The 117834-nt window shown below is 43.2% G+C and overlaps 7 protein-coding genes across 10 annotated transcripts; 5 read left to right on the plus strand and 2 right to left on the minus strand.

Moving 5' to 3' along the window:
- Positions 1 to 4292: 4292 nt before the first annotated feature.
- Positions 4293 to 8031, minus strand: LOC133915278 (ubiquitin-conjugating enzyme E2 2-like). Its single transcript, XM_062358379.1, has 5 exons — positions 7746 to 8031; positions 7588 to 7613; positions 6098 to 6187; positions 5169 to 5257; positions 4293 to 4639 (listed from the first exon to the last, which is right to left on the minus strand). Exons 1-5 carry the CDS (start codon positions 7868 to 7870, stop codon positions 4511 to 4513), a joined length of 459 nt encoding a protein of 152 aa, XP_062214363.1. The 5' UTR covers positions 7871 to 8031; the 3' UTR covers positions 4293 to 4510.
- A 19231-nt stretch (positions 8032 to 27262) lies between these two features.
- Positions 27263 to 34096, plus strand: LOC133915279 (probable zinc metalloprotease EGY1, chloroplastic). 2 transcript variants are annotated; one of them, XM_062358380.1, is made up of 10 exons: positions 27263 to 27696; positions 28857 to 29327; positions 29417 to 29560; positions 30037 to 30138; positions 30861 to 31072; positions 31895 to 31945; positions 32021 to 32090; positions 32841 to 32912; positions 33571 to 33621; positions 33720 to 34096. In XM_062358380.1, exons 1-10 carry the CDS (start codon positions 27367 to 27369, stop codon positions 33876 to 33878), a joined length of 1662 nt encoding a protein of 553 aa, XP_062214364.1. In that variant the 5' UTR covers positions 27263 to 27366; the 3' UTR covers positions 33879 to 34096. The 2 variants fall into 2 exon arrangements, with proteins under 2 accessions (XP_062214364.1, XP_062214365.1); XM_062358381.1 differs by having other exon boundaries at positions 27265 to 27696; positions 32844 to 32912.
- Positions 34097 to 35125: 1029 nt separating this feature from the next.
- LOC133915280 (BTB/POZ and MATH domain-containing protein 4-like) lies at positions 35126 to 39136 on the plus strand. 3 transcript variants are annotated; one of them, XM_062358383.1, is made up of 5 exons: positions 35126 to 35756; positions 37022 to 37397; positions 37494 to 37767; positions 38379 to 38578; positions 38656 to 39136. In XM_062358383.1, the coding sequence occupies exons 1-4, from the start codon at positions 35305 to 35307 to the stop codon at positions 38558 to 38560; spliced, it is 1284 nt and encodes a 427-aa protein (XP_062214367.1). In that variant the 5' UTR covers positions 35126 to 35304; the 3' UTR covers positions 38561 to 38578; positions 38656 to 39136. The 3 variants fall into 3 exon arrangements, with proteins under 3 accessions (XP_062214367.1, XP_062214366.1, XP_062214369.1); XM_062358382.1 differs by having other exon boundaries at positions 38379 to 38676; XM_062358385.1 differs by lacking the exon at positions 38656 to 39136 and having other exon boundaries at positions 38359 to 38496.
- On the minus strand, positions 38625 to 42725 carry LOC133915281 (replication factor C subunit 5-like). The gene is made up of 11 exons (XM_062358386.1): positions 42515 to 42725; positions 42313 to 42423; positions 42155 to 42187; positions 41628 to 41796; positions 41106 to 41287; positions 40409 to 40545; positions 40185 to 40283; positions 39659 to 39728; positions 39503 to 39577; positions 39236 to 39281; positions 38625 to 38998 (listed from the first exon to the last, which is right to left on the minus strand). The coding sequence occupies exons 1-11, from the start codon at positions 42596 to 42598 to the stop codon at positions 38940 to 38942; spliced, it is 1065 nt and encodes a 354-aa protein (XP_062214370.1). The 5' UTR covers positions 42599 to 42725; the 3' UTR covers positions 38625 to 38939.
- Positions 42726 to 62320: 19595 nt separating this feature from the next.
- On the plus strand, positions 62321 to 64420 carry LOC133915282 (glucan endo-1,3-beta-glucosidase 8-like). The gene is made up of 2 exons (XM_062358387.1): positions 62321 to 62979; positions 63088 to 64420. The coding sequence occupies exons 1-2, from the start codon at positions 62624 to 62626 to the stop codon at positions 64208 to 64210; spliced, it is 1479 nt and encodes a 492-aa protein (XP_062214371.1). The 5' UTR covers positions 62321 to 62623; the 3' UTR covers positions 64211 to 64420.
- Positions 64421 to 75809: 11389 nt separating this feature from the next.
- LOC133915283 (indole-3-acetaldehyde oxidase) lies at positions 75810 to 83126 on the plus strand. The gene is made up of 10 exons (XM_062358388.1): positions 75810 to 76214; positions 77846 to 79504; positions 79757 to 80025; positions 80131 to 80340; positions 80428 to 80646; positions 80795 to 81760; positions 81976 to 82071; positions 82199 to 82297; positions 82383 to 82572; positions 82664 to 83126. Exons 1-10 carry the CDS (start codon positions 76073 to 76075, stop codon positions 82897 to 82899), a joined length of 4086 nt encoding a protein of 1361 aa, XP_062214372.1. The 5' UTR covers positions 75810 to 76072; the 3' UTR covers positions 82900 to 83126.
- Positions 83127 to 95907: 12781 nt separating this feature from the next.
- Positions 95908 to 113561, plus strand: LOC133915284 (indole-3-acetaldehyde oxidase-like). The gene is made up of 10 exons (XM_062358389.1): positions 95908 to 96081; positions 108270 to 109928; positions 110181 to 110449; positions 110555 to 110764; positions 110852 to 111070; positions 111219 to 112184; positions 112399 to 112494; positions 112622 to 112720; positions 112806 to 112995; positions 113088 to 113561. The coding sequence occupies exons 1-10, from the start codon at positions 95943 to 95945 to the stop codon at positions 113321 to 113323; spliced, it is 4083 nt and encodes a 1360-aa protein (XP_062214373.1). The 5' UTR covers positions 95908 to 95942; the 3' UTR covers positions 113324 to 113561.
- The last annotated feature ends 4273 nt before the right edge of the window (positions 113562 to 117834 follow it).

The following is a 117834-nucleotide window of genomic DNA, read 5'->3' on the forward strand; positions in this document are numbered from 1 at the left end:
ACTCGTGTATACTTAAAATCTTGAACAACAAAATTAGATATCGTGGAGCTTAAATTTTGTAAAATCGTCTAATTAACCCCTTAACCTGATGTTTAAGGCTGTTTTCGCATCGCTAGCATCCACGCTGGCACCGGTTTTGCCACACAGGTGGGGATGGGCACTGGGACTGCATGTCAGTGCTCTGCCCCCCTCATCTCATGCGGTGCTCCACCCCCTCCTCTCGTGTAGTACTCTCTCCCCCCCTCCCCCTCGACGAAGTGGACGGCGCACGAATGATTGTGAGGAAGTCCGGCTGATCAGATTGGTGCAAGAGGTTGAGGTGAGTCTCCGCTAGGATGTATGAATCTAGGGTAAAGATTTGTTTTTTCAGTCCATTTCATCTAGATGCGTACGTATAGGGTTGGAATCTAGGGAGACTGAGAGGGAGAGCATGCAGTTATGGCGTGATCTAGCTCGCAATCGATGGCGTCAGATGCGCGCAGAGGGCATTCGATGCAAGGAATGGGCTCGCCGCTATCATACAGAGAAGGAACACTGGATTATGAGCCCGCTTTGATGTGCCTGTGCAACCGAAAGGCTCCCCAGTGGATCTCTCTTGGAGTGATGATTATCCAAGCCAGAGGTACTACATGTGTTCATCTTCTTGGGTAAGAAGCTTTCTTTTTCAGTTGTTTTGGTTGGTTGGTTGTCCATTGCTGATGTTCTCTTGATTTGCCAATTGTTGTAGACGAGAGGGGATTGCGGTTTCTTTCGATGGAAAGATGCTGAGAACACCCCATTTGTGAAGAGGCTCCTAGTGGACCTTTGTGGTTATGTTTGGAGCCGGAGAAGGGAGAAAGCAGAGCTGAAGCTGATGCTTGAGCTGATGCAGAGGGAGAACGAGGAGCAGGTTGCTGTTCTGAAGGCAAAGCACAAGAAGGAGTTGGATGAGAAGGATGAGGCATTTCAAGCCATGGCTGCCAAGTTCAGTCAAGGTAATAGATGTAGGTATGTGTCTTGTGTTGTTGCATTGCTTGTTGTTGGCACCTTATTTGCGCTTATGCTAGGAGAATAGTGAGAGAGACAATGTAATGTGCTGTGATTTGAGATATAGGTGGTTGTCTTTAATGTAATATGAGCAATGGAGCATTGAATGAAAATGATATCCAAGTTCCTATATTTTGTGCTAAATGATAGAACAGATGAACAAGCATACACTTTGCACTGAATGACAGAACAGATGAACGAGCCAACACTTAGGTAGTAGTAGCAACCATATTCATAGCCAACATTCATACATGGTATGTGATAGTTGTCACCATTCATAGCCAACATTCATACATCTCTGAGAACAAAAGCCAACATTCATACATCCCTGAGAACAAAAGCCAACATTCATGCAGTATCTTTCCCTGAGAGAACAAAAAATGTAGGACTATGTACACCAAAATGAAACATCCTTTAGAACATAAGGCCCTATAACAAAATGAAACATTTGCAGGTCTTCATGGCTTTAGGTGTTTGAACCAAACATCAGGGTGGGCTAGCCTATTTGTGTTGTGCTTTGAAGTCCTCTTCTTGGGTTGCTGAACCTATGTGGTTGCACTTTGTTGTGTCCTAGTCTTAGGCTACAAGAGAAGCAAGAAATGATATTTTTGTTAGTCAATGATCAGAAGAAACAATAAACATTTAAGATGGTGTAACTTACCACTGTGTTTGATATGGTAGCAGTAGATGTTGAGAGCTCACTTTGCTTCCTCTTCCTAGCAGCATCTCTTTCGATGTATGCATTCTTTTTCTTGCCTCCTTCCTTGTTCATAGGGCATGTTCTAACATTGTGAGTTATTTTCTAACACATTGAGCACCTCATCTTAACTCCAACCTTACTTATCTTAGTTACTTTAGGTGCTTCAGTTGGCTCCCTTCTTCTTACTGTCTTAGGCCTCCCAAGCATCCTGACATAAGCAGGTGGGAGTGGCCTTGGCATATTAGAAACAGGCCATCTCTCCTCACCTTCAACTGGCTGCAAGTAATGGCTATATGTCTTCATGTATTGTGTGATTGCATAACTTGGTGATATGTAGTCATCTAGTTTCATTGAGGCCTTGTAGATTGCACTAATAGCATGGCAACAGGGAAGATCTGAGAGTTGTCAATACCTGAATGTCGAGGGTTAATCCCTGATAATGATTCCTGGGTGTTCCGATCGATGGGTGCATGGATAATGTATGCGGTGTGCGTGTGTTTGTGATGAACTCAAGAACACAGAGGTTATCCAGATTCAGGACTCCTAAAGGATAATAGCCCTACGTCCTGTGTATTTTGTTATCAGTGTTCATGAACTGGTTCTAGATCCTCTCTCCATGCCAGACCCGTTCTCCTCTTTATATACAAGAGAGGGAGAACTTACAAATGGGCCCACAAGCAGTCGACCCATCCCCTCTAAAACCTTCCACCCTTAGGCTATTACAATTGGCGGCGCACGTGCCCCTTTTGCCCTCATGAAGCTGCCGAGCCCGTCCCATCTATTGGATACCTCCATGCTTACCTCGCATCGATCGGCCAATCTATCATATCCCATCATCGGTCTCGCACACGCGCCAGTGAAGCAGTATGACACGCCTGTGCGCCCGTCCCGTAGCGTTTAATGCTACAGGACATGGCATGGGAACCTCTATGCCGATCATGACTTGTCCACTAGGGAGGAGTGACTAGGGAAGAAAAAACACTTGAGTGGAAAGCATTTAATAAGAATAGACTAGTTTAGTGAGTAACTGTCCCGCGACCAGCCTTCGCTGGTCGCGGGATCTCCATATGTGGTAAGGATCCTGGTCGTGAAGGCGCGGACTGGTCGTGCGGTGGGATCCTAGTCTAGGAAAAAATCTTCTGTCAACTGGTATTGGCTGGTGTGGCCCCTCAGAACGGGGACCCCCTATTCTATACACTGACACTTTAGTTGCATGTCTTCCACGCCAAATTCACAGTGTACCTCCTCGTCTCCTTCTCCTTCACGTCAAAGCCATCTTGATCATTCCATAGCACACTACACTTGGCAGATCTCTCAATCTTCAGCTGCCGCATAGGGCTTGGGCTCGGAGCCAATGCGCATGCAATGACTTCTCCTGTCAAATGTGTGATGTGGCGACTGTCGTTCTTTTTGTGGTAGTTCTGTTCTTTAGCAACCATCTTTTAGCCTCATTGTCAACATATTCATGTTCTTCAACCAGCAGTAGCGAATATGCTCTTCAAGAAGTAGCTAGGGAGTCATCTTCTACCTCGAGCATATTTAGATCTTGTGATCACGTAGCTTGTCTTTGCTAGATCTGAGCACGATTTCGAGAGAGATGAAGATATTCTTTTTCCAGTGCGGGTCCACTTTTTGGTTTAGTTAAGGGTGATGTGGCAGTCCACATGGTTATACAAACCTCCACATCATGCAAACAGCTTCCATATTGCTAAAACCACTGTTGCAAACCATTTTTGGATAAAGTGACCCGATATTAGAACATCAAGGGGTTAAATAAACCAAATAATACTTTAGGGGTTATATTGACTCATATGATACCCATCGGCAAAGTAAACTAGACTTCTTCCTTTCTTTTTTTTCATATCCTTTATTATTTTCCTATCTAGGAGTACAATATTGATATGCCTATATTCGTTTTTCTCTCTAGAAATCCCTGCTATATAAAACATGAGTTGGTTCTTGTGTCACTTCTCCCCCTACTCTCTTTACATCTAATAAAAACCTCTAAAATTTAAATAATTTACCTATTTTTATTATCCATCCTCATCCTCTAACCCCCTCTCCTGTCTTGTTATCGGCTACAAATACCAGATCTATTTTACCAATAAAAAAATTAGAAGAAAAAATAGCATATAATCTTTTTTTTTTTTTAGATTTCATTTGAAATCAAACTACGATATTACTCCTGACAAATTCGTTCGGTAGCACTCACATGACACATCTATATCTCCATATCTTGAGTTTATATTTAATGTTATCGCATCTAATATTTATATTTTTATTACAACACACGAACACTTAACTACTATAATAATAATGTGCGTGAAAAAACCTGTACCGCTCTGTCAATAGCAAATATTGTTTCTATTGATGTAACAGGCATTGCCTTCTGCATTCCGTATTGGAGATATCAGTATTTAACTGTTGCTACTTGCTTGTACTAACATTTATGATTTATCACAGACGCAGGATGAACAACCTTCTCATGATCATCTCGTGAGAGACCGTTAATGCAGCAAGAAAGCACCGCGCAAGGACGAGGTTTCTGCGGCCTAGCAACAACAAATTGGCATAGCTATAACTTCAACATATGCATCAATACCCGAGTATATGAAATAGTTCAATGCTACATTAGGAAAACCAGCAGGACAACCAGGTGCTCAACCACAAGAACACAACAACCACTGAAGATTTTAATAGTTAAGTGGGTAATACAGACCGGCAAAGCCAGAAAGCAGATGTTTCGGTGTTGCTTATTGCACCGTCTGGCGAAGCGGATGCAACTTAGTCAGCTGTCCAGCTCTGCTCCACAGTCTCACGAACTTTGCGGTTGTACTCGCGCTTGTTCTCGTTGAACATTCTGGCTGCTTCAGAGTTTGCAGGGGAACTTGGGTTTGGGTCACACAGAAGGGACTGCAAAGGGAAAGCACGGCAAGAGGAACTGAGTATGGCATTTTGATACGGTCAGAAAGGCATAATCCATGGCCCAAAACCATGCTTCGGAAGCAGTGCAAAGTAAAATTAATTCACACAAGAGCCATGGAATGGATGGAAGACTCTAGTTCCATTCTACAATCGAGAATTGGAAAGCATTTCCATAGCTAACTACTTATTGGTGCATGTTACCCATATGGACATAGACCAGTGGTTTGGTCAACAATATCAACTTCAAATGACCACATTTTCTACTGATATCAGGTAATGGGGGAAACCATTTTGTTTCTTTCACTGTTAGTATGTACTGGAGTAGGGTTTGCTCCAAAAGCATATGATGTATTGAAAAGATAACAATATGAATTCAGTTAGTAATGACTTATTGTGTGAGCTTTCTACTGGTTATCACAAGTTGTATAATCAATTACAGGAACACAACAGACAGTGCAGTGAAAGAACAAAATGAAGGATCTCAAAGTGATAGGTTGAGAAAGAAAATAAATTATACCTGAATAGAGGTCAATATTGCCGCAACATCATATATAGGGCTCCACTGGTTTTGAAGGATGTCCAAGCAGATGCTTCCATCCGCATAGACTGAAAAACAAACGATGGTATTAAACAACTTTTCGTCAGGGCCATATCTTTGGGTGTTTAGAGCGAGCGGCATAGGGGCCCCACAAAATTTGGGCCCCCAAATTTTGGTAAGTATGTGCTTCAGCTAGTAAACATTCCAATGAAGTACACATGTTTCTTTATAAGGCATGGGAGAGAATAAATTTGAGAAGTTCTCTTGTGAACAAAACTTGAGAAAATTTTGAGAGGAGAAATTGTTGCACTCATCCCAACTCCCAAGTTGTCATCTGTCATTACTTATACTAATAATAGGTTTCTTAGTATCTGTACATTAAGAATCAACATAATCTTCATCTCCATCTAAAATAAAACTTAATCTTCAGTTATCTTCTTAACAATTTTATCATTCCCTGGGCCCAAGAGGCTTCCATTACATACATCAACCGTCTTTGATCACACTATAGCACCTTTTTTTGGGGGGGGGGGGGGGGGGGGGGGGGGGGGTTGAACAGAAACCACTACAACAGTTTTTTAACAGAAACTATATCATCTTTTTCTTATATAATTTAATTCATAAAGGCAACTACCCTGTACATTATACAATATCCGTTGTTATGTCCGCGCTTTCTGTTCACTGTATCATAACTGGGCATTGCACCCCTAGCAAGCAAAATCAGTTACGTACTACATGATGAAAAACTACAATGAAAGGGCATAATAGTAGTTTTAGCACAGGGCCCCGAAAATGTTTGGTACGGACCTGCCTTTTGTCCATGTATCAAGGCTCCAATATCTGAGGATAATTTAGTTACTTCTAAAGACAACAACATGTGCAATGAAAATCATCTAAAGAGAACATACTATTTGGGTGAAACATCCTCGAGACAAACCGAACAGTCGGTGGTTTGTTGGGGTAATCTTCTGTAATTTGCAGGGTCAGCTTGAACGTGCCTATAAGTGCAAAATAATCAGATGTTAGTGAGTTTATAATTAGTATCCTAAAACTGCCAGTTTGCTCTGCAGCGAAAAAATGCACGACATGAACCATGTTTACCAGTACCATAGTACATTATGTTTGATTTCACCTATATCATGAAAAAAATTCTTAAGTGGTGAATGAACTAAGCTAGTCGATTGCAATCGTAACAAATCAAAATTAAGGGACATGAACAATGGACAGTTTATGTCCAAAGATCTAGTAATTGATTGTCCGAATAACATAAGAGAAAAACAGAGGTTTTGATCTTTCAGGCAGCAAAAGATTGATTAATTGTGGATGTCAGAAGCTTAATTTTTGCCCGATATTCTATTGAATAGTTCCAAACATAAACAAATTACACTTACAGATGAATTGTCTCACATTAATTATTTAACATGACCACACTTGTACAAATATTAAGGAATTCCGTGGAAGTTCTCCGTTAGCAGCATAGACACATCCAGTGGGGTGGGTTTGCATGCTCTCCTGTGTCATTAGTCCCGTATTGTAGCACAAATTTATACCTACCAAATGATAGTCATGTGTTTATCAAGCATAAATGGTTTCTCTTACTTTTATCCTGATGCTGTTTGTGTTGTGATATCAAATAACTTTCAAGAGTTGAACCAACAGTTTCCTAGTCCAACATCAACAGACAAAGACATATTGATTGTGATTAGAAGGAAGCCTGCCCCATTCATGCTCATACAATATTTGTATGGCATATCCTGGTAGGCTGGTACTGAAGCCAATACTAAGCTAGTAATGGATTGCAATAGCTGCAGGCTAAAGTGGCTCTCACTGGCTCACGTGAAAGTCAATAGTTCAATTCCTCAATTTATAATTCCTGGAGCTATGATGCCTGTTCTTTTATTTGGATGTATAATGAAGAACTGAGATGTACCAATTTGCTTGGCTAAAATGCATATATCCAGAGTTGACTAAATAAATTGCATGCCGATCAGACACGCCTTCCCTTTCCCTAACTTGTGACAGCCCATGGCACAAACAACCAAACAAACTGTAAAGATCAAGCTCTTTACCTTTTCAGTAAACAATACATAAGAGATGACACAACTGTAAGTTTCGTACATCAGGAAAGCATACTAAAAAGGAAGCAAGCAAATGAAGCACGGAGCCTAGGTAGGCAGCTTGCTCTTTCGTTGGCAGGGGAAAATATTTGCAGTTCGTGTACATTTCTTTGCATCTACACTTCAAGATACCAAATCGAACGAGAAAGATCGGCACAATTACCAACTGAAAATCGGCATAAGCTACTAATCACCAAATTACGAAATTGGCAGTTCCCAGGGTGCAAACGCTAGGTAACGAACTATTATAGATCAAAGCAAACTAAATCAGATGGGCTTACCTCCATCCCACGCCGTGTCATCCGGCCTGCAGAATCGCAACAAACACAAGGAGTAAACACTATCAGCACCATTCACCAAAACCCACCAAACGAATCACAACTTCACAAGATCCCAAGCTAGCTCATCCGAAAATCACAGAACAGGATTGATTGACTACCCGAAGATGACGGCGTTCCAGAGCATGATGTTGTTGTCGTGCGGCGCGCCGCTAATGCCGGCGGGCGGGTCCTGCTGCAGCCGCTTGAAATCCCGCATCAGCCGCTTCCGAGCCGGCGTCGACATCTCCGCGAGCACGCCGCCCCCCAAACCCAAGCTCCGGCCCTTGATCTCTCTCCGCCCCCAGCACGCGCGCGCGAGAGCTGCGCGCGCCTCGTCTCGCTGGGTCTTCTGGCACGAGAGGCGAGAGGAGAAGCTTCGGAGCGAGGAGCGAGGAGCGGGCGGGTGCAAAAAGGAGTCAGTATAGCACGACGCGGAGCGCGAACGGCGTGACGTCCCCTCCCGCGCCGCTCGCCTCCTGAGTCACTGATGATGTGGGTCCACACGTTGGGGACCACTTGTCGGTGAAAATCACGAAGAGGTGGCCCATCCGCTAGCCGCCCTGAGCTCACGGTCGCGGGCGGCGTGCCTGCCCCAAGCGTCCCTACGACCCACCTTTTGCTGGGGCCAACCTGTCGGTGAGGTAAGACCCGTAGCAAAGCCGCTTTGTTCGTACGCGAGTCCGGGTGACGATGCCCGTGGTCCACGTAGGAAAGTAGGCTTCTCGGGCCCACCTGTCGGTAAGGTTACTGGTGGGCCGGCCGGTGGCGGGCCCGGATTCCGCGATTTCGACATGGGCGGTGCGAAAGGTGCGCAGGTGGAGCCCGCGCCAGGGCCGGGAAGGATCAGCACTGGCGGCAGCCGAGGCCTCCTGCAGTCTGACGAATACGAAAATTACACATATGGTACGCGGATATATAGTTAAGTGTGTTTGATTGGATGAATCTATTTAAAAGATGATCATTTAGTTTTTTTATATTTGATTAGTTGGGTAGATTGGATGAGGCGACAGGACGAGAAAATATTCTCCAGATAAGCCGATCCAAACATAGCCATCCAGCTCCGTGCTAGATGCCTAGATGGTAAGTGTGCTTGTGATTTTTTTATTTAATTCTTATTTTATTTAGAAGTATAAAAATAGTCTAAATTTTTTAAATATTTTAATAAGTAAATTGGAGCCCAGTAACAATTCATTTTAATTGGGTTATAAAAAACATGAGTCAATATTTAATTAAAATTCTTCAAAGAAACTTACTTTTGTAACTTATATTAATTTTTAATACATCAGATAAATTCCTAAAAATCTAGAAAATTTACTAATATTCTTCTCATATGATTTACTAATTTATAAAAATATTTTTAACCCTAGATTATTTAGTAAAAAAGTGAGTTCCTATGTAATGCTTTATTTATATGCATTTTTATCATTTTATGTGATATTCTCTTTTTAATTCAATTTTAATTTAAACAAATTCAAACATGTATAAATTTATCTAAATGCTTATGGAATGCATATAGTTACGAATGGATCATCTTATCCACTATAATATCTAATCTCACCAACTAAACAGAAAAGTAGTTCATCACGTTCACTTTAATCCTACTAACCAAACAAAAAATTAGTTTATCTTATCAATTCTAACCAAACAGAAAATTAAGTCATCACATCCAGAAAAACATGGATCGTCATATCTCATCCAACATCGTCCTCTAACCAAACACATCATAACAAGACCGTTCATTTATGTTAAGATTCATACTGGGTATATGAAAAAAATCATAGAATATGTGAGAGAATTAATAAATAGATGAGTATCGTGTGAGAGATAGACTACCAATATATGACATGCGTGCATAAAAACATGCCGAATTGCATTTCCGCATTCTGACTCATGAACCCATCCTCACTCACTCCTCACCTATCGATCTTTTTTTTTAATCTTGGCTGTATGAAATTTTACGATTTGATTCGTGCCAGCTTCTCTTGACATGACATGTTCATCGGCCGCACTTTACTTGATTCCTTTATGTGAACATAGGGCTCATATATTTGGGAAGTCAAACATAGCCACAGTTCATTTGTGTACAAAGCCTCTAACACTTGAGCACTTAATGTGTAAGCGATGGGCATCAAAACTTGAACTTCAGTGGTGTCCAGTCGTAATCTAACGATTCTACCTCCGGCCCCAAGGGGTACCTGACAACAGTTTAGGCATGTTAAACTTTCTTCAACTCCATCGTCGTGCGTCATATACAAAGAGTCTTGGCAATGTTCTTCTATCAATCGAAGCCGTTTCCTTTTCTGACATGTTAGACGAGTTGGTAAAAGTTGGTCGGAGTTTGTGAAGGTTTCATCCTTATAATGATAATTTACACAAGGAACCTATAATGTTAGCATGATAAATGTTGTATAAATATTCCATTTGATTTGGATTTGAAATATTAGGTCTTCTTTGGAACGTATGAATAGAATGTCATGTAACGTGGAATTCTACAGAGTTTTAAAACACGTGAATATGTGAGGTGTTGTATTTGGATGATTCACGGGAAATAACGTCGGAATTTTATAGGAAACATAGAGAGTAGATAAAGAAAGAGAGAAGAATGGAAAATAACATGAGGCAAGAGCTCATGCTTAGTTTCCTATGGGATTTTTTAGCAATAGTTTCCTATAAAACTGGAGGTATAGAAAACCATTACATAAAAAGTTGAAATAATCAATCCTATGTTTCAAACAAGCTTTGTAAAGAAGTTCTTTTAATTAAAATCCTTCAAAATTCCTATAAAAATCCTATTATTCAAAGAAGGCCTAAAGTATAAGAGGATTTGTGTTCCCGAGTTTATTTTGGACCGGTGACCTGGGGTTGGTCAAGTCTTGTTTAGTTAGATCGAGGTTTTTTCAAAAGCTATTTTTAAATTGATTTTTGATACGAATGAAATTTATAATATATAAAATACCTCTTAAAATGACATCCCTCGTAAGCTTAAAAAACTCATCTAAATTAGCTTCTAACTTCTAGCAATAATGATAGCTTTTGTTTTTCGAAAAATGAACTATTTGACTGAGCTTTTCTAATTCTGAGCAGCAGCCAACCAAAGCTGGAGTTTTTTAAATATTATTGTTGTCCACGGTAATTTTAAAAATAATACGAAAAATCATAAAATTACAAAAATAATACCTATTCGCATCCTAGTCTCGTTAAAAAGGGGTTTTCGCACTCCATGATATGAAGATAGTAATTTTCACAGGATCAGGATATAAAAACTAATTTTCGTGGGACTAGGACACGAAAACTAATTTTTTAATATTTTTGCTTAATCCTCAGTTTCATTCTCATAAACTCTGCCATCTTGTCTTGAGGTTCATAACCTCAGTTGTTATTCCCTGCTTGCGCTATGGCCTCTAATAGGCGGGTTTGATTAGCCATCACTAACACCAGGTCATTCTCTGGTGGTGGGGGCAGTGGGATTTCTGGACTGTTGCGGTGGCTTTGGTCAACTTCTTTGCTGGGTTGAGAGTTGACGACCCTGACTCTTCCTCTGCCTCTACCTTGGCACGTAGCGGCCCTTCCTCGGGATCCCATTGCACTCCCCGTTTCAGATCCACCTTCGGGGGCCATGAAGATGAGGGCCCGCTCACGTTGTTGCTGAAGGCGAGGCGACTGCCTAGATGATTCCATCTATTCTCTATAGACAAGAGAGGAAGCAAGACCTGAGATGCAGCTATAAAATAAGGGCAAGCAAGATAAAAGCAAGGATAATCCTTGCCAATCACGCAATCAAGAGCCAACAAGAATCAACACCAAACACAAGCACCGACAATATATATTAAACAAACCTAGAACTATCTCTGCTAGGTCACTAGTACAGAAGTTTTCGTTCTACAATCGACAAAAGTATGATCACAAAGCATCTGACTACAGGGTTATCTACAACAAAAGCTACAAAAGGATCTACTCCTACCACTAACTAATAGCATGTAGGATACATCTAAGATACATATACAACTTATATAATAGATTAAAAATGATATAACCACCTTAAATTCAATAAGTACAATATTTAATAGTATAAACATTACAGACGAAATGACCCTTGAAGCTGTCTGTGCCTTATCTACCGTTCCATCCAATGGTAATCGTATTCTGGGAATTTTGGTCTACGTGATGCCGATATATAATGACAATAATCAAAGTTAGAAACTAAGTCATCTGCCCCATCGCCAGAGAATTCGCAACAGCGTGGAGTTCTATGAGGAGTAATTACGAAGTCATCATCATCAGAACCAACCCCTTCGGTTGTGGCGGAAGTGGAGAAGCATGTCCTCTTATGGTTGTTGTCGAACGACCAGCTCTTTCACCACGGCTTAAACCACCGCCTCTTTCATAACGGTGTGAATGTCTCGAATGACCACCTCTGCGTCTCCAGTTATGTCCGAGTAGGCAGCTACCATTGAAGAGTAGATGCAACCCAAAAAATTCTCAATAGGTTTGTTCAACAACTCTTCATCATGAGGGAATACCTACTACAAAAAAGAGCATACGAAAATATAAACGTATCTTAAAAGTGCAACACAACAATTAATTGGGACATGTAATAACAATGAATGTATCTTAATGTGCTCCTCGTACTGCTAAGGGTGCATAAATATCATATGTACTCGCTTGCTAAAACACTTTGCTATGTCGGCTAGTTCACACACCTTGATATATCTCTGACAGCACTCTAACAAGTGCGTCTTTAAATCTATGGAGGTCACAGAGCTTACGTTTGCCGTCATTCCTCCGTGATGAAACAAGGATAACAGGTTATGGTCTACCATTTCAACAACACTTTGTTCAGATTCTCCTCCTTGAACACATCGTCACCTTTTACCTAGGTATACCTCATAGTCTTTGACGACTATCATTGAGAATTTGGATGTCCGCGAGAAATGTCTGCTTGAGGAGGCAGCCATGGTTTGGTATTAGGTATCAGATGGTAGTGGTGTTTTAAAAAATTGTGATGTCATGACCTTCTCATTGCCTCGGCCTCTCCTTTTATAAGCAGGGATCGATGGTGTATGCACCAAGTGTAGGTATGTAATTTAGAGACAGTGCATGCATTGGATACCTTTCCTCAACAAGCGGTCATTGGACTATGAGTAGTCGACAGCGTGCAGTCACATTGGTCTAAAAAGGTGGCTGCGAGCGGTTTCGTTAGTCTAAAAAGTTGACAGCAAGGGGTCATATGTCGCTGAAAAGGTGGCAACGAGAGGTGACTTCACTCTGAGAAGCTGGTTGAGTGATGTCACATGGGATTAAGAAATGCATTAATGACACGGTATGTAAGACCTCGAACTCGGGATCTCTTGTACCTTCTGTATCAGCCCCTAGATCAAGTAGCTGATACGCATAATATAACAGTAGTAGTATCATAGTCAAACTTCGTACATAATTACTAAAGTTTATAGTACAAAAGGTTACAACCCATACTGTATATTATAATCTTGGTCGAGAGGCCAACAAAATGCAGCGGAAAGCAAAGCCACAAGCAGCTTATAGTGCAGACGCGACTTCTAAGACTATTCTTTTTTTCTCGCCTTCACCTCTGGCGAAATAAGGATCGACTTCCTCATCTGAATGACAGCAAGAATGAATACGGAAGGTACTCAGCAAGCCCTAGTCTACCTCAAGTTGTTGATAGATGCATAAAGGGGGTAATTCAAGGATAGGGTTTTACGGTTTAGCTTTAAACATAAAACAGTTTATGCAGATATCCAATTGTATCATCTAGGGTTGACTTAAAAACAGTTTAAACAGTTCAAAACTAGGTAACAAGTTATATCTGGGGGGGTTTCGATTCAGGGAGGGGCTACACCACACTCCGTGGTCTCTTTCATCACATTTGGTGTACATGGGTGGAGCCCACAGGTGGGACCCACATGAGCAGTAGCCTGGGCCCACATGAATAGTAACTCGATGGGCCCACATAAATAATGTTGTATTAGGCCAAACTGGGCTTAGATGGGTTGAGTCCGGACTTACATAGGCTGGGCCGGGCATTGGGTTTCACAGTGTTGGCTTAGTGGGCTGCAGAGATGGGCCGGCCCACTAGGGCGTGGCCTTTGGCGGCTGGGCCGACCTGCTTGGCCAGCAGCATGCTGGGCTGAGTCATGGCCTACTCGGCTAGGCCGAGCCACGGCCCAAGGCCAGTCTATGCGAGCACGCTGGTGTGCGGGGGCGCTGGCATAGCGCGAGCAGCGGAGGGGAGGGGAAAAACAGCCGGCAGCAAGGAATCCACGACAACGCGCACTGGGAAGCTCGCCAGAGTTGGGATTCTGATGGGGTTTCACGATGGAAAGTTTACGCTGGGCTTCTACGCGGCACCGGGGATGCGGCAGGGAGCTCATCGATGGTGGCCGACGACAAGATCAACACCAGATGGCGGTCAGAGAGGGGATAGTGGCCCGAGAAAATTTGGGCAGCATCTCCCTTGCACTGGGAGGTGCCAACCTACAAAAAAAAGAGGCATAATGCCTCTAGGCATCACAACACGATGGCCGACCACAACACAGAACAAAAGCACGCCGATGGCGGACAGTTTCACGACGACGGAGGCAAAATGCTATGGCTACACGTGGCTACACGCGAGAAGGAGCTACGAGGATGCCTACATGCTATCTATGTGGCCAAAAGAGGGAATGAAAGGCTCACCAGCGTTGAGACGGTGAGAACTGGAAGGTGGCTGGTGGAGCGACGATGTCGAAGCGGTGGAGCAGCTTGGCCTTCTTGCGCAAGTGGCTCCCGTTGGGCCTCCAGCGAACTAGCGGCGGCACAAGGACGACATCATAAACGTCAAGCACCTCGGTAGCACATCGACAGTGGCTCGGTGACGGTGAAGCTACAGTGGAGAGAATGGGCGCGGCGGTGGCGAAAGGGGAAAAGGGGGAGGAGAAGGAGCCGGTGCACTATTTATAGACAGAAGAGGGGAGAGAAGTGAGTAGAGAGACGGTGGGCACGTGACACCGGGAAGATATCGGCAGGCAGCGTCACGGCGAGGTGGCGGACGACGCCCACCATTTTCCCCGCTGTATGGGCGGCCTACGCCATCCATGCACGTGTGCGGTCACAAGTCACAAGCGCTAGGGGCTTTGGGTTGTGGGAGAGAGAGAGAGAGAGAAAGCTGAGAGAGGGGGAAGGGAGCGAAAGCGCGCGACGAAACGAGTGAGAGAGGCAAGTGGCTCGCCGGTCATCGCAGTGGCAAGAGACAGCGAGGCGCGACGCTGGGTTGCGCTGGAGGAGATGCAGGAAAGGCGCGAGCGCTCACCGGATCGTCGACATGTGGACAACCATGCGACGCGCGGCCCGGGAGCCAGCGTGGGAGCTGGCCAGCGCGGCGTAGGCGAGCTGGGCCAGGAGAGCATGTGGGGGATTTGGGCCGAGCACACACAAGCGAGAGAGGAAAGAAGGTCGGACCGGCTGCGCTTGGGCTAAAACAAAGAGGGAGAGAGAGATTAAGCTTAGGGTGAATAAGAGAAGAGGAAAGAAAATTTGGTTTTGGGATTAAATTTAAATGTGTGATTTGAATTCGAATTTGACTTTGGATTAAGATCAATTTAATTAAACATATTTGAATTATGATTTGAACTTGAATCCTTAGCTTCCTAAGATGATTTGAATCAATGGATTTGAATTAGAATTAGATTTGAGCTGAATAGAACCTAAGAGTATATTTGAAATTGAGAGACATTCAGTTTCAAATCTCCACACAATGAACCATAGAAACTTCAAACCCAGCACATGAATCAATCTAACGCAGAGACTATTTTGGAAATAAATTTAGTGAAATTTTGGAATACTTAGTCCATCTAATATATATGAATGTATACATATTGGTATATATATGCATTCATATACATATACATATTTCCTTGAGTTTAGTTAGCTTAATTAAACTTAAAGAGTTCTAATTCGGAGTGAAATTTGTAACTAATTTACATGCTAAAACTCATGGTTACAAACCTACCCCACTTAAACGAAATCTCGACCCCAAGATTTGGAAAGTTCATCGAAGAGATTTGGAAATTCCTTCTTCAGATCCTCTTCGTGTTCCCATGTAGCTTCTACTTCTGTGTGATTACTCCACTATACTCGGCAGAACCTGACTGTTGTTCTTCTGGTCTAACGAGTTACCACATCTAAGATCCGTATGGGTCTCTCCTCATACTGAATATCTTACTGTAGATCCATGATTTCTAGGGGGACATGTTCCTCTGAACTCTCAGACATTTCTTGAATTGTGATACATGGAACACATTGTGCACATCGGACGTTTCTTTAGGAAGCGCTAACCCGTATGCCACTGCTACAATTTTATCGTGAATCTTGTATGGTCCCACATACCTTGGTGCCAACTTTCCATGAACCTAAAATCTTCGGGTGCCTCTTATTGGGGATACCTTGAGAGGTATACGTAGTCTCTAACTTTGAAGGTCAAGTCTCTCATTCGGTTATCCGCATAACCCTTATGTCTAATTTGAGCTACTCTAAGATATTCTCTGATCTTAGCAACTCTTTCTTCGGTATCTTTTATTAACGTAGGTTTGAAGAACGTACGCTCTCCTACTTCTAACTATAGTAAAGGTGTTCTGCATTTTCGTCCATATAAGGCCTCAAAAGGCGACATCTTCAGACTGGTTTGAAAACTATTGTTATACGAGAACTCTACAAATGATAGACTTTTCTCCTAGTCTTTTCTGTAGGTTATCACACAAACTCTCAGAAGATCTTCCAAGATCTGATTTACTCTTTCAGTTTGATCATCAATCTGTGAGTGGTAAGTAGAACTAAAGTCTAATGTAGTTCCCACGATTGTGTGCAAACTCTTCCAGAATCTAGAGGTGAACTGGGAGCCTCTATCAGAGACGATGAAAGGACAATGATGTCACCTAGAGAGGGGGTGAATAGACGTTTTTACAAAAATTCGTCCCCTTTTACCGTTGGCCTAAACTTGCAGTAAAATATAAACTAACGGGTTTTTCACAAGTTAAAAACCTAAATATGCTAGGCTCAACTAGTGCATAATCACCCTAAATAAGTGTGGAAATTACAATCCTAAGGTGACAAAAATTACTCTAATCTAGCAAGAAATATGCAATAAAACTTAAATTGAAAAATGCTGAAAACACTGTTTATATGCCTGAAATTACTGTTCATAGGAGTCTCCGGGTTGTATAGGTCCGGAAACTCCGGTGAACTCCGGATTCTCCGGTTTCTGTACAGAACAGAGCCCGAAACTGAATAAAAAGGATGGGTAGAGAGTTCTAGCTCAAACCAAGTGATGTCGTGTGTTCCTGGAGATGATTCCAAATAGATCCACGAAGAACCTACACTCAAATACACACAAATAAGTAGATTGAGCAATATGCACAAAGATTTGAACAAGAACTCAAAAGTAAAGAAACAAGAGAGAAGACACAAGATTTGTTTCCCGAAGTTTGAATTCACCATCGTGAATCCTACGTCTCTGTTGAGGAAGCTCCAACGAGCCGGGTCTCTTTTAACCGCTTTCCTCGATCTACTCTTGATTTCTTCCCTTGCGGAGGCGAAATCGAGCCCTTCACAAACTTTTCCACGGCTCACCACAAGCACGGGAGCTCACCGGCGACATCTAGCCGGCTAGGAGGCTTCACCTCCAAGAGTAACAAACGCTTCGAGAACTTCTTGTCAAGAACTCAAGTGCTCAAGATTGGATTTTAGCTCACTTGCACTCAATCTTTCAATCTCTCAACCCAACTCACTTTTCTTCTCAAATCACACACTAGAATGGAGTGGGAGAGGTTCTTTTGGCTCTAGAGGATGTTCTTTTCGTGCTCTTGCAGCCGCCCCAAAGGATGGGGTGAGTGGGGTATAAATAGCCCACTTCAAAAAACTAGCCGTTGGGCTCTTTTCTGGAACTTACCAGAATATCCGGCCTACATCGGAGTCTCCGGCCACTCCAGGTATCGGAGAATCCGGTCTTCACCGGAGTCTCCGAGTACAGCACAGCTGACCTCCGAAAAACGGCAATAACTTTTGATCCCGGAGTCTGATTTCGACGATTTTGGACTCTATGGAAAGCTTATTCAGAGGGCTACACATCTCAACTGAATTCATGACCTAAAACACATAGGATAAAATTAGGAACACTCTAAAACCTATTTTGGACACTTTCATACTTTTCGCTTCGGACTCTTAACAAGAAACTCTCACTTTGGGTTTGGTTGGGAACTCTTGAGCACTGAGACGCGACAATTAGCTCACGTTGCATCTCTCTTAATAGTGCAGCATACCTATACTCAAATTCAAAGATAAAACTCGTTTGAACCACTTTGAGCTTTTGAAAAACTTTTAAGTACCGCTTCTTTCTTCAAAACCTTGAGGGTTGCCAACTTTCATATATTCTTCACTCCATCTCTTCTTGATTCTTCATATGATTGATGTGAATCATCCATAGCTTCTCATGGTCTCGCACGGTCCATTGGCGCAAAGCCTTTACTCGCTCTTCACCACCGCCTTCGTCCTTCGGCGCCAAGCTATTTGCTTGTCCTTCACCACGGATGGTCCAGCGCAGCCGAGTCTTGCTTGCCCTTCACCGTCTTGCCATAGAAAACCACTTTGTATTCGACATATTCAAGGAATTCATTTTATCAAATATGGAGTCCACTCTTGTTCTTCACTCTTGGCATATATGATTTCAATTCAACTTATGCCTTATTATGGATTCTAACCCCAACTCACTCTCAAGCACAAAGCACATGAGTTAGTCTATAAAACCTAAATGACAACATTTATACCTTAAGTTACTTGATCTCCACAAGTAACTTATTAGCCTTCATGCATATTGTCAATCTTCATATAGAACCTAACCCCACTCGTTCTTAAACACATAGCACATGGATTAGTCTATAAAACTCTATTAACAAGTCATACTTTTAGTTACTTGATCTCCACAAGTAACTTAGCCTTCAAGCTTATTGCCAGTCTTATTGAGCTTCTTCTTCTTCTTATGAGCATCGCTAAAATCTCAATGACTTTTGATGCAATTCTTTGAACTCATGGCATTTCTCAAACAATCCATGCTTCATCATTTATGCATCTCCTATGGAATAACCTAATAGCAAATCTCAATATGATTGTTAGTCCATAGGCATTGTCATCACTTACTCGAGCATCACCTAGAGCTTATTCATCTTGATGTATTTTTAATCTCCCCATGTACCTAGAGCTCATGGATATCTCCCATCCATGCATCACCTATAGAACAACCTACTAACAAACTTAACACTATTGTTAGTCCATAGGTATTGTCATTAATTACCAAAACCACACATAGGGGCTAGATGCACTTTCAGACGATCCTACTTGGGATTCCGTGCAGTCTCAATATATTATTGATATACAAGTCAGCCAACTTGTCTCCACTATATGTTGTCTTAATAGTTATGAAGTGAGCCATTTTAGTTAGACGATTCATGATAACCCATATGGAATTGTTACCCTTCTGAGTTCTGGGTAATCCAACTCTTAAATTCATACCAATTTCATCCCATTTCCAAGTTAGGATCTGTAATGGTTGCAACAATCATACTGGTCTTTGGTGCTCTTCCTTGACTCTTTGGCAGGTGTCACACCGAGCAATGAACCATGCTATGTTAACCTTCATTCCTGTCCACCAGAATTTGGTCCTCAAATCTATGAATATTTTGGTACATCTAGGATGAATAGAATAAAGAGAGTTGTGGGCTTCATCCATAATTAACTCCCTAAGATTTACCCGATCCGGCACAGATAACCGATCCTTGTACCACACCATTCATTGCAAATCTATTATGAACCCTGGTGCTTTATCTAATTCGAGATTCTTTTTGACTTCTAAAATCTCTTCCTCTTCTGACTAGGCCTCACGGATTGTATCCTCTAGTGTTTGATGTACCACTATAGTGTGAACTTGTACTTGTGTTACGTGCAGATTCAGATGTTGTATCTCTGCAACAAGTTCTGGCCTTAACTCCTGCACTTGTATATTATTGCAGTAAACTTTCCTACTTAGGGCGTCAACCACAACATTAGTCTTGTCTAGGTGATATTGGATACTCAGGTTGTAATCTTTTATCAACTCTAAGCACCTTCGTTACCTCAAGTTCAATTCTGACTGAGTAAAAATATACTTCAGACTCTTGTAATCCGTATAGATCTCACACTTATTTCCATGTAGTGTCTCCATATCTTAAGTGCATGCACAACCGCTGCTAACTCTAGATCATGAGTTGGGTAATTCTCTTCATACAGCTTTAGTTTCCTGGATGCATAAGCTACAACCTTGCCTTCTTGCATCAATACACAACCTAAACCTTGGCGTGAGGCATCACAATAGACCATGAAGTCCTTCTGGATACCTGGAAACTTTAACACCGAGGCGGTAGTCAGTCTCTTCTTAAGTTCTTTGAAACTCTTTTCACAGCCTTCGTCCCATTCAAACCTATCATGCAAAAAGAATACACAAGTGAAACGAGAATAATCATCAACAATAATCAAACCATATTTGTTACCGCCAATGCTTATGTAGACGATTGGTCCAAACAAATCTATGTGAAGAAGCTCTAATGGTCTAGTGGTCGTCATCACATTCTTAGCGAGGTGAGGAGCACCAACTTATTTTCTAGCTTGACATGTACTGCAAATTCTATCTTTCTCAAAAAAAAATATTTGCTAGTCCTAGGATGTGCTCCTCCTTTAAAAGTTTAGATAAATTTTCTTATGCCAACATGAGCTAGTCGGCGGTGCCATAGCCAACCCATACTAGACTTAGCAATCAAACAAAGCTTATGTATCGCTTCATCCGTTGAAAAATCAACAAGATAAAGTTTACCCTTCAAATAACCGGTGAAAGCTATTGAGGAGTCTTTCCTTCTAGAGACGGTCACACCGTTATTAGTAAAAAGACAATTTTAGCCCATTTTACAATGTTGTGATATAGACAACAAATTGTAGCTAAGAGATTTAACTAACAATTCATGAGATAGAATGATAATTGGATATAGCAATTTTATCTAAACTAATTACCTTTTCTTTCCCATCATCACCAAAAATGATATTCTCATAAGATCCTTTATTTTCTTCAAATGATAAGAACATGCTCTTCTCTTCAGTCATATGATTGGTGCATCCACTATCAAGCACTCAACTTGATCTACCGAAGGATTATGTCTTGGGCCCTTTTGCCATGAGACACTTGGGAGTGTCGTCATCGCTCATGTCACCAAAAAGTAACTTTGTTGGTGTAGAGAAGCAAATGGTGAAGGCAACGATCCCTTCATCATAGAAATCAGAGTTGGAGTTGGAGTCCCACTACTCGCCGATGTTCCCTTCATCATAGAAATTTGTCCTTGAAAGATTTGTTCTTCTTTTCTTCCTTGTCATTGTTCTTGTTGTTAGGACACTCAACGATGAATTGGCCAACTTCGCCACACTTATAGCAAGCTCTCTTAGATGTTCTTTGTTTCGGTTTGTCTCTATTGTACATGCTATAGCCACCATTTTTTTATGAATTTCCACACAAAGAAAGTAATCTCTTCATCATCGAAGCTCTCATCTTCACTTGAACTTGATTCTTCAATTTGCTTGCTCTTGCTTACCTTGAATGCTACTTTTTTGTTCTTAGATGTTGAGCTTTGCTTGACAAGGTTCTTGACTTTATTAGCTTCCTCTTCCATGATGATGAGGACATCCCAGCCATCCGTAACCCGAGTGCATCGGTTACGCCGGCTGTGTCACTTACACCATCGGTTACGCCACAAGTTACACCAAGTCCAACTAAGGTTACACTTCAAGAGACAAGTGCAACACCGGTTACACCAAGCAAAGCCATGGATACACGCGCTCAAGCCTATGAAGGACCCGTTACACGCAGCCGTGCAAAGTTACTCCAACAAGAGGTGCATACTTTCCTCTCTCGGTTACACCTTGATATTGATGAGAATTATATACTGCCTAAATCGTGTACTCTTATGTTACTTAGGTTTACACAAGAGGCGACAATGTCGGATTACATCGAGGACGCTGAGGGTTACGCCAAGAACACCAAGGCGGCTGCTCCCGAGGAGAATGGGTTACGCGCCAAGACCCAGTGTTACACAGCAACTGCTCCAACTTCCAAGGCAAAACTGTACCATCTCGGGAAGAGACGGGGGTCATAATATACATGGTTGGAAAGTGCTTCAAGTCTAGTTTCCAACGCAACTGACGGCACGTCATTTGGACTTCCGAGCTAGGAGTAATGGCCATTTTCGTGAAGACTGCGCAGAAGACCCCGAGACGCGCGGGAATTAAAGACCATCTCGGGAGTGCTTCACCTGTTGGCCTTCCACCTTCCCAACGTGGAGACTTCAGTTCATACTTATCTTAGAGACTTGTTACTAGTATAAATACCCCTATGTACTGCTGCAAAAGACAATTAATTTTGATCATTTTGAATGAACACATAACCTGTATGGTTTGCAGCCGAGCTGCTGAGTGCCTTGCACACCCTTGTTCTTCCTGGACTTGTGAAGAGATCCCTCTGGGGTCCTCTACTTCGTGCTCTACGGTTTCCAGTACAGCTGCACCGTTTTGTGTGGATTAGTCCCGGTTTGTGGTTCTGCGGTCGTTCGGAGATCGAGTCGAAGTCTTCGCGGTTTCGGTGCCTCTCCCCGTCGCTTGGTCGCATCCAACCTTGGCAGGTATAAAGCTAGTTATCCTCCGCTGTTCGCAGCAAGTTATCTTGTGATTTCCAACCTACTGTCGTGAAGATCGGGCCACCCCGAGGAGGTTTTCATCGGTATCTTGCTGTTGGTGATCTCCGACCCTTATCACATGAGCTCATGAGCAAGAATTCTACCAAGCATATCGCTTGGTGTGAGCCTCTTGTAGTCTTTTCTTTCTTGGATGAGAGTGACCAAGTGGGATTTCTTGGTGTAAAAACTCTTAGCAATATTCTCATCACCTTGTGATCATATAACTCTTCACTTCTAAGTCCACTAATCTTATTCACTAACACCATCATGCGGTCATACATTGCATAAGGGGTTTCATCGTCTTCCATAACGAATCTTTCCAATTTGCCTTCAAACAATTCTATCTTGGATTCTTCCACGCTTGTGGTTTCTTGATATGCAACTTGAAGTGTGTCTCATATCACTTTAGTCTTCTCAAGCCCATCCACCTCGTTGAACTCCTCGGGGCTTAAGGTGCTAAGCAATACACTTACGGTTTGTGCATTGTGGTGGAGGTTTTGCTCTTTGTCTTCATCCGGTAGCTCACAACTTGTACATACAATCTTCCAAATACTTGGATGAACATAGATTAGATGTAATTTTATTTTATACCTCCAAGCGGCATAATACGTGCCATCAAAATATGGTGCACGCCCGGACGACACAAAAATATAAGAGTTAGAAGCATTCAATTTATCATAATTGATTTTGATTGCAACTCCATTGCCTTTACCGTCGTCTGACTTAGAAGCATTATCTTTTGGACTCTCTGGGCTTCCTGGACCTTTCAGACTCTTCTCCCCAGATGTCGACATCTTCAATTCTCCAAACGGTAAAGCCTTGTAGGAGATTAGACTCTGATACTAATTGAATGTACTAGATATCATCTAGAGGAGAGGTGAATAGGCGATTCTTAAAAAATAAAACTTTACAATAGATTAACAGAATCTTGATACTCGGGTCCGGAGGTTCCGAGCTCTGCCTGGATAATCCGGCTGGAACTCGAAATTGAAATCTAAGTAACCCTAAGCAATTCTAGTTGATTCTAAGGGTTACCACAAGCTCCAAAGGTTATCGAAAGACTTTTTCACCAACCACCTGCAGTCACAAACTCTCAAACACAAAGATTGGACAAATTTCACTAATGATCAACTAAAACAAGAATAGAAGTAAGAACGCAAATGATAAAAGGATTTGTTTCCCAAAGTTCGTATCAACGATCCTACGTCTCCGTTAAGGTGCTCACAAAGAGCCGGATCTCTTTAAACCCTTATCTTCACTAAACAACTACGAGGATCAAGCTTAGGCTTACTCAAAGCTTTCTCTTTCCTTGCGAAGGCGATGATGACCTTCACAAACTTCCCAAAATACTTCACAAGCTTGGGTGCTCTTCGGGTGACGCTTAACCGTTTAGGAGCTCCAAGCTCCAAGAGTAACGAATGTGAATCGATGGTTTGATGACGAACTCAAATGCTCAAATGATGGAGTTATGCTCACTACCACTCAATCTCACTTTCTCAACACAACTCTAAAATTTTTTGTAAGATCTAATGCACTAGAGGAGTAAGAGAGGCTATTAAATGGCTATAAATGTTATTGTCTCGAGTTGGTTCAGCAACAACAACAACAAATGAATAGAGGGTGTGAGGGGATATTTATACCTTTGTCTCAAAATAATTAGTCGTTATAGTTTTTTTTTTACTGATTTAGAGTATCCGGGTTCAACTCGGAGACTCCGGGTAAAATATTTAGGCATTAACCGAACACCCCTACTCGGAGCAAAGTCCAGATACTCTGGCAACCCGGAACATCTGGGTTGACTTAAAAACCAAAACTGAGCACCCCTGCCAGAGCTAAACTCGGATACTCCAGCAATCCGGAGTATCTAGGCTAGCTCAGAACATCCGGGTATAGACAACACTCAGAACTTCTCGGTGTTCATAGGTGATAATGTCTCTCAAATTTTAGGTTAACAAGGGTACTTTGAGCACTGAGACATCTTCAAGTTTATCTACACGTATCCCTCCTAATAGTACGATACACATAAATTCAAATTTAAAAAATATAATAAATTTAAATCTATTGAGTAACTATATGTCACTTCTCTTTTTTAGAGATGGCAATGCCTTTTAACGCTTTCAATAGGACTAATATTGTCGGTGTATTAAATAAAGAGATATCCTGGCTAAATAGACTCCGCAGAGGACCTAGCAACTAAAGGAGCATACTACACAAGGTCTGGTCGATCGTATGACCAGAGTGCGGTCATAGCGGCTAGTCTAACACCCATACGACCAGTCTCCCTACATCATCGCATATACCCACGACCAGCCCCACCGGTCGCATGGCTTGATTTGATGTAACCTGTCCAAAGCACTTTTTCTGATAAACCACTCAAGTATTTTCTTTTCTCAGGCGCCTGCATCAGTGGACAAAGTCATGGACGACGCAGTTGGGCATTGTCCCGTCCCGTAGCATTAAATGCTGTGGGATAGAACTTTGCTGACCAGCACAGTGGCGCATGACGGATGGGACGTTGTTTGTAGCCCGACCAGGCAAGTGGACAAGGTCGGCAGAGAAAGGCATTGTCCTATACCGTAGCATTAAATGCTATGGCATAGAACTTTGCTGGTCAGCACAGTAGCGCACGACAGATGGGACGACATCAGCAACTCGGCCAGGCAAGTGGATGGAGTCGGAGCAAAAGGACCTTATCTCGTCATGTAGCATTAATTGTTGTGGGGCGGAACTTTGCAGGCTAGCACAGCGGCGCACGACACAAGCTGCATGGGACCCTCAGAGCAAGTGGGCATGTGTCGGTGATCTGGGAACCAGGGGTTCCAGAGTCCCGAGGTCAGGACAGCACAATGCCACATGGCGCCATCTCCCCGTGGACCCGAGAAGAGCCAGTTCCGGGAGGGGTGCTCGGGGCCGTGAACAGTTGGCCCCCGAGCACCCGGAGTTCCCCGAGGACCTGAGAAGAGCCAGTTTTGGGAGGGGTGCTCGGGTTCATGAACAGTTGGCCCCCGAGCACCCGGAGTTCCCCGAGGACCCGAGAAGAGCCAGTTCCGAGAGGGGTGCTCGGGGCCATGAATAGTTGGTCCTTGAGTACTCGGAGTTCCCCGAGGACCCGAGAAGAGTCAAATCTGGGAGAGGGTGCTTGGGGCCATGAACAGTTGTTCCCCGAGGACCTGAGAAGCCCCTTGCCGGTAGACCCCACGAGGGCTTCACGGTGAGGTGTCAATCGGTGGGAGGCCCGATGCTGCATTTAAGAGGGAGCGTGGCCGATCACATCCAACTACTCCCTCCCACGCCTGTTGTACTGAGTACGTCAGTCCCTGCCACCGCCTGGCAGGAAGGGGTGGGGACATTTAATACGACAGGTCCCATCGCATGTCACCCTTCGGGGCCCATAAAGGAAACAGTTTGGAGATATCGTCGCTGGGCTCGAGGCGTATCGCTGCCACCCTGCCGTGTCAGATCTGCTCTGACCGAACAGGCATGCGAGGCAGTTCGGCGGTTGCCCGGTGGGCCCCCCTGCACCTGCTGAAGTTGGGTGTAATGGGCGACGGGACCGGCCGAAGGCGCATTTTCAACCCCTGTAACATTAAACTGTAGCCCCATAATGGTTGCTTTCCATTTATGGCTTACGGGAACTCATGCCCGCGTTCTGGGCACGCCGAGCCTCCCTGGTAGGATAAAAGGGGGGAGCGCTTCGAAGAAGGAGAAGCTTTTAAGAGGTGAAGCTTTAGACAGGGCGACTCGAAGCAAGACCGAAGCTCAAGACTTAGACAAAAAAACCTTGTAACACAAAGATCCAGAGAAAGGCATTTCAAAAGCATTAATAGCACATCATACACACAGGAGTAGGGTATTACGCTTCGTGCGGCCCGAAGCTATCTAAAATCCCTTGAGCATTTACTCCTACTAGTCGACGATCGTCCGTCCCGCCTAGAACTCATACATTCGCATTAAATCTACATACGGGGTAGATCCAGAATCAGCCCCCCAACCGAATCTCAAAGGGGGTCCCTCAGGATCCCCGCTTGCGATGTTCATCCACCAACAACATGCCTGGTCCTCTATAATGATGGTTTGAGTTAGACATTAGGATGAGCAGAGGTCTTCTGTTTGGATCCACATGTAAGTTCTCTTCCTCTATGCTATATATAAGGGGACGAGGAGGAAGAGGGGAGGCCCCGGAAAAAGACATCATCTGTAATTCAATTGAGATCCTTCATAACACAAACATGACGTAGGACTATTATCATCTGGGAGGTCTGAACCTGTATAACTCCTTGTGTCTCCTAGTTCTTCGAACACACACGCACATCTGATTCCTGAAACACCGTCCACACGCCCACTGTCCAGCATACTCCGGAATCACTGTTAGGGATTTACCCTCGACAAATACCCATTCATAATCTTATTAAACTCATTAGTTTCTTAATCATTTATCATCAATTATTTAAAACCCACATAAGATATCTAAATGCACTTTCAGTGGACACTCGAGGGGCCTATCCGCACTCTGAGTGGGCGGGCAGGGGCAATACGAGCTCTACGCTTGGAGGGTGGGGCCTACCACCCTCTAAGAGAACGATAAGAGATACCCGTACCACCATAACATACTAACCGTCCTCTAAAAGGACCACATAACTTTTAAGGACAGTATACGTCTATTTATACAAATTTTTCTATCAAATATATATTTATTTAAATATTAACGTTAGAAAATGTATAAAAAAACTCCTCAATCCGCTCTAGCCGAAAACCTGAACCCAAGCCCAAATGAAACCTTGGGCCAGGGATATGCTGCCACGGCGGTCCAAACCAAATCCAAGCACCTCTCTTTCCCCGCACCGCTGTGACCACACCCTATCCTCCCACCACTCCCCACCTTCCCCCTACACCTCTCCCGCCTCCGACCACCGCACCGGCGAACTTGGCGCTGCACGCCACGCGGGGCATGTCTGCCGCGATCGCGAGCTCACCCCTGGTCCACCTCACGGCCTCCCGCCTCCGCATCCCCAGGCCCCGGGCCTCCGCTTCCCCGCCGGGCTGCTCGAGAGGCGCGTGCTTGGACTGGAGACTGACGGTTGGGCGGAGGGCCGCGAGGGGGTGCGGCCGACTGCGATGCTTCTCCAACGATAGGGGTGGCGGGGAGGATGGGGAGAAGCGGGGCGACGAGGAGGCCGCGGCAGCGGCGGCCCCGTCGGAGGCGCAGGTAGGCGCGGCGGAGGAGCTGGGGTCCGAGCGGAGCCGGTCGGGGAGCTTCTCATCTTCCTCGTCGTCCGGGGTAAGGTGCTACGGTGGATTGCTTATCATACTCTTCTCAAATGCACGTATGCCCAACTTTTTTGGAATGCAGTGAAGGAATACTCTGGGGTTGCTTGTTGATTTGTTAGTGTGAGGCGTCAAGCATTTTGATAGGATATTGGAGTGGGAGAGGTAGCTGTGAGCGTTGGGTTAGCTGGGGAGCGGGTGCCTTCCAGACTCTAGTTGGTGCGGAGTTTCGTGTTGCATTCTAGTGGTACCTCCTGCCGATTTACTGGACGGATGCTTGATGGAATGCGAAACTATCTTTACTAGAGACGGGATTCGTAGGCACAATAAGGATTATTTGCCAGCTGCTTATTGTTGATTTTAAAATGGAATTCTAGCATATACCATGTGCACTAGTGGCTAACTAGTTGTATATTGGAGGGTAGAGTGACTAGTAGTACTAGCATATAATGTGTGATAATCCAAACATAGTAACTCCGGGTCAGCCCCTATTGGGCAAAGCGAGGATGGTTGCCCAAAGGAGTGTGGGCCCATAGTGCGAAGGGAATGGTCTTCTGCAAATTTTGGGCCCTGGAATGCTGCAGGAATGAATGGATTCTTGCTATTACAATGGTGTATAGTGAAGTAGTATTTTCATTTGATATGTCATGTTTGACATTCAGTTGTGACAAGTGAGTGGGAGAGAACCACAATGTGCTTGTTCTGGTGGTCAGTGGTCACATCACAGTGGTAATGTATCTAGTGAAAATATTCTGTCACTTCATGTTGAGTTGTTGGATGAAATTGTATCCAAACATTGAATCTCGTTGTGCCTCTCTGTTATCTGACGATGACTGTACCATATGAGTATAGCTACTTGTTTTTTATCCTTTGTTGGCTGCAAGGTCTAATGAAGTATCAGTGTGACTTTGTGGTGTTAAACCTGTTGTAACTCTGACGTATCATTCATTTTTTTTTCACAAACCTTCGATTTGTTTCGTTAACTTGAAAGGAAGCCCTTTTCAGAATTTTTGGGGAAAGCCATGTTTGGGCTCATTTTTTTCTCTTTGGCCTTTTTCTTAATAATACATAAGTCCACATTCCTTATAGTTTGTAGATAACATTTGTTTTAATACTATACGCATGGATACTTCTTTTTCTCAAACATTTTCTGCTACATTTTACTTTGATCAGACTCCTGGTGTATCGGGCGAGCCACCACTGTTGAGTTTTAGTGTTGATAATATCGATACAGTTAAACTGTTGGAACTTCTAGGCCCAGAAAAGGTCGATCCAGCTGATGTCAAGGCAATTAAGGAAAAGCTTTTTGGCTACACAACATTCTGGTTGACAAAAGAAGAACCTTTTGGTGATCTTGGTGAAGGAGTTCTTTTCGTTGGGAATCTCCGTGGGAAGAGAGAGGAAATCTTTGCAAAACTTCAACGACAACTGCGTGAACTTACTGGTGACAAATACAATCTGTTTATGGTGGAGGAACCCAATTCAGCAGGGGATGACCCACGTGGGGGACCACGTGTTAGTTTTGGTTTGCTTAGGAAGGAAGTTTCTGAGCCTGGACCTACTACCCTATGGCAATACGTTATTTCGCTGTTACTTTTCCTTCTCACCATGTTCTCCTGCATTGAGCTAGGAATTTCATCAAAGGTATATTTATCTTATTCTTCGTCTATTATATGCTACTGCATCTTAATACCCATCAATCAAGTTGCTTATGCACTTTAAACTTTTTGCAGATTAGCAGTCTCCCACCAGAAATTGTTACATATTTCACTGATCCAAATGCTACTGGGCCCCCTCCTGATATGCAACTTCTACTCCCATTTGTGGAATCGGCTTTGCCCGTGGCTTATGGCGTCTTGGCTATCCAACTATTTCATGTAATTTACATCCTAATATGTTGAGCATCTGTTTGTCAAATAGTTTTTTGTCCGCCTATTAGTTCTTTTAACCTATGAAGAAGTTATGTAAACAACAGTGCACCTTTAGATCAGTTCAATGTACTGTTTGTTCTGTAATTTGCTGTTAAATTTTTAAGTAAATTGACAAAACATGTTTTATTCAGAATTGTTTTTGAACTAGTTCCAATATTGAAATCATCGTTGCATAATCTCAAAGCTGTATGAGTGATATCTCACCTAATCTTACAGTTGATTAATTTGAAGCATAGTATCAGATTTTGATAAGCTTTGATGTGAACAATTGAAATCTGGCCTCAACCAAGACAGGCAACAATATATGAGGATCCTTTAATCATATGAATATGTCAATGGCTGTTGAAACTACTTTTTAATGCAGCCTCTTCTTTCTGGTGTCTGTTTTAAGTCTACCTAATATGTCGCCATTCTGTATGCAGGAAGTTGGACACTTCTTGGCAGCATATCCAAAAAATGTGAAACTGGGCATTCCTTTCTTCATTCCAAACTTCACCCTCGGAACTTTTGGTGCAATTACTCAGGTTAATATTCTTAAAAGTAGTAAAATCGATTGGTAATTAGAGTTTCTAGGACATCGATGTGCCTGCTAGTGCCTTCTTATTTATAGACATTGATTAATGTTAAGGGTATAAGTGTCAAGGGTATTAGTGTAATATCCTAGTCTAGGGGTCCCCTCATGTATGTTTATATACAGTGCCCATTCGCATCCACATGCCCGATGTTGATCTGGACAAAGGCATGGTCCTTGGCACTTTGGCAGTGATGATCCTGTGTGGTGGAGCACTTACCCTACTCGTTCTGCATGGTGGCGGTTACACTACCTAGGATATTACACTAATGCCCTTGACACTTATACCCTTAACAATTAGTGGCATGCCATGATAATGCACAGTTGGGCAATATCTTGATAAGGCAATGTACTTAATGCTTTCTTCTATATTAACTGATTTAACAGCTTACGAACCTACAACCTACAAACATAATATTGTAGGAGACATATGTCATATGCCTCCCTTTTCAAAATATCTCTGGTTGACTTTATTTCTCACCGAATATAACTAAATTTATTGAAATGATGCTTACTGATGTCATCATTTGCTAGAGGTACTCTGCAATTTAAGTGCCAAAGTAACAACCAAATTTCTATGGCCTTAACAGTTCCAGTTCATGTACATTTCTGACGATGCGTGATGCGTACCTTTTTCCTGGAATTAATCTTATTTTTCATTATTTATTCCTGTAGTTCAAGTCCATTCTGCCGGATCGAAAGACAATGTTTGACATATCAATGGCTGGTCCTGTGGCTGGAGCTGCACTTTCCTTTTCAATGTTCTTAGTAGGCTTGTTACTCTCCTCAAATCCTGTTGGGGCAAGTGATGTAGTCGAAGTACCTAGCCAGCTATTCCAGGGTTCCTTGTTACTTGGGCTTATTAGCAGAGCAACACTTGGATACAGGTATCTGATACATGATGTTTTTGAACTCGTTCATTTGCAATCTAAGCTAGTCACTAGTTTTTGTTTTTTCCCAGTTCTGTTTGTCATATATGCAATTTTCCCTTGAGTCACTAGTGCTATTGGAGACCTATAGTTGCTGGAAAGTTTGCTAGTTCCCTTCTTTTTCTTTAGACCAAAAACTGTGGGGGGAGTTCCCCACAGCAAGAGCCATTTTATATATTTATAAAAAAGGAGGTAACAAATATTTGCAAGAGGCCTACTGAGGGCTACGAGGAATATACAACAAACTTACTAGAGAGAGCTATGCCATGATAAAATTACAGGGTGAAGGTCGAGTTTAATCCTGGGTAAGTGCAGGACAACCTCATTCTTGAAAGCCAGCTTCCAAGAAGCAAAACTAGGCACTTTGCATTCAAAGATCGTGTTGTTTCTTTGCTTCCAAATGCACCAGGACGCCATGATACTTCCCTTACCTCTCTCTCATAACTAGTTTAAGTCTTTGAGAAGCATAACAGATTAGCTGAAACTCTTACTAGTTTCAAGGAGATCTTTCTTTCACCGGATCGATTGAAGAGAAAATCAACCAACCACCAACTTATACATATTGTATGCTTAATTATATGTGATGGAATCTTATGGACCATCGGTGTGGATGGTCAAGAACTTGGTCTACTACAATTCTTCTTGGTACAATTTCTGAGGAGCACATTAGTCTGACCACGATCTGTGGTATGAGTTGAAATAATCTACTTGGTTGATTCTGTTCTTTCAAAAGTCTGGCAGGAAATTTTTTGTTTCTAATGAACTTATATTTACTTGCAGAGCTATGCATGCTGCTACAGTTTCGATCCACCCTCTTGTGATCGCAGGCTGGTAGTATCGTTAACTAAACCCTTGAACCCTTGCAACCAAACAAGTGTTTTCTTATTATTCGTGCAAATTTTTTAGGTGTGGTTTAACGACTACTGCCTTTAATATGCTTCCTGTTGGATGTCTTGATGGTGGAAGAGCTTTACAGGTAAACTTTGCTGTAACTTTTGATGAAATGCTGTCAGATAACCACATTGTACCAGATAAACATATGTGACAATAGAAATAATTTTGAGATGGTCCTCAATTGCCCTTCCTAGACGCCTAACACTGTTTTCTGAACATGCTTGTCTTTCACCTGTGATGCTGAGTTTGTAAGTGATGTGACTTACGATGCCATTACAAAACCGAATAAGTGTAGACTAATGTCTAACTATACTTGTATGCTGTCACAAATACATTTAGTAACTTGAATTGCCTGTGTATTGAAGAGCTCATGACTGAAATATGACTATTTCACTAGAATTCATATGGTTCAGGAGTTTGAACATATTTAGAAGTGCAATTTGGTATGCTGTTGGGGGCATTGCAGATGTTTTTTCCTCTGCAACTCCATTGTAATGTGTCATCTGTCATGATAATCTTTGGTAATTATTTGGATTGCTAAGTAATGTTGGTTATTCATTTTGGAAAGTTCGGCTTGACTGCAAGGTTTTTGGTACAGTTTCACAAAAACAAGCAATGCAGTCAAAATATCATCCCTATGTTCCTTAAAAATTATATTTGATGTGTAACATGAAGTTTTCGCAGTACGTGTTTTATCAAGCTTTGTAAGCAGTCTCCATTGAACCTTCTGTGCCTAACTTAGTGGCCTGTAGAGAACTCCATGATTATTTAGCAGCTATACATTGAGCTTTGTCATCAAATAGTGTGTTTTTAAGTCCCCTGATATATTCAGCAGGGTGCTTTCGGCAAGGATGCTTTGTTTGGATTTGGCCTCACAACATACTCATTACTTGGACTTGGAGTGGTAAGTCTGTCCATCTTGTACTTCACAATTTCTATTGCTTGGTTTTTTACCTCTTTGACAAGTGTTTTCATCCATATGCCACGTGCATAACAAATATGTACGGTTTACTGTCACTAAACTATTGGTATTTTAGTTTAGGCTTTCCTGTCCGTACAATGTCTTATTTATATCAATACAATGTTTGATTTTGTATAATAGCGATAAGGAAATATGCTGGATTTGCAGAGAATCAACACAACATTGCGTAAATTGTAAATATCAGAATTTGTTTTTAGTTCGTGAAACTAAAGAAGGTAATAAGCTAGAGTTAGTACTGAAGCATAGTTAAATGAGGCATTTGCATGACTTACATGTCCCACCCTTTCTTTAGATGACATTTTGGTCTCACATAGCCCTTATGCAGCACTAGCTGAATACCTACTGTTTTTGAAACATTGTGTTGTACAGGAAGTCTTCTTCGGAAGACTAATGCCTTGCTTAACCATCTGAATTCAAGAGCTTGCAAGATGTTATTATTGTTTTACTGTCTTAACCCTGCTTCATGTGTACTATTTATTGTTTGACCTTTGATTCTTCATTTTCACCCTTGAGCACTGTCTGTGCCTCAGCGGTATTACATTCTACTCTAATATTCTTTTTCCCTTTTGGTTTCTTTCAGCTTGGAGGACCACTGTCTCTTCCTTGGGGCTTGTACGTGCTAATATGTCAGGTAAAACGGGGAACAAATTGATGCTTCAGATATACAGAGACAAAATTGATGTTTTCAGAAAAGCATTAACTTTATCTGCACCTTTTGATTTGTCTCAGAGAACACCTGAGAAACCATGCTTGAACGATGTAAGCGATGTTGGAACTTGGAGGAGGGCAGCCTTGATAGTCTCGGTGTTTCTTGTTGTATTGACTCTCATTCCATTGTGGGATGAGCTTGCGGAGGACCTAGGTGTAGGGCTTGTGACTTCGTTCTGAGGTACGGTGCTTACTGATAGAATTAGGTCTTGATGTAACTCAATTTTGTATTGAAATGTATCCTCGATAGTGGAAATGTTGTAAAGGCGTGTGACATTCCCCGATTAGGTGAAGTATGGGTGTTTTTTTTTCTTGTATGTACTGTTGCTCATATGAACCGTATACGCAGGCTAAGTACAGTTATGTTAGTTGAAATGAAAGGTGTTTAGTTGGTTGTATCTGTTTGAATAGTCTGAGCTGAGTTTTTTTTAGTTGATTAAATCTGAGGTCTACGAGTGAATGTAAGATTTGAGATTTTAATTGATTGTTCGTATAAATGTGATTTTATGATATTGATAAGTAGGTCAGTTTGAATGAGCCAATGTAGCAATCAACATTTGTTAGGTTAGGTTGTGGAGGGAAGTTAAGCTTTCCTCTCGGGATAGATTGCGGATATATATTTGTATCTGTCGGGTTAGATTGAAATAATACATATAAATAATTAAATATGTTTCTCTTTTAAGATTATATGTATTTGTGTAGCTAGGATGTATTCGTGGGAGTAACTAATAATCCCTTTATGATGTTACTCGTGCATGATGTTACTCGTGTAAGTGTAATGAAATTGCATTGAGACAGCTTTTTGCCTTGTCCAAATTGTAAACCATTGTTTGAAAGCATGGTCTGGATATTAGGGATTAAATTTCACCGTTTTGTGAATTTTAGGAATTTTGAAGGGGAACGAAATATATAATTTTTTTAAAAAAATATTGACATGTAGAACCTATGGAGCAGATAACAAAAAAATGATCAAATTTCGGTGAAATTTTATGATTCTCGATTTTTTTCGCCGATGAACGAAAAAAATATAAAATAAAATTGAAATCCCTTGATTTGTGACAATGTGCAATTTTGAATAACTGCTTCAACAAATTCTATGATAACGAAAAATGATCAAACTTTAGGTGAAATTTTATGATTCTCGATCTTTTCGCCGATGAAAAAAAGACAAAATTAAAATCCTCTTATATGCGACAATGTGCAATTTTAAATAACTGCTTCAACAAATTCTATGACAAGCAATTGTCAAGATCTGCGGCCTAGTCCACTCATCTCGCAAGTTTTGGTACATGAATTCCAAATTACCTTAGAATCAGAGACTGGTAAACATGAATTTGAAATTCTTTGTCCTAATTTCACAAGTTTTACTAGTCAAAACTAAAACACAAGCGGGTCCACATGGCAGGTAGATTACCTCCCCCAACGGCCGGCAACGTCTCCACCCTGGCACGCTGTTCTACGGTTCCACCCCTCCCCTCCTCCCGTGCTGTACAATACAGCAGCGCGTAGCTAACTCGCAACCAAACCCCCAATCCCTTCCCGACCTCGCCGAGGAGCCTCCGGCTCAAAACCCTAGCCTCTCCTCCCCCTCCCCCTCCCCTTCCATATGGAGGACGACGACGCCGGCCCCGGCGGCGGGGGCGACGTCTACCCGCCGCACCACGCCGCGGCGTCGGGCGACCGGGCGTGGGACATGGCGGCGTCGCCGACGAGCTCGCGCTCCGTGACGCAGACGGTGAACGGGTCGCACCGGTTCGTGATCCAGGGGTACTCGCTCGCCAAGGGCATGGGCGTGGGGAAGCACATCGCCAGCGAGACCTTCACGGTGGGCGGGTACCAGTGGGCGATCTACTTCTATCCCGATGGGAAGAACCCCGAGGACAACTCCGCCTACGTCTCCGTCTTCATCGCGCTCGCGTCCGAGGGCACCGACGTGCGCGCGCTCTTCGAGCTCACGCTCCTTGACCAGAGCGGCAAGGGCAAGCACAAGGTGCACTCGCACTTCGACCGGTCCCTCGAGTCTGGACCGTACACCCTCAAGTACCGTGGATCCATGTGGTAATGATCTTGTAATTTCTCTCTCTTCTCCCGCCTCGTTGCCTTAGCAAACAGGTTTAGAGTGGGTGGCCGGATTGGTTATGGGGTCAAGTTCACCCGTTACCTTCCGAATTGGTTTTGATTTGAAAGCAGCTGGCGATTGTGGCGAGTTAATTTTCAAGTACTCGCAGCTGTTTGATATTTTCCTAGCCTTTTGGGCGGCAGGGAATTTGACACTTGTGATAACTCAGGGATTCATGGCACTTAGACGTGATTCAGTTGTGCTTTAGTCCTGTGGTTCTGTTTTGCCACGATCATGCCGATACCTTTGGTAATGTACTAATGTGTTACTTACCATCTGATTCAGTGGCCCCCTTTCTGATGTTGTGAATCAGTATTAGGTAGTCCTCGACCCATTGTTCTGTGGGATGGCATTTGTTTGAATGCTGGTCTTTAGAGTAAAATGGAGCAAATTTTTCCAGGGAAAAAAAGGTACTGTGTTTCAGACAGGCCTCTGATGATTTCTGCACCATGGTAAGGTTGCTTACTACTTATGCATGCATAATTATCTAACTGTCCAGAAGTTCTCTGTGGAACATATTATCCATTGTGGATATTTAGCTCAGCTTTCTATTTGTTATGATGTACTGAACACAGATCTCTTTAAGAATATACGTAGCTGGTACCTATATTGGCGTCGAATGCTTGATTAATCTTCTAAATATGATCTCTTGAATGATTAATTAGTTTATGATTCCACATTTGTGGAATTTCCATAGCTGATCAACTTCAGTTGTCAAAATAACTTGGATCCACTGGATTGATGGATTGGATTGTGTTATCTGATAATGAGATAATATCTAGAAACTTTTGGTTAAGGTGGTAGAGGTTATAGCATCTGTAATCAATAAAGATAAATACAGGCCTCAGCAATCAATAAAGGGTAGATCACCAACATTCTGCACTCTTTATATATTAGAATAACTTGAGTGTTGGTATTCTGGGAGTTGATACTATTATCTCTCAGTTGATGAGCATTAAGGAGTAAGGACGGTTATGATACCCAACTGGCCCTTTACAAAAAAAAGGCTAATATATGTTGATTTCGTCCCTTTTGGCCACTCATGTATGCCCAATTAATCCACGAATAATATACATATTTATGTCTCTTTGACGATTCTTTAATTTTTGATGAAATGTGTCTGGTTGTTTGATTTTACTTTCTGTACATGACCAAGTTTGCTCCCCAACATTACCCTTATTTTTCTCCTGGTTTCAACTTTCAGGGGTTATAAAAGGTTCTTCCGGCGTACTGCTCTCGAGACATCAGATTTTCTTAAAGATGATTGCTTGAAGATAAACTGTACTGTGGGTGTTGTAGTATCAACTATGGATTATTCTAGGCCACATTCAATAGAGGTTCCAGAGTCTGACATAGGCTATCATTTTGGAATGCTTTTGGACACTCAGGAAGGTGTAGATGTTATTTTTAGTGTAGCAGGAGAGAAGTTTCATGCCCATAAGTTGGTGTTGGCTGCACGATCTTCTTTTTTTAGATCTGAATTTTATAATCATGAATCGGATGAAGAGAAGAATGAAGTTGATACGAGTAATGGAATCAAGGAGATTGCCATTGATGACATGGAACCTAAAGTGTTCAAGGTCTGTTTCCATTTTTATGTCTATTTCATCCTCCATTTCACAGTTGAACAAACTTGGAGATTTGTATTCATCGCATGCAAATATTCTCTGTTGCAGGCTGTGCTTCATTTTATCTACAGGGGCAATCTTGTCGATGAGGATGAGTTATCTGCATCAAGCTCTGACTGCTCAATCTTTGATACTTTAGCTGGGAAGTTAATGGCTGCAGCAGATAAATATGAGTTGCCAAGGCTAAGATTGTTGTGTGAATCTTACTTGTGCAAGCATATTTTTGTAAACTCCGTGGCCACTACTCTAGCATTGGCTGACCGTCACCATGCAATGGAGCTTAAATCTGTTTGCCTAAAATTCGCCGCCGAGAACCTTTCAGGTAATAAGACTTAATATGAAAAACTGTTATACATTTGCACATGATGAGATCTGCTTTCAAATTGTGATCTGTGCTTTCTACTTTCACATAATCACAAATGTGCTCTGCATTACATTTTGCTTAGTTTTGTTAAGTAAAATGAGTTTATCTGTCTTAGGCTTTTTTAGGGTCATGAAAACATCTTCTTTAGACAGTTCCCAGTATGCTGAACTGATTAGCCCAGTCATGGCATGGCGAGGGCGTGCACATACACACAATGCTCATCAAAAGTCATCAATGCATTCTCATTGTAAAGTAAATTGGCACATGTGATGCCTTTGTTATTCTCAGCATAATTGTGATGTGTGACAAATAGTAACGCTGATATGCCAAGTCATGATAGCGTGTCCGAATTTCGATCATTTATTGCTTTTAATTTGAGCATTATCTTACTGAGCATTGTAATGCTTTCATCTTTAAGTTCAAGGCATCCTACTAGTCGTTTCATCTTGGGTTCTGCATTACCCCCAAAGAATTAAGTACCCTCCATTTTTACTCGTTTGTTGCTCGGTGGTGCCCAAATAAAGTCTGTTGAACTGTGTAACATTCCAGATGCCCTTATGTATCTGCAGCTGTGATCCGCACCGACGGGTTCGATTACCTCAAAGACAACTGCCCCTCCCTGCAATCAGAAATACTGAGAACTGTTGCAGGGTGCGAGGAATGCAGTAGCGGAGGGAAAAGCCAGAGCGTGTGGGGGCAGCTCTCGGACGGCGGTGACACCAGCGGGCGCAGGGTGAGGCCGAGGGTCTGAGACCACTGACAAACCTGTGTAAGTGAGCTGCTATTCTGTAAATTGGGACTGGTCAGCTATTATATTTGTGACAACTCTTGAAATAATATGATTAGCATCCGCTTGTTGTTCTCTCCTATCTTATTCGATGATCGCTCTCGCACAAGAACAAAGAGTATGGTCGGAAGCGTAGCAACTTCTGATCATGGCGTCCAAGTACGGCAAATGGGATGGAATGATAGAAGCAACAAGAGTGGCATCGACGATGGTTTAGAGTAAACCGACTGGATGGAGCTAGATGGTACAGGCTACACCGAGGGCCCCATACAATGATCAAACCGAGTGCCACAGCCGAGAGCATCCGTTTCGCGCAGGAAACAAATCTATGCTTCGGTTTTGCTCAGCCAAATGTAGCGACCAGGAACTCCTTGTAAATGCTCATGAACTTGGCCACGAAAGCTGCAAAAGTTAGGTGTCACTGTCATGATGTACCTAACAATATTAATGCTCTGCTACGCATAACAAAGAAGTCCATACACGTAAAATCGTAAGATAGGCACATAATAAATCTTGAGATAGCGTTTCAAAACAATTGTATGATTGCCTATGGCTATTAGCACCATGCAAACAAAGAATAATAAGCATGAAAGAGTTATATCTACAACACAGCAATTAATAAACGGGGCAAGAGAGTACCTTCTAGATGAAATATGGACTTCGAGCCTAGGCGCATCTTGTGCTCCTAAAGACAACAAAATATCGGAGCTTAATAAACAGAATCATTGGTGGACTGACGGCATAGATAAGGATCAGAAAAGGTCAAATCTTACAAGTTACAAATTCAAGGTGATAATATTAGTACTACGTGAAATCAGCTTAAACACGTCGTGCACATAAAATTTCTGTCTACGGCGCATGGAACTAAATTGACATGACAAAATTGTTTCCAGATTGTTTACTCACATAGTGCGCAGCCCAATGACAAATTTCATGTTTCAAATCAGCGTCCAACTTCTTCAGTAATTCTGCCAATAACTTCTGCGGTGGTCAAAGACAAAGTTCAGGTTGCACTGACATAAAGAAGAATGAAATAAAGCAGTGGTGGAAGCATTAGATCACCTTCAAGATACTTTCAGGTGGGATACAGTTGACAAGTAATTCGTAGAATTTCTGGCGTACAGCATATAGCCTGAAATGCGATTTTAAAATTCAGCGTCAAATCAAGAAAAACCATAAAGCACTCACACATCACTATGTAACGCAGTACAAAATTTCAACAGACATGGCGCGGGTTTGAAGGATAAAACTGTGTCCATGTCAGTGTATCAGTATGCTTCGCTCTCATACCTCAGTATCGAAAGTAGACTTTCTATATTTTTTCTGAGAAAACATATACTGTAACCAGGTCTGGTCATGCCCCCACTGCATGTTGCCAGTTAAATGTCAGGAGTCATAAGTCAGAAACCACCCCGGCATTCCTTTTGTTGATATCTGATGTATTTTCAGCAAACATAAGCATACAAAAATCCTAATAAAACTAAAGCAATATTGCAACATGAACAGTTTTTTCAACCTTTCTGACAGAACAAAAGCATGAAACGGGAATTATAAGGCTTAGGTACTTCAGTTCAACAGAAGTTGGAACCTTTTAGGGCTTTGTTCTAACAGGATATCAGATGCTATTTCAGACACATACTGCTCCCAGTCAAGAGGAGGCACCACTTGATTTGATGCAAATGGGTATCTGAAAGCAAACAAAGAAAATAACAATTGTCAGTGCTGACAGGAGGTAGAGATTGATATTATGCAAAACTGGAGTCGTGGCACATCAGTAAAGACACCTCATAACAAATAAGCACAAGAGCTTACTGTTGCACTTTGCAAGTCTCAAAAAACAGTATTGCTCGTCTCAGATTACGGTTTGACTGTGCTGCTATCCGAGCAGCAAAACCAGCTGGAAGATGCAGGTTTTCTTTCTTACCAATGAACTCCAGAACTTGGATGATCTGTGAATGAGAAAACATTCAGCACCAGAGTTTATAGGCTCTTTACTTTAATTAGGCCAAAAAAAAAAGAATCGAAGCAAAATCGCTGCAATGTATAAAAGCCTTTTATTGAATTGTTGTCATGATTTCCCGCAAATGCATAGAACTAGACCTGAAATGCAACACTTTGAACCGCCCAACAAATTTTCCCTTTACATATGCTAATCGACCACTCAGAAAGAAGAAACAAGAACTTCCCCACAATTCTACTAAGAGCCAATAAAAATGAACTACTAGCTCCATCTAAATTGTTTGTCATTTTCACATAGAACAAAAAGAGGCTAATACTTTAGCATATGACATGGCTTGCCCATATAAGCAGTTAATATGGCATTTGGTTGAACTTGTTGCCTCAAGAACCTAGCATGACATCTATTTGCAAACCAAAACCAATACCCAAAAAAATCACCTATTTTGGACTGGAGGGAGCAGTAAATCGGGGAAGGTCAACGGTACTTTTAAACACCCATATGACATGGTGTAATGTCAACCGACAAATAATTGAGACACCTATCACCAACCTGATCTTCGCTAGGTGCGTTTACTCGCACATTTAAGCAACGGGATCTTACAGCCTCTGTCACTTTTGAGGAGCTATTACAGCATAGGATCAGCCTGCATGAAGCACTGTACTTCTCCATAGTCCTACGGAGGGAATGCTGGGCTTCTCGTGAGAGCTTGTCAACTTCATTTAAAACAAGCACTGCAAGTTCAAACAAACCCTGTTAAATTGCTGTTGATAGAAGCTAATAAATTACATAAATCAACATGTCCAGCATAAACAAGATGCATGCTCTATTCGTGCAAAGTGCCTATTTATACTCTCCAAGGGATATAAATTTGATGGGAAATCGCTTGTTAATAGCTAACAAGCAAATCTACTAGCATTGTGTGAGACAACTGCATACAATACAGAGACGATTCTCTATTTAAGTCAAGCATAATACTGAATGCCAAGAAAAAAAGGTGGCATCACTTTCTTTATGAGCCAACCAAGAAAAGGTAGCATTGTAGCAACTACTGTAATAAAAGTAAATACCAACCTTTAAATGCTCTCTTGCCTTTGGCATCAATTGGCCTATTCTTTGCCATCTCTTTGATGACCTCCTGGACAACATACCTGTCCTGAAACCCTGCATCGCTGGGGTTCATCTCCACATGGTGGGCACTCGACAGCATCACCAATTCTAGCTCAAATGTCCTCGTCCCAGTCTGGGGAAAGGAAATAGCAACTCAGACTCCAGACCAATACATAGTTAATCTAACTTGTCAACTTATGCAATACTGCCTAAGTCATAACACTCTGAAACAATGGATATTCACATAAACACTAACACCTGCCCTTCAAAAACCATCAAAGTTGAGCTACTTTTCTATCATGGTATTGTGGCCGTCAAGACCATACAAATAGGGAAGGTTTCCTCATATAAATCCTACATGGCACAAGTACTGAAAACCGCTTTACCTTAAGACTATCACTATTGTTGTAGACTACATTTTTTTTGTGAATTATTCAACACGTCATAGCAATTTGCAAAAGCTGAAAAGCATCACTAAAGTTAGGAGTTACATCGATCTTCCATGTCTTGTTCTCCAGCTTCACCTGCAACCGACCAATCAAAACACATAAAAACGTCACCGACAAAACACCACCTCCACAAAGGAAAATCTTACTTTCCCTTCATAGAAAAAGGAGGTCCCCAACAAATTTACAACAAAAGAGGGCACCTTCTCCACGCCGGCGCCAAACATCTGCTTGATAAGCGCTAGGATTAGGGTTTTCTTCCCGGACCCCGACGGCCCGTAGAACAGAAGGTGTGGGCAATCCTGCTCCGATACCTGACCAAACAAAACCAGACATGATTAGAATGGCACAACATTGGGCGAAACCCTAGAATGGCCCGGAGACGCGCAGATCGCGGGCACTTACCAGCTTCCTGAGGTTCTGCGCGATCTGATCGTGGACGGTGACCTTGTCTAGGGCCTTCGGCCGGTACTTGTCCACCCACATCATCTTCGCCGCTCCTCTCCTTCCTTCCCCGCCTTGCCTCGCCGCTAGAGAGAGAGAGAGAGCGAGAAGTGGGGGTTGGATTGGGAGGGGAGTGGCGGGAAGTCGGGAATGATGGAGGCGGACTCCGCCGCGGCCGGTCTCCCCATCTCTTTTTCTGACATGTGTGGTCCACATGTCAGTGTGACAGTCGCTGGACCTGCACGAGCGAGGCGAGGTGGGCCTTGGGCCTGGTTGGCTGGGATGCTACGAGCTTTTTTATTTTTTTATTTCTTAAATCGAAAAAATTGTAAAAATAGGTATTTATTTTGAAAAATCACATATCTAAATTATTATCGACCATTAAAATGGTGACATATTTAAAAAATTAAAAATACAACATTCTATTACTCCCAAAATTCAAAACACTATGTAAATCATCATGAAAAATTCTAAAAAAATTATGGTGTAAAAGATGTTATCATCTAGCTCTCATAAAAATTTCAGCTTAAAAAGTTACTTGTACAATAATAAATAAATAAATAAAATTTCAGTTAAGTATATACAAATTTTAGCGTGTTTTTTTAAAGAAAGACCTAGTTGGGAAGGACCTGCTTCTAGTTTATACACCATGACCTCTCCAAAAGAAAAATAATATTTCTAGCTTGTGTTGGTTGCAGTGGCGGATCTTTAAGGGTAGGCGGGCTCAAATTGGCTTGAGTTAGTAGCGCTAACGACGCTCTCATTGTTAGGTTTCGAAGCATTTATGCACTTGCCTGCAGCAAACTTAGCAGCCGTATTGAGGCAGTGCGATTGGATCGCAACAAAAATATAAAAGGCAGTGTCGGGAAGACGTATCTGAATAAATAGTGCTACTGCGTCCGGTGGCAGCGGGACCATGCTGGTTTCGGTTTATGGGGTTTGCGTTGCTCCTTTTATCTAGCCTCTTTCTTTGCTGCAAGTTAGGTTTGGGAGGAGTTTCGTGACGTTGCGATAGTCGTGGAACGGCGTGGTTGTGTGAAGTTAGTGGTGCTGCTGTTTTGATCATGATCCTTACGCGGACTGGCCATACGCGAGTAGCAGGATGTGAGAGCTGTTGGCGAAAGATCTGCTTGGTTTTTTGGCTGGCATTGATGACGTGACGCTCTCGAGTGCCATTCTCCTCCTTACAAGTGTTGTTAGGGCGTCTCCCCACCCTCTCCTCTGTATCTTTTGGGTGGAAACCTGTTTCAGGTAACCGGACGGGTAACGGTGGTTTCTCGACGTCGTGTCCTCCTTGGAGGCATCACTCTGGAGGTTCAGTTTTCGCGCCACGGTGGTCGTCGGCTTAGTAGTGGCTTGATCGGGTTCGGTTTGAACCGCCAACTTCTTCTACAGGTTTATCCCTACGTCCTCAATTCACGACGGCTCTTCATTCTTGTTTGGCATTTCACGACAGCGACTTTGTTTCAATACGTGCTCCTCTGAAGCGATGCGCTGCCAATCTATATGACAGAGAGGTGTGGCGTGAGAGCATATCTCTGCTAACCGAGTTATGTGTTAGAGAGGTGTCGCGTGGGGGTAGGACTCCGCCGATCGAGTTGTGACGGTATGGGAGCAGGGCTACGCGCGTCCGGTTGTGAGAAAGACAATCAATTGGTTGGTTAGTGTGCGAGTTAAGTTGGATTGAACTTGTATATTATCTGGTTGTACTTTCGATGTGGACGTCGTTCTATTTTGAGTTGAGCTTATATTGTTGTTTTGGATTGTCTACTGGTTCATTTAAACCCTACATTTATAAGATTTTTAGACTTGAATTCTCTTATAAATCAAATTAATTCTTTTTTCCTATAAAAAGATGGCAATGCTCTGACGGTCCTTTCATTAAAAAAAGAAATAGTGATACGACGAGAAAGAATCCAAATGGGACTTGCAGCCGCGGGCTCAAAGAAACAACCAAAATAAATGTACATTCTAGCAGTAGAACGAAAGACTGCATTCAACATGGTACTAGGTCTAGGTGTAGAAAAGTACCTGCCACAGTACGGACCTAAGTTCGACTCCCTATTATGATATATATATATATAGGAAAATAAGTATTTTTGAGAGTACGTATTCTTTACTATAATATATTATATAAATGAACTATATATATTCCTTTATCACTATAAGTATACTTATATACTCATTTTAAAATACTCCACTGTGAATAATTACATGAAAAAATAGAAAAGAAAGTCCATCAATTTCAATAAATTTTGATAATATTTTTGTATTTGTACATGAAATGTAATATACTAAAAAAATATATATGCAAACCACCTAAAAAACTATAGATAGTAATTGGATGATCTTATATACTCACATGCTCCATGTACATACCATTTATCACGAGATACTCTCTATATAATAAGATACGTATGTGGGAGTATATACTCTCAGGAGTACCAAATATGCTTCTTATATACATGTATATATACGCAAAATTACATGATCATTTCAAAAAACTGTAATAATAGACTATTGCCCTATGTTCATTACGAGAGCAAAGTCTCGTCCTATAAAAGGGCAACACAGCCGTTTCAAAAAATTACAATAATAGACTATTATCGTCCATTCATCGAGCGAGAGCAAGGTCTCATCCTATGAACGGACGACACCTTGTGAGCCCAGCCAGTTAGAATATAATAAATACGGTGATGTGGGGTCTCGCCCGTTCAGCGGGATTTGACATTGATCTCGAGACCTTAATCACGCCCGCTAAATAGGCGAGAACTTCCTCATAGCGACACCCAGCGAGCCCGCCTAAAAGGTGTCGCTCACTATTCGGATGATATCTTTTGGATATAAAAAATGGTTGTGTTGGCCCTGCCGACATTAGCGGCCATTTGTTTCCAACCTAGCTGAGAGAGAGGGAAGAGGGGAAGGAGTGGAGGGGAGGGGGTGAGAAGAAATTTGAGGCGAGGCTTTGCCAGAAGGAGGTATTGTTTTTATCTGTTTTTTTACAAACCTAGTAGGATAGCCACTAGTACTACATTTTGATATAGGTTAGAGGTTAGATTCAGGAATTTTTTACAAACCCAGTAGGATAGCTACTAGACGTAGGTTAGAATGTAGAACTAGGTTTAGAATTAGAGTTAGACATAGTTTAGCAATTAGATCATATTTGTACATATATTTAATAAGTATATGTAGTATTTAGACATATGTTAGGTATTAGATGTAGGTAGACATAGTTTAGGCATAATTGAGGCAGTAGATGTAGAATTTAGAGATGTTTGATGTAGCGACCCGATGATATTTTGTTGCAATATCGATTAACTGTTTGGCCATATTTTTAATAAATATTGCATTATTATAGATGTAGTTTTACGTAAAAAATTTTATGTTCTGTCGCAATAATAATAGAGTTTTTTATCTATGGTCGTCGGGTATATCGGATAAGTGGCAATTTAAATTTTTTTATGGGGATAGTGAAATATTATATTGTCTGATAGGGGTAGTATTGTCTATATTTGAGCCAATGGACAAGGGTACTTTAGACCTACACAGAAGAGTGTCAGATACTTGTACGTCTAGTTAATATGGTGTTTCAAAATAGATCCCGATGTTCAAGAGATGACTATTAGTATTACGGTTAAACATATGAGAGATGGTGTATACTAAGAGATGTGCTGCTCAGGGAAGATCAAGTCTGGAGGATGTACATGCATGATATTTTACAAAGAGGTTGACCACATATGTTGCTTGTGTAATGGAAGAATAATGAAGTAGTTGGGGATATGCAAGGTGGGGTACGTGAAGAAGGATGATGATGAGAAAGAGTATGATGAGGATGAGAGTAATAAGGATGTTGATCTAGATGCTGCACATTTATCGGATTATCTGATTGAACCGATCAGTGAGGCAGACGAGGATGAACGAATTCCTTCTCTAATTAAATAGATGGAGCAGGAGGATCTTTAAGTTGACTAATATCGTGAGTATGACATATCGGATGATGACGACGATGCTTATGTTCCCACAGACTGGAACAATACCAAATTTAACACACTACTAGAGAAATCATTTGTACACTATTGGATAAATCATTTGTACACTACTGGAGAAATTATTTATACAGACGGTTCAGAAACCCCAGGCGGGACGCTTTTTTGAAACACATGTGAAAAACAGCATGTACAAATCAGATTTGTACATACCAATTTTGAACCATCTATATAGAAGATTTATATATACAGCTCCAATAACAAGTCGTCTGTACTATGGAATAGCACAGACGACTCGAAGGTTCGAGCAATCTGTGATATAGTAACATTACAGACGGCTCTAATAATGAACTGTCTGTACTATAGGATATTACATACAACTCCAGTTGCGAGCCGTCCATGAACTAGGAATATGAGTCATCTGTTGTGCATTTATACAGACGGTTGTAGCTCTAGAACCGTCTGTACATTCATATATATAGTATTGAATTAATATATTACTGAATGTACACTGACATGATCATACACACAATAGTAAATTGTCATACACATGAGATCATTTGCATTCAAACAACAATAGATTTATCATTTGCATTCAGATCGATACAAATAGTAGATCATACACACAGTAGATTGAACATCTTTATTCAATGACATAAAGTCACACATATCATACAAAGTCATACACATAAATAGAAGTAAAATGTCAATATTACAAAGCCTCACAACATTTACAAAGCACTCTTCATTCTTGAGTCAACCTCATGCCTGACAATATATAAACCAACAAATTAGCTTTAGCACACTGAATTAGAGGGAAGTAATGAGTTCATTTGCTTCATTTTCTATATCATTAGCCATAAAGTTATAATACATTAATAGGCTACAAGATACAAGTATTTTCAATATATTGAACTGACCAACTTCTGTTGAGATTACAAACCTTGGCTCCTAAAGTTGTTGCGATCATGAAATTTGTCTCTCTCCTTTATGATCTCCGCATGTATGAAATAGATAAGTCATTTTTTAACATACATGTGATTGTCCTTCTCGAGAGTATTTATAAGAAATTTATATGTTTGTAGAAGAAAATTAAATAGTTAGGCACAACGATGAAAGTTACATTTTAATATACAATAATTACACCAAGCGACGGATATACTGGTGGACTAGAGCCAACGATTTGCATCATATACTAAGCAACATAGTACCCACAGAGGTTGTTACCTTGCGGCTACTTGTGACACTGCAGAAATTTATGTATGATAAATTTAGTTCTATGGAATGCATATTATATCGGTAAATTGATGTGCGATAGAGGAATTATTATCGGGAACTTATATTGGTGGCTCGTCGAGTTTTTATCTCTCTGTACAATGCCGTCGATCGAAACATACTTCGCGAATGCCCTTGTCAGCAAGTTTGTTAGATCTAAATATCTTTCTATGTCGTAGTTCCTAGGCTCCAAGTATAAGCAGTGTTGATTGTGTGTATAGATACAAAGTAGCATCCAATGGTCTTTGTAGTTGTACTGTAGAAGAATAAGGTCCTTCGTTCCACATAGAGTGAACATGGCCTCCGCGACATATGTCTTGACCTCTCTCAGAGACCAAGTGATAGTTGACCCACATACGACCTATGGGTCAAGGAATCCAATTCTTAGACTCTCTCTTAGCTTCTTGAATCATATGTCTACACATAAGAGTAATGTAGATGAATGAGCGTATTAATGAGTTGGGAGGTTCATTAAGCATAGACCACGATTAATAACATTTACAGTGTCCAATATCTTATTAGGTTGACATCCAGCATGTCACAATGGTAGAGGAGGAATAAATCCTCAAAGGTCACGAGGAAAGTTACAGCTGGTTTCAGGAAATATTACCACTGGTACTTGGAGCTAAAACTATGAGGAGAAGAGATGTTTCTCCTCATGGATCCTCTTCATGTATAGTTCGTGTAGAATCATACTTGTCTAGCCCAATTACTTTAACGCTTTCTTGCTCAGTAACAGCTGGCCTGCCACACAGGTGTTTGACAGAGGTTCTTCTTCTACCTTCTTGCTCTTGTCCACCTGTTTATTGGCTCTGCGCTTTTCAGGAGGTGCCGTTTTGGCGGACTGTTGGCCAGATTTGCTAGACAATTGTTGTTGTTCATGTGGTGTAGAAAGAGATTGACCTTTAGTGGAGCATGATGAAAAGATAAGTCGTTGTCGTTGCGTACTGGAGACGGCGACCGTCGAGGCTGTGAAGGCGATGGAGGGATAACTAGTGTTATGAACTCCTTCAACCACTGGATGAAGGAGTGGACGACCTCCCCAAGTGTCTTGACGTCGTCCTCTTTGGTAATAGGAGGTGGGAGGGACGCGCAATTCCTATATACCATGTCCACTGACACCCTAGCGTAACCAGGTTATAGCGGGACTCTGTGAATAGTCTGTTCTCCACCACAGGGGAACACCAAGCCTGTACTAACCTCAATGATGTTATCAAAGCCAACAGTGGTGGACAATACGAGCTTGCACTTGGTGGTCGCCTCTATGTCGTCGACGGAGTATCTCTCGATAGGGACCTCTTTTGGAATGTCGTCGACTAGGGGGGAGGGGTCACCTTAAAATTCGCCGATAGAGAAGTCATGTTGATCAAGCATGTTATCTAGATCGTTATCTGGTGCAGATGCACAGCTACTTCGATGTCGAGCCGGTGGAGATTCGAGTGTCGTGGCTACATCCTGCTGCCTCATAGCCCGTACTCGCTCCTCAACCCGCTGTTCCATCATTTCTTCAAACATATCCATCTTTTCTTTCATCCTTGCTTCGACCTTAGCGACAATATCCATTCTCAGTCATTCACGCTCGGCTGCTTTGCGCTCAGCTTTGTTTCGCCTTCGACTCCAATATGAATCGGCATCGTCAGAGAATCCCAACTTCCATGGAAACACCTATGCCACGCGTGTGACCCGGGTGCTCGTTTTTTCCCAGAGCCAATGTTAGTATGTCTTTTCCCGAGATGACTAGAATGATCTTTGAGTAGATTCTTCTTAAAGTTGCGGGATCCTTTGAGCCACTTGCTCGATTTCTAGCTTCCTAAAGACGATGAAACCATCGAACGAGCATACGGCCCTTCCTCAGAACCAGTTCCAGGCCTGCCTCTCTGGGATCTGGAAAAATAATGTGGAGCAGTTCTCCCAAGCTGCCTGCTCATCCTCCTTATCCTAGTCCAACTCTTTGCGCGCGTACCCACCGGTGCCGAGCTTGTGGGGGTACGCGTTGCGTGACTGGCGTGCCTTGTTAGCCTGACTCTGCTGTTGAAACTACTCAGACTGGCACCTCGCCACAAACTTTGTCCATTGATCCGCTAAGTACCCATAAATAATATTAATGGGGACAAGATCCTGCTTGACACATGTATTATACAACTCGCTCTTGAAGGTCTTCTACGTCTTGCCCCTCTTGGCTCTGTCTTCCCACGGCCTCTAAGGTGCATCCTTCAGGGAAGTAAAATTGGGCTTTAATTGTTTTCCACAAGAAGTTTTTGTCGCTCTGTAACACGATCTTCTTGTTTGGGTAGGTTATCCTCACACTTATCCTTTCAAGTGAGGCATATGCTCTAAGGAATGCTGCCTGAGCTTGCTGAGGTTGTGTTGGCACATCTTCCTCATTGATGTGAGTTATGGTGTCGTGACCCGTGGGTATTTGGTTTTTGCCTCGGCCACTTCGCTTTTGCTTTTGTGGCTGATTTTCTTATGTTTGCTCCTGAGAAGTAGCGTCCTCATATGGTTGAGCTGTGACCTCTTCTTATTGAGGAGAAGAGGTACGAGACGGTTCACGTTCATCTCTAAATGCTATCTTCAAAATAGTAAAAGCCATATGCTTATTAGGAGAAGACGTATAAATGCTATTCATGCAAACTTACAATTTTAAATTTTGCGTTGGACATTGCAGTTTTATTTATGTCATTGTAGTTTATTTTATTATTAGTGACATGAAGTGCATGATTCCTCTTTCACTACTATAATGATCCAGATTTTGGGCATAAATTCTGGTCAAAACCAGAAGTTGAAACATGGGGACCCCAAGGCATTCTACTTTTTCGTTTTTCAGATATTTCAGATTTCAGATTTCAAGACTAAGAAGCATATTTTAGATTTGGTTCAGATTTCAAGCATTTTAGATTTCTGACTATATGCAGGAAACAGTAAAGTATTGTACCAGAAAAAAAAACTATAAACACCCATAGCGATGTATTGATACAAGTCCTTCCTAAGAAATGGTGAGAAGAAGGCGTAGAACGCTATACAAAGCAAGAATAACACTATTATAGCTACCACCTGAAAAAAAAACTAGTAATGAGGCAGTATAATTAAGAACCAAGAGATAAGGATGGATCACTAGTAATGAGGCAATATAGGAGGAAGTATGAATACAATGAAGAGGACAAAAATTCAGCAGAAACAAATTGTCATCTTGGAACATAAGCTTATGAACAGAAACAAAAGATTACTAAGATATATTTCTAAAGCGTGAGCTTATGAGCATGTCAAGTGCTTACCCTGTCAAACTTATAAGTCCAAACTTAAATTTTTTATAATCATTTCCAAGAGAACTTAAACACTTATACAAGGCAATCAAAGTAGCACAAACTTTCAAACTTCTAAAAGATATTCATGAAGTCATAGTGTAGCTCAGAGTTCATAGCCTTTCCCTCTTTGCTTGATCTTCATAACCAAATCTAAACTTTAATGGGGAAGGGTAGATAACAAATTGACACATGAACCTGAGCTATACGTACTACAGGCATACTGTCGATGTATAGAATAAAAAGATCTCTTGTTCCATGGGCCCACACTGGCCAATTCCAGTTGACGGAAATTTTTTTCGGACCGAGGTCCCATCGCGCAATCACTCTGTGCCTTCGCGACCAGGATCCTTACCACATAAGGAAATCTCACGATCAGCCTTTGCTGGCCGCGGGGCAGGTACTCACCAATCTAGTATATTCTCATTAAATACTTTCCACTCAAGTGTCTTTCCTTGCCTAGGCACTCCACCCTGGTGGACAGGTCGTGGTCAGTACAGAGGTGTCATGCCCTATCCCGTAGCATTAAATGCTACGGGACAGGCTCGCATGTGTGGTAGGCCCCTTCGTAGGCGCGTGTACAAGACCGGTGAAGGGACAGGGCAGGCCGACTGACCGGGGTGAGGTGAGCATGGAGATGTCTGACGGATGGGACGAACTCATCGGTACCATCAGAGCAAAAGGGGTCCACTTTTATGTTCACCCTCTCACTCTTGTATATAAAGAGAGGGAGGAGTCGAGAAAACTCAGGTGTAACCAGTTCCAAAACACTGATAACCAAATACACAGGACGTAGGACTATTGTCCTTCTAGAGACCTGAAACTAGATAACCCCTCTGTTCTTGAGTTCATAGTATATGCACCCCTTAAACGTTGTTCACGTGCTCGACCAATATACCCCAGAATCATTGCCAGGGATTACTATATCCCCAATTACGCATTTATGCATACAACATACCAGCTTCCAAGATTTGTGCATTTGCTAGACTTTTTCGAATCTTGGGGCTCCTCTATCAAGCAAATGAATACAATATTATTTATTCTTCTTTCAAAAGTATACATGGCTGCACTGTAATTAGTTCCCCCAATATTATTAGCATTCTATGTTTCGTCTGCAACTAATGTTATGTTTTTCTTTTCAAGTGGTGAACAATGGTGCAAGGGTACAGCAAATCACAGCTGCACAACTACAATGACAAGCACAACATCAATGCATAAACACAATATCATTGACTTTGTTACTTGAAAGCCAAATCCACAATATATTTAGTAAGTAGCAAATCTAGAAATAATTTGTTCATCTGCACACAACAACTATTTACATTTGTGTTTTCTATTTTCGTGGTAAAATCTGTTTCCACATAAAAAGATACAAATATTTTGAATGGTGGCACGATGGCCAGTCACAAAGAGAGGAGAGGACCACAGCTCGGCCATAGCACCGGCTATGATGGCTCAGCTGGGAGGGGGATGGCTACTCACCATGGGATCCAAGGTCAGGGCGACGGTGGATGGCATCGAAGCAGCGGGATCCACGGTCGGGGCAACAGTGGGCGGCGTCGGGTCATAGGGATCCAAGGTTGGGGCGATGGTGGACAGTGTCGGGGCGGCGGTATCCGAGGTCGGGAAAGAGCGTGGTTGCCCGGGAGGTCGTCAGGGAGAGAGGAGGCGGCTAGGGTTTAGGAAAGAACTTGGTTGCGACGTGGGTTGGACAAAACAGTATTTATGCCCACCTTACTACATACGAGTCATAATTTTGAGTCGTCTGTAATAATATTAGTACAAACGACTATATTTAACGAGCAATCTGTACTAATATTATTACAGACGACTATATGCAACAAGCTGTCCGCACTAATGTTATTTGCACAAACGACTTGTTATACATAGCTATATGTACTAATATTATTACAGACGGTTGAAAGTAATAACCCGTCTGTACTATTGAATTTCCATACAAATTATTAAAATTTCAAAATTCATAAATAATTCATACAAACTCCAAATGAGTTGAAATTTTGATGGAAATTTATGGTTTAATATGTACTATCAAATGGTGTATATCTCATTTATGTTATTAATGTAGCCCTAAATTGATTCATACAAACTCTAAAATAATGAGATCAAATTTTTAAGTAAATTCATAACTGATTCATTTTAATGTATTACATTGCAATACATAGTTACATAACAAGCGAGTAACATCATACAACTTTAACAATCAGCCCTTCTTGATGATCGACGCATAGATAGCAAGTGGCCCCGGTCGGAAGTTGTTCTTCGCTAAGGGCGATACCATTTATAAGAGGGTACTCATCAAATTGATTATACTCTTCTTCTTCCACGACATTCTCAACTCCGACAATATCATTCTTAGGTTGTTTCGGGCCTTGGATAAGCAGCGAAATCACAAGTACTTTCACTTCATACACAGCCAAGGAGGTAGGTTGTAAATATTAAGAACAACTAGCTAAGTGTTGTGCATGATGCTCATGTTCTCAAAAGGATTCATCCTGTCCGTGCTCAAAGCAAACCTTATATTCCTCTATTTTGTACCAAAGTCATCGAAGATCGTGTCGATGTTTCTCTACTGGGCAGAATTAGTAGGGTGTCTTAGCTTTCCATCTTACTTGAGGCTCTCTAAGTGCCAGCACAATAATTGGCCTGTTTTCAATTTGCGAACAAACGCTTAAGATACTAAATTATAGGCAGGTACCACACTATCATAGCAGGAATTCCTTTCTTCACCTCGCCGTCATCTGATTGACTCTTATGCTTGTATCGAGATGCTTTGCACACTGGACATGAATGTAAGTCTAATAGATCTTTACGGTACAGGATACAGACATTCAGACATGCATGTATCCTTTCTACATCCATCATCAATTGTCACGTCCCGAAAGCCATAATTGTGTGTTTTAATCCTAAAACATGCAATTTCAGGTTCATGTTCCAGTTTGGGTCACTGGAGCACTTCACTTTGAGTCAATGAGGTGGGAGAAGGAAAAACTAAGAGAAATAAAGGAGCTGGAAGCAAGTCTGGACTTTCCTCTAGGTAAATGGGGCCCACTTGGGTGGAAAATATCTCTCTATAAGTGGGCAACAGCTCTCTCTCCCCTCAAACTTGCCCATACGTACTCCTCACCCACTCCACCAGATAAGGCTTTTTGAGGAAGCAAGTTGGAGTTGGTTGTCTCTCACTCTCTCTTAGGCTCCCTTTTTCCCCTTTTGGATCCCTACCTCTGGGAGCAAGATCAAGGTACGTATGTGGTACTCACGTGACCACCAGCTCAAGGACTACTCGTCCATCCAATTCATTTTCAGTTTCCCCGAAGGAATTCGAGCTGGTTCTGAACTTGTTTGGTGTTCTTTGGGAGCAGCAAGGAAGCAGCAGTTTTTCCTCTCTTCTCCAAGCCATTTTCCGTCGTTTCCTCCTTCAACTGGCGGTCACCAACCTCAGCAAAGGACCTTAGGTGAGTCTGCTAGACTCCCATGGCATGTATGCTCATTTTTGGTTGGATAGATCTTGAATCTGGAACTAGGGTTGCAAAGTTCTTAAAGTTCTGCAGTCTGGGAACAAATGAGGATTTATGTGGATTTGAGTTAGGAATCATGTTGCTAGGCGGTTGAGCAAAGTCTAGACCCTGTACACCCTTCTAGGCATTTTTACTTTTGATTTAGAGAGACTCCCAGGTTAGTTTAGCCCAGTTTTTCCCTTCGTAATGGCTGCTGTTCTGGAGCTGCACGAGGCTGATTTTACTGTAGCGCCGGGTACTGTTCATCCGACGACCCCGGGTACTGTTCACCCGAGCACGAGCGCAGTCACCCCGAGCACTCCCGAGCACCCCGGGTACTGTTCACCCGAGCACCCCGAGCGCAGTCACCCCGAGCACTCCCGAGCACCCCGGGTACTGTTCACCGAGCACTCCCGAGGGTACTGTTCACCCGAGCACGAGCGGAGTCACCCGAGCACTCCCGAGCACCCCCGAGTACTGTTCACCCGACGACCCCCGGGTACTGTTCACCCGAGCACCCGAGCACCCCTGTACTGTTCACCCCGAGCACCCGAGCACGATCGATCCCGAGGACCCCCGGGGTACTGTTCACCCGAGCACCCCCGGGTACTGTTCACCCCCGAGCACCCCCGGATACCCGTGAGTACTGTTCATCCCGGGCACCCCGAGCACGGTTTATCAGGCTTTCCTGATAGCTGATAGCTTGTAAAATTCGTAGTTAATTCGTAGGAACTCCAAACTTTTTGAGACCACTTGGAAAATTCTGGTTTGGACAGTACGATCTTGGAATAATGTTGTCATGTATTGTGGAGCATGTTTTTCTTACATGATCGCATTTCATACATGCTCATTACATTGCACGCGTTGCTCTCTGTAGTGAACGCCGATCCGTCGATCCCGGAGGCCGTGGGCGATCGTGAGGCGTCCCACCTTTCTGATTCAGGGCAGCAAGGCAAGCATCGTTCATATTGCACCGTGTCTACTTGAAAATTTAATATGTTATCTACGCTTATGTATACATTGCATGTGTCGGGTACTGAGTTGGGTAGAACCTATGCCGATGCATTATCCCATTTCGGTCACATGTCATGTGTTGTTCCTAGGAGCCTAGTGGTGTCATCGAGGTCTAATTTTAGTTCGCTATGCTTAGTGGTACTTAAGCTTTCCGGTAGAAGTCGACGACGGCGTCCACCGTTGTCGCGAGCCTAGGACTTATTACTTGTTCGCACTTATGGTTGTGTTGATGATGAGTCGGTTTGGTGAGTGGTGAGTTGAGACGAGGTGTGGGCGGTGTTAGGGGTGTCATCTGCTCACGAGGAGTCCTCAGGCAGTTCGGGGAGGGAACCCGGACACCGTAGACCGCTTGCACCGGTTAAGCACCGATCATCGGTGTAGTCGGCTTTAGCACATACCTTACTCACCACATGCTGATATAATGGTAGGCGAGCCGATTACCTTCGCAGACGTGGTCATGTGGGCCTCGTCATAGACGGTGTGAGTCCGGTTTGAGTCCGGGCTTTTAGCGGTATTAGTTTGCTCGGGGAGTAGTTCTAATACCGCCTCGCCGAGCTATGGTTGATCCACATGGTTGGGCCTGGTTGGGAAAGGTTGTCACGGGTACCCCCTTGTGCGCATCTTAGCGGGTGGCACAAGCCGTATGGTCCCTGTGTCGTGTGGGTCCAGGAGTATCCCCCTGCAGGGTGTATAATCAGTTCGAGCTGCCGCGCTCTCGGTCATGAGCATCGCTATCGCTTATCTCCACCGAGCGACTATATTTTGGTCGTAGAGTTTCGATGTGGGTTGTGGCATGGTTGGATTGGGGTGGTTTGGTCGGTATGTGGTTGGTGGTTTGGTGGGAATGGTTTGCTTTTATACACTTGTTGTTATATATCTGTTTTGATCAGTTGGTTGGCAGGGTTTGAGTCGGTGGTTGGTTAAGTCAGTTGCTTACACCTATAGTCTAGGTTGCTTACCGCTTAATGAACTTAAACATGTCTTAATCCTTGCTACAGCTTTAAATGCATGATCCTTGGAGTCGAGAATATATATACTCATACTGTGTAAGCCTTGCTAGTACCTTCGTACTAAGGGTGCTGCCCTTAAGTTGCTTTCAGGTTCGCAGGTTGGCGAGGAGAGGCAGTGTTCGGCTACTTTGTGCCTGCCGATCAGGGTGGCGGGCAGGAGTAGCACCTTCTACTCCGAACTCCGGCGCTTTTGGGTATGGAGCCTAAGGGCATACGGCTCCATACTCTTTTGTTGTATAGGTTTTTCTTCCGCTGCATAGTTGTTGTTGTTCCTCTTTTGTTGTAAATTGGGGAAGCAGTTGCTTGTTTAATAATGGTAATCCAGTTTAATTATTTGCTCTCTATTAAACTGTGTTGTGATATTTGAGTTGGAAGGCATGTGTTCCGATCCTGGGCACAAAACACGTGCCGGGACTACCGGAATGGTATTCTGGTTAATCGTCGAGGTTGTGATTATGAATAATGATCCTCCTGATGATCAATTAGAATACTATTTGGACGGTTCCTCACATCAATGGACAAAGAATTTACTTTGCTTCTTATGTGCTTTTGGGTAGCTCGTTTCCATATGGAAACATGTCCGACAGGAGTTCTAATAGCACCGTGAAACTCTGTCTCACCAGCTATCTCTTGTTTTCAATTTAAGCAGTTCAAGCACGGATGACAACTTTGCCTATTCTGGTTTCCATCCAGGGAACAACGGTTTCTCCGAGTCCTCAATCAAGCACATGAATTTTGTTAAAGTATCTCTGAGTACTCAAGTTTACGTCTGCATCGTACAACATCTGATCCAACCTATCATCGTCGTCTGCACCACCACAATCATCATCATCTGCACCAAATTCCTGATCATCTTCTCTTCTTACGTTGACTTCGGGTTCTGTGATGATACCATCATCTTCATGTAACACATTCTGCTCTTCACCATGTTTGGTCCAACACGTGTAGTCCGGTTTGAAGCCCCTTGTTAGTGTATAGAAGAGGGGGTCCCCTATTCTGTGGACCCACACCGGCTAATTCTAGTTAGTAGAAGATTTTCCCAAACCGGGGTCCCACCGCGCAACCAGTCTGTGCTCGCATGACCAGTCTGTGCCTTCATGATCAGGATCCTTACCACATAAGAAAATTCTGTGACCAGCCTTCACTGGTCGCGGGGCAAATACTCACCAAACTAGTCTATTATCATTAAATATTTTCCACTCAAGTGTCTTTCCTCCCCTAGGCACACCACTTCGGCGGATAGGTCATGGTCAGTACAGAGGTTCCATTCCCCGTCTCGTAGCGTTAAATGCTACAGGATGGGCTTGAGGCGTGGTAGGCCACTTCGCAAGCGTGCGTGCAAGACCAGTGAGGGGACAGGGTAGGCCAGTAGAGGGGTGAGGTGAGCATGAAGATGTCTGACAGATGGGACGGGCTCGTCAGTATCATCAGAGCAAAACTGGTCCACTTGTAAATTCACCCTCTCTCTCTATGGTATATAAAGAGAGGGAGGAGCCAAGAAAACTCAGGTGTAACCAGTTTTGAAACACTGATAACCAAATACATGGAACACATGGCTATTATCTTTCTAGAGACCAGGACTTGGATAACTCCTGTGTTCTTGAGTTCATAGCATACGCACCCCGCAAGTGTTGTTCATGCGCCCCTCGATCGATACACCCCAGAATCATTATCACGAATTAACCCTCGACATCCCTGATAAAGTGTGCTTAGATTTGTAGGGCTACATTCTGTCTAAGAAAAGATCTTTCGTTTCTACAATCACAACAATGACAATATATAAATTCAACACCCTTCTTCAAACAATCCTCCTCGACAGTTGTTACAAAAGTCATCACACCATCAAAATACCATTGGTTCATATGAGAACCATACATCCATCCATGATCTATCTACAATGTACAAAGTAAATAAATGTCAAATCAACCTAATAAAATAGAGCAACCTATCTTTTCATCGAAAAATAGACCTACCATGCATGCATGCATGAATAAATCATACAAATGGCAATTAATTCAAAAATAATTAATGATTACCATTTTATATTATATACATGAATACCTAAAAATAAAGACAAACATTAATTTAAAATATATCGTTAAATACTATATAGTTATTGATAAATTTATTTTTATATACCAAAAATCCAATATTTATCTAGAACAATATATTAAAGCTAGCCATTTATAGTAACACATAATTAAACTTTAATCTATACTTTGAGCTTCATACATACCTAGAACAACTAATATAATCTAGATCATCATAAAAAAATCAGAGTCTAAATATAGATATAGTTGACCTCTCAAGACTAATTAGAACACATATCTACATCATCTCATGAATAGAACAAAACTATATCATCTTGGAACAAATCTAGATCTAGCTGACTCTCAAAACTAAATCTAAACTAAATTAGAACATAATGCTTACTTTGGAGTAACAAATGCCAATAAATCTCGAAGTTTTCACTGAAATATAACAATTTTTTTTGAAAATCGTTGGTCTCTTCCTCCAAAAGCTGCGCATTGTTCTTCACTATTCGACCGACACTGTTCTGCCTCGATCTAGAGGTAAGGGATGATGTGTTGTTCTAATATTTCAGACGGCTTCCTATTTGGAGCCGTCTATACTGAAATGTCCCACCTCCCCCAGCTATTTTCTCAGATGGCTTGTGTTTTAAGCCGTCTGCACTAATTTTACGGACATGTCCTATTTGGCATCGTCTATGAAATTTATTTTGTCACAGACGACTCCAAATACAGGCTATATGTATTAATGTTACAAATGGTTCTTGTTTAGAGTCGTATGTGATATTCATTTTATTACATGCAGCTCAAAATACGAGTATTTTGTATTAATATTACAAATGGTTCCAAATGGGAACCGTCTGTGCTAAAAATGTCCCACCACTTCTGGTCGCATCTCATCGATATCACATATGGATCCATAGTAACCGTTTGTACAGGGGCATCCGACTAAATTATTTTTGTCATAGTGACAACCTTGTGGTGAACGAGGGTAATCATGTGCCCAGGTAGTATACGCAGAAGGAGGTGAACGAGTGTGCTAGATATCCTGCTAGTCAGACCATGAAGGATATTGTGACTCAACAAGAGATATCACTTCGATGGTAGTTTTATGTTGTCAAGTCAAATAAGAAAGAATATGATGTCTAGTGCATAAAGAAGAATTGCTCATGGTGGGTGCACGGTTTTAAGCAGAAGTTGACTAAGTATTGGAAGGCGTCGATTGTGGTGGACCATACTTGCACGATGGACAAACTTGAACCCAGCCACATGACATCACATTAGTCTTTGTCGCAAATGTGATGTATGCCCAGATTGTGAACAATGAATCAGAGTTCATAATCAGATAAATTAGGGAGAAGTACAAGTATACTGTCATATACAACAAGACATACAGAGTGAAGAGGAAGGCAATTAAGATGAGATTTGGAACCTACAAAACATCATATGATAATATTCCACACTTGTCGCGGACCACTGTTCGAAGAAATCTGGGGATGTATTACAACATTGATAAGTATCAATTATTGTCCCAACCTGGTAAGTATGTCCTGAAGTGATGCTTCTTTGTATTAGGATCACGTACTCTATTTTTAGACATAGCTTTTTCAGAATTAGCCTTCTCATTAATAGCATTTTCAAATCAACTTTTTTCAGGCTTAGCCTATTCAGAAGTAGCCTTTTTAGACCTAGCATTTTCAGTTGATATGACCACATCTTACTGCAAAATCAACTGCTTTCTCAGGGCCAATTTACATGGACTTAGTACATACACCAGCACGAATCCACTGTATAAATAGATAATCTTCTAGCCACATGTAAAATCAAACCAATAGCCTTAACCCCTACAATTCCGACAAAAATGACATCCAATCATTTCACCCAAGAAAGATTTGCCGGATACTACACCTGATGGGGTCGATGTGCCCTAGTGCTGGTGTGGAGGCCTTTGTAAGGTCATGAAGTCTCCAGAGTTCTCCTACACCTACAGAAGGAGGTTTTTCATGTGCCACAACTACGAGTATGATTCACCATAGGGAAGCACTAATGTTGTCTCTCGTCGTCAGGTAATAACTTCTGTCCAAACTACTCCAAAACAACTAAGATTTACCACTTAACATTTTGATATTTATTGCATTCGTCGCCACCACTATATGACTTTTTACAGTGACTGAATACTGAGAAGTCGGAAGCTAATGTGTTCCTCTTTCACACTCAGCTCTGCGTTACTTGAAGACGTTACCATGAGAGGGAAACTGACAAGAGAAGGGAGGCTACATGCAAGCACATTCAGAAGGAGTAGCAGAAGATGAGGGATGATCATAACCGCATGATGACGGTGACCCATGAAGCGGAGAGGAAGAGGAAGTGCGAGAGGACATATCGGGTGCGTGAGGTAGGACAAGAAGCGACGAGGAAGTGAAAGTACCCACGTTGCACTTAGTAGACTAGATATTGTAATCCTGATGTTTACATTCTCTAAGACTTGTTATGTTTAGATACGGTACTAGTTTGGTTATAATAATCATGTCTCGTATATGTAACCGTCCGTGTATGTCGCAGTTCCCATTAAAATCGACGTGTTTAACTTTCCATTTACGTCAAATTCGAGTATCGAAAATATCATACAAGCATCAAATGACACTGGATGAATCGACAAAAAATTACAGCGCACAAACAGTTATTCTGCCGCAAATAAAATAAAATTTTGCCACAAATAAAATAGATTCGGCCACAACAAGATATCACAGATGACACCTTGTTATCGCCCGTTCACTGGACGAGATCAATGTCTCATCCTTTCACCAGACGACTGTAAGGTCTCACTTGTTGAATGGACAACATGTGGTATTCCATTATATTTTTTTAATTTTTGGTTACTGGGCTTCATACGGTGTCGCATATTTATGGGACGAGATCTTGTTCCCGTTCAATGAACAGTCAACGGGAGTCTATTGTTATAATTTGTTTAAAAATGATACTAATTTTATGAATATTAAAAAATATATACATAAAAAATCCATTGAATCGTTGATGGATACTGGCTTGTCGCGTCTGCTCTGCTCCTAGCGGGGGCATGACACGATGCGGCAGTGTGGAGGACATGTGCAGCGTTATTGTCCGTACGCGTTGGCGATTTTGAACCAGAGGGCGTTTTGGTAATTGGGCTAAATGCAACGGACGAATCGACCGGAGCCTCTGGCCTCCAAGGAATCCGCCCGCTGCCTGATGCGCTTGTCTCCTCTCTTATTTTTTTTAATCTTTTAGGCTGGTTTTATAGAACCCATCTTTTTTTTTTCCTGAAACTTTTCGCAAAGTATCAGTCAGATCACAAAACTATGAACAAGAAGTTTTAACATTTTTTTTAATCTTTTAGGCTGGTTTTATAGAACCCATTTTTTTTTCCTGAAACTGTTCGCAAAGTATCAGTCAGATCACAAAACTATGAACAAGAAGTTTTAACATCATTTCATCTATAACATTTCAGCATACACGCTACTCTTTCCTTTCTTTCTTTCTTTCTTCTTCTTAGATTAAATTCCTACGCGTCCGCCGACACGTGGCTCCAGAAGTCAACGGAACCGCGTGCCACGTCGTCCTCCCCGCACAGAAACGCTAGCGCGCCGAGACTACCAAACCGGCCGCACCGCCCCCCACTACCACCACTCCTCCCTCCAGCTCCGCCTCTGCTTCGCGATACGCTGCTATCCACGAGCCATCCTTCCATCAGCGCTGTTGCCACATCGGCGTAATCCCGCGTCTCGGATCCAACAAATAGCTCCCACTCGATTCGTAGCGGTCTTGGAGTTCTTTCTGGCTCTCTGATCTCCGCTTTGGATCTTCTCTGTTCCCGTGTATCGTCTCCACGAAAAGTTTCGACGCTTCTTTCGATCCGTCTCTGTCACCGCCTCTCTGATCAGCGCAGGGGGAGAAACCAGATGGCGAATCTTGCCGCGCTTCGGCCGTGGCTCGTCTTGCTGGTGGCAATGGCCGCCGTGTCGTCGTGGTCTGGCGTCGCGACTGTGGAGGCGCTGGGGATGAACTGGGGCACGCAGGCCTCGCACCCATTGTCGCCCAAGATCGTGGCGCAGCTGCTCAAGGACAACGGCATCAAGAAGGTGAAGCTGTTCGACGCCGACCAGGATACGCTGAGCGCGCTCGCCGGCACGGGCATCGAGGTCATGGTCGCCATCCCCAACGTCATGCTCGACAGGATGACGGACTACGACACCGCCAAGGAGTGGGTCAATCGCAACGTCTCCCGCTACCACTTCGACGGCGGCGTCACCATCAAGTGAGATTAAAAAAAACTTCTTCTGCTGATTCGTGGCTCATTCATGGCGCCGCGGCGGCGTGTCGTGACTGGGGCGGGTGGCTAATATAAGCTAGCTTGTTGTTGCAGGTACGTGGCCGTGGGCAACGAGCCGTTCTTGGCGTCCTACAACGGCACGTTCGACAAGGTCACCTTCCCAGCTCTGCAGAACATCCAGAACGCGCTGAACGAGGCCGGCCTCGGCGACACCATCAAGGCCACCGTCCCGCTCAACGCCGACGTGTACTTTTCCCCGGCGAACAACCCGGTGCCGTCGGCGGGCCGGTGGCGCGCCGACGTTGCCGACCTGATGACGCAGATGGCGCAGTTCCTGAGCAACAACAGCGCCCCCTTCACCGTGAACATCTACCCGTTCATCAGCCTGTTCCTGAACGACGACTTCCCGGTGAACTTCGCCTTCTTCGACGGCGGCGCGACGCCCGTGGTCGACAACGGCATCTCGTACACCAACGTGTTCGACGCCAACTTCGACACCCTGGTGGCGGCGCTCAAGGCTGTCGGGCACGGCGACCTGCCCATCATCGTCGGCGAGGTCGGCTGGCCCACCGACGGCGACAAGCACGCCACCAACGCCTACGCGCAGCGCTTCTACAACGGCCTGCTCAAGCGGCTGGCGGCCAACACCGGCACGCCTGTCCGGCCGAACCAGTACATCGAGGTGTACCTGTTCGGCCTCCTCGACGAGGACATCAAGAGCGTCGCCCCCGGCAACTTCGAGCGGCACTGGGGCATCCTCCGGTACGACGGGCAGCCCAAGTACCCGATGGACCTCACGGGACAGGGCCAGAACGCGATGCTCGTGCCGGCGCAGGGCGTGGAGTACCTGCCCAGGACGTGGTGCGTGATCAACACCAACTCCCAGAACATGGACAAGCTCGCCGACAACATCAACTACGCGTGCACCTTCGCCGACTGCACCGCGCTGGGGTACGGCTCGACGTGCGGCGGCATGGACAGCAACGGCAACGCGTCCTACGCGTTCAACGCCTTCTTCCAGGTGCAGAACCAGAAGGACGAGGCCTGCGACTTCCAGGGCCTCGCCGTGCCGACGCAGACGGACCCATCCACCGCCGCGTGCAACTTCACGATACAGATCGCCACCACCTCGGCGGGTCACCGGCGGCGTGCCGGATCGTTCGGCGCCGTTGCCACGGCAGTGTTGGTTTTGGCCCATTTATTCTTACTGCTTTAGATAGACAGGGAATTTAGACCAAATCCCTTTGGATTGGCAGATAAATCGGTTCGGTTTTTTCTCACAAGCCCAAAACGTATTGTTACTAAGCTCACATCGGGAACGTGAGATGGACAGAGAGATTACACCCGGTTCAATTGTTGCATTTTTTTTTTGGTGAAATAATTAGTAGTCTTGTACTGGAGATACATGTATACTTCAGGAGATGTACTTACTGATATGGATGATATATCCAATCACATTCAACGACACTGCTCAAGTGCTGATCCAATCATCCAAATGATTGCAGTTGGAATGTTGGATGAGTGACGAGACGATTACAGTTCGTTCAGCTCCAGCGGGGACCACGCCATGGGAACATTTAGATGCAAGGTTGGAACTTGGAGTTCATTTGGATGTGATCCGTATTTGTTTGGCCTTTTGCAATATAATATCCACGTGATTTGGATCGAAATCCGAGATGCGGAGATGCACATGGTTCCGGGATCCAGAGCATAACATGGTGTAGATGCACAGCTTTTCGTCCATTGCAATTGGCAAAAAAAAAAAAAGGTCCTAGCTTCATATTCAGTTGAAGTGACAACTAAACCAGTAGAAGAACTTTTTCAGCCGTGCATACGGAGACTCAATTTCTGCTGCTATTTTTATTCTTTTTCTTTTTTTCTGCTATTTTTAATTAATAAATAGCACACGTGAAATCTTAGATACTCAGCTAAAATTATAACATAACACACGAAATAACCGTACCAATGATAATGGGCTAGAATAGATGAACAAGACGACACAGTCTACGGCAGGGGAGGGAATGCTAGGCCACCGATGGACTTGTAATGTATTATTTGCATATTTTGCTCATGTAACATATTTGAGATTACCATCATAACATAACGTAGATTTCGCAACATATTTGTCCAAATCACAATGAAACTGTGCATCTTTTATAAAGATACAAGGAACAATAAAATCATAATTGTGTTGCAAAACTAAAGATCATTACAATCAACAACAATTGTACTAAGCATGTATTAAAAAAAATCTTATAAATTATTTGTGAACAATGCAAAAGCTAATTGGGTAGGTTTCTAGCATGCACAATACTTTCTAAAAGAGTTTATGTTTAATATAAAGCTCATATAACATATAGAATAAAATATACTTTTATAAAATAGACATGTCGTAACATATTTGAATAATCTTCACCGTGCATCTCAAACCGAATTATATATTATTGTCTTTAATCCTACATACGCCACTGGGTGCATTCGATGGAAGGCTCGCGGTGACACAGAGCTGAATTCGTCGTCTCTAAGGAAGTTTGGAACTAGGGTTCATCGATTTCAGGTGTGAGTGAGAGAGACGTTAGGCCGCATGGCGTGCGCCGGCCGAGCGGCGAGCACTGGACACCTGCCCCGTGGTAACGCGCACTGCGCCGCGCGGCTCGTAGCACCAACCCGTGAGAATTCCTCGGAACAGACGCTACGCACCTCTCGCGGAACAGGCGAAAAGCACGACGGGCCTGTAACTACACGCCACTCGCGTTTGGGGCTTGGGGCACACACAGATTTTCATTGAAGCCGGGCCTCTACGCGTGGACCCAAGATCTCGCAGAACAAGGGAAACGGTAGTGAAATCCACTATAAAAAAGGAGAAGCGATACTGAAAAGAGGCTGGAACAAACATAGTTCTCTTTCGTCCCTCGTACGACCGTGTTGGTTGGCGCGGAAAAGAAAACGCCGACGTACCGGCATAGGGCACAGCGCTTGCGATGGACTCGATTGATCTTACGGCTCATGAAAAAAAAACGCCGACGTACCGGCATAGGGCACAGCCAGTGGCGGAGAGCCGAAGCAAGGAGTGCGCCACTTAGCCACTACGGGATGATATGTGATACAAATACGTTAATACTTAGATTAAGCCCAATCGATTTTCTTCACGATCCAGATTTTCGTCGTAAAGTAGTTTTTTACCTTTCAGTGTTTTAACGATTTTTCTTTACGGTTTTCGTCACGAAAGAATTTTTAAGATTATTCCCTCCAGGACGAGATTCTCTCATTTCCCTTCGCGATTTCTCTTGAAGGCAAGCTGTTGAAGATAAGAAAAAATAAAGAAAATAGAAACAGGGAAAGGAATCGGAAAGGGAACGAAATGAAGGGAATATGATTGTGATGGTCTTATATGTTAAAACGGTATTTTTCTATAAAACAAGGATATACATATTAAATGGTTATATAAATTTTTGTATATAAATAGAGAAATGATATGCAAAATAATAGAGGTTGATATTGAGGTTAGCTTGCCATGAAAGCTATACATTTATGGACTTATTGCATCCCTAAGATTATTGTATTCAAGCCAAGAGCTTGCATATGCATTTTCAGCACCTCATATATCTCACTACACGAAATATAAACAATACACATGATAGTATGAGACATGACACAATCATAACCATGAAATTTTTCGCAATAATACTAAACATAAAAAAGGCAATTTACGGCTGGGAGACATTAATGTCGTTAGTTGCAGCAGAAAATTAGGCTCAGCCCAGACAGCCCATGGCGATTCCCTGAGAAGTCTGATGGCCCTGGTCTTCTCCGTTTGCTTTCCCTTGTTGGCATGTGTTGCGCGCGGGTTGGAATTTTTGTTGCTAAATGGGCCATGCGTATCTTCAGCCCATTATAAGGTCTGAGCTAGACGGGCTGTTTTCTCGTGTGTGGGGGCGGAATGGCAAGGCGCGATCTCAATCTCCATTTACGATTTTTTTATATTTTTAAATAAAAATTGCAAATATATATGTTTACTTTGAAAAATTGTAAATCTCGACTCATGTCCCCAGTTGGAAGGACTATAGACCGATGTGGGACAATCACAAGAGCATATGTACCGGCACGTTAACGTGCCACGATGGCCTGTTGCTATTTCAATAGGCGACATAAGTTTAGATCTACAATTTTCAAATAAATATATATTTTTACAATTCTTTAATTTAAATATTACAAAATCCTTCATTTGCTCTGTGCGACGGTGCACAGTAATAGTGTGATCCCTTGCTCTTGATTAATTAGAGGTTGCATCCCTCAAAACAATATGTTTTATTGTATTATACTATTTTTTTAGTAAGCCTACCAAGCAGGGGCGACGGGAGTGGGGCTGGCCCCTATGCTACATGTATATCATTAATACACGTAAGTTTTGACCATATAAATACGTTAAAATTTGAGTTTAGCCCTGCTAATAACCTGTAAAAATTGAGTTCTAGTTTCACTTCTACCTCCAAATATAAGTTATAGTATCTGACTCACGTAGAGACTCACATTACACGTACGCACTCAGCCACGTAGTTCTCTAAGTGTAAATGAGTCTATACTCGTACTCACACGTTTGCTTTAAAGAGATGATCTCAGACTGTAGCACCTAACACGTGTGAGACTCCTACTCGGGGGTGAGCCCCAGTGAGACACCAATGTTGATCCTAAGACTATGCCTAAGGAATTTCCGTCACAGACGAAAATTTCATCGTGAAGGAATTTTCATTCCCTTCAACGCTCTAACGGTTTCTCTTTACAGTTCCCGTCACGAAGGGATTCTCAGAGTCATTCTTTTCAGGACGAGATTCTCTCTTCTTTCTCTTCATGATTCCCTTCGAAGAAAAACTGTTGGAGATAAAAAAAATAAAAAAAAAATAAAAAAAATTAATCAAGAAGGGAACAAAATAAAGAATATAAGGGAAATAAGGATCGAAAGCTGGTGGACAACATGACACTACATGACTTGCCAAACAAGCTACGGCTCGTTCTCTATTGTATTACTAGATTACAGTGACTCAAGACGAATGCATGGCCGTGATGTTGTTTAGTGTTGACCGAACTATGTTAAATAAGCATAGTTGTTTGGATGCTGCATTATTCAATCACATGTAATGATTGTGTAGCCAGCAGTCTACTAACGTCTCTATACTACTTGTGGATCTCGCAATCCAATGGGCAATGGGAACGCTATTCGACCGAGAAGCTTACGGATTCTAAGGGCCTGCTGATGAAGGAAGGAAATTAACAAATCTGTCTCTCTCGGAAGAACCAGAAGTAATGATTCAACACCAAAAACCGCAATAGTCGTACGGATAGATAAGTAAAAAAACTCAAAATTGCAAACATGCATGGAGAAAATGACAACTTGGTGGCCTATTAGTCGTCCTCGTCCACATGCTGGTAGTTTTGAAACCATGCTTGACAGCTTCCACTTCGTCTTTATTAATATAAACATCACGAGTTTCAGTGGAACATTTGATATTCAGGATCTAAAGGCTCAGTTGCTTCAATGTCATCACCTCCATTACAAACAACCACCTCCGATCAAATTGGAAAGCTCTAACTAGTTTGTATCCACCATCAATTAACGTGCGCTATCATCATTAGAAGCGTTAACGTGCGCTATCATCATTAGAAGTCCTTAATACATCATCATTTCATTCCATCTAAATCCAATAATCAAAATCAAAAGCATGAAATCAAAACTACATCAACCCACCTAATCCTGTGCACCCCTTACTATTCCTCCCATGCCCTCCTCCCGCCGCTTTTCATGTGACGGCCTCATGGCTGCTCCCGTCTCCACGGCTCGGGTCCTTTTCAGCGAAGGAGCCAATGCAGGTAACTGTAGCGACGAGCACAATAATTTGTATCTTGTGCTACAGGCATTTGCCGCAACAGTGTAGCAAACGTATTGTTGACACCATAATCAACAGTACTGTGATGCATTTTATATTGTGTCAGTGTTACTGTAGCGACTCGTCTTGACTGTTGATGCTTAATCGGACGGTGCAGATTTGACATTACTACATAGAGCTATTTACTCTCTGCAATTACCACTCCACTGCAGACGATCAAGTCCGTCGCAACGACATCCTCCGCAGCGTCTGCCGGAATGGCAAGCTAGGCAGGCAATGCCGAGATCTCGTAACAGGGTGCATGACAACGCAAAGCAAGAGATTGACATGAGTCGCAATGCAAAGGCATGTTTCGCATTGAACGCGGCAATGGCGGTGTCCGTCGGCAAACTGAACTCAGTCTGGGAGACCATCCGAACAGGGAAAAGGGCACACGACGGTATGATTTCTTTTGCTAAATCCCAAAGCATGGTGTTCTTCTGACATTTTCTAAATTGACGCGTAGTACAGCCGCCGCCTCACTGAGCGGAACCATAAGACGTCCTACTCCGTCGCGGTGCAGGACGTCTCGGGCATTGACGCCATGTTTACGAACATATGCATCGGCCACCCGAGCTCCCTCTCCGACGTCGCCAAACTCGGCAGGACTGGATGCTCGTGCCGTGCGCCAACCAGAACCTAACGTTTCATGAGACTAAACAAGGTGACCACTGTCTCAAGAAAGACATAAACCTGTATAAAATTTTATATATTTTTACGCACAGTTAAGGATAAGGTATATCTATTTTATATAGATATTTACCTAACTGACTTTACCAACTATCATCATCAAAGTTAGGTTTTAAAATTAGTTTATGTTCACTTCAGTAACTGAGCAGTCAGTTCGGAGCGGAAAGAGACGGCCAGTACAACTAGCTTGAGGGAAAGCTGTCTGCAACCGACTCGTACACAACTGAACAAGATAAGTAAACACCCGTTTCGCCAATAGGTAGCTACCAAGTAGCAAGTTGATTAAGGCCAACTCGCGGATCCCTCAAATTTGCAGATTCGGATGCGACAGTATTTTCAGTCACTGTACCAGTATTGTACCATCTCCAGTAAAATGGTTGTTGACTTGTTGTTTTCAAGCTCATTGCAGCCTTGTTACGTCAAGTAGCGTCAGCTAAGGACATCACAGAGAAAGTGTAAAGAAAAGAAGTCTAATTCATAGATCTTTCTCTATCGAGTTAGCTTATGTTTGTTCTAATTAAAAACAAAAAAAATTATTTTTGCAGGCCATGTGAATACTGCTATAGTATATACTCATCAACCATCCAACATTATTGCTACTATGGAATAATTAATTCACGTCTTTTCAATTTCAGACACTGCAATTTAAGAGCGTGATCAGACGATATGTTAGTGGCGGGTTAGGGCTTCGGGTTGCCGGTGACACATTCCCAACGGGCGGCAGGTTTAGAGAAAGGTTGGTGGCGACATGTTGGTCCGATGGAGGAGGCGTGTGCAGGGGCAGGATGGCGAGGCGGTAAGGGTGACGAAGCATGACCGATGGGTTAGGGTAGGGGTGAGAAGCATGAAAACGAGAGGGTGGGACGACGCCACGAACCAGGTGATAGGAACATCGCTGGAGACGGCTAGAGGCGGGCAAGGGCATCGCTATGCTTGAAAGAAATGCTCTGTTGAAGAAAGACTACAGTGGGATGAGATCTGAAGGTTGAAAAAGGTTGTGAGCTATTAAATGTTCATCTAATGACTCATAGCCGTTGTTTGAAAATAAAAACATGTGTCTAAAAAATAAAAAACAGGTGTATGATAAATAGCAACAAGGTAATTAATTAATTTGTTAATACACGTGTCATCCACTAACCATAGAAAATCTATTCTGCCCTGTTCCTGGGGCACGACGCTGGGAATGGGGTTGGACTTGGAAGAAAGCACACCGTCGCTTTCACATTGGATTCAAGCGGTGCAACTTGGGGTGATGGACCGACGAATCTATCTTTATGGAATGCATAGATGAGAGGAGAAATTGAAAGAAGAGTCGCTTGCTCGTGTCCATGTAGTTATGCAGGCCTAGTCAGCCACTTGCTTAGCGAGCTTGAACACCGCTCTTTTTCCTAGGTGGCGGACGGCTCATCGAAAGGGAAAGTTTTATATGGAGATATACGTTTTATCAGTATTATTTATTTATATTAAGATTTGTATTAAAAATATAGTAAAATAAATTACGAGGTAGATAAGAGAATTAATATACATATGAGTATTAAATAGAAAGTATAAGATGTATGAATGGTCAAAATAGACGATGCTTAATATCAGTACGGAGTTGCATTTCCCTCCGCTCATCTTCCGTTCCGATTCGGAGACATCGTCGTCCGCACGTCCCCACCGTCTCCCTGTTCGCGACGACGGTGGTGCGAGAGGCCGTTGGCTCAGGTTCGATGGATGAGGCTGTTGTGTGGACCGTTCCGCGAAGGCTCTGTGGACAAGTAGTGGCAGGCGGTGAGTTTGGTCGTGCCACGAGGCTGGAAATTTTGGCGCGGCCTCTGCGGCTCTGCTGGCCGCCTTCATGCAGGGTTCAAAAATTAGTTTGCCCAACGAAAATCACTACCTGTCGATTTTTTGAAATTTGTAAAATTTTGGTGAGATTCGAACAAATTCAGTAGATCGAATTTATATATCAATAACAAAAACGTACCGAATCGAGTCAACGAAAACCAGTTAAATTCTATCGAAAACCGAGTGAATTCTTCGATTTACCGATCGTATTTTTCACATTGAATGCATTTTGAATGAATCAGTTGAAAATCAGTCGAATGTCCCGATTCACCGAGTGCATCTTTCGAATTTCAGTGAAGCTCAAAAAAAAAAGTTCAATCTTGTAAAATCACTAACTAATTCATAAACTTCAAATTAAGTAAAATAAATTTTGTTGGTTTTCTTGTAACATTATCTACATGATAAAAGTATTTATAGTCATAAAAAAGCTGAATATTATCTATGAGAAAATATATTTGCTAAACCTAGTTAAATGCATAGTTAATTCTTTACTAATTCAGAAATTATGAAACTAATTTTGTTAGTCTTCTTACATGATCATATGTCTTTTAAAAATATATAATCTCATGAAATAGTTATTGTAACATGCAAGATTATGTAAATGTGTTGCAACTAGACTAATTCATAACTAACATAACACCTCTAAAATTAGTGAAACCACTTTTATTAGTTTACTTATACTATATTTTATGTAGGAAAAATAATGATAGACATGAAAATTTTAATTACAGTGTTGTTTCTTAACATGTTCACTTTATGTTTATGAACTTTGTAAAAATTATGGAGAAGTTAATAAAATTTTAAATGAAGTGAAACTAAATTTATATATCATCTTAAGGCACACCCTATATACTAAAAATATGTGTTTGTATGTTAACATTTTCCTTAACGTGAACCCTCTAAATGAGCTGCACACCTTTTAAAGCATGCTCTTTTTTTTTAACTTCCTCTCCGTAAAATATAATGTAAATGACATTATTTTTGAAAAAATCACAGAAGATAATAGAATTATCTCTAGTATTTTTAAATTTTTTGAATTCAGAATTCGGTGCCAACCAAATTAACCAGTTTTCGTGAATATTAATCGGTTGTCGACGAATTTCGGAACTCTGCTTCCAGAACCCTGAAACCGGATGGTTGGCTGGCTGACTCTTTTCTTTCATTTTCTTATTTGGAAATACCGCTGCTTGGCTCTTTTGTGATCATCCGTTAAGTTATCCTTAGTCGTCCGATCAACTCGAGTCTCGAGATGACTGAATTAATCTCGACGGTTGCGATTGTGTACTAGGACACAAGAAAGTGTCTGTTACTATCGAGTACGGAGTAATAGGGTAGTGCAATGCATGTTATCATAAAAGAATATCTTATCATCTTACGACAGAATTTACATGTTTATGCCGGGAAGGATTCACTTACCTGCTGACCTATAAATCCTTTGTCTTGAGGTTCGCATGGTCATATAACACAATATATAAAAGGAGACGAGGAGATATGTATCTTTTAATTTAAGGAGAACCCAGACTCAAAGCGAAATTCCTATTTCGCGATTGCTCACGAGTAGTCCAACTCACGCGTAACCGATAAGATGACCCACAAAACCTACTAACTATTCGATATAAACTTTTCTTATTAACTTTTTTTCTAAAAAAAAAATTCTCGCAATCTTTTTTCCTCAAAGTTGTGAGCTAAGCTTTTTCTAAAAAGTTTTCCCCTAAAAATTTGAGTGAAAACTTAACATAAAAGTTTTTTCAGAAAATTTTCCAAAAAAGGAAAGACGGGAGGAAAAAAGTTTCCAAAAAAGGACAGGTGAGGGCTGTTGAGGTGGTTTGCGCGAACGGCCGCTCACGCACGCGCTGATTAACAATGTCTGTATCCAAAATTCCTATTCCACAGTTGCACGCGAGCAGCCCAACTGGTGTGCAACTGACCGAGGTGGCCCACAAAGCCCACTATTACCTTGATATAAACTTTTTTGTTAACTTTTTTTTTCTCATAATCTTTTTTTAAAAAAGTTGTGAGCTAAATTTTTTCTCAAAAGTTTTAGCAGGCAGACTTGTTGGCAAAAGAGACATGCATAAAACTATAGGTACTCCGAATGTCAACCAAAGCTATTGCTCTTTTTCCTTGGACAATGAGAGTCAAGCAAAAGGTAGCAACAGTTCTGGTGTCTTGAACTGCTTGTTTGGATATTTGCATTAATATGGGTGCTTGCAAGGTGACTTCTTCCTCCAAGGAAACATCCTACTCCATATCTTGTTCAGTGATTTCTTCGGGCTCCAATGTCAAAGCATGAGCACTGCCTTGATAAAACTTACATTTCAGTTTGTATTTTGGTGTCCAAGGTGCTAAACACTTCCAGCAAGTGCCAGGTTCTTTAGCTTTGATATTAATGCTTGGCAATTTCTCAGGTTTCTACATCGTCTCAGTCTTGGCAGTTGGAACACAAAATTTCTGTGAAGAATTTGCGGAAGGAGGATTCTTGAATGAGGATGAAATTGAGGCTGGAAAATTTCTTCTGCTTAGGGCTGCCTTCTCAAGATCTTTGGCGATTGTATAAGTATCATGCAAATTAGTGGGTTTGTGGGCTTCAAATAATGCTTGATATGGTCTTTGAGGCCTCTCACAAAACATCGGATGTAATAGTCTTCTTGAAGCCCTGGGTGCAGTCTCTGCATGCTGGCCATCATTTCCTCAAATTTATCAATGTACAGAGAAACTGTGGAGTCTTGAGATAAGGAATGAAAAATCTCCACTACATCAAACATGTTATGGTCTGAGAATCTGTTACACACCATATTGCAGAATTGTGCCCACTTAACCTATCTTGCTGTTAACCTCGAGCCACACCACCAATGCTCTGCTTTTCCTGTGCAATGTAATGTTGCTAGAGAAACCCAAATTTCTGGAGGTACACAAGCGAGTTCAAAATACTTTTCACACTGTCTAGTCCATCCAATAAGATTATCCCCATAAAATCCAGGAAAATGTAGCTTGGGTCTAGAAATTGAAAGATGAAATGAATCCTCCTGTTGGTTGTGCTCCCACTTGTCTTGCTGTGTCCATGGATTTGATCTAGCATGCACATAGTTCCTAGCATGGGGTGGGATATATGTAGGGTGGGACTGTCCTTTGGGAACAGCATGACTAAAGCGATGATGATGCTTATCAGACAGCATTTCTACTTCTTGATTTGCAGCATGGAATCGACTTGGAGCATCAGTATAGACATAGCCATAAGAAGGATTATGTGTTGGTAATACCTGCTCTCCCAGATCACTGCCACCGTCAAGTGGAAGTTTCCCATGCCTGTCTCCTTTCATGTTCTTCATAGAATTTCTCTTCAGCTGTCTTTTCCAAATCAGTGAGTCATGAAGGCTTGGGACCTCTGACAAAGTCCATAAGTGTGGTTCGAATTGAGTGCAGCTGCTCCTCCATATGTGACATTTGGATCTCTACGTTGCTCAACCGAGACATTTGGATCTCCACGTTGCCCAATCTTGATTTCATCTCCAACACTTCGTCATAAATTGATTCAACAAAATCCATACTCGAGGTATCCAGCGCCACCAATTCTTCAGGATTTGTCACGCCCGCTATTGAAGAAGCCAAAATGGCTGCTGTTGTTGCCGATGTCTTGGTGGTCCGCGTCATCCGCTCCGGCTAGTGCAGATCGGTTAAGAGATTTCCCTCCTCCCCAATCTGTCTGCACTGACGAATCTACCGTCGCCTGGTTAGGAGATCGGTCGAGGGGTTTTACTCCCAGACGTGTCAGGCAACCCAAACCTGAATCCAAACCACCTCTGTCATCACCGCGATTCAATTCGTCTCAGTTCCCAGAATTTTACGCCCGAACAAACACCGAGCAACCCTCACCGAAGACGGATTTCATTGCTAATTGCTGAGAATCGACTGGAAACTGATACCAATTGACACAACACACACAAATCCAAACCAAAATCAGAAAGATCAAACCAAACCAGAGGAAGAACAGGGGAAGGGAAGGATTGGGGAAGAACGGCGACAGCCGCTGTTCATTCTATTTCGTGGTTCTATCATAGAATATTCGTCTTAGCTGTTTACAACCATCCCCGTACAAGATATATCCTCATTCTTACCAGTTTGATTACTTGTAAGTAAACCAGCTATTAAAACTGTAGCTAAACCGACAAATTAACTACGGTAACAGAACTCTGTCTGAGATTGTGATGGCCGTCGATTTTCTTGAATCGGTATGCTTCAATTTTGAGCGTCCATCTTCTTTAGGTCATGACAAGTTGTTGGCGCTATGCGATGTGGGGAGCACACGCTCGGCCTCGGCGTGGTCAAAAGACTCCATCTATCTGGTGACGCTAATATCGTACATCTGTAACCTACAGCGCTGCGAGTGCGAGGCAGAGAGAGCGCCTCGATTACTTTCGCTGGCTTTCCGCCGGCGGCGTCAGCGCATGCATCACTCACCCGAGATCTCCTCGATCACTTTCGCGTGGCTTTCCGCCGGCGGCGTCAGCGCATGCATCACTCACCCCAGCTTGCCGCTCTGAAACTCGTATAAAGAGTAGGCCACTGCCGCGAGAGCCACCCCGTTCTGCGCGCACCTGGTGCAGGGAGGGGACGTGGTGACCAAGGTAGAGGAGGAGATGGGGAAGGCGGCGGAGACGGTGGTGCTGGCCGTGAACGGCCAGAGGTACGAGGCGGCCGGCGTGGACCCGTCGACGACGCTGCTCGAGTTTCTGCGCACGCAGACGCCCGTCAGGGGCCCCAAGCTTGGCTGCGGCGAAGGTACGTGATCCATCCAGCGCCCTTGATTCGGCGAAATTGATTATATGATCCAAAGTAGATGAGTCTTTGATAAAATGTTTAAAAAAATGATGAACTTTTGATTATATGTTCCAAGTTAATTCTATAGTTTGATAATATATCTACATAGTCTCCTTTACAAATAAGGAGCAAATAACACTATAAATAGATGAGTTTACTCTTCACAAACAAATATCTCAATTCATGTCCGTTTGGTAGCATTAGCATTAGCATGGATGGAGTGGTCTGGTCAGCAGCAGTGCTGTGCGCCATTTCAGGCCTATTCTTGTCTCTCCATTTGCTTTGTGCTCTGCTCTATCACACATGTTTCCATTTTGAATCTCCTCCTCAAGCCCTCTGAATCTCCTAGCCAATATCCTCGTGGCAGATTGATGTTACGTACCACAATGAAATAGTACAATTTTAGGTTACTGTTCTTCCATACAATGCAGAAAAGGAGCAAATATAGCAAGTAATAAACACAAATGTATGAACCAGATATTTTGAGTTGACCACTATGCCAATCTAATCAACAAAGGTACACGTATATATAGGAATGCTCTTCTTGCTTTCCATCGAGAACTAGCAAGTAAGACTAAAGCAGCAGCGACTCAATGCTCCAACGTGAAGCTAAATAGAAGGATTCAATCAAACAATCGATTAATCCTACTCGTGTTGAGTTCAGCGAGCCCACAGTGAGTTCGGGTAGAAGGGATCCCTGGGCAGAACCCGTACAATGAGTACACGCGCAACAGCACGGGCGAGATGACGGGCTGCCGACGGGTTGAGATCGACATGGTGGCGGAGGAGTCGGTGGCCAAACGAAAGAGTCGAACATACAGGGCTGCAGGGGGGCAAATAGTCATTTGATGTACAGGGATTTAGTTGCAATATTTAAAATAAAATTTTGTTATAAACTAGTTCTTGTAAAACATATAATAAAATGTCCATTAACTTTAGACATTTTATCAAAGGCTCGTCAACTTAGATATACAGGCAATTTTCACCCTTGATTTTCAGACCGTTCTTGTGCACGCATGCTTCGGTTTCTGCCTAACTTTCTTTTCTTTCCTTCTTGATTGGTAGCTAGAGGCAGAATCTTTATCTGAGCAAAACAGAAAACCAAGTACACAACAGTAGCTTCCTTGGAAGTGATTTATTCATATGATGATACGATTGGTTTCCTTCTATGTTGCAGTAGTTCTCTCTCGATAAAATACCAAAGAACTCAAAAAGTCAGGCTCAGTTATTGGGACGTTCCATCTCTAATTTGCACTTTTATACCCTACATGTTAGGCTATTAGGTGGACATGTCCCACACATGTTTTGGTGGACCCAGAACTAAAATGATTGAACGTTCCATCTATATACGGTGGATCAATGAAAACAAAAAATTATCTAATATCGTATGTATCGTCACCTTCAACGTGGATCCACCCTGCACGCATGTAACTAACGATCAAGAATACTCAGCTAACCCCTTGCACTTTTTCTATAAAAAAAATCATCTTGCCCTTTTTTATGCTCACAGTAGTGGTACACAACTCTTAAGCGTGTTCAAGGAGAAAAGGAAAACTAACCTGTTGCACTTTGACAATTTCCTGTTGCGGCAGGCGGCTGCGGTGCATGCGTCATCCTCGTCTCCAAGTACGACCCGGCCACCGACGAGGTGACCGAGTTCTCGGCGAGCTCATGCCTGACGCTACTCTGCAGCGTGGACCGCTGCTCGGTGACCACCAGCGAGGGCATCGGCAACACCAGGGATGGCTACCACCCCGTGCAGCAGCGTCTGTCCGGCTTTCACGCCTCGCAGTGCGGCTTCTGCACGCCCGGCATGTGCATGTCCATCTTCTCCGCGCTCGTCAAGGCCGAGAAGGCGGCCAACCGCCCCGCCCCGCCCGCCGGCTTCTCCAAGCTCACCGCCTCCGAGGCCGAGAGGGCCGTCTCGGGCAACCTGTGCCGCTGCACCGGATACAGGCCCATCGTCGACGCCTGCAAGAGCTTCGCGGCTGACGTCGACCTCGAGGACCTAGGCCTCAACTGCTTCTGGAAGAAAGGTGACGAACCTGCAGATGTCAGCAAGCTGCCGGGCTACAACACTGGCGCCGTATGCACCTTCCCGGAGTTCCTCAAGTCCGAGATCAAGTCTTCTTTGCAACAGGCAAATGGTGCTCCGGTGGCAGTCAATGACGTCGGCTGGTACCACCCCAAGAGCATCGAAGAGCTTCACAGGCTGTTTGATTCTAACTGGTTTCATGAAAGCTCTGTGAAGATTGTGGCTTCAAACACTGGGTCTGGAGTGTACAAGGAACATGACCTCTATGACAGGTACATTGACATCAAAGGGATCCCAGAGCTTTCAGTCATCAACAGAAACAGCAAGGGAATTGAGCTTGGATCAGTTGTGTCCATCTCTAAAGCCATTGAGGTGTTGTCAGATGGAAACATGGTCTTCAGAAAGATTGCAAATCACCTAAACAAAGTGGCTTCGCCGTTCGTTCGGAACACCGCAACCATAGGTGGAAACATAATCATGGCACAGAGGTTGCCATTCGCGTCCGATATTGCCACCGTACTGCTAGCTGCAGGTTCAACGGTCACCATTCAGGTGGCTTCCAAAAGGCTGTGCCTCACTTTGGAGGAGTTCTTGCAGCAGCCTCCATGTGATTCTAGGACCCTGCTGCTGAGCATATTTATCCCAGATTGGGGTTCAGATGGCATCACCTTTGAGACTTTCCGAGCAGCCCCTCGTCCATTTGGCAATGCTGTCTCATATGTCAATTCTGCTTTCTTGGCAAGAACTTCAGTAGATGAAGCATCAGGGGAGCATCTCATTGACGATATATGCTTGGCATTTGGCGCTTACGGTGTTGATCACGCCATCAGAGCTAGGAAGGTTGAGGATTACCTGAAAGGCAAATCGGTGAGCTCGTCTGTTATACTTGAAGCAGTCCGGTTGCTTAAAAATACTGTTTCACCATCAGAAGGCGCAACACATCCCGAATACAGGATCAGCTTGGCTGTCAGTTTCTTGTTCAGCTTCGTTTCTTCCCTTGCCAACAGCTCGAGTGCATCTGCAAAGATTGATACTCCCATTGGGTCATATACTAATGGAACTACAAATGGTAGCACTGAGTACTCACTGGAGAAGCATCTGAAGGTTGACAGCAATGATTTGCCAATACGGTCAAGGCAAGAAATGGTTTTCACTGAAGAATACAAGCCAGTTGGCAAGCCAATCAAGAAAGTCGGGGCAGAGCTCCAAGCTTCTGGTATATAATCTTATCCCAATCACCCAATGACTAAACTAATTTAGCTTTGATTTTCATAGCTTGAGCTTCTGAACAAGTTTTTTGTAACCTCTTTCTACTGCATACTCCACAAAATAATAATCATATGGTCCTTTTGTTCAGTGCTGAACCATCTGATAAGTTCCATCCCTGAATATTTTGTTCTCACATTGTTAGTGACTGTAGTTCCTCTCTTGAAAAACACACTTAACGATATTGATTTTTCTTATACAGGGGAGGCTGTGTACGTTGATGATATCCCTGCTCCCAAGGATTGCCTCTATGGAGCATTTATCTACAGCACACATCCCCATGCTCATGTAAAGGGTATCAAGTTCAAGTCATCTTTGGCTTCACAAAAAGTCGTCACAGTTATCACCGCAAAGGATATTCCCAGTGGTGGAGAAAATGTTGGATCTGGCTTCCTGATGCTAGGAGACGGAGACGAAGTACTTTTTGCTGATCCAGTTGCTGAATTTGCTGGTCAAAATATTGGTGTCGTGGTAATGTTTCTTAAGTGCTCTTTAGGATTACACAAAACCAAAAATATATGTTTATGAATAACCAGAATTTTGCTTACCGTGTCATGTTGCTTTTCTATCACTCAGATTGCTGAAACACAGAAGTACGCCTATATGGCGGCAAAGCAAGCTGTTATTGAGTATAGCACGGAAAGTCTGCAGCCACCGATTCTGACAATAGAAGACGCCATCCAACATAACAGCTACTTCCAAACTCCCCCATTTTTAGCTCCTAAGCCAGTCGGTGACTACAACAAAGGAATGTCTGAAGCTGATCACAAGATTTTATCAGCAGAGGTACATACTTCATTACGTTCAAGGGGATGTATACTCTGAGTTTCCACCGAGGCCAAACACTCACACCTGGTATTTTTGTTTCTGCAGGTAAAACTTGAATCCCAGTACTATTTCTACATGGAGACACAAGTGGCGCTAGCTATTCCTGATGAAGATAACTGCATAACCATCTATTCCTCGACACAAATACCTGAGCTGACACAAAGTGTGGTTGCAAGGTGCCTTGGCATTCCATGTCACAATGTTCGTGTCATCACCAGAAGAGTTGGAGGAGGCTTTGGTGGAAAGGCAATGAAGGGAATACATGTAAGTCCTGACTAACTAGAGCTTTGTTTTGCTGAACTTTTCTATTTTCAGCTACCAATGTATTGCCAACTGAAATTCATGATCTGACCAAAAAACTGTTTAAGAGGCAAAATTTGCCAGAGATGACAATGAAATTCCCCTTTGTCAGGTCGCATGTGCATGTGCCGTCGCTGCATTCAAGCTGCGGCATCCTGTTAGGATGTACGTCGACCGCAAGACGGACATGATAATAACAGGCGGGCGGCATCCTATGAAGGCAAAGTACTCCGTTGGGTTCAAGTCAGACGGCAAGATCACAGCCCTGCACCTCGATCTTGGGCTCAATGCTGGGATAGCACTGGATCTGAGTCCATTGATACCAGCTCACACCATTGGGACTTTGAAAAAGTACAACTGGGGCGCTCTTGCATTTGACATCAAGGTCTGCAAGACGAATCTCTCATCGAAGTCAACGATGCGAGCTCCAGGAGATGTACAGGGTTCTTTCATCGCGGAAGCCATCATTGAGCATGTTGCCTCCGCACTATCGGTCGACACTAACACCATAAGGAGGAAGAACCTTCATGACTTCGAGAGCCTTGCAGTTTTCTACGGAGAAAGTGCAGGTGAAGCTTCTACATACAGCCTGGTCTCCATGTTCGATAATCTGGCCTCGTCACCAGACTACCAGCGCAGAGCTGCAATGGTCGAGCACTTCAATAGCAGCAACAAGTGGAAGAAACATGGCATTTCTTGTGTGCCAATCACATATGAGGTGCAACTTCGGCCGACTCCAGGCAAGGTGTCTATCATGAATGATGGTTCCATTGCTGTCGAGGTCGGAGGAGTTGAGATTGGGCAAGGGCTGTGGACTAAAGTGAAACAGACGGCGGCGTTTGGGTTGGGACACTTGTGTCCTGACGGCGGCGAATGCCTCCTCGACAAGGTGCGGATTGTCCAGGCTGACACATTGAGCATGATCCAGGGAGGGTTCACCGGTGGGAGCACCACTTCTGAAACTAGCTGCGAAGCGGTTCGACAGTCGTGCGCTGCGCTTGTCGAGAGGCTGAAGCCTTTTAAGGAGAGTCTGGAAGCTAAGGCTGGCACAGTGGAGTGGAGTGCCTTGATTGCTCAGGTGAGGACACGCCTTGTGAATTCTAACTCTGTCAGTAAACATGCCAACAGATAACTTGTTTGAAAAAGATACCAAGAATTAGAGTTGCTTTAATCTTCTGCCTCCTTTGTATCCTCAATAAACTGCAATCAGCAATTTAGTGTGGCGATCTTGTAGATGTGAGAACTCACTATCTGAAAGTTTCATTTGTTCATGGCATCTTTCCTCACCTGCAGGCAAGTATAGCGAGTGTGAACTTATCGGCGCAGGCATACTGGACTCCTGACCCAACTTTCAAGAGCTACTTGAACTATGGAGCTGCCATCAGTGAGGTATCCCTGATCCAAATTGCAATAACAACACTGAAAATGCAATTACCAAGCCAAATTGTTTAGGACTGCAGCTTCAGTTCTGCTCAACACTGACATTTGACTGGAAATTTGCAAATGAACATTGCAGGTGGAAGTTGATGTTCTGACAGGAGCAACCACAATCCTACGTAGCGACCTCGTGTACGATTGCGGACAGAGCCTGAACCCCGCTGTAGACTTGGGCCAGGTTAGCTCCAAAGCAAAATCTGCTCATACGGACCATTGCATCAGTGAAATTGTGCTGCTTTGAACACTGTTCTTGATTCACTCAGGTCGAAGGCGCATTTGTCCAAGGAGTAGGCTTCTTCACGAACGAGGAATACGCGACGAACTCCGACGGCATGGTCATCCACGACGGCACATGGACGTACAAGATCCCCACGGTCGATACCATCCCGAAGCAGTTCAATGTCCAACTTATCAACAGCGCCCCCGACAAGAAGCGTGTCCTCTCTTCGAAAGGTGATTTTTTTTTTTCACAATGGTTCATCCCCACCTGGCCACCTCCAAACATTCTTGCAACCCTGACATACTTTGGATTGGATCTTTGCAGCGTCGGGCGAGCCGCCGCTGCTTCTCGCGTCGTCGGTGCACTGCGCGATGAGGGAGGCCATCAGGGCCGCCAGGAAGGAGTTCTCGGTCTGCACCGGGCCCGCGAACTCCGCCATGACGTTCCAGATGGACGTGCCGGCAACGATGCCCGTCGTCAAGGAGCTCTGCGGTCTCGACGTCGTCGAGAGGTACCTCGAGAGCGTGTCTGCTGCCGGCCCAACCACCGCGAAAGCATAGATCCTGGCCTCAGGCTGCAGCCGGCGCACTGCTCGTGATGAATGAGGTTAATCAGCGTAAAATAATGGCATTTCTAGCTTGTTTAGCCTGGACGTCATGCGTGTGCAGAAGAGATAGCAATGGCGGGCAGTGAGCTGTGGTGTTGTGTATCAGGAGTGATGAACAGTGTATAGGGAAAATGAAGCTAAATAAGTGTCGGGCAGGGCCAACGGCGGACCCAGAACAAAAATAACCGGGTGTCCCACTTATTAGTCTAGAGATTCGAGTATTCTATTTGTTAAGTTAGAGGGTGTCCTAGAGACCTGGTACACACGATGTATCACTGAAAAACAAAAATCACCGGGTGTCCTGTGCACCCCTAAAGCTCAACGTCGGTCCGCCCCTGGGCAGGGCGAATGTATGGAGGAAATCATGTGATTTTGACTGGTTTTTGAAGCAATTTTGCAATGAATCTTCATTCATAGCCTCATAGGTGCGTACCTGCCTGGGTGTGGGTAGATCGGGATCGGATTGGACCAGTTAGGTTGTTGGGCCTCACTCCAACGGCGGGTGCTCCTCCCCGCGCGCTCTTGGATCATCTCTGCTTGGGCTGGCGCGAGCCAACCTGCGTGGCTGCCGTCTTCTGCCGCCGACGCCGCCGGCCAGCCTCGGGTTGCCGGCGCGGTCGGCCGTTGCTTCTCACGCCTTGATATCTCCTGCTTGTCGACAGGGTTAATCAGAAGCGTTGGGTGATGATCCAATGGATGACGTGCACGTGCGGTTCGTCATCCACGGCTCTACTCGCGGCAGGAAAAAAGCCCGAATCGAAATATGGAATACGCTTTTGCTGCTTGTCCTGAGCGATTGCTGGATTGGTTATGTGGTTTGTGCTTGAGCTTTTCGTGTGAGGATTCCGCCGTACTGCTAATCATAAAGCGATGAAGATACGGATTTGCTAAAAAAATCCTCGAGTGATTCCGTACAAGTGAATTGATCAATTTCTTTTTTATCAACTTAAGTTGTTGAGTGAATTGATAGTAATATACATCTTGATATGATATCTGAGCTAGATGTCTTAAGTTTGAGTCCTGATATGTGCAATTAAATAAAAATTTGCAATCGATTCCTATTTTCACGTTTGAGGGTTCATCGGAGAGGGATGCCCACGGTGAGCAGGCCGGCTTGACGGTGGCGATGGTTGGTGGGTGGGGGCGGGGCCACCAGGGGACCACCGATGGATCTGGTCAGAGTGGGGGTGTCAAACCAATGGTCACTCGAAGATGGGTTAATGTAGTGGTTGCCGATAATGGCGGATCCGACGGCGGTAGACCATCATGATGGTGGCGATGGTCAGTGGGTGGTGCGGCGGGGGACCATTAGTAGGGTCAAAGCGGGGATGTCAAACCAACAGTTAGTCAGAGATGAATTAACATAGTTGCTATCAGTAGTGGTGGATCTGGCAACGGCAGGCCGACCCAGCGATTGCAATGGTTGGTGGGCAAGGTGACGGGGATTGCTAGTGGATATGGTTGAGACAGAGGCATCAAACTAACTGCCAGTCAGAGATGGTGTTGAAAAATAAGGCACTTTTAGGCTTAATTTGATCTATAAATAATTCATAAACGTAAAATGATAAACTTACATGTTCATATCATCATAGCATAATTTAGATATTTGTATAAAAGCACTACATATGACTAGCTCTACTATACTCAAAGTTAGGAACCGCAAAAAATAAAGTACGAGTAACATGGTTTTTACGTACTGATCCTGCGTTGTGGAGGTTGCTGAAGATGCTGGTTGTGCCGTGTTGACGGCGCGATCAATCCTGCTGATGACGCGCCGAATTTGTTGATGATGACAGTGGGTAACGCCAAAGCGACCAGGAAGATGAGCCGTGATAAAGAACTTGAGCAGTCGCGCGGAGCGCTTCCCAAAAACCTTATTCGCCTTCTTCCGGTGCAAGATCTCAAGAGCGAGGGTTTCAGAGATCTGCTCTCCTGATTGCCGGTGCATGCCGATGCCGGGATAGAGTAGACTACAGCAGCAGCGCAACAGAAAGAAAAAGAGGTAAAAATCATAACTCTTATATAGACTCATGTAATGAGAGCGTTCCTGATTTTAAGGCTACTCTCAATGAATAGTCTATATTGTACGTGTTACCAATAAGGTTGGGGTCCTTACATATATATAGGGAGAAAACCCCTCCACCTCTACCTCCATTAGCAATATGGTATTAATAGAGGGTGAGTCTCAACATGGACCACCTCTCCATAATATGGGCCTTTGAGATCTATTAGGAATTATTACCTGGGCCGGTCCCAATAATTCTAACAATCCCCCACCAGATCTCAAAGTCCCATAGAGAATTGTCAGTTTTCCCACTGTTGTTTGATTTACCAGTGTTTAGTGGAGACTGTTAAGTTGAACATCCACCTCGAACATTAAGCTATATTCATTCACAACTTGAATAATGGACTATGTCTTGAATTGCAAGTTTTGTGCAAGCAAGTTTCACTTAAACTTATAACTGATACTTGGTTGCCAGTAGGCTACCTAGCGGGTGGAGCATATAAGTTCTACTCCATGATCTTTTCATGAGTTTACTAGAGATCACCCAAATCTTATAGACTGCGACCAACAATCAGACTCATATATGTGTGTGTTGTTTCAAGAATGCCCTGTAGGTCAGCATCTTCGCTACTTAAAGCCAACAGAACACATTAAGGCAATAGACAACATGCTTTACAGATCTCTGAGAGTATTGCATCTTCATTCGAGTGGGTCAAACAATAAAGGCACTCTCCTCCAGTTAGACCAGTAGCTTATTCTTCTCATGTCCTAATTCACGGGATCTCTGATAGTATAGGTTGAGTTACCACTATGACATAACTTACATGGGTCTCATACCCATCTCCTTCGATGCAATATCTATCACATTCTATGATAGTCCCTTTGTGAAGGGATCTGCCAGGTTCTTAGCTGTTTGGATATAATCCAAACTTATTACTCCAGAGTTTCTCAATTTTCTGTCAGACTTCAATCGTCTCTTTACGTGCCTTGATGACTTGTCATTATCTTTAGAACTGTTTACTTTGATAAGAACCATCTGATTGTCATAATTCATAAGGATAGTCGGTACCAGTTTCTCAACCACATGTAAGTCCATCAACAACTCACGTAGCCATTCCGCCTCAACAGTGGTTGTGTCTAATACAGTGAGTTCTGCTTCTATAGTTGACCTCGTCAAGATGGTCTGTTTGCAAGATCGCCATGAGACACCAACACCACCTAGAGTGAATACATATCCACTTGTGGTGTAAATCTCATCAGCATTAGATATCCAGTTTGAATCACTATAACCCTCCAGTACCGATAAGTACCCATAATAGTGAAGACCATAACTCATAGTACCAAGAAAATAGCGCATGACTCGCTCAAGCGCACGCCAATGTTCATCGCCCGGGTTAGAAGTAAACCAGCTCAATTTGCTCACAGCAAATGAGATGTCAGGTCTTGTAGCACCAGCTAAGTACATGAGTGATCCAATAATCTGAGAGTATCTCAGCTGGTCCCTGCCACTTTTCTTATTTTTTCGAAGTATCACACTAGGATCATAAGGTGTTGGAGAAGGCTTGCTGTCCTAGTAGCCAAAGCGGCTCAAGACCTTCTCAACATAATGAGATTGTGTAAGAGTAATCACATTCTCTCTTTTGATTAACTTGATGTTTAAGATTACATCAGTCTCACCTAGATCTTTCATATCAAAGCTTTGAGATAAGAAAGACTTGACCTCATTAACCATATCAAGGTTTGTCCCAAATATCAGTATATCATCAACATACAAGCACAATATAACTCCCCCCCATGGTAATAATACACATATTTATCTGTCTCATTGATCGAAAAGCCTGCAGATGTTAAAGTTCTGTCGAACTTCTCATGCCATTGCTTAGGAGCTTGTTTAAGACCATACAAAGACTTCAACAACTTACACATCATGCCTTCTTGACCTTTTACTACAAACCCATCAGGTTGTTCCATGTAAATTTCCTCGTCAAATTCTCCATTAATTCATCTAAAATCGAGATCTACTCATCTGTCACACTGTGACATCCATTAGGACTTGTTTGGTTTTCCATTTGATGTTATTTGACTCTTCTCTAGTATAGTTCGTTGTTGATCCTAGTCGTAATTGCAGAAAAGCACGACTTCTGCGAGTTCTACTCAGGAAGCGTCAGAAGCGAGGAGGATCCTGATTTCGTTCAAGATTTCGAGGAAAACTCCGAAGAAGGAAAGCCCTATTTTCTTGATCATATTGAACCTATGTTTTCAAATAAACTACATGATCAACTAAAATTGAACTTATTATCGCATGTGCTACGTATTGCGTTTTTACAAACTACTTGTAATAGTTAATCCCATCAAACATATGTCATGTCTTGAATATTACCATCCAGAATATATATCACCCTAGGATTACCTATTGTTATCTATATTAACGATGGACAATGCCTTGATATCTAGCATGCTTAGGACTGGATACTTCTTCGCTGAGACATCGCTTTTAAAATGCATCTCTTCGGAGATGATGATTTACTGTTACTAATGTTAACTCATATACCATGAATCCTTGATGGTTGTAAAATCCTTGATGTAATGTGGGATATGGTGGGTGGTGTATAAAGATGGGTGAAAACTGATTTGGCGGGGGTGAGCGCGGTAGTCCTCTGAAAGTTGGAGGCTATCTCATATGTTGTGAGCTTGAGGTGATACTCATTACCAACGTGGAAGATGCCTGCCCCGGCCGTTTAAGGACCGAGTTAATTGCCTCGACATGCCTAGTCACCTCGTGCAACCATGCATCCTAAATGGACAGAACTTGATTTTTCTTACACTGGACTGGGTTGAACATCATACCAGGAGGCTGGGAGCAGCGAGCAGTCAAGTTACCATCTGTCTCGCTGTTTGAAGGATTCCAGAACCAACTTAGGCTTAAAAAAAAGGGAAACTGGCCTTCGAAACATGCAACTCTGGTGCTTGGGAAAAACTCGTGGAAAAGCTAGGCAAAAAAGGTGTTTGGAGAGTCTCGGTATGATTCGCTCCTCCGCCTGCAATGGATGGAGGCTGAGCATATCATGTGGATAAAGCTGTACAACCTCTGCAGAGTGTAAACCTATTCACATAGACGTGTCCCGGTCATGAACATGCGAAGCGTGACCCCATTTGACTAGACTCAGGGTGCTTGTGTCTTGATGAGTGCACGTGTGGACTAGATATCCGTGAGATAAGGTTCCTGGCTCTATCCGCTAGAAGCTGTGTGGTACTAGAGGTATACCAAATGTGATAATAGGGACTGTGGAGTGAGGTGTAGCCCCTCCCAGGACCAAAAAACCCAGATACAGCTGGCTACCTATTTTGAACTATTAGAACTGTTTTAAAGACATTAGCTGTTGATATAACTGCATACCTGCATAAAACTGCTTTACGCTAAAACTAAAACCGTAAAGCCTTCTCCTTGAAATTATCCCATTATGTATCTATCAACACTTTGAAAGTAGTATAGGGCTTACTGAGTACCTTCTGTACTCACTCTTGCTGTCATTCAAATGAAGAAGTCAATGCTGACTTCGCGCGGAGGTGAAGCTAGGGATGAAGAGTAGTCTCTAGAGTCGCGTTCGCACCCTCGCTGCTTGTGACTCGGGCTTTTGCTTCCGTTGTGTATTTTGATGGCCACTAGGCCAGACTTGTAATATACGGTATGGGATGTAACCTTTTGTACTCAGAACCTTAATATTTATGTACAAAGTTTGACTGTGATACTACAACTGTTATACTGTGCGTATCGGCTATGTAATCCAAGGACTGATACAAGAGGCACAGGAGATCCCGGTAATAGGGGTCTTACAGATAAGAGCATGTGAGGCAGCCAAGAAAAGTAGCACTCGGATAGTGGTCAATCTCGCAACAGGTGAATAAGTGTTAAAGAAGTCTTCGCCTTCCTTTTGGGTATAACCCTTAGCCACAAGCCGAGTCTTATACTTTTCAATAGCACCGTCGGGCCTAAGCTTCTTCTTGAACACCCACTTGCAACCCACATGTTTGCAATCATATAGTCGTTCTGTGACCTCCCAAGTCCCGTTTGCGAGGATGAAATCCATTTCGCTCTGAACAGCCTCCTTCCAGTAGTCTGCATCTAGAGAAGCAAACGCTTCTAAAATAGACTTGGAAGTGTTATCCACAAGGTACACAGTGAAATAATCACAAAAAGACTTTGCAGTCCTTTATCTCTTACTCCTCCTAAGAGCATCACTGTCATCCTCCTCAGGATCTTGCTCATGTGTTTGTTCAATAAACTCAAGAGATGGAGTAGGTTCAGAAATTATCTCAGAAGATAGTATAGACATGCTATGTAAATCTTTCATAGGAAATATGTGCTAAAAAAATATTGCATCACGAGATTCCATCATTGTATCGACATGCACATAAGGTACCTCAGATTTAACCACTAAAATCCTATAAGCAATGCTACGATGAGCATATCTCAGAAAGACACAATCCATTGTTTTAGGTATGAGCTTGCGCTTTTTAGTTATTGGTACATTTACTTTCGCCAAGCATCCCTAAGTGCGCAAATAATAAAGCGATGACTTTCTCCCTTTCCATTCTTTATATGAGATTTTCTTCTTATCATTGAGATGAACTCTATTCAGGATATGACATGAAGTCAACAGGGCCTCCCCCACCACGCCTTAGATAATCCCGCAGTGTCTAATATGGCATTAACTAAATCAGTCAATGTGCGGTTCTTCTTTTTCGCAATCTCGTTTGATTGGGGTGAATAGAGAGGCGTCCTCTCATGAATAATCTCATGTTTCTCACAGAATAAGTCAAAATTACTATAGAAATACTCTCCACCACGATCCGACCTAATTCTTTTGATATTTCTCTCTAGTTGATTCTCAACTTCTTCCTTATAGATTTTAAAATGATCTAGAGCCTTATCTTTCGTTTTCAACAAATAAACATAGTAGTATCAAGTCGCATCATCAATCAAAGTTACGAAATATCTTTTTCCACTCTTTGTCAACACACCATTCATTTCACACATATTTGAATGTATGAGTTCTAGAGTTACCAAATTTCTCTCCTCGGCTACCATGTGGGGCTTACGAGGTTATTTTGATTGCACACAACTATGACACTTAGAATCTTTGATCATGGAAAAATTTAGAATTAAACTCATACTAGAAAGTCGAGTCATAGAATCAAAATTCAAATGACATAACCGCGAATGTCAAACACTAGCATCATCATTAACATTGCCACACATATGGTTCACAGGCTTATTGCTGAAATTAGAAAAGGAAAAACGGAACAAGCCTCCACACTTAAAGCATTTACTAATAAATTATCCATGCTTTGACACTACTACTTTATTGGACTCGAACACCACCTTAAACGCACCTCCACAGAGATGGGAGTCGCTAACTAGATTCTTGTTTATTGTAGGGGCATGCTGCACGTTTCTCAGCTGCACGATCTTTCCCGAAGTAAACTTCAGATCTACCGTACCAACACTACGAACAGAAGCATGTGACTCATTTCCCATTAGGACGGAAGAATCATAAGCGACCTGATAAGAATAGAACATTTAGATATCAGCATACACATGAACACTGGCCCCTGTATCAATCCACCAATTAGTAGACTAAAATACTAAAAACACTGAAAGTAAATTTCCATACTCTACAGCTCTGTTTCCAGCTTCGCCAATGGTTACCACATTAGCAGTCTTTAATTTCTGCTTTTGTGGCACCTTTCTTCCCTTGCGATATGGATAATTCTTGGTGAAATGTCCAATATCACCGCACACAAAGCAATACAGTTTTGCTGTGTTCTTCTTCTTCTTCTTGAAGGTGATAGTTTTGTTTGGTTTATTATCTTTCCCTTTGTTCTTGTTGTGGAAGGGCTTTTGCACCATATTAGCGCTAGTCTGTCCCTCGCCTCCTTTTAGACTCACATCCTTAGTCCGAGCTTTCTCCTCAATATCAAGAGATATGATCAAACTCTCAACAGTAATCTCTTGTCTCTTATGCTTTAGAACAGTGGCAAAGTTTCTCCACGAAGGAGGTAACTTGGCAACGATGCCTCCAGCCACAAACTTGTCGGGTACATTGATCTTGAGGAGTTCGAGTTCCTTCACGATACATTGAACCTCATGAGACTGCTCAACTACAGAGCAATTTTTAACCATCTTGTATTCATGATACTGCTCCATAATATATAGTTCGCTTCCTGCATCTGATGCACCGAATTTAGCATTTAGTGTATCTCACAGCTCCTTCGCACTTTATATGTGCATTTACACATCACAAGACGGTCACTAAGAACGCTAAGAATGCATCCTACAAAGAGTGTATTGGCATCCGTGAACGCCTTTTCCTGCTCAGTAGTAAGGATTTCTTTTGGCTTGCCATTAGTCACCCAGTAGACATTAATAGCCGTCAGCCACAGAGTGACCTTGACTTGCCATCTTTTAAAGTGCACACCAGAAAACTTATCTAGCCTCAGTGCATCGATAAATCCAGCCATTGATAAACCTAAGTGCCTACGATAAGGTTTTCGTATTGTTGGAAAATAAGGCACTTTTAGACTTAATTTAATCTATAAATAATTCATGAGTGTAAACTGATAAACTAACATATTCATATTATCAAAACATAATCTAGATATTTGTATGAAAGCACTACATATGACTAGATCTATTATACTCAAAATTAAGAACCGCAGAAAATAAAGTACGAGTAACATGGTTTTTACGTACTGGTCCTGCATTGTGGAGGTTGCTAAAGATGCTGGTTGCACCGTGTTGACGGCGCGATCGATTCTGCTGATGACGCGCCAAATTTGTTGATGACAGCGGACAGTGCCTAAGCGACCAGGAAGACGAGCCGTGGTGAAGAACTTGAGCAGTCGTGCGGAGCGCTTCTCAAAAACCTTATTTGCCCTCTCCCGGTGCAAGATCTCAAGAGCGAGGGTTTCAGAGACCTGCTCTCCCGGTTGCCGGTGCACACCGACGTCGGGATGGAGTAGACTACAGCAACAGCGCAACAGAAATAGAAAGAGGTAAAAACCCTAACTCTTATATAGACTCATGTAATAAGAATGTTCCTAATTTTAAGGCTACTCCCAATTAGCAGTCTATATTGTACATGTTACCAATAAGGTGGGGATCTTTGCATATATATATATATATATATATATATATATATGTCACATCCCAAAAATCCGTAATTGCGTAGTTAAGTATAAATATGCTTCTTAAGCATTATGTTTAATTTTGCATGATTTTGCTTTGTAACTATAAAGCAATTCGTTTAAAATTATTTGGATAAGAGAAAAAAATTGGGAGAGAAAATAATAGAAATCGCATTGAAAATACCCCCTTTCTCTAACATGTGGGCCCCATAAGTGGCCCCACCATCCCAACCACTCAAATGGGCAGCCCCACCTGCCCCCTCTCTCTCCTCCCTCACTCCCCACGCCCCCACCCGTGCAGCACATAGCAGCTGCAGCTGCTACCCCTCTCACTCCCCTCTCAAGCTCTCTCACTCTCCCTTGGATTTCTCTCTCTAGGAGCAAGATCAAGGTATGCATATGGTACTATTACATTCTCTAGCTCATGAGCTACTTATCTATCCGATTCATGTTCATTTTCTGGAAGAATCGAGTAGTTCTTGAAGTTCTTGAGCTTTTTAGAGCAAAAATGGAGTTTTGGACAAATTTGAGCTATAGAGTCGTGTTGATAGTTGATGAGTAAGTTCCAGGACCCTTGGACTATCTCTAACATGTTCCCTTTAGACTTGGAAAAGATCACAACTTGAATCGATCAAAAATCCACTTGAGAGCAGCTTTCTGGGCTAACTCGGATATTTCGGCCTCACCCGGATACTCCAGGTTTAGTAGAAATCGTCCATCGAATTGTGTTCAAAATTGGTTAGGATTTAGGGTGTAAGATGGGTTTAGAATCCTTTGGATAGGGCATATACACGTTTGTGTAGCACAAATTTGTAAAGTGAGTTGAATCGATCGAGGGCAAAGTTGTGGAAGAACTCAAGTCTGCATCACTTGGATAATCCGGGTAAACCAGAAGACTATGGGTAATTGCATTAACGAATAACCGAGAGCCTCTCTCGGAGCCTCACCCGGAGTGTCCGATACAGCCAGATAGTCCGGACCAGCCCGGAGGTTCCGAGTTAAGTTAGAATAGTGGCTAACCGAGCACCTTCACCGGAGGATGGCCCGGAGGCTCCAGAACTCGGATACTCCGGATTCACCTAGATACTCCGGGCCAATCAAACAAAAAGGCAGTAACAGAGCGTCTCTTCCGAAGGTTCACCCGGAGGGTCCGAATCCGGATACTCCGGATGGCTGTTAGTTTCTAGATTTTGTTTAGATCGTTTATTATTGCATTGATTCATATGTCTTATACTTTTAGCATGTTGTTAAGCACTGTGGCATACCTTGTTGTATTTATTCATGCTTATTATTGCACGCGTTCTTGTTTAGCGAACAAGGAGCCAGAGCGGAAGACGACCGTGGTCGAAGATGACTCCAATCTTCCGGATTTCTGCGAGTGTTGCGTGGGTAACTATAGACAGCTACCTGAGTAGCAAGGCAAGCAACTAAGCATATTGCACCCTCGTTCAATTGAATGAAGTTTAAAGTTGATAAATTATGCTTATGTATATTGCATGTTTTGCGAGTCGGTGTCGGGTATAAATGGGTATATCCTATGTTAGTTGCATTAGCTCTACCTTGGGATATTGTTTACCCGCATCCTTGTAGCCCTGAGAGCATGTTGTCATCTAGGTACAATTTTGACTTAAATGCTTAGCAGTGCATAGGTCATCGGTAGAAGTCAAGCGGTGGAATATTCCATCGTTCGCGAGCTATAGGTTTAATTGTTGTTCACAATAATTTTAATCTTGATGGGTTATTAATGATGGTTGTATGAGTGGTGAGTATGAGATGAGATGTGGGCGGTACTAGGAGGTGTTTATCCTGCCCGGATGTGGAGTTCCCCTGGGTAGGTCGGGAGAGGAAACCAGACACCATAGACCGCTTGCGTCGTTTAAGTACCGATCGTCAGTGTAGTCGGCTTTAGCACTTACCTTACTCACCACATGCCGATCTAATGGTAAGGCGAGCCGAATATCTTTGTAGTTGTGGTTATTTGGGGCTTGAACATCGACAGTGTGAGCGGACGGGCTTGTAGTGGTACTAGTTTGCTCCGGGAGTAGTTCTAGTACCGCCGCGCCGAGCGATTCATGTTTCAAATGATCGGGACTTATTAGTTGACATGAGTACCCCTTGTATGGATCTGTGTAGTCATATAAGCTGTATGGTTCTCAAGTCGTGTGGGTCCAGGAGTATCCCCTGCAGGGTGTAAACATATTTCAAAATGTCGCGTTCTTGGTTATGAGTATGCTTCTGTCCATCTGCATCAGTCGTAGAGTTTTTGCTTGTGGTTGATGGTTGGATATGTGGGAGATGGTTGAGTTGATCCTTGTTACATGTATGTTCATAATGGTTCTAGCTGTTTATGTTCAGTTGGTTGTGGCAGGATAGATTTATGTTGTTGTTGGTTAAGTTAGTTGCTCATACATATATGTCTAGATTGCTTACCGCTTATGTTTAACTTAACCATGTGTCTTTTCCTTGCTAATGGCTCAATGCATAATCCTTAGAGTCGAGCTATGTATATATCCTCTATATAGTTTAAGTCTTGCGAGTACCTTCGTACTCATGCCTGCGTTTTCAGTGCTGCTGATGAGGAAGAGCTAGTGTTTGGCTACTTTGTGCCTGCCGATCAGGGTGACGAGCATGAGTAGTGCATCATATTCTCGGAGGTCGTGCTTTTAGGGTGGAACCTAAGGGCATATGGCTTTACTCTCTTTTGTTGTAGGTTTATGTTTCCGCTGCGTAGTTGTTGTTCTTTTTGTTGTAAATTGTTGAAAATGGTTGCATGTTAAAGATTTGTAATATAAATATTAATTACTTGCTCTTTCTTAAGCTATGTTGTGATGCTAAATGTTGTAAGGTATGTATTCTGATTTTAGACACAAAATACGTGCCGGGATTACCGAGATGATATTCTGTTTAATCATCGAGGTTGTGATTATGAATAATGATCATCCTGGTGATTAATTAGAATATTATTTGAACGATTCTCCACATATATAGAGAAAATCCTCACATCTACCTCTATTAATAATATGATATTAATAAAGAGTGGACCTAAACATAGATCACCTCCTCACAGTATAAACCTTTAAGATTTATTAAGAATTATTACGTGAATCCACTCAATAATTCTAACACATGGATTGACGTGACGACTGCCGGTAGTGGGGATCCGGCGACGGAAATTAAGGACGTTAAAAGAAAGCGAGGGAAAGAGCAAGGTGGATCTCGCTGGAGTCAAATGGAAGGAGGTGATGGAGGCGAGCACGGGGGCTCGGGCTCCTAGGGGGTGCTCGCCACGGATGAGAACCGAGTGTTAGCGACGCCCAAAACACGGGAGGGGTAGACGGGGTCTAAGTATACAGAAGTCCGCCACGGAGGATTTTTTGCCGGCTCGCTCGCGTGTGCATCTTTCCGTCCTCCCCGCTGCATCGTGCATCCACTGCTCGATCGCTTCGCTGCCTTGTAGTAGTTTAGTAAGCAGCTGAAAAATGCATGCCGACCAGATGCTAGCTGCTAGTCCAATACGCATGTTGTGTAGGATCGCATTCGTCGCGCCCACATGCATCATACTACGTACATCTCCTTGACCTGCAGGCTGCAGCTGCGAGTGAGACGAAGTTTCAATCTCGCATCATCGCTTTCGCAACCAGCTGGCCGGAGTCGTCAGCGCGTGCATCATCACCAGCTACATGCCGCTCGGAAACTCGTATAAATTAACAAGAGGCCACGGTCGCCAGAGGCGCCGCTCCGTTGTGCGCACTCCAGGTGCAGCTCAGAAGAGGACGTGCGTGGTCATCGAGGCTGCAGACGAGATGGGGGAAAAGAAGCCGGTGGTGCTGGCCGTGAACGGCCAGAGGTACGAGGCGGCCGGCGTGGACCCGTCGACGACGCTGCTCGAGTTCCTGCGCACGCAGACGCCCGTCAGGGGCCCCAAGCTCGGCTGCGGCGAAGGTACGTGATCCATCGAGCACCCTTGATTGCCAGACCGATCTTGTGTACGCATGCATGCATGCTTCAGTTTGTGGCAAAAATTTAAAAATAAATATCATATGACACCGATATTTATTAAAATAGATAATATATTAACGTATTTATAAATTTAGTATATGTATTTGGTATCTCGTGTACTAAAAATCCAATTTCGTCAGACAAGGCACCGAAAAACCGTGGGCTCGACAGTTTTCGACACCTTAGATACTGAAAACGGCACTGTACAACGTATTGTCACCTCAATTACCAAAAACGATATGTATTCCGAATACGATGAACGGTGTCATATTCGGCACCTCAGTTATCCGATAAAGCCTATGTGCCGAAGAAAGAAGTTAGAAGTGGTTGTACGTGTGCGTTTAAAATTTTTATTTAACTCTTGATTTTATTTGGAAGTATAAAAATAGTTCAAAAATTCTAAACATTTTCATGAGCAAACTAGAGCTCACTAGCAATCCATTTTAATTAGTTTGATCCAAAATCCTGAGCCAATATTTAATTAAAATTCTCCAAATAAGTCAACTTTTATAAATTCTAACAGTTTTTAATGCCTCAAATAAATTCTCAAAAATGTAGAAAAAATCACTAATATTCTTCTCATCTGATGTACTAATTTATGAAAATATTTCCAACCCTATGTTATTTGGTGAAAAAGTGATTTCCTTTGAAATGCTCCATTTATATGCATTTTTATCATTTCATGTGATATTCTCTTTTTAATTCAATTTGAATTAAAAAAATTCAACATGCACAAAACCTTGGTTCTACGATTAATATTAAGCCTGTGTAATACTCTATTTATATGTATTTTTATTCTTTTATGTGATATTCTATTTTTAATTCAATTTAAATAAAAAAAATTCAAACATACACAAAACCTTAGTTCTCAGATTAATTCAAACATTCTCTATTTAATCTGTTGCCGGCACCAAGCTGAAAACGTCAGGCAACCTCTTATATTAATATTAAACCTCTTCTTGCTGTTCTTTGTGCTTCATTTCTTGTTTCTCTTTTCCTGCTTCGAGAGATGGTATCCCTATCTGCATACTCCTTATCTGGTTGTTTAAATTTCGGATATCATTTACCATATTTAATTGATAAATATTAAAACTTATCGTATCACTACCTGGTTTGAAAAGATGAATGTAAATATATATTTATAATTACTGGATTCTATGCTTCTTAAGTGTTTGGCTTTATCATCTTTTGTTAACCTGTCATGCATCACATAAGAAGAATATTAGTGAATTTTTGATTTTTTGGTTCTATGTATCAATATGAATGTATGCTTTTATTTTTATTCAAATTGAATTAAAAAGAGAATATCACATGAAATGATAAAAATGCATATAAATAGAGCATTACAAAGAATTCACTTTTTCACCAAATAGCCTAGGGTTGAAAATATTTTTATAAATTAGTATATCACATGAGAAGAATATTAGTGATTTTTTAAGATTTTTTAGAATTTATTTGGGGCATTAAAAATTGCTAGAATTTATAAAAGTAGCTTTATTTGGAAAATTTTAATTAAATATTGGCTCAGACTTTTTGGATCAAACAAATTAAAATGGGTTGTTAGTGAGCTCTAGTTTGCTCATGAAAATGTTTAGAATTTTTAGACTATTTTTATACTTCCAAACAAAATAGAGAGTTAAATAAAAAACTTAAACGTATAAGTACAATCGCTCCTAGCTTTCTTCGGCGCACAGCAACGGTAGGCTGTATTCGCCACTGTTTGTCGTATTCGGCACTAAATGCTGAATACTGACCGTTTTTGATAATTGAGGTGTCGAAAACTATCGGTTTCACGGTTTTTTTGATGGATATGCTGAAATTAGATTTTCGGTACGCGAGGTGCCGAATAAATATGTTAAATTTATAAATACATAAACATATTATCTATTTTAATAAATACGGTGTCATATTTTATCTATTTTTTGATTTTTACCTATATTGTTGGTAGCCTTTTCTTTTCCTTCTTGATTGAGCTAAGCAGAATCTTGAACTGAACAAAACAAAAACCAATCTTCAGTTTTGTAAAGGAGAATTGCAGAAAAGAAAAGGTGGCGAGGGAATTCGCGCATACGTGCACGCACGCTTAACGGTACATGGGGATTTTAGTTTCTTCTGGTCGGCCATTATTCTTTCGGCTGGCGTTGTTTTTTTAATTTTTAAACCTTTTTCATTGATGTTTTAAAAACAAACCCTCGTCCACTAAATTTGTAAGAAAGAATCTTTTGACAGTTCTCTAGTGTGGCGGTGCAGGATGTATTTTTAAAATATTAGTTAAAAAAGTTTTAGAAAAATCCCGAGCGTTGTAATTCGTTCATTTGATCCAGGGAAGTTTCCAGCGTTATAGCTTCATTTTTTCCCTCCCTATTTTTCCCTTGGAATTGGGATGTCACCATCTCACGGACATGCCAAGACGAAACTATAGAAAGCCAGGCACAGGATTTTCTTGTTTCATCGACCTGTACTTGTGCCTCGATGCCCCCTATGAGCCCATACAACATCAGAATTCAGAAAGGTAGAAAGCTGTCAAAAAAAAGCGAAGAGAGGAAAGAGAATTATGATGCTCACTTACAATCCGACGCGTGAGATGGTGCAGGGACTACGAAAATAGTATCACTTCTTGTGGGGGGGAAACCCAAAAAACCCCATTTTCCTTAAAAATCATTAAAAAAAAACAGATATGATATTTGGGACATAAACAGGTAGCTGGAGTAAAAGTTGCTGGTGGCACTTTGGATATAATAGGGCTAAACCTTCTCTGTTGTCGTTCTCTCTCGATGAAGTACGCAAGAACTTAAAAGGTCAGGTTCATATATTGCAACAGAGATGCTACAAAGCAGCAGCAGAAAGCCTGCAACCAGCACTAAAGGCACCCGCCAGCACAGTTCAGACTTGTCTCTCATCTTAGCTGAGCCCTCCGCCACAGCAGAGTGCAGGGCTCAAGATCAGTCGTTAAATATATTGGAGTGAAGCACAGTCAGGCCAAGGTATTGGTAGAGGAAGGACAGATCTTTCAAGACACCCGTGAACCAGGATGCAATGCAGAAGTTAGACTATCTCTAACCATATTTTTTTTATTTTGTCTCCTTTCCGATTGTCTTTCCCGTTCTTATTCCTTTATTTTCTCTTATCTCCAACAGCTTCCTTTCGAGAGAAAGGAGAGAGAATCCCGTCCTGAAAGGAATGATCTTGGTAATCCCTTCGTGACGGGAACCATAAAGTGAAACCGTTGAAACGTTGAAAAGAACGAAAATCCCTTCATGATGGGAATCTAGGTCGTGAAGGAAAACGGTTGGCAATAGTCTTACAGCACAAACCAAGAACAGAGGCCTATTTAAGAAGAACAAAGGGGAAATGTTTGAATTGCCTCGCACCGGACCATAAGGTAGCAGATTGCCAGGATCCTACAAAGTGTTGGCGCTGCTGTAGATTGGGTCATCGGTCCTCTGAATGTAAACAGAGAACACCCTCTCACCACCAAGGCCACACACCGCTCGCTAAACCCTGTCACCAGATCCTACTCCACGCCCAAACCTGCAGTTGCATCCATGGCATCCTTCCCTGGCGACCCGGCAGCACGCCCGGTGGAGGTTTTTGCTGCAGTGGCAGCGACAGGGGACATGGAGAGTCGCAAAGAGCTCCTGCTCAGCAGGGTGGCCGTCTGCTGGCTAACAGGCACCCGCCCTGATACGGAGACCTACATCCTCTCCGATGCCCTCTCGCAGGAGTTTGGTGTGAGGGTCCATGAGTGCCAGTTGGTGAAGCACCATCCGAAGGACTGGCTGATCATCTTCAACAGCCAGCTCATAAGAGATGAGGTCGTTCGCACCAATCGGCTGTCGTACCACGGCCGCAACTTCAGGTTCGCAGCATGGAATGCGAGGAGGTATGCAGAGTCCACATCCTTTGATTACCATGTTCGCCTCAAGATTGAAGGACTGGCGGCGCACGCTTGGTTCGAGGAGGCGGTGGTGCTTGTGATCGGTCAACGCTGCAGCATCCACTACTTCGAAGAGCATTCAAGGCGCTGGGAACGAACAAGAACATATGATCTATGGGCCTGGTGCAGCAATCCAAGTGAAATCCTGAAGGTCAACTGGCTCACCATCACTGATGCTGATCGTGAGCTACCCTCAACATCCATCCCTTTGTCTATGGTGGAGATCCACCACATCCAGCCCATAGACGTCAAAAGAGAGCAGACCTACATGTTATTCATACATCTAGAGGTCATCCATGATCTTGCTTTTCTTTCTGATAACCCCCAGATCCCCGTCAAAGCAATAGGCACTGGGAGCGCATCTTTGATTGGTAGTACAACATCCCTGACGGCGGCGTGCAACCGGATCACGCTCCGCCAAGCCGGCACTGTAGCCGAGGTGGCGGTGGGCGGGGGGGGGGGATAGAGATGGTGACTCGAACGAGGACTTCAGCAGGCGGGGGACATGGCACCATCGCAACCGTTCCCTTTGGGCATGCCTGTCTCGCCCCTGCCGCGATACATGAGACTTTGTGTGCGGGCGGGATGACAGGTCTCACTACGGTCGATGGCACGCGGATGACGCTCTGGACTCGGCAACACCGCTGCGCCGCCCTACCCTCGCAGGAAGCAGGCCATCAAGAAGAAGAAGTGGGCCCCATGGGTCACTTTCGCTTCTCCGCTAGCCATAGTGCTAGGGAAGCGGATACATCACCGGCTAGGGCTATGCACTGATGATGCTATAGTAAACTCCATCCTTCTTAGTGACAGCTGAGACCAGATGCCAAGCCTGTCCACAGACTCTGATCCCATGCTCACTGAGTTCGCTAATGACCACTTGTTCGTAGGTGAGACGGTCGACAGGGAACAGACTCCTACTCTGGCAAGCCCGATGGTGGCATCACCAAGCTACTCTCCAACACTGGCGGCCATGCAGCACAACCATGGCGATGTTTTTGACCAGATTCCCACACTGACAAACCCTTTGGCGATGCCCCTAGCATACTCCTCAACACAGACGACCGTGCAACAACACACCAGCGTGGGCATTGAAGGGGTAGTCTCAGGGGACAGAGGACACTACGAACACCTTACACAGGTAACTGTTGTGAATGTGTTCATTGCCTCGGACACCAATTCGTAGATGGAGAGCCCTAGAGCCCCTTCGCCGAAGTACATCCCAACCACAGGGGCGATGAACTGGATGCAGGCAAAGCTTAAGCAGTCGACTCTCATCACACAGGCACGCCAGACAATGGAAGGGCAACGACGCGCTATACAAGTCACCGCGTCTGACATGCTGCAAGCTGTGGCTCGCCATGGTTCTTCTGACTCAGAATTGGGCCTTCATGACCCTATGCTCTTTGAATCCGTTTCCACTCACAAGCACACAGGTTTTTTGATGGCAACCCCGCACATGGAGTGCCTGACGACCACCTCAATGGTGTTCACCCCAACCCCAGAGGCCAGGAGGTGGGCACATGTGAAAACACGGATGGCTGGACCTATTGCTAAGATCGTTACGCAAGATGATGGAATTAACCACCTACCTGTAGACCGCATCGCGCCAACCGAGATCATCCTCGCCGAAGAGATCGTGAATGAGGTACCGGCAATTCATTCCTTCTTAAATTCTGCCACAAAACAGTTAGGCACTCCTTTGCTCCAATGCATCCCTGAGAGGAACACCACAGAGCACGTGCGCATAGAGCCAAGATCACTGCACACACCACAGAGAAGTGATCGCCTCGCCAAGAAAGCAATGCTCGGCAAAGATGCAGTGCAGATCGCACAGGAAGTGCTTGCAAACAAGTTAGGGGGACCTATCTACAAAACCACACACACAAACTGAGAGATTATCTTTCTGCATGCAGCGTTTTGACCAGCTGCTCTCTAAGGCTACCATTGAAGTGATCACGACGCTCATTGACAAGGGAGACCCCCGGCGCAGGAGCAAAAAGGCGACGAGGAGGATCGCGCCTACACCGCAAGCTGGAGTCCAGGGCTTTCTGCCTTGGTCGACGCACATGTGCGGACTATCCACACTTTTATGCGGATACTCCGCACTTCCCAGAACTCTCCTTATTTGGGGAAAAACTTACCAAATCGAAATATGATATTTTCCAAACTAAAGAGGAACATGTTTGGGATGGTTTGTGGAGTCTAGAATTCATTCACCAACCTAGTAACTCGATTCCTAGCTCAAAACTCATCTAAATCCTCATTTTGGTCCAAAACCTCAAAAACTTATGAACTTTGCCAAAACTTGAAATCTATCAACCAAACCACGAATTCTTGCCATGGGAAGCCTAAGAGACTTACTCAAGATGCTTGTGGAGTTGGGTGACCATCGGGAAGTGGAGGAAATGCTCGGGAAATGAAGAATTCCGGTGTTCTTCTCGTTTTAACCCTAAACACCAAAATGAGCCAAGAACGACTCAAATTCTCCGGGAATTCGAAAATGAATTGGATAGATGGATAGCTTACGAGATCGTGATCGTAATGGTACCACATGCTTACCTCCAATCCTCCACTTGAGCTCAGATTTGAGGGAGAAAGGGAGAGAGGGAGTGAGAGCTTGAGAGGGGAGTGAGAGGGAGGCAGCAGCAGCTGCTGCACGGGTGGGAGGTGTGGGGAGTGAGGGAGGAGAGAGAGGGAGCAGGTGGGGCTACCCATTTGGGTGGTTGGGAAGGTGGGGCCCACGGGTGAGAGAAAAAGCCCGTTTTAACTGCGAATTCTATTCTTTTCTCTTCCGAATTTCTTTCTCTCATCCAATTGACGTTTAACGAAGTGCATTAGCGTTCCGAATTACAATTACACAAAATTAAACATAATGCGTAAGAAGCATGATTATACTTAATTGTGTGATTAAGAATTTGGGACGTGACAGTCCGCTTTATCTCAACGGAGAGAACCTCCTCCATCGTACACAGGTTTCAGATAAGAATCCTTTTTGGTGGGACTGCCCAGTTTCAAAGAGACGGTTTTGGCAGCTTGAAAACAACCTGTGTTGGACTCTAACATCATTCTCCGCATGCATGTCAAGCTAAAACGAACCGCAAAGGTGATTAAGCTATGGAAAAAATAGAACATTGGAGACATAAAGTTGCATCTTAATATCGCACAAGAAGTTATCCATAGACTGGACGTTGCACAGGAATCACGTTTGCTCTCGGAAGATGAAAGAAACCTCAGAAAATGGCTCAAAGGGAAAATATCTGGACTCGCCGCATTGGAGAAAGCACGCGTTAGACAACACTCGCGAATGATAATGATCAAGAAGTCAGACGCAAACACGAGGTTTTTCCACATCAAAGCAAATGGCAAAAGAAGAAAGAAGTTTATTCCAAGCATAACCTATGAAGATGGGATTGCAACGACCCACAATCAAAAAGAGGCCTTGCTGTACAATCACTTTGGTCAACGTTTGGGCACAAGCAAAAGAAGAGAATTGGCTATAGACTGGGATGCTCTGAACTATCAACCGCAAGATTTGTCGGATTTAGAAGCCCCCTTCGATGAGGAGGAGTTACACTCCACCATAAAAGACATGCACTCGGAAAAGGCCCCGGGCCCAGATGGGTTCATCAGAATGTTTTTCAAAAGCTGCTGGGAAATAATTAAAGGAGACCTCATTGAAGCGCTAAATGTTTTTCACAATTTGGGTTCAGACAAGCTAAGTAACAATGCACATATAGTGCTACTACCCAAAAAGGATGGAGCTTTATTTGTGGCTGATTATAGACCAATCAACCTGATCAACAATTTATCCAAAATCATCACAAAGCTGTTAGCCAACAGATTAGCCCCCCGCCTCAATGAGCTAGTGCCGAAAACCCAAAGTGCATTCATAAAGGGTCGTTGAATACATGATAATTTTCTGTATGTCCAAAATGTAGTAAAGGCACTGCAAAGATCGAAACAAGCAACCCTTTTCATCAAGCTAGACATCTCCAAAGCTTTTGACTCAGTAAATTGGCCATATTTGACTGAAGTGCTGCAGGCGATGGGGTTTGGATAGAGATGGAGAGATTGGATTTCATTTTTGCTCGTGATGTCCTCATCCAGGATCATCTTAAATAGGATCCTAGGACCACAATTGCGACATGCTAGAGGGCTGCAGCAAGGTGATCCACTCTCACAGATGCTTTTCATCCTAGCAATCAATCCCCTTCAAAGAATCATCGCATAAGCAGCACGTAAAAACATCCTCAAGCCAATCTTTCCCAGAGCGGTAAACCTTCGTTGCTCCCTAAATGCGGATGATGCAGCCATTTTTGCCTCCTTAGATAGAAATGAATTGAATGCCTTACGACTGATTCCGGACGCTTTCGGCAAGTGCTCGGGCCTAATAACAAACCTAGAAAAAATAGAAATCTACCCAATTTGCTGCAACAAGCTAGACTGATGAGATTCTAGCGGGTTTCCAAGGAAAGGTGGGGCACTTCCCTTGCAAATATCTAGGATTGCCACTTCACACATGTCGACTACGAAGAGTGGATGTTCAGCCCCTTATAGATAAAATTGGGAACAAATTGCCAGGATGGCAAGGAAGACACTTCTCACTGGTGGGTTGCGAGATGCTGGTTAAGGTGGTGCTATCCTCGCAAGTAACGTTTCACCTTACCGTCCTACCTTTACAAAAATGGCTGCAAAAAAAGATCGATCGTATACGCCGCAGCTTCCTTTGGAGGGGGGAGGAACCGGACAAGGTATGTGGAGGCCATTGCCTGGTGAGTTGGCCGATAGTTACAAAACCAAAAGAGAGGGGAGGACTTGGCATCCCCGACCATCAAAGATTTTTGCGTGCCTTGCGCGTTCGCTGGCTATGGTTCGATTGGCAGGATAATGACCGCCCATGGAAAGGCTTGCTTTTACCGTGTGTTCAAGCAGACCGTGCGCTTTTCAACACATCCACAGATATTACAGTGGGGAACGGGGAAAAACCGACTTCTGGCATTCAAGCTGGGTACACGGGAAGGCTCCAAGAAACATTGCCCTGCTGACCAAAATCTTCGACAAATCTAGTAGAAAGAACTTTAAGGTGAATTGAGGACTACATGTCCACCATTGGTTATCATACATTGGGGAAATCTCAACGGAAGATGAACTATCACAGATCACAGCTCTATGGGAAAAGACTTGCCGAATCCACCTCACAGAAGAACAACCCGACGTAATTAGATGGCGATGGACTGAAAATGGACAGCGCACGGCAAGCAGCGCATACAAGATCCAATTCGGGACAACAGTGAAACACAACATGGCACAAGTCTGGAAAGCAAAAGCACAACCCAAATGTAAAACGTTCACGTGGCTTCTACTACAATAAAAGATCTTAACAGCAGACAACCTAGCAAAGAGAGGATGATCCCATAACCAAACATGCAAATTATGTGACCAAGAGCTGAAAACCCCTACACATCTTTGCAAGGATTGCGTCTTCACTCGCGAGGTATGGTGCCATCTATCCGCCTGAGCTCCACCTATTCAAACTGCCACCTTTTGAGCTCTTTCAAACTCTATATGGATGGTGGCGCGCGGCAATGAAGAAGATTGATAAACAATTGCGGAGTCAGTTCAACGGCTTTGTGCTACTCTTTTGGTGGAATATATGGAGCTAGAGAAACACAAGGATTTTCCGAGACAATAACCTAACGGCACTTGAGGTGGTGCACAAGATCAAGGACATATTGGGCGAGTTCTCAATGGCCTTGAATAGGCTTTAGTAGCACTATGTCCTGAGGCCGGTTTTGTTTTAGCCCTTGCTGTGCTCCTTTTAGTCTCTTTTGTTTTTTCTTTGTAAACCTTCTTTTATTTCTGGTCTAATAAAATCGGCATAACCTCATGCCGTCCCTTCTAAAAATATATTGGAACTTTCCATCTCTAATTTCCATCTCTGTTACTGGTGGAACTTTCCATATATGTAACCTTCTTTTTTCGACCAAGGATCCACAAAAGTTTTTTGGTCGCAACATTACAAGTTCGTCGTGGCATTTTAATTATAGAATGCACAGGTGTAAATGTAGAAGTCTGAAACATATTCAGACTGAAAACTGAATGTTTTTGCGGCTCGCAGACACGCTGAATGAAAGACTGAAAGTGATTATCGAAAGATAAACTAGGAGACTGAAAGAAAGACTCATGTTTTAAACTACATCCATCAGAAAGACTCATGTTTTAAACTAGGAGACTGAAAGAAAGACTCATGTTTTAAACTACATCCATCATATCAGACTCAGTGCTTTTGATTGATATTGATTATCCATCTTTGTCAAATGCTCCTGTATAAGTCGAGCCGCCATCTGAATGTGGTTGCAAACCTGCCCAATACTGCAGAAAAAGAGCAAATTTTATGAACAACAATTCTAGGGTCAAGCACAGCACTGTGATTAAAGCAAATGTCATCGCGAATGGTCCATAAGGACCAGCTAACTGCTGCAAACCCTATCCGATTGCAATCTGGTATCCCTGGTAACCATTGTTTAGCCCTCTGAGAGACCTCGGCTTAGTAATAGTACCAAAGCAGCTGCCAATTGTACTCCATACGAATTCTTCCACTGGACATTGAAAGAATAAGTGATCAACTGATTTTATCAACCACAATAATAGCACTTATTGTTATCTATTGTCAAAATTGCATTTCTGTTAACTAGTCAGAGAAAAATTCTTCAGAGATATCTTCACTTTCCACAAAACTTTATAGAATATATGTAACTAATTGCATCAAGAATACTCGGCAATGAGCCAGTTATAATTAATCTGAGTGATACTCAACGTAGTTATGTTAACCTCTGCACTTTTCTTTAAAAAAAATATAAGCATCTTCCAACTTTTTTTGGGGAAAAGTCCACTTCAGTCTCCGAAGTATTACAGAGACCACTTAACCCCTAAATTATCTTTTAGTATACTTATCCTTCTAAGTTTGTAATACCGGCTCACATCACTCCTTGTACCAGTTTCGCTACATGGTTTTAATGGTATTAAAGGTTGTATTGACACACAGGATACCACATCACTCCATCTCCCTCTCTCTCCTCAGACGTCGTGAGCTCCATGCTCATTATCAACTCCTACTTCCACGTTGCGAGCTTCATGCTCATTATCAACACCTTCTTCCACATCGATGCATTGTCATGTTGTGCTCTTTAACCGTTGTCATGACTTCCACCACGTCATGGATCAAATCGAGCATGTCATGTGCATACAAAAGGGTGCAAGAAAGTCTAAAACTTAGTGCAATGTGAGAATATGGCATTAAAACTAAGTGTTTTGTGCAATTCACTCTTTCTCTTATATAGCCAAGTCACCCACATGCAACCTACCAACATGTAGGCATTGACGAAGTGACGCACACATCCAGCAGCACAATGCACACCACAGTGCTACCTTTTTAATTCATTTTCTTTATTCCAGCACACACGCATATGCATAGTGAACACTCCGTTGCACCATATATCATACAACTCTCTTGTACGTCTTCTGGTGTAATCAATCTTCATCACATCATAGCCTGTACATCTCTCACATACGCCTCATGGTGCGATCATCTTTACCTACACCGCTCCCTAGCCTGAACGTTATACGTAACCTTATGACCACTTTGACCTCAGTTTCTCCCTGAAACTAGTCCCGGTCCTGTCACCGACCACGTTCACCCTCAGGACAACATCTGCATATGAACAAAATCAACAATCAATTCCGCACAACACCACTCACACGAGTGTATTGCACATATCAAAACCACAAATATCGTCATGCTACCACGAGAATATCAAACGATATATTCGCAACACATGCATATCATCTAAAACACGATGTTAAATCACTTTGCGAATTTTGCCAATTTCACCATAAAACCAATTTTTCAACACACATGATCTCACAACATGACAATATATACAATCTTCCATATCATTAAAACCACGTAGCGAAACCAGTATTAGGATGTCGAGCTGGTTTTACAAACTTAGAGGATTAATTAGACCAAAAGATACTGTAGAGGTTAAATGTACTCTAACAATACTTTATAGGAGTAAAGTAGACTTTTCATTTATTTTTATAATCTCAATGTAACCATACCCAGCTCTTCTGCGTGTCAGGAGAAAAAGCTAACCTCTTGTACGACTTCACGTACGTTGTGGGTTTGTGGCAGGTGGCTGCGGTGCATGCGTCGTCCTCGTCTCCAAGTACGACGCGGGCACCGACGAGGTGACCGAGTTCTCCGCGAGCTCCTGCCTGACGCTGCTCTGCAGCGTGGATCGCTGCTCGGTGACCACCAGTGAGGGCATCGGCAACACCAAGGATGGCTACCACGCCGTGCAGCAGCGGCTCTCCGGCTTCCACGCCTCGCAGTGCGGTTTCTGCACGCCCGGCATGTGCATGTCCATCTTCTCTGCGCTCATCAAGGCCGACAAGGCAGCCGGCCGCCCCACCCCGCCCGCCGGCTTCTCCAAGCTCACCACCTCCGAGGCCGAGAGGGCCGTCTCAGGAAACCTGTGCCGTTGCACAGGCTACAGGCCCATCGTCGACGCCTGCAAGAGCTTCGCGGCCGATGTTGACCTCGAGGACCTGGGACTCAACTGCTTCTGGAAGAAGGGTGACGAACCTGCAGATGCCAGCAAGCTGCCGGGCTACAACACTGGCGCCGTCTGCACCTTCCCGGAGTTCCTCAAGTCCGAGATCAAGTCTTCTTTGCAACAGGCAAATGGTGCTCCGGTGGCGGTCTCCGGCGACGGCTGGTACCATCCTAAGAGTATCGAAGAGCTTCACAGGCTGTTTGATTCTAACTGGTTTGATGAAAACTCTGTGAAGATTGTGGCTTCAAACACTGGGTCTGGAGTGTACAAAGATCAAGACCTTTATGACACGTACATTGACATCAAAGGGATCCCAGAGCTTTCGGTCATCAACAGAAGCAGCGAGGGAGTAGAGCTTGGATCAGTTGTGTCCATCACTAAAGCAATTGAGGTGTTGTCAGATGGAAATCTGGTCTTCAAAAAGATTGCTCATCACCTGAACAAAGTGGCTTCACCTTTCGTTCGGAACACAGCAACCATAGGTGGCAATATAATCATGGCACAGAGACTGCAATTCGCGTCGGATGTGGCAACTGTACTACTAGCTGCAGGTTCAACTGTCACTATTCAGGTGGCTTCAAAAAGGCTGTGCCTCACTTTGGAGGAGTTCTTGCAGCAACCTCCATGTGATTCTAGGACCCTGCTGCTGAGCATATTTATCCCAGATTGGGGTTCAGATGGCATCACCTTTGAGACTTTCCGAGCAGCCCCTCGTCCATTTGGCAATGCTGTCTCATATGTCAATTCTGCTTTCTTGGCAAGGACTTCAGTAGATGAAGCATCAGGGGAGCATCTCATTGACGATATATGCTTGGCATTTGGCGCTTACGGTGTTGATCACGCCATCAGAGCTAGGAAGGTTGAGGATTACCTGAAAGGCAAATCGGTGAGCTCGTCTGTTATACTTGAAGCAGTCCGGTTGCTTAAAAATACTGTTTCACCATCAGAAGGCACAACACATCCCGAATACAGGATCAGCTTGGCTGTCAGTTTCTTGTTCAGCTTCGTTTCTTCCCTTGCCAACAGCTCGAGTGCATCTGCAAAGATTGATACTCCCATTGGGTCATATACTAATGGAACTACAAATGGTAGCACTGAGTACTCACTGGAGAAGCATCTGAAGGTTGACAGCAATGATTTGCCAATACGGTCAAGGCAAGAAATGGTTTTCACTGATGAATACAAGCCAGTTGGCAAGCCAATCAAGAAAGTCGGGGCAGAGCTCCAAGCTTCTGGTATATAATCTTATCCCAATCACCCAATGTCTAAACTGATTTAGCTTTGATTTTCATAGCTTGAGCTTCTGAACAAGTTTTTTGTAACCTCTTTCTACTGCATACTCCACAAAATAATAATCATATGGTCCTTTTGTTCAGTGCTGAACCATCTGATAAGTTTCATCCCTGAATATTTTGTTCTCACATTGTTAGTGACTGTAGTTCCTCTCTTGAAAAACACACTTAACGATATTGATTTTTCTTATACAGGGGAGGCTGTGTACGTTGATGATATCCCTGCTCCCAAGGATTGCCTCTATGGAGCATTTATCTACAGCACACATCCCCATGCTCATGTAAAGGGTATCAAGTTCAAGTCATCTTTGGCTTCACAAAAAGTCGTCACAGTTATCACCGCAAAGGATATTCCCAGTGGTGGAGAAAATGTTGGATCTGGCTTCCTGATGCTAGGAGACGGAGACGAAGTACTTTTTGCTGATCCAGTTGCTGAATTTGCTGGTCAAAATATTGGTGTCGTGGTAATGTTTCTTAAGTGTTCTTTAGGATTACACAAAACCAAAAATATATGTTTATGAATAACCAGAATTTTGCTTACCGTGTCATGTTGCTTTTCTATCACTCAGATTGCTGAAACACAGAAGTACGCCTATATGGCGGCAAAGCAAGCTGTTATTGAGTATAGCACAGAAAGTCTGCAGCCACCGATTCTGACAATAGAAGACGCCATCCAACATAACAGCTACTTCCAAACTCCCCCATTTTTAGCTCCTAAGCCAGTTGGTGACTACAACAAAGGAATGTCTGAAGCTGATCACAAGATTTTATCAGCAGAGGTACATACTTCATTACGTTCAAGGGGATGTATACTCTGAGTTTCCACCGAGGCCAAACACTCACACCTGGTATTTTTGTTTCTGCAGGTAAAACTTGAATCCCAGTACTATTTCTACATGGAGACACAAGTGGCGCTAGCTATTCCTGATGAAGATAACTGCATAACCATCTATTCCTCGACACAAATACCTGAGCTCACACAAAGTGTGGTTGCAAGGTGCCTTGGCATTCCATCTCACAATGTTCGTGTCATCACCAGAAGAGTTGGAGGAGGCTTTGGTGGAAAGGCAATGAAGGGAATTCATGTAAGTCCTGACTAACTAGAGCTTTGCTTTGCTGAACTTTTCTATTTTCAGCTACCAATGTATTGCCAACTGAAATTCATGATCTGACCAAAAAACTGTTTAAGAGGCAAAATTTGACAGAGATGACAATGAAATTCCGCTTTGTCAGGTCGCATGTGCATGTGCCGTCGCTGCATTCAAGCTGCGGCGTCCTGTTAGGATGTACGTCGACCGCAAGACGGACATGATAATAACAGGCGGGCGGCATCCTATGAAGGCAAAGTACTCCGTTGGGTTCAAGTCAGACGGCAAGATCACAGCCCTGCACCTCGATCTTGGGCTCAATGCTGGGATAGCACTGGATCTGAGTCCATTGATACCAGCTCAAATTATTGGGGGTGTCAAAAAGTACAACTGGGGCGCTCTTGCATTTGACATCAAGGTCTGCAAGACGAATCTCTCATCGAAGTCAACGATGCGAGCTCCAGGAGATGTACAGGGTTCTTTCATCGCAGAAGCCATCATTGAGCATGTTGCTTCCGTGCTCTCAGTCAACACTAATACCATCAGGAGGAAGAACCTTCATGACTTCGAGAGCCTTGCAGTTTTCTACGGAGAAAGTGCGGGTGAAGCTTCTACGTACAGTCTGGTGTCAATTTTTGATAAGCTGGCTTCGTCTCCAGAGTACCAGCGCAGAGCTGCAATGGTCGAGCACTTCAACAGCAGCAACAAGTGGAAGAAACGTGGCATTTCTTGTGTACCAATCACATATGGGGTGAGCCTTCGTCCGACTCCGGGAAAGGTGTCTATCATGAACGATGGTTCAATTGCTGTCGAGGTTGGAGGGGTTGAGATAGGCCAAGGCCTGTGGACTAAAGTGAAGCAGATGACAGCATTCGGGATGGGACAGCTGTGTACTGATGGCGGTGAATGCCTCCTGGACAAGGTGCGGATTGTCCAGGCTGACACATTGAGCATGATCCAGGGAGGGTTCACCGGTGGGAGCACCACTTCTGAAACTAGCTGCGAAGCGGTTCGACAGTCGTGCGCTGCGCTTGTCGAGAGGCTGAAGCCTTTTAAGGAGAGTCTGGAAGCTAAGGCTGGCACAGTGGAGTGGAGTGCCTTGATTGCTCAGGTGAGGACACGCCTTGTGAATTCTAACTTTGTCAGTAACATGCCAACAATTAACTTGTTTGAAAAAGATACCAAGAATTAGAGTTGCTTTAATCTTCTGCCTCCTTTGTATCCTCAATAAACTGCAATCAGCAATTTAGTGTGGCGATCTTGTAGATGTGAGAACTCACTATCTGAAAGTTTCATTTGTTCATGGCATCTTTCCTCACCTGCAGGCAAGTATGGCGAGTGTGAACTTATCGGCGCAGGCATACTGGACTCCTGACCCAACTTTCAAGAGCTACTTGAACTATGGAGCTGCCATCAGTGAGGTATCCCTGATCCAAATTGCAATAACAACACTGCAAATGCAATTACCAAGCCAAATTGTTTAGGACTGCAGCTTCAGTTCTGCTCAACACTGACATTTGACTGAAAATTTGCAAATGAACATTGCAGGTGGAAGTTGATGTTCTGACAGGAGCAACCACAATCCTACGTAGCGACCTCGTGTACGATTGCGGACAGAGCCTGAACCCCGCTGTAGACTTGGGCCAGGTTAGCTCCAAAGCAAAATCTGCTCATACGGACCATTGCATCAGTGAAATTGTGCTGCTTTGAACACTGTTCTTGATTCACTCAGGTCGAAGGCGCATTTGTCCAAGGAGTAGGCTTCTTCACGAACGAGGAATACGCGACGAACTCCAACGGCATGGTCATCCACGACGGCACATGGACGTACAAGATCCCCACGGTCGATACCATCCCAAAGCAGTTCAACGTCCAACTTATCAACAGCGCCCCCGACAAGAAGCGTGTCCTCTCTTCGAAAGGTGAACTTTTTTTTTTCACAATGTTTCATCCCCACCTGGCCACCTGCAAACGTTCTTGCAACCCTGACATACTGTGGATTGGATCTTTGCAGCGTCGGGCGAGCCGCCGCTGCTTCTCGCGTCGTCGGTGCACTGCGCGATGAGGGAGGCCATCAGGGCTGCCAGGAAGGAGTTCTCGGTCTGCACCGGGCCCGCGAACTCCGCCATGATGTTCCAGATGGACGTGCCGGCAACGATGCCCGTCGTCAAGGAGCTCTGCGGTCTCGACGTCGTCGAGAGGTACCTCGAGAGCATGTTTGCTGCCGGCCCAACCACCGCGAAAGCATAGGTCCTGGCCTCAGGCTGCAGCCGGCGCACTGCCCGTGATGAATAAGGTTAATCAGCGTAAAATAATGGCATTTCTAGCTTGTTTAGTCTGGACGTGATGCGTGTGCAGAAGAGATAGCAATGACGGGCAGCGAGCTGTGGTGTTGTGTATCAGGAGTGATGAACAGTATATAGGGAAAATAAGCTAAATAAGCGTCGGGCAGGGCGAATGGATGGAGGAAATCATGTGATTTTGACTAGTTTTTGAAGCAATTTTGCAATGAATCTTCATTCATAGCCTCATAGGTGCGTACCTGCCTCGGTGTGGGTAGATCGGTATCGGAATCGGATTGGACCAGTTAGGTTGTTGGGCCTCACTCCAACGGCGGATGCTCCTCCCCGCGCGCCCTTGGATCATCTCTGCTTGGGCTGGCGCGAGCCAACCTGCGTGGCTGCCGTCTTCTGCCGCCGACACCGCCGGCTAGCCTCAGGTTGCCGGCGTGGTCGGCCATTGCTTCTCACGCTTTGGTATCTCCTGCTTGTTGACAGGGTTAATCAGAAGCATCGAGTGATGATCCAACGGATGACGTGCACGTGCGGTTTGTCATCCACGGCTCTACTCGCAGCAGGAAAGCCCGAATCGAAATATGGAATACGCTTTTGCTGCTTGTCCTGAGCGATTGCTGGATTGGTTATGTGGTTTGTGCATGAGCTTTTCGTGTGAGGATTCCGCCGTACTGCTAATCATAAAGCGATGAAGATACGGATTTGCTAAATAAAATCCTCGAGTGATTCCGTACAAGTGAATTGATCAATTTCTTTTTTATCAACTTAAGTTTTTGAGTGAATTGATCGTTATATACAGCTTGATATGATATCTGAGCTAGATGTCTTAAGTTTGAGACCTGATATGTGCAATTAAATAAAAATTTGCAATCGATTTCTATTTTCACGTTTGAGGGTTCACCGGAGAGGGATGCCCACGGTGAGCAGGCCGGCTTGACAGTGGCGATGGTTGGTGAGTGGGGTGGGTGGGGGCGGGGCCATCGGGGGACCACCGATGGATCTGGTCAGAGCGGAGGTGTCAAACCAATGGTCACTCGAAGATGGGTTAATGTAGTGGTTGTCGATAATGGCGGATCCGGCGGCGGTAGACCATCATGATGGTGGTGATGGTCAGTGGGTGGAGCGGCGGGGGACCATTAGTAGGGTCAAAGCGGGGATGTCAAACCAACAGTTAGTCAAATATGAATTAACATAGTTGCTATCAGTAGTGGTGGATCTGGCAACGGCAGGCGGACCCAGCGATTGCAATGGTGGGTGGGTAGGGTGATGGGGATTGCCAGTGGATATGGTTGAGACAGAGGCATCAAACTAATTGCCAGTCAGAGATTGTGTTGGAAAATAAGGCACTTTTAGGCTTAATTTAATCTATAAATAATTCATAAGCATAAAATGATAAACTTACATATTCGTATCATCAGAGCATAATCTAGATATTTATATAAAAGCACTATATATGACTAGATCTACTATACTCAAAATTAGGAACCGCAAAAAAATAAAGTACGAGTAACATGGTTTTTACGTACTGATCCTGCGTTGTGGAGGTTGCTGAAGATGCTGGTTGTGCCGTGTTGACGGCGCGATCAATCCTGCTGATGACGCGCTGAATTTGTTGATGATGACAGTGGGTAACGCCCAAGCGACCAGGAAGAGGAGCCATGGTGAAGAACTTGAGCAGTCGAGCGGAGCGCTTCCCAAAAACCTTATTCGCCTTCTTCCGGTGCAAGATCTCAAGAGCGAGAGTTTCAGAGATATGCTCTCCTAATTGCCGGTGCACGCCGATACCGGGATGGAGTAGACTACAGCACCAGCGCAACAGAAAGAAAAAGAGGCAAAAACCCTAATTCTTATATAGACTCACGTAATGAGAGCGTTCCCGATTTTAGGACTACTCTCAATTAATAGTCTATATTGTATGTGTTACCAATAAGGTTGGGGTCCTTGCATATATATAGGGAGAAAACCCCTCCACCTCTACATTCATTAGCAATATGGTACTAATAGAGGGTGAGACTCAATATGGACCACCTCTCCACAATATGGGCCTTTAAGATCTATTAGGAATTATTACTTGGACCGATCCCAATAATTCTAACAATCCTCCTCCAGATCTCAAAGTCTAATAGAGAATTATCAGTTTTCCCACTGTTGTTTGATATACCAGTGTTTAGTGGAGACTGTTAAGAAGCTACACTCATTCACAACTTGAATAATGGACTATGTCTTGAATTGCAAGTTTTGTGCAAACAAGTTTCACTTAAACTTATAACTGATACTTGGCTGGCAGTAGGCTACCCAGTGGGTGGAGCATATAAGTTCTACTCCATGGTCTTTTCATGAGTTTACTAGAGATCACCCAAATCTTATACGCTGCGACTAACAATCAGACTCATATATGTGTGTGTTGTTTCAAGAATGCCTTGTAGGTCAGCATCTTCGCTACTTAAAGCCAACAGAACACATTAAGGCAATAGACAATATGCTTTACAGATCTCTGAGAGTATTGCACCTTCATTCGAGTGGGTCAAACAATAAAGGCACTCTCCTCTAGTTAGACCAGTAGCTTATTCTTCTCATGTCCTAATTCACGGGATCCCTGATCATATAGGTTGAGTTACCACTATAACATAACTCACATAGGTCTCATACCCATCTCCTTCGATACAATATCTATCACATTCCATGATAGTCGCTTTGTGAAGGGATCTGCTAGGTTCTTAGCTATTTGGATATAATCCAAACTTATTACTCTAGAGTTTCTCAATTTTCTGTCAGACTTCAATCGTCTCTTTACGTGCCTTGAGGACTTGTCATTATCTTTAGAACTGTTTACTTTGATAATAACCATCTGATTGTCATAGTTCATAAGGATAGCCGGTACCAGTTTCTTAACCATAAGTAAGTCCATTAACAACTCACGTAGCCATTCCGCCTCAACAGTGGTTGTGTCTAATACAGTGAGTTCTGCTTCTATAGTTGACCTCATCAAGATGATATGTTTGCAAGATCGCCATGAGACAGTAATACCACCTAGAATGAATACATATCCACTTATGGTGTAAATCTCATCAGCATCAGATATCCAGTTTGAATCACTATAACCCTCCAGTACCGATAAGTACCCATAATAGTGAAGACCATAACTCATAGTACCAAACAAATAGCGCATGACTCGCTCAACATGCCTACTACTATCCTTATATGCTAACAATGATGTCCTCTTTCTCAACCCGGTGCGACGTGAGCTTGCGACACTGCTTGCCATCTTACAGGACATTGGAGACTCTACTGGACTGCAAGTCAACTTGCAAAAGAGCTCCATTGCTGGAATTAGATGTCAGCACATAGACCTAGATGAACTCTTAGAAATCTTCCCTGGGATTGTGTCAACTTTTCCAATGCAATATCTTGGTCTGCCATTGACACTAGGATGACTGCACCTAGTACAATTGCAACCAATTCTGGATAAGGCTGCTCGGCGCCTTTGAAAGTGCATCTAGGCCCCTTAAGTGGGTTTTGCCTTATTGGTGACAAACGATTAAGGAACTAATATGCTTATCTAAGTTATGAACATGTTTAAGCATTAGTTGAAAAGATAAGTGACGTTTGACGCCCGTCGAAACAAATGGAGAATCAACGAAGAGTACTCAATAAGATTTAAATTCTTTTATTTTTGAAATTAAGTCTAGGATAGCCGCTCTATTAAGAGGGTTGCATTTGATTGCTTGGTTAGTGTCTCAATGCTCAAGATATCCCTTAGAACCAACTAGTTGAGAGACACAATCACCCACAGACACCGAGTTTATTCTGCAAAAATTCACTAAGTTCGGATACTTCGGTGTTCACCGGATACTCCGGTACTCAGTATTTAGTCCGGAGTCTCCGAGGTAGACTCCGGCAGAGAGTCTCGGTTACGGTTTATTTTTATTGGAAAAAGACCGGAGTCTCCGGTGTTCACCGAATACTCCGGTAATTTATGGGTTAACAAACCGGAGTCTCCGAGGGAGACTCCGCTAGAGACTCTCGGTTAGCTTTTAATCTTTTTGATAAAAAAAAAGAGGACCGGAGTCTCCGGTGTGCACCGGATACTCCGGTACCTGGAGAGGCCGGAGGGTCCGGCTAGTCTCCGGACTTAATGTTTTTGGAAGCCCTATCAGGATCGGAGACTCCGGTGTTCACCGGAAACTCCCGTAATTTAACAGAACTGTAACGGTTAGTTCTGACACGTTCTGTGACCGTTCTGATGCCGTTTTTAGATTTAGGGCCGGATACTCCGGTGTTCACCAGATACTCCGGTCAGTTCTGACAAAACAGTAACGGCTAGTTTTTGAGAGAGGGCTATAAATGATCCCACACCCTATGGCATTTAGAGCTTACTGTTGCTGGTGAACTTTAGACCTCTTGAGCACTTTAAGAGCATTCAAAGACCCTCCAACCACCTCTAGTGCAAAGTTTACAAAAATTTAG

This window comes from Phragmites australis, chromosome 4, assembly GCF_958298935.1.
Source record: "Phragmites australis chromosome 4, lpPhrAust1.1, whole genome shotgun sequence".
NCBI lineage: Eukaryota > Viridiplantae > Streptophyta > Magnoliopsida > Poales > Poaceae > Phragmites > Phragmites australis.

What these genes read in the sequence shown, in the direction of transcription:
- LOC133915279 (XM_062358380.1), top strand. Translation starts at nt 27,367, where the DNA reads ATGTCTGCCGCGATCGCGAGCTCACCCCTGGTCCACCTCACGGCCTCC. An exon ending in CCTCTTGTGATCGCAGGCTG is followed by an intron (nt 31,946 to 32,020) that starts GTAGTATCGTTA and finishes CAAATTTTTTAG; the next exon opens with GTGTGGTTTAACGACTACTG. An exon ending in TGTACGTGCTAATATGTCAG is followed by an intron (nt 33,622 to 33,719) that starts GTAAAACGGGGA and finishes GATTTGTCTCAG; the next exon opens with AGAACACCTGAGAAACCATG.
- LOC133915284 (XM_062358389.1), top strand. Translation starts at nt 95,943, where the DNA reads ATGGGGGAAAAGAAGCCGGTGGTGCTGGCCGTGAACGGCCAGAGGTAC. An exon ending in GGAGTGCCTTGATTGCTCAG is followed by an intron (nt 112,185 to 112,398) that starts GTGAGGACACGC and finishes CCTCACCTGCAG; the next exon opens with GCAAGTATGGCGAGTGTGAA. An exon ending in GCGTGTCCTCTCTTCGAAAG is followed by an intron (nt 112,996 to 113,087) that starts GTGAACTTTTTT and finishes GGATCTTTGCAG; the next exon opens with CGTCGGGCGAGCCGCCGCTG.
- LOC133915282 (XM_062358387.1), top strand. Translation starts at nt 62,624, where the DNA reads ATGGCGAATCTTGCCGCGCTTCGGCCGTGGCTCGTCTTGCTGGTGGCA. An exon ending in GACGGCGGCGTCACCATCAA is followed by an intron (nt 62,980 to 63,087) that starts GTGAGATTAAAA and finishes TTGTTGTTGCAG; the next exon opens with GTACGTGGCCGTGGGCAACG.
- LOC133915280 (XM_062358383.1), top strand. Translation starts at nt 35,305, where the DNA reads ATGGAGGACGACGACGCCGGCCCCGGCGGCGGGGGCGACGTCTACCCG. An exon ending in AAGTACCGTGGATCCATGTG is followed by an intron (nt 35,757 to 37,021) that starts GTAATGATCTTG and finishes TTCAACTTTCAG; the next exon opens with GGGTTATAAAAGGTTCTTCC. An exon ending in CGCCGCCGAGAACCTTTCAG is followed by an intron (nt 37,768 to 38,378) that starts GTAATAAGACTT and finishes ATGTATCTGCAG; the next exon opens with CTGTGATCCGCACCGACGGG.
- LOC133915283 (XM_062358388.1), top strand. Translation starts at nt 76,073, where the DNA reads ATGGGGAAGGCGGCGGAGACGGTGGTGCTGGCCGTGAACGGCCAGAGG. An exon ending in GTCAAAATATTGGTGTCGTG is followed by an intron (nt 80,026 to 80,130) that starts GTAATGTTTCTT and finishes TCTATCACTCAG; the next exon opens with ATTGCTGAAACACAGAAGTA. An exon ending in GGAGTGCCTTGATTGCTCAG is followed by an intron (nt 81,761 to 81,975) that starts GTGAGGACACGC and finishes CCTCACCTGCAG; the next exon opens with GCAAGTATAGCGAGTGTGAA.
- LOC133915278 (XM_062358379.1), bottom strand. Translation starts at nt 7,870, where the DNA reads ATGTCGACGCCGGCTCGGAAGCGGCTGATGCGGGATTTCAAGCGGCTG. An exon ending in TGGAACGCCGTCATCTTCGG is followed by an intron (nt 7,614 to 7,745) that starts GTAGTCAATCAA and finishes GCGATTCTGCAG; the next exon opens with GCCGGATGACACGGCGTGGG. An exon ending in TGACACGGCGTGGGATGGAG is followed by an intron (nt 6,188 to 7,587) that starts GTAAGCCCATCT and finishes TTGCACTTATAG; the next exon opens with GCACGTTCAAGCTGACCCTG.
- LOC133915281 (XM_062358386.1), bottom strand. Translation starts at nt 42,598, where the DNA reads ATGATGTGGGTGGACAAGTACCGGCCGAAGGCCCTAGACAAGGTCACC. An exon ending in TTGGCGCCGGCGTGGAGAAG is followed by an intron (nt 42,188 to 42,312) that starts GTGCCCTCTTTT and finishes GGTCGGTTGCAG; the next exon opens with GTGAAGCTGGAGAACAAGAC. An exon ending in GTCATTGGGCTGCGCACTAT is followed by an intron (nt 39,282 to 39,502) that starts GTGAGTAAACAA and finishes TGTTGTCTTTAG; the next exon opens with GAGCACAAGATGCGCCTAGG.